Genomic DNA, 140,670 nt, shown 5'->3' with positions numbered 1-140,670 from the left:
GGGGGCTGAGCCCTTACCCCTTAGCTCGGGGGTCTGATGTGGTCTCCGCGTGGATAGTGCCGAAACTGAGCTGAATTGTGAGATGCCCAGGTGGTCCCTGAGAATCCCTAAGTGTGCGAGAACCCCCACATCTGGTGTCAGGGAGTGTGTGCTGGTCATGAGAGGCGAAAAGAGAAACACAGGAGTGGTGTAGGTTTCCTCCGAGGAAGCCCGAAGGAATGACCGCACATTGGGTTGTCACATGGCGTTCTCCCTAAGTATCTGTCTCTGCTTCTTACGAGGACCCTGGATGGCCTCCGATGAGCTCGATCTTACCTGCAAAGATCTTAATGTCCAAGTCAAGTCACACAGGTGCCAGGAGTTAGGGCTTCACTGTGTCTTCATGGAGAACGCCAAGTCCACCTGCCATGGGGCTATGGCTGCCTTGAGGGGCTCAGCAATATCATTGGGGGTCTCCTGACTGCTCAGAGAGGCTCTCTGCCCCAGGGCGTGAGCGTACCGGGATGGGACGCGGAGGCTTGGGCAGGGAGGCCCAGTGTTGCCTGCTCATAGATGCTAAGAGCCAGGAAAGGTGAGATCAAAGCATGTTAGGTGCACGGGGGTAAATCAGAGACCAAGTCAAGATAGTCTGGACAAGGAGCAGGGATGGAGGAGGCGGGAAGCGCCAGTGCAGAGCTTTCACGGCCCCGACACCCTGTCCCCTGGTCGGGCAGGCAGCTCTTTTGAAAGGGTCCAGTAAAGAACAGGTGCGGAACATGACCTTGTTACCTATACTTCCGTGATTAAAATAAAGAGCAGGTGCCCAAGGCCAGTCGGAAGGAAGGTTACTCTCTTTCTGTACAGCTTCCCATCTCCTTCCAGGCAGAATCTGCTGCTCTCCCTGCCCTGCTTCCAGTGCCCATTCCCTGTGACAACCCCATCACCCCCCACTACCGCCTCGCTCCGGCTCCGGGCATCCCCTGAAAACCCCAGACCAGGGCCATCCTCGCGGTCCAGCCTCCCCTCGGCCACCGCGATTGGCTCTGGAAAGGCTTCCCGGGTGTCTGGTGGATCCTCATCCCCAGACTTTTTCTGGAACTCCTGGTACAGAGAAGCGTTCTTTTCCGCGGGGGTTGCTAAACTGGGAGGGTGTAAGTGTGAGGCTGCGGGGGCCCATCTGTGGCGCCACCTGGGAGCGCCTGCTTCTGAAAGAAACCAAGATGGAGGAAAAGGGGGCTGAGAAATGGGAGAGAACCCAGGCCTGGCAACAGGCTTGGGGGAAAGTTGGATCTGGCCCCGCCAGGCTGGGGGAGGGGAACCAGTAGTTTACAGGGATGTGACAACAGAATGAGACCCCAGTCATCCCTTTGTCCACCTGTCTGTCCAACAAAGACTTATGCGGGGTCTTCCCAGAGCCAGGTTCTTTGCCAGTTTCTTTTAATTTTTTTATTACTGTTTTTGCTCATTTCGATCATGAGTTTAAAATAAGTAAGAGGGCACCTGGGGGTCTCAGTTCCTTCAGCATCCGACTCTGGGTCATGATCTCAGGGTCCTGGGATCGAGCCCTGTTGGGTTCTACACTAGGTGCAAGCCCGCCTGGGACTCTGTCTCCCCCCACCCCCTGCCTCTCCCCACCCCACTCACACTCCCTCTCTCTCTGTCAAAATAAAATAAAAATTTTAAAATAAAGTAAGTAAAGAAGATGGGGGCCCTGTCTGCAAGGATTCCCTGCTCTATGAGGAACGCTAAAGGCATGTTTCCAAATTATAATGTTAAATGGAGGCTCATTCCCAGAGGAGGAACTGCCTGAACAAAATAAAAACCATAAAGTGACAAAGGGGGCAGGCCAAAAGTTACATGCCGTGAAACATAAGAAATCCAAGGGGAGGAGCGCCTGGGTGGCTCAGTGGGTTAAAGCCTCTGCCTTTGGCTCAGATCATGATCCCAGGGTCCTGGGATCGAGCCCTGCATCGGGCTCCCTGCTCCGTGGGAAGCCTGCTTCTTCCTCTCTCTGCCTACCTCTCTGCCTGCTTGTGATCTCTGTCTGTCAAATAAATAAATAAAATCTTAAAAAAAAAAAAAAGAAATCTGAGGGGGGAATCAGACAGCCTTGAAAATTGGGCTCAGGGACAGGTTGTGGAAGACCAGTGAGGCCAGCGGAAGGGGTTGGGCTGCATTCTGCTGACAGTAACTTTTTATTTTATTTTATTTTTATATTTTTAAGAAAGATTTTATGTATTTATTTGATAGAGATCACAAGTAGGCAGAGAGGCAGGCGGAGCGGGAGCGGGAAGCAGGCTCTCCGCAGAGCAGAGAACCTGACTCGGGGCTTGATCCCCTCTGAGACCATGACCTGAGCCGAAGGCAGAGGCTTAACCCTCTGAGCCACCCAGGCGCCCCGACAGTAACTTTTTATTTTAAAGCAGGAGCCTCGCGTGGTGTCCCCAGAAGCAAACACCGAGTAGAGCGTGGTCACAAGGGCAGGAGACTAAACACCGGGAGCAGTGTTGTGGGTAAGAAGCTGTAAGTTCCCGCTCAGGTGGGGGAATGTTCTGGTTATCAGTTGCTGCATTATCAAATCACCCCAACATTTAATGGCTAAAGATAACAGTTTTATTATATCTCATAGTTTTAGAGATCAGGATTTCGGGCTCAGCTACAGGTGCACAGACCCGCCCAGGCTGCCTGTCGGTCCCCGTAACACCAGCCCAAGTCACTCAGGGGGGTTCAGCCAGTGGGCTTGGAAGGTCTGGAGTGTCCCAGAGAGCTTCTCACTTTGCTTTGGCTCTTTGGCAGGAGTGGCTGGACGGCTGATCTCCGTTGGGCTCCTCTCCCTCTCTATGCGGTCTCAGGGTCTATCTGCAGCTCACAGCTCTCAGAGAGAGTGTTTTCAGAGACAGGAAGCAGGCATTGCCTACCTCTTAAATCCTGGGCCTGGAGACAAGCACAACATCCCTTCTACTGTATTCTATTAGCTGAAGTAACTCAGTGTCCTCTCTCGCCCGGGGATCGAGACTTGCCCGGGGATCGAGATCTCCTGGTCTCCACCCTGGGTATAGGGTCTCCCAGGATTCTCTGTCCCCCTCTCTCCGTGCCCTGGAGTGGGGGCATGGATTTTGCACCCCAGTGGGAGCATTTCCAGAAATGTGGCCATCTCTGGGGCACCTGGGTGGCTCAGTCGGTTAAGTCCAGCTCTTGCTTTTGGCTCAGGTCATGATTCAGTGTCGTGAGATCAAGCCACACGTCGGGCTCCCCGCTGAGCACGAAGTCTGCTTGAGATTCTCTCTCTCCCTTTCCCGCTGTCCCTCCCTTCTATCTCTCTCTCTCTCTCTCTCTCTCAAATAAGTCATCTTTAAAAGCAAATTATGGCCATCGTTCATCACCACAGGTAATAACAGTAGGAATGAGAGATGACGGATTAAATATATGTCAGAGAGGGAGAAGTCACAGGACCCGGGCAAGTGCCTAGTTTCTCCTCCACCACATGCCGGACAATGTCACAGTCGGGGGGACACAGCAGGAAACAGAGAGAACCCCTGCTCCCTTGGAGCTCTACGAGCTGCTGGATTGCAACGCAGACAAGACACCGCGTTTCCCGCTCTGTGTACCGGGCAGGATGGTGATGCCATCGTCAGACAGAGGGGACTGAGCAGGCCAGTGTCGATCGAGCTTGACAGCATCACTGAGAAGCCGGGTGTCAGGACTCCCCCGGCTGCAGGCATCACACGGTCACATCTGACTCCGAGCTCTTGCGGAAACCCAGGATTTGGCTCTGACCACAGGCAGTGCCTTCAGTATTACAAAGAGAAAGACGGGCACTGTGTCAGCTCTGTAGGTTTCCAACCTTTGTTGGCCAAGAAAAGCATGTGGAATCTTGTAAATGCAGAGTCTGCTGTTGGCCATACCACGGACACGGAGGCCTCTGATGTCAGAGCCCCCCGTCTGACATGCTCAGCTTGCGCTCCCCAGGCGCGTTTACTGGAGAACCTCTCCAATGACCCCTACTTTATTTTATTTTATTTTATTTTTTAAGAGGATGCATTTTTATTTATTTACTTATTTTAAAATTTTTTAATTTATTTTTTACTTAAAATTTTTTTTATTTTTTCATTTTTTTTTTTTTCTGAGAGAGAAAGAGAGAGTGCACACACCCAAGCCAGAGGTGGGGGGGGGCACAGAGCGAGAGGGAAGGAGCGCGTCTTAAGCAGGCTCCACACCTAGCGTGGAGCCCGACACGGGGCTCGACCTCACAACCCTGAGATCATGACCTGAGGCAAAATGAAGAATCAGTTGCTTAACTGACAGAGCCACCCAGGCACCCCACTGACCCCTATTTCAAAGAAACAGAAATTGTTGGCATTAAGAAACTGTTTGGGGGCTCTTTGAGAATTCAGATGCGTTTTATTTCTGGGTAGACTCAAATGCCCGTGATACATTATTGAGCTTCAAGAAATAAAAGCAAACCAGAGAGCAACACTTAGAACATTTGTGGGAAAAGTTTTATGTATGGCTGCATAGCAAAAGGCATGGAAGGAAACTGTATCAGCCGGGAGAGGGGAGGATAGATCTCAGTGATGAATCAGTAAAGATTTACTGTGTATCACAGTGTATCGTGTGCGGGGTATGGCTCTGTCGTCTTTACTCTGGGATTCAACCTTCTTCTGGAGCATCACTCCTCTCGTGGCAGAGAGAAAAGAGAGCTATGTGCTGGTTTTTCACTGGACTGGTCACTTCTCCTCATAGGTTCATTGGTCAGACGAGTCCAGGTCTAAGCCTGACATCAGTAGGGAGCGGGCGTGGGTCCCCTCCTCAGAGCAGCGCAGCGACAATGTGTGGTGGTAATTCAAAACACGACGCCAGAAGCCATTTGAGCCCTGGTCATTCCTCCAGAGGTCCTGGTGCCGGGGAGTGAAGGAAGTGTTGCTTTTCACTTTCTCCACTTCTGTAGTATTTAAATCTTTCCAAAGGCACGCACTATTCATGTAATCAAAAATAACTTTTTGGAACCTTATTTATTTTTGACTGTATTATGGAAAAATTCAAACACAGGCAAAAGCAGAGAGGAATAGTATGGTAAGAACCACCCCCCATTACCTAGCGGTCCCCCAGCTTCCAACAATTTTTTTTTAAAGATTTCATTTATTTATTTGACAGAGAGAGACAGTGAGAGAGGGAGCACAAGCAAGGCGAGTGGGAGACGGAGAAGCAGGCTTCCCTCTGAGCAAGGAACTCGATGTGGGGCTCGATCTCAGGACTCTGGGATCATGACCTGAGGAGAGGGCAGACGCCCAACGACTGAGCCACCCAGGCACCCCAACAATTCTTAACTCATGGACAAACTTGGTTCAACAGTGACTATCCACTCCTTCTCCCAGATTATTTTGAGTGAGTTCCAACATTGTATTATTTTCTCTTAAATATTTAAGTATGTATCTCTAGATTCTTTGTAAAAATAACCACAATATCAAAATCATGCCTAAAAAATTTATGATGATTCCTTACTATCATCAAATAGCCAATCAGTGTTCAATTTTTCCCAATTTTTTGTATATAACGTAAACACATACATATGTTTTTAACATATATTTATATATAAATTTTTTTTACAGTTCATTTGACTTAAGTTCCAAATAAGGTCCGTACGTTATAATTATTGATAGGTCATCTCTTGACCCTGACCTACAGATCTTACAATCTCTCTTTCTCCCTTCCCCTCAATTTCCTTACAATTTATTGTTGAAGAAACTGTGTCCCTGGTCCTACAAACTTGCACGAATCTTGCAGATTGCTTTCCTGCGGTGATGTTTAACATTCGTGTCTGTTCTTTGTATTTCTGGTAAGCTGGAAGTGAGACCCAGAAGCTCAATTGGATTTAGGTTGGTGATGTACGTATGATGTTACGGTGTATATTTTATTTGGATCGCACACTTCTACCACGAGACACAAGGTGAGTTGCTTTCCTCTTTGTGACTTCACATCTGTTGACGACGATTGCCTCCATCCGATATCTTCAGGGCTCGCAAAGAAGCACTATTCCAGCTCTATCAATCCTTTGTCATTTTTTCACTGCGATACTTCTATAAAGAGAAAACGTCTCGCTCCTCCACTCTTAGGCTGCCTCCCAAGGTGCGGTTCGTACAAGGAAAGGCAAGAGGAACACTTGATTTTTTTTTTAACTTCTATTTTACCTCTGTTTTCCAAATCGTGATATTGTTCGCTTACCTAAGTCTTCACAGTTAACCAATGAATTCCCTTTTTTGGTTGTTTTCATCGCTATGAACTCATGTATCTAAATTCGTATTTAACATGTTTCGATGCACTGACATCATTATCAGGACGCCTGATGAATTAAATTGTGCCTCCCGATTTAATTCTGAGTCCTTTTGCCGTAGCCTTAGTCTTTGATATTTTGTTTCCAAGTTCATCTTGTGTATTCCTGCCTCCGACCTGGAAGGGGTCATTTCTCCAAGGAGCCCTGCTTTCTTTAATGGGAAACGGTGTGTGTTTACTGCAGTTTGTATCCCCCCGGGTGTGCTCATTGTTTCTCGGCCTTTCTGGCGGGCAGAGCCAGGAAATACAGCTGAGCCTTGAACAATGCAGGGGTTGGGGGCACCCAAGCCCCTTACAGTTGAAAACCCACGTACATAACTCTTGACTCCCAAGAAAGGTAATGGAGGCTTAGCCCGAGGCAGACCGGAAGCCTTACCAGTAACAGTCAACTACCACATACTTTGTATGTCCTACATTTCTCTGCTATATTCTTACATAAAGTAAGCCAGAGAAAAGGACATGTGAAGAAAATCATAAAGAAGAGAAAATACATGTACTGAACTGTACTGTGTTGATCAAAAAATTCCACCTGTGAGTGGATCCACACATTTCAGACCTCCGTGGTGCTAGGGTCAGCTGTATTTTTTTTTTTTTAATGACAAGATATTATCATCAATTCTTGCTAAAACTTCTGATTCAAAGTCAATATTGCAATGTTTTTCCTTAGCCTTGTCTGTCCTCTGTTGTGAACCTGCACAGATCTCCTACACGGAAATCCTTGTTCAGGATAATGTAACAGAGTTGCCCTTACATCGCTGAACCGAGCATCAACACTACCACCGACAGTGTGATTATGGAAATGGTTCAGGATTACTCTCCTTCCCCCTTCTTCCTTCTGTCCTTCCTTCTCCTTCTCCTCTTCCTCCTCCTCCTCCTTCTTCTTCTGACAATTCTTTTGTCCTTGGACTATCCCCCTAGGAGAGTACACTCAAGTTTCTATGCTTTCGAATCACTTCAAATAGCTTTTCTCTATACGGTTATGCCTTGGACAAAGAGTTAGGTTAATTTCTTTTATCTACTGTAGATTTTTAGCGATGACTCTTTCCCAAAACTTTCATTTGGTTATAGTTATATCAAGTATTTCCCTGGTTCCAAAGTCATATCTACAAAACAAAGTATATTTAGAAAAGCCCAACTTCTCTCCTTGTCTCTCGACCCCAATCCCTCTCTCTCCCTCTGGGTACTTAAATATATATAATATAAAAAATACATATTATAAATCTATAAAATATTTATTACATATACATATATATGTATATAGCATACACTTTATGATCAAAATTTTTTAAAAGTTGTCGTGCCTGGGTGGCTCAGTGGGTTAAGCAACTGCCTTCGGCTCAGAGTCCCGGGATTGAGTCCCACATCAGGCTCCCAGCTCTATGGGGAGTCTGCTTCTCCCTCTGAACTCCCCCTGCCATGCTCTCTCTCTCACTCTGTCTCTCTCAAAAAAATAAATAAAATCTTAAAAAAAAAAAAAGAAGCTCCTAATAGATTAGAGATATGAACCTTTTTGTCTGCCAACACCTGCCATCCTTCTCTAGACTAGACTCCAGATTCAGTTTGCAGAACTCAACAGAATATAGGCACCATCTGTGCCCCCAAAGGAGCTTAAACAATTCAACAACAACAAAGATATAAGCAGTTTGATGAAACAGTAAGGAAAGAGAGACCTCGAAGGAGAACAGAATTCATTGCCGGGTATAATGACTCCCTGCCTGCCGCAACATGGGGCTCGAACTTAGGATCTCAAAATCAAGAGTCACATGTCCTACCAGCTGAGTCACCGCCCCCGCACGCCAAGGACTATTTAAATCCTCAGATCAGACAGAGAGTCCATTGGTTAATTCACTTCACCCCATCACAGGTGAACGGAGCCGGCCGGAGACTCGGGAAGAAGACCAGATTCGTTATAGATAGAATAACACATTTCCGTCTTCTTACACTTCTCAGTTGCAGTAGTGCTAGAAACGTCAGCCCTGCTGTCTCCCAATACCACTTCCTAGAGCTGTTGGAAGGATGATAGGGGCTCAGCACAGCGCCCGGCTCGTAATGAGTACCTAGCACGCGCTAGCCGTCATTATTAGGGGATCACAAAGTAGTTGCTGAGGGAGGGAGTGAAAACGGAATCAAAGGACAAAGGGCAAACCCATTGGCAACCATCCTCGGCAGTCATGGTAAGCACCACGAGAGGGTCAGGCGAGCCCAGTGCCCCGTGCCCTCCTACTGAAAGCCACGAGCATCCCCTGCCTGGCCCCACATTACCCAGCAGGAACCGCTCTGTGCCACTCTGGCCCCCAGAGCCCTTGGCTGTGTTTCTTTGACAATTATAACTGAGGAATTCAGCTTATTTTGGGTAAAATCCCTGGATGTCCAAGTTCAGATCTCCATCGGAGCCACATTTTCCAATGAGTAACCCCGTCCAATATAACTCCTGGCAAGCGACCCCATCCGTCGCTGCTGCAAGAATGTGCCGCCATGCGTGGGAAACAGTAAGACCGCTGCATGGGGCTTGACTCATATGTCAGGGCAGGGGTATTTTGAAACCTTGACCTCACTCGCAAACATGTGTCTGCACATACCTTTTGTCAGATGCAAATTTTCCGTTCCCAGTTTAGCTCCTCCAAATTCTGCCCCCTGCAATGAAAGATGTAGCTATGAAGAGAGATAGAGGAACTTTTAATAGACCTTGACTCCAGGTGTGTCCAGGAGAGCTCATCTGTCTCTCGGCCAACTTCCTGTTGACTCAGGAGCTGGGACGAGGGAGACAAGGGAGCAAGAATGACAATAGCTGTCATCTACTGAGGGGTTACCTGCTTGCCAGGCACCGGGCTTACCCGCCCCTGAACCTACATCGTGACCCTGACGTGCAGGAAGTTGATGCAGACCCAGAGAGGCTGAGGGACTTGTCCAGGTTCAAGTCCCTCCCGAGCTGAGGTTTGAGCTCATGCTGGGTCTCCAAAGCGTCTCTGTTTAACCAGTATGCTAAACGTTCCCTGGATATTACCTGCTTCTAGCACAAACCCAGCATCTGGCCCCCAGCTAGGGATCTGGAAGAAGTTTTAGGCATTTTCACAGGCTGTCAGGCATTGTAGGGAAGAGAAGATAACTGGAGGTCTCCTTGATTCACGAATAGACACTTTGGGGAGAAGAATGGGCATCCTTCTATTTGAGTCTTCCTCAGGCTTCTCGATGTAGCTCCCACTATCTTAATGCTCTTTGCCCACTTCTCCATACTTCTGTCCAAACTGAGCACCAGCGCCATTTCCCTGCGCTCTTTCCCGACCCTCCCCAACCCCCACCTAAACACATTAGCAACTCGGGAATTCTGTGACCCTTCCTGAGATGCTCTGCCCTACTTTTCTCCACACACAGTGGGAGCTCTGCACACAGTAGGAGCTCTGCACACAGTAGGTGCACCACAAAATTGCCACGGCCGACGATGCCGACGTGCAGAGAACCCTGGGTGGAGAGTGGGCAAGCAGCTAAGGGCGATTCCTGGCTCAGCCTGACCTGCTGTGAGCTCCCTGGCAAGGCTCTGACTCGGCACCGCATCTGTGAACCCGGGACCGGGGGCCTCCTACAGCCTCCTCCACCCGTAAAGGTCCAGATTCCTTCAACGGAAAGTCGCGTTGCTATCAGTGGGCTCACAGCCATTGATGCTCTCAATAGAAGGAAATTAGGAAATCTCCTTTTATGAGCACATCTAAGGGCAGAGCAGGAACTACCATTTCCTAATGGGCCCAAAATGCTGCACAATGAACACTGATGATTTGATTTTGGGGGGGGGGGGGGGGGGGGGCGTGTAGTGAGGGCGTTCGCGTGAGCTCCCCAGCGGTGTTTCTCACCCAGGAGAGTTTCTGCAAGGCTTCCTGCCACACCATCCCGTGATCCCGTGGATGGCTTCACAGCCATCTGTGGCCAGACTTCTTTCAAGAAGAAAATGAGTCAGGGGATCTGGAATATTCTTGCTCAGATACAAACGGGATCCCAACAGACATCTTTCAGGCAACCTGCCAGGTGCCTTGGGGATATGAAGTTAAGCAAAGAGTGTTGTTGTTGTTGATTGTCCCCTGAACATGCTCGTAATCCAGAAAAAAAAAAAAAGTCTTGAATAACCTGAGCACTGGAAAGATTATGATCAATGTTATAAGGAAGGGACCCAGGCAGGAACGGAACCTGGGTCCATGAGCCTCCCTCACAAAATTAACTATGACGTCGTGTGTGCACCTGTGCCTTTAAAGGGTGAGGAGAGACTGTCCACAGGTCCCAGGAGAGTCTCAAAGTGTGCGGTGATTTCCTCCCGCCAAAACTCTAGCAGAATTTGAGACTCTAGAAACAAAAAGAAAAAAATAATAATTACATTTGGTTGGGCGGGAGGGGGGATGGGGAGCAGAGGCGAGGCCCATTGGAGGATGATGTACAAGAGACAAGCTTCCAAGAATAGACGGAATTTTGGTAGGTACAGATCTGGGGAAGGCCCTGGAAAGAGAGAGAAAGCATTGAGACCAAATCAGGGTGGCTGGTGGCCAAGCCTGAGGGTATGTTCGAGGAATTAGGATTAATCCAGTTTGCTGAGTCATCAGGACAAGGTGGAGATGAGAATACCAGAGCAACTGGGGGGATTTGGGATCACGAGCTGAACCAATTATCGGCTATTGATTACGTATTTGGAGGACGGGGCCATACTCTGTGTTCTGCCTTCAGGGAGGGACGATACTGCCCTGAAGAAGCTGAAATTGTAATTTAGAGGAGAGGTATGAGCAGGCAGGAAACGAAGTAGGCTTAAGGACAACAGGAACTCAAAGAAACTTTGGCTGGAGTGTTGCATGAAGCTTCGGGGAGGAGGGGAGTTGGCTCAGCCCATACGCTGGGGAGAACCTGGCCCGGTGGCTGAGTAGAGAAGGGGCCTCTCCAACTGGAAACAGCACCAGCAAAGGAGAGAAAATGGCCAGAAAGAAGCAAAGTGGGTGGGGAAGACCAAGAGGGGGCCATTATGGAGAAAGCCACCCCATTGAAAGGGAGGAGACAAGAATTTGGACAGGTAAGTTGAGACCACCCTGGGCGGGGTTGTGAACATCACGCTGAATAATTTCTTATTTTCTCTAGGATCTCACGTCCTTTCCTCTAAGATCCAGCCCTCCCAGTATAAGTCATAGCAACAAAAATGACTTTTGAGGGGTGCCTGGGTGGCTCAGTCGTTGGGCTTCTGCCTTTGGCTCGGGTCATGATCCCAGGGTCCTGGGATCGAGTCCCGCATCAGGCTCCTTGCTCGGAAGGAAGTCTGCTTCTCCCTCTCCCACTCCCCCTGCTTGTGTTCCCTCTCTCGCTGTGTCTCTCTCTGTCAAATAAATAAATAAAATCTTTTTTAAGAAATGATCTGTAGATGTTAGTTATGGAGGATTTCAAATATATGCAAACGTAGAGAGACCAGTAGTACAACAGAATGAATGTTTACGCTCCCCTGCCAAGTTTGTATGTTGAAATCGTAGCCCCTCCTGTGATGGGGCTAGGAAGCAGGCCTCTGGGCGGTGAGTAGGTCCGAAGGGCAGAGCCCTTGGGAATGGGACTAGTGCCCTTTTTAAAGACCCCGGAGAGCTCCTTGCCCTTCCAACCATGTGACGATGCAGCCAGGAGACTGGTGTCTACAAACCAGGAAGCGGCCCTCACCAGACAGCAAATCTGCTAACTTGGACTTCCAGCCTCCAGACTGTGCGAAATGAATTTCTGTTGTTTATAAAACACCAATTCTATGGAATCCTTTTAGAGCAGCCTAACTGAACTAAGACAGGTAATCACGAACCCCCCTCTGCCCAGTGCCCCACTCAGGAACTCGTGGACAAAGTCATCTATGCCCTCTCTTCTGTCCCTTTGCCACTTTACTTGTTTTCTTGGATTTTTTAAAATTTATTTTTATTTTTATTTATTTATGTATTTATGTTAAAGATTTTGTTTACTTATTTGACAGAGACACAGCAAGAGAGGGAACACAAGCAGGGGACAAGAGGGGGAGAAGCAGCTCCCCACTGAGCAAGGAGCCTGATTCAGGGCTCGATCCCAGGACCCTGGGATCATGACCTGAGCCGAAGGCAGATGCTTAAACTGAGTGTCTTTTTACTGACGCCACCCATGTGCCCCATAGATTTTTTTAAAAAGTTTTAAGTAATCGCTACACTCAATATGGGGCTTGAACTTACATCCGCAAGATCGAAAGCCCCATGCTCTTCCAACTGAGCCACCAGGTGCCTCCCCACCTTTGTCATCTTAGAGTAAATTCCGGACACCATATTCTTCCATCTGTAAATATTCTCATGCACATCTCTAAAACAAAAGAACTCTTTATTTTTACATCACCATAATACCACCAACACACATAAAAAATTTAATAATAATTCATAATCATCCTGTATTCAGTCAACATTAAAATTTCCACTCGGATCATAAATTTTATATTATGCACGTATGTACATACATATGTCAAATAGAGTTTGTTTGATTGCTTGACTCAGGATCCAGAAAAGGTTTACGCATTTTGCATGGTTGATATGCCTTTTAGATCTCTTTTAATCTACAGCAAAGCCTCATTTTTTTGTTGTTGAGTATTTTTTTTCTTTGCAGTTTATTTGCTGAAGAAAACCAGCTGGGTTGTCCTGTGGTGTTGCCCACAGTCTGGGTTTTGCTGACTGCATTCTTCTGGTGTGGTTTAACGTGTTCTTCTGTCCCCTGTGTTTTCTGTAAATTGATGGTTGGGCCCAGAGACTTGATCAGATCCCAGTGTGAGCATTGCAAGATAGCTAGATTTTTTTTCAAGATTATTTATTTATTTTAGAGGGAGAGAAGGAACAGGAGGGAGCAGCAGAATCCCTGCTGAGCAGGGAGCCTGATGCGGGACTCGATCCCAGGACCCCAAGATCATGACCTGAGCCGAAGGCAGATAATTAACTGACTGAGCCACCCAGGTGCCCTGAATAGCTAGCTTCTATTGAGAAGACTTTCTAGTAGTCAATGCTCAGCCAAGACTTTGCAAACATTGTCTAATTTAATCCTTTGGACAGTCCTGTGGTTCCATGCTATCATCCTCCCCATTTTACAGGTGAAATGCTGAGGCCTTGAGAGGCCGTGTCACTTGGCCAGTCACGTCGTTGTGAGGGGTAGAGCCAACTCAACTGATGGCTGAGTCCAGACAGTCTCCCACTGTGTCACCCTAGTCACTGTGAAAGGCCTCATGCATCATCAAGGTGCATTGTGAATGTTGGAGTTATCGTTTACCGCTTCATGTTTCTCTTGTTGAAATATACAGAGCAAATGCACCTAAGTGTGTAGCAGTATCTGCAGGTCTGTCAGATTGGGCTTTTGTGTGGCAGCTGTCTGTGTGGTTTGGGTCTGCATATTACTTCCAGTTAGCATGTTTGTCTATCTTACATTCCTCATTTACCTTTTGTAAGAACTTTGATAGCTTTAGATGGTTTTCTTTCTCTGCTGGTTGTGTATTCATCATATATCTTTTTCCCCCCAAGAGAGTGTGCAAGCAGAGTGGGAGGGAGGAGGCAAGAGAGATTGAGGAGAGAGAGAGATAGAGAAAGAGAGAATCTTTAACAGACTCCCTGCTAAGCGTGGAGCCCGATGCAGAGCTCAATCTCACGACCCTGAGATCATGCTCTGAGCTGAAATCAAGTGTCGGGCATGTAACCAACTGAGCCTCCCAGGTGGCTCCCTCATGTATCTTTTTTTAATATACATCCGTGGAGAGCCATGGAGGAACGCTGTCAACTCCTGGGGAAAGGCTGTGTATAAGTCCTTTAGAAAGGGAAAGATACTGATGACGACTTTGCTTGTAATAATAAGGAGCAATATTTCCGTCTGCTAATTGGTACTGAAAGCTTCATATGTGCCACATGTTGTGTTTAACCCTCCTGCAACCCTGTGAAGTGGGTGGTGGTGTCCTTGTTTTGCATACAAGTAAACTAAGGCTCAGAGAGATTAAGGATCCTCCCTGTATCAGAGGGATTTTTTTTTTAAGATTTTATTTATTTATTGGTTGGAGAGAGAGCACAAGCAGGGGGAGCTGCAGGCAGAGGGAGAAGCAGACTCCCCGCTGAGCAGGGAGCCCAATGCGGGACTCGATCCCAGGACCCTGAGATCATAACATGAACCGAAGGCAGACGCTTCACCAACCAAGCCACCCTTATTTTATTTTTTTAATCTTTAAAAATGATTTATTTATTTATTATTTTAGCGAGAGAAAGAGAGAGAGGGAGCGAGCATGAGCGGGAGAGGCAGAAGGAGAGGGAGAGAGAATGCCAGGCAGACCCCATGCTGGGCTCCATCTCACGTCCTGAGATCAGGACCTGAGCTGAAACCAAGAATCAGACAATTAACCGACTGTGCCACTCAGGAGCCCCCAGACAGGATATTTTAAACAAAACATGCCTTTGATTAAAAAACAAAAACAAAAACAAAAAAAACCAGCTTGAGAATCTCCAGATGTGTAGGGTTGGCTGTCAGCTTTCAGCAAACTCCAAGATCACCTCCTACCTTCTTTTCTGGTAAAAAGTACATGCTGCCCATACTTTAGTCAAATGTTGTTACTTCCCACTGTTTCCCGGTATTGGTTTTCCTTGCCTGTGCTTTGGTCCCTTGCTTCCTGGCTCTGGCAGCCCACCATTCTCAACTGCTGCGATCCTGCCCACCTTCTCTGACTCAGCTGAAGTGACATCTGAGAAGCTGGAAGGGATGTCCTCATCCATGCATCCATCCTTCCATCCGTCCATCCATTCATCCATCCATCCATCCATCCACCCATCTGTCCGTCCATCCATCCATCCATCCATCATCCATCCTTCCATCCATCCATCCATCTATCCTTCCATCCATCCATCCTTCCATCCATCCATCCATCCATTTTCCATCCATGCCTTCATACATGCATCCATGCATCCATCCATCCATCCTTCTGTCCAACAAGCAGTTCCTGGGCATTGACTCTGTATCAAGCCCTGAGCTAGTTCCTGGGAACACCAGCTGAACACACTGGCCTTGCCTGTAAGGAGTTTACCATCTAGCACTGTGCTCTGTCTTCTATGGTTACTGCTAGCCACAGGTCACTCTTGAGCATTTTATTTTTTAAGATTTTATTTATTTATTTGAATAAGAGACAGAGAGAGCATGAGCTGGCGGAGGGGTGGGAGGGGCAAGCAGATGTGCCGCTGAATGTGGAGCCCCACAAGGGGCCCTATCCCAGGACCCCAAGATCATGAACTGAGCCGAAGTCAGACACTTAACCGATTGAGCCACCCAGGCTCCCCAACTCTTGAGCATTTAAAGTGTGGCAGGTCAGGAATAAAATGTGCTGTAGGTCTAAAACACCCATTGGATTTTGACTCTTAGCACACGGAAAAGAATGTATAACATCCTGGTAATGATTTTTAATTGACTACATGTGGAAATGTAATATTCTCTCCACGGTGGGTTAATACTTAATTCCAGAGGCGCCTGGCTGGCTCAGTCGGTAGAGCATGAGACTCTTGATTTCAGGGTCATGAGTTCAAGCCCCATGTTGGGCGTGGAGCCTACTTTTAAAAAATTAATCAACTTCAGTCATATCACATTAGTTTTGGAATACAGCTCCTGGAAAGTTTAAGCTGACATATGTGGTGTGCGTGGATGGCTCACCTTCATTTTCATGGGACAGTGCTGGTCTTGGTGGAGGGTACAGGGACGAAGGCAAAAATGCATAAGGAGTTTTAGATAGGTCTTTCTATAAAAATGTGTGTGCAGGATTCAGCAAGGGAGGGTTTTTAGTTCAGGACACGAAAGAGGAAGGGAATCCATTTATGATGCATCAAGCATTGTACGAGGCACTGTGATCCATCCATTCATGCATTGGCTTGGCATTTAAAATACCTCCCTTAATCCTCGCACCACCAATCCCCACAACCCACCACATCTTTCCAGCCTGCTGGGACCAGGTCACCAGCATCTCTCAGCCTTGGCGCAGCGGCCTCGTACCCTGGTTTAATCTACCCTCCACACTGTAACCAGAGTGATCCTTCCAAAACACAGACCCGGTCATGGGTCCCATTACTCTTCAAATTAAAACTCTGCCATCATCCCCCTTGCTGTTTTCTCTGAAAGAATCCCCCCCCCCCCCGTTTGTCTGGCTCACGTCATATTCAGATTATATTTTCAAAAGAAAAAATTTCTCTAGGGAGACTTTCTTGAACTTTCCGCATCCCCACCCCTGCCACCATTCTGAGTTAAGTGTCCCTCTTAGGGGTCCCTGGATTTTGCTCTATTTCCCATAGTATAGTACTTGTCATACCGTGTTGCATTCCCACAAAACTCTTTGGACCAGAGGCCTGTCTGAGAATCTGTGAAGATCTGTAGATCTCCCCAGAAAAAAAGAAAAGACAAAAGCGTGCAGTAAACGTTGCATACGATTCAAAGTTTTATAGAATTAAATTCTTTAGGTTTCCATGGACTCCAGATTAAGAACCCCTGCTCTATAATCATATAGTTATCTGTAATTATAATTATCTGCCTATTTGCTCATATTTCCTGCTAGATGGTATGCTCCTTAGGGGTAGGGACTGTGCCTATGTTGACATAGTCATTTCCTTGGTACCTGGCCCATCCCTAGACACAAAAGACACTCAATAGGCATTTGCCAAAAAAAAAAAGTATTTGCCACAGGTGTGACTTGCCCTAAGACATTAGGATGGAGGAACTCTCATGCTTTCATTTTTCTAAATCACATTAGATCTGACTTAGCCTTATCCTGCATGATTGGACAGAAGTCTTAATGAGGAAATTTCAGGCTCGTTTGGTTTTTTTCTTTCCCCTCAGAATTCCAGAGTGTAAGAGGCCCAAGAAAATTCTAGAAGGTTTTTTTCTTTCTCAGCTCATGGGAGTCTCTGCAATGGTTTTCCCATTACTCGTGCTGATTGAAGATGTCCACAGGTGAGCACTGAACCCTCAGGTCCGTCCAGCATTATTCCCCAGAAGAGCTGTGTCGTGGTCATTACGATAGTTTGTGCCCCAAGATACTCCCGGCCAAAGAATCGTGTTGAAAAGGGACCCCTATCAGTACCTCTTGTGGACACTCAAATTTAAACCTCTGACTTCTTCACCACCATCAGGGAAACACTTTTTTTTCTTTTCTTTTCTATTTCCTTTTGGTAGGCTCCGTGCCTAACGTGGGGCTGGAACTCAGGACCAAGAGTCGAGTGCTCCACCCACCTAGCCAGCCAGTGCCCCCAGGGAAACAGCTTTTCAACTCAAAAATACCACTCTTCTATCTCTCTGGAGTGATCTGGCCTGAAATTCCTCAACAGGAATAACAAGGACTGAAAACCTCTTATCGATACTTAAAAAGACCAGGCAAAGAATGTCACTGAGTAAAGCAGGTCAGCTCTGAGGGACCACGGGGTTCGTGGTGGCTGAGGAGCTCTGGGGCCACGTGCTTTGTCTAAGAACGAGCAGCAGCTCAGGCACCACCCAATTGTCCTCGAATTTCCCGATCTTCCAATTTTTCAGGGGAAACCGGAAATGTGGATTTTCATGTGATAGCTCTTTTCCCCCCTATTTTTTAAAAAAGCACTTCAATAAGGTTTATTTTGCAAATCATGTCACTCACAGTATAAAATTCAGTGGGTTTTTTTTTTTTTTTTAGTAAGCTTACCGAGTTGGGCAACCATCACGATGAGTTAATTTTAGAACATTTTCATCATCTCAGTAGGAACCCTCATGTCTATTTCCTGCTAATCCCCATGCTGTCCCTCCTTCCCCACCCTGGCCTTCACCCCAGGCAACTACTGTGATGCTATTTCCCAAGTTTAGTTCTTTACAGATATTTCATATAAATGGGATCCTACAAAATGTGGTGTCTGTGTCTGAGGGTAATGTTTTCAAGGTTCACGCACACGGTTGCATTCCTTTTATTTTTCTAGGTAGGCTCCATGCCCAGGGCAGAGTCAAGCTTGGGGCTTGGACGAATGAGGACATTAAGATCTGAGCCCAAATCAAGAGTCTGACACTTAACTGACTGAGCCACCCAGGTGTCCCTATAGTTAACTTTTTAAGAAAGTGGCAAGTGGGGGTGCCTGGGTGGTTTAGTCATTAAGCGTCTACCTTTGGCTCAGATCATAATCCCAGGGTTCTGGGATCAAGCCCCACAGAGCACTGGGCTCCCTGCTCAGCGGGAAGCCTACTTCTTCCTCTCCCACTCCGCCTGCTTGTGTTCCCTCTCTCGCTGTGTCTCTCTCTGTCAAATAAATAAATAGAATCTTTTTTTTTAAGTGGCAAATGATTTCTCAGAGTGCCTGCACGAGTTTCTATTCCCCCCAGAAATGACTGAGCGTTCCCATGTCTCTGTGTCCTCACCAACATTTGGTATTGTCTGTCTTTTTGATTTGGGTCATTCTGGTGGTTGGGAAGTGGTATCTCCTTATGATTCTGGTTTGTGTTTCCCTGCTGGCTACTGGTGTTGGATAGTTCTTGATTTGCAAATTTTGGAATTCATTCAAATAAAAAAAAAATGCTTCATATCAGCCCTGTGCAGATGGAACAAAACAGTTTAGAACAAAACAGGTTCACCGGCTGGAACCACCCAGAGGGAAAGAGTTTGGACTTATGACCTAGACTGTGCAAAACAATGGTCTGTGAACTTTCTCTTTTGGGGGCAAAGCAGCCTAGACTGTCAGGAAAAATTACTATGGAGAAAGACCTCTCTCGCTTGTAAATGAACTTGTAGAGTAAGAAACAAGTTTCAACCTATTGCATTTCGTGATGCCTCTTCCCCCCTCTCTCCCACTACATTGTCCTGTTAATATCCATTTGAATGAGTCTTTGAAGTCTCCATTCCTATCCCCCTTTTTATTTATTTTTATTATTTTTTTAAGAATTTATTTATTTGACAGAAAGAGACACAGTGAGAGAGGGAACACAAGCAGCGGGGAGTGGGAGAGGGAGAAGCAGGCTTCCCACTGAGCAGGGAGCCAGATGCAGGGGCAGACCCTTAATGACTGAGCCACCCAGGCGCCCCTATCCCCTTTTTAAAGATGACGGTAAGGAATTGGTCTAAGTTTCAACATCTAGTAATGGCAGAGATGAATTCAAAGCCAAGTTTACCTGGTTCAAAAATCCTGTGTCTTCCTCATCCAAATAGCAGCACATTCTGGAATAGATGTCGGTGGGGTGAGATACAGAGGAGCCTGGCAGGCTGGATTATGGGGGTAGAGAGGGATAGGATACTGGAGCCATTGGAGACAAAGGAATCAGGGGTTTCAAGGCTGGTTTCATTAACAGACAAAGGGAAGTTGAGGAGGGGGTGAGTTTGGGTGACGGGATGAAGTGGAAATGGGAAGAAAAGGGGCACCTGGGTGGCTCAGAGAGTTAAAGCCTCTGCCTTCGGCTCAGGTCATGATCTCAGGGTCCTGGGATCGAGCCCCATATCGGGCTCTCTGCTCAGCGGGGAGCCTGCTTCCCTTCCTCTCTCTCTCTGCCTGCCTCTCTGCCTACTTGTGATCTCTGTCAAATAAATAAAATCTTAAAAAAAAAAATGGGAAGGAAAGAGAGGGCCCAAGTGTTGGGAGTGTCACCAGGACTAGACATACATTCGCGGACATTCTTTTTATGACTGGTTTCTCATTAAGACTAACATCTTTGGGCGCCTGGGTGGCTCAGTGGGTTAAGCTGCTGCCTTCGGCTCGGGTCATGATCCCAGGGTCCTGGGATCGAGTCCTGCGTCGGGCTCTCTGCTCGGCGGGGAACCTGCTTCCTCCTCTCTCTCTGCCTGACTCTCTGCCTACTTGTGATCTCTGTCTGTCAGATAAATAAATAAAATCTTTAAAAAAAAAAAAAAAAGACTAACATCTTTGTGATGTTTAATTCTGGTGAGTTTCCTGCCCTCTCTGATGATCCAGGGTTTGTTTTCAAATTGTGAGCACCCCTGGAGTTGGTGGCTAACAGGGCTGTGTGTGTGTGGACGGATGCTCTTGGCCCTGAACACCGCATGGGGAAATGTCCAGTGGCCGACAAAGCTGACAGAGTCTTTGGTTACAGACAGAGTCTTTGGTCCTCTCTGAACACACTTAAAGATTCAGAAGAGGAATATCACTCCGATATTTTGTACAGTTCACTCATACTCCATGCGCACACAGCATTAAGGGCAGTCCAATTCATGGGGCCAAGTCACAAGACGCCTGGAAAAGGGGCAGCTCACCCCACAGCATGCTGGTGGGGGTGGGGGTGGGGGACGAGAGTCACTCTACTAGGACAAAGCACAGACACAGGAGCTGACTTCCCCAGGAAGGACTCTGCACTCAGCTGCCTCTTGGAGCCTTCTCTGAATTCCACCAACCCTTCCTTATCATTTCCTGATTTTTTTTTCCTTATTCACTTTTTACCAGACTGGAAGTTTCCATGTATCATATCACACGCATTAAAGCACACCCATTTCCCACATTAAATAACTGCATTTTGCTGTACAATTTTTTTTGATGATGTGCCAGTTTTATAATTCATTTTGATCTCGTGACTTACACTTTATTGTATTTATATGTCATTATATAAGAGCCCTGTTGCAGCTGACCCGTTTCTGCGGATATTTCATTAACTATTCATTGACTTCAATTTATTTTTCCAGTTTCCTTATTTTGAGCCTGACCCACCCCCCCTCCAGCCCCCCTCCAGACCCCCCAGTTCTCAAACGTTTTCTAAGGCCTCCGAGGGGTTCATAGGCCCTAGGGGGTGAGGACAGCTCGGCAAAACCTCCTCACAGGCCCCTCCCGCGTAGGGAGTCCACGTGATGAATGAACGAATGAATGAAAGAAGGAACGAATGAATGAGGTGAGCGAAGTCCTTTCCCCCACGTCTCCTGTCCTAGGCCGCTAGCCCCTCGTCTGGAATCCCGCCGCAGCCCGCAGCCTGGGGAGGGAGGCCCCGCCCCTCTCAAACCCTGAAACTGCCGCAGCGGAGGAAGGCGTCCGGCGCTCCGCGGCCCAGGCACCGTCACCCCGCTGCCGGAGCGCGGCCCGGGCCCCCGCAGAGCCCGCGCGCATGGGCAGAGCCGCCGCGGGCCCCCCCCCCCCCCCCCCCACTGCAGGTGAGCCTCAGAGCCGCGGCCCCCGCCCCCCGCGGCTCCGAGGGTGACGTAAGGCCTCTGGACCGCGCTCCGGCCCCGCCCCTGCAGGCAGCGCCGGAGGCCCGCGACTCGGCGGTGGCAGCCGGTGCCGCTGCGGGACACGCCGGCTGCGGCGGGGACAGGGGCCGGCGAGGCGGCCCGACGCCGGCACAGGCGCGTCCGGGCGCGGCTCGGGGCTCCCGCCGCGGGTCACCTGCCGCAGCGGCAGCACGGCCGAGGCCCCCGCGGCGTCCGCAGCCGCTGCCCAGCGGGCTCGCCGGCGCCTGGTCGGCCTCGGCTGTCCATCTCCGCGGGCGCCGACCAATCGCCCGCCGCCGGCCCGGCCGCACCTCCCGGAGTCCATGACGGGCGCGCGGGGCGGCCTATGAGGTCGGGGCGCCGGCGGCCGGGGCGGGCAGCGGGAGCCAATGAGCGTCCTTCCAGGTGGGTGGAGGGAGCGGCCCTCGGGAAGGTAGCTTCGCTCGGGTTGCTAACGTCTTCCCTTGGAGATGGGCGCGCAAACGGACCAGTGGGTCTGGGGGCGGCGGTGACGGGCGTGGGGCTGGCCCAATGAGGGTGGGAGTGGGTGGGGCGGCGCGGAGCGGCAGTGCTAAAGGAGCCCGGCGGAGGCAGCGGTGGGTTTGGGACTGAGGGGCCGGATCTGTGGTCGCGGCTGGGGACGTGCGCCGGCGCCACCATCTTCGGCTGAAGGTGAGAGGTGCGGCTGCCCGGGTTCGAGCGCCTCGGCCGCCGGCGTGGGGACGGCGGCGGGGGAGGGAAGGGTCCCGGGCTGGGGCGGAGGAGGGAGGGACTCTGGAGGGCAGAGCAGAGCCGAAGCGTCAGCACGGGGACGCCCGGGCGGCTCTGCGTGGAGGGCTCGCACTGCGGGGCGGGAGATTCATGCGGGGATCGACCCTGGGGAGGGAAGCGGGGTAGGTAACCGACCCCAGCGGCTGGAGAGAGCTCTGGAAGGGCGGGGAATGGGGTCCTGAAGCTTGAGACCCCTGCAGGGATCAGGGCCTGGGTGTGCTGGGGGACGACCTCTGGGGGCTGGGGATGGAGATCGGGGTGGGGGGGTGGGCATGCAGGGACCTGGCCCTCGGCATGTCGGGTCCGTGGGGGCGCGGGGGACGGGGAGGCCTAGTGCCCTGGTGGGGGTCTCGGGGCTCCGGGGAGGGGAGGGAGCCCTGGGGCGGGCTGGGAAGAACGACCCGGCTGTTGGTGGGGGGCGCCGGACAGGAAGGGCCGGCCCCTGGGTGGGTTCCCGGGCGGGTTAGGCCGGCCGGGCAGCCCGGGTGCGGTCGGGGGTTCTCAGGGCTGGCAAGGCGGACGGCGCTGCCGGCCCCGTGGAGTGGGGGGGACCCGAGGACAGGGGCTCCTCCGCACAGTCGGGCAGCGCGCGGCGGGCGAGGGTCAGAGCCGCGGCCGGCGCGCGGAAGGTGGGCTCCGGAGGAGCTGGGGGCGGGAGGGCGGGCGGGGGCCGCCGGGGGCCGGGGCTGGACGCCCGGCGAGGCCCGGGTGGGGTGGGGGGGGGGCGAGGCGGGAAATGTGGCGGGGGCGCGCTGCGGCAGGGCGGCGGGGCGGCGGGGCGGGCGGGGGGGAGGGTCAGCCCTCGCCTCGGGATCCCTTTATTGTGTAAGCGATCCGGGCACGGCTTGCCGCGGACTCCCTTGCTGGCCTTCTGCAGCTGGGGTCACACCCTGATCCCGTGAAATGGGACTGGAATGGGGTCGGGGCGAAGTGGGAGCGGCGGAGTCGTGGCGTTGGCGGGCGCTTTGTGGGCCCGCGGTGGGCGGGTGCGGCCCAGGGACCCGGGAGGGCCCCTGCCTGGCCGGCCTGGGCGCCGGGGCCTGGGGACGGAGGCTGGCGACGCGGCGGGTCTGGGCTCCGCGGGTGAGGCTGGGCTGGCGTGGCCTCCGCCTGTGACCGTTATCTGTGTCTTCGGGCCTCTGCGGCTCCCTGCGAGCCCACTGCGGTGGATGCAAGGGGGTGGGGTGGGGTGGGGTGGGGTAGGGGAGAGCAGGCGGGGTAGATCCAGCCTGCCAACCGAACAAAGGCTGCTTTTTCGCTGAATAATAAATAATATACTAAATGTAATACCTCGGCTTTGCCGAGATTTTGGTTTTTGGGTTTGGGTTTTTTTTTTTTTTTTTTTTTTTTTTTTTTTTTAAACGCTGGAAGTGAGGATTCTTTGAGTCGGGCTTCATCGTTCTCCATAGTCTCTCAGTCTGGGAAACTCTCATCTGTTTATTGTTTTATTTCCTTTCTGGGTCTGCCCCGACCGAGTATTCTTGTAGTCCCGCGCTTTTGACGTTGAAGTATGCCCTGTCTGTCTCGGATTCTGGAAAAGTGGCCATTTTATTTGATGCATCGCTTGACTCCGTGCATCTTAAATTTGGTGCTTGCCCGTCCTTATCTGGAGACGGCACATGCTCTCATTGTGCGATATGCAGCCCGAGCTTTGGCAGCCAAGGGATGTGACCCCAGAGGCTGGCTTTTTATTTGGGCTCCTTAGGGAAATCATCACAATGAAGACAGACAGACTGGGAGAGCAGATGAACGGAATTCGGAAGGGCACATTGCAGGGGGGTGGGGGGAGACCCAGTGCTTCAGAGGGTTGTGTCCTTTCTCATCCTATAGGAGGGACTGAAATTCCTGGCCTTGCATCCGCATTTTGGAAATATTTTAACCCAGCCTGCAGGTGTTCCCTGAGAGATGGTGCCCTTTAGCGTTTGGGGTGTGCGTGCGCTTTTGGCTGGGATGAATTTGGGTAGATGAATAGGTTTGTAGGTCCCTGTCGTCTTGAGTGGCCGCAGTGGTGGTGGTAAACCCAGTGGGACGATTCTGGTGTAGTTGCTCTTACAGAGGGCGGTGCTATCGCGGATAATTGATCCATCATTTTCGTTTGGCTAGTTATACACAAGATATTCTCAAAATTGGGTTGTCTGCCCCTCTCTGTACCCATAGTAGATGCTGGGAGGCAGCAGAGATGTTTCCCTGGTGGCATTTCACTGGAAGTAAAAAAAATTGGCTGTGGGGGTGGGGAACAGAGCCCCAGGGTGTGTCCAAAACCAATGAAGGGGATGGGCTCTGGCTCTGTAGGGGGCTCTTTCCTAGACACATGAATGACTTAGCTATAATCAGATGCTCATTTCACACGACACCAAAACCCTTCAGATTACCTTTCCGTCTGCAGCAAAGACCTTGCTCCTTACTCCCTTTCTCCCAATATAGAGGTGTTTTTTCTATTAAATGTAAAACCCTTGCCAGATGGTGCTGGTGTGTTCAATGCTGAGCCTCCATTCTTGGAACCGTAATCTATAGGATTTTTATTTAGTGGAGAGGCAGCGAGGAGCACTCCACGCCCTGCAAAATCCGCTCCCCGCGTCACCTACCATTGCTGTAGCCTGCATTCCTGCGGGAACTCTGGGGTTAGCCCAGCTCTGCTGCTGGTAAGCTCCGTGACCTTGGGCTGGCTATGGGCTTTCTCTCTACCTTGGGTTCCTCATCTGTAGAATAGAGATATTAATAGTACGTGCCTCACAGGGCTGTTGGGAGGACCGAATTGGTAAAGGTAAACTGCTTAGAATAGTGCCTGCCCATAATTAATGATACAGAACAGTATTTGCTATTTTTAAAATCGTGGTATTCCCCCCCCCCATGGTGTAAAGTGAGGCATTTGGGAGTGGCTCGCTGTTAAACACTGGCATTATCAAGATCGGGTACCACATGTGCAATGGCATGGAAAAAATACCGCATATCGGGCGATCACAGGTGAAGAGTTAAAGTGAAGGAAACCTCTTCACGGGCATCCCAAACTCTGTCAAACCAGACCTGAAAAGAACTTCTCAGGGTGGCATTTGGGGCAGGATGGGAAGGAGGGGGTAGGTGTTTGGTTGTGGAGAAGTTGAGGCTTACTGTGGGGGTGAGGACCATGCATGCGAGGCTTGGTCAGGAGGTGGAGATCCCCCCAATCCCAGAAGGACCCAGGAGCCATCTAGATGCTCACCAGATAGCCAGGAACAGGAAGCTGTCCTCTCAGTGTCTGATCAGTCATAGAAAGCTCTGGAAAAGTAAAAAGTAAAAGTAATTTGTAATCTCACCACCCAGTGGAGACCCAATGACCGTCTGTTCCTTTTTAAAAATATTATTTATTTAATTTTATTTATTTATTTATTTATCTATTCCTTTAAAAAAAAAAAGGCACATGCATGTGTAATTCTCCCCTCCTCCCCCCAACAAAGGCGGGAGCATTTTGCAGTTATGTTTTTTGCGACGTTTTGGTTTCTTTCCCTGAAATTACAAGAATTTCCTCACCTAGAAAAAATACCGATAAATTTTAAATGTACCAATTTGGTGAACTAATTTTTAAATGTATCATTTACTTTTTTTTTTTTAAAGCCTGCTGCAGAAATGACCTGTTGAGCTGCTCTAATTTATAGCCGTCCATGAAATTTAAGCATATAATTACATGCCCAATGTAAAATTAAAGAAATGTGTGTGCACACGCCTGCTGGCAACAAGACCTCTTCCGAGGTGTCGTGTGTGATAAACAGTTCCTACCTGTTAACGACAAGAGTAACTTGTTACCGTATTTTGTGATCATGGGAAATTTTCTCTCCTAGAAGGCCATCCATCGTAAAGGTGGAATGCGTGTCCTGTTGTCCGTGTCCAGATTTATCTAGGACGATTCCCACCTTAGAGTCATGCCTCCCTTCTCCTGAGCAGTTTTGCAAAGTATAAGTTTGGAAAGACAGAAAGTGTGTTAATAGTCTTATGAAAGCCAGTCCCTAGAGGTAATGATGGGCTTTGGAAACCATTTTCCAGAATGTACATGTGCCCTGGGAATATTTTCTGAATTGCCAGCCCCACCTCCCCAAGCGAATGCCTAAAAAGGCAAATAAAAGTTGAATTAGAAAACGTGTTAGCCTTTTTATTTGTAGAAGTCTTATTGTTACCTCTTTTTGTGATTTTTGGGGGGTTTCGTTGTGTGATTTTTGTTTGTTTGTTTTGTTCAAGTCCATCATTTAAAAAACCTGAGCATAGCCCTTAAATCAGGTTAGGAATTAGTCTAAAACATTGGATTTCAACCCTTTTTTTCCTATCCCAGCATACCTGTTAATGACATTGGCTCACCATGGTAACTGGAAACCATGGAATGATGGTTCTCAAAGTGTGGTCCCAGGACCAGCTTCCTCTGCTGCATCTGGGAACTTGTTAAGAATGCAAATTACTAGGCTTTGCCCCAGACCCTGTTGAATTGGAAACTCTGGGGAAGGGGCTCCAGTCCATGCTAATGTAAGCCTCCTACATGCTGCCCATGCCCATACCAGCGTCTAAGAACCATGCCCTAAAAACCATGCCTGTTTATAACACATTACATTATAGCAAGTGCTTTCTAAAGTGTCCATTTTTATACCATTTCAGGGACTTTATGGAGCTTGAAGTTTGTGGACTCAAGGCTGAAAGCTTCATAATAACTTTGGGACTACTTAATTTTTTTTAAAGATTTTGTTTTTAGGGGATACTTTGGGGGCTCAGTCATTAAGTGTCCACCTTCGGCTCAGGTCATGATCCCAGGATCCTGGGATCAGGCCCCTCATTGGGCTCCCTGCTCAATGGGGAGCGTGCTTCTCCCTCTCCCACTCCCCCTGCTAGTGTTCCCTCTCTCGCTGTGTCTCTGTCTGTCAAACAAATAAATAAAATCTTAAAAAAAATATTTTATTTTATAAAATAAAATTTTATTTTTAAGTACCCCACGTGGGGCTCAAACTCACAACCCCGAGATCAAGAGTCCATGCCCTTCTGACTGAGCCAGCCAGGTGCCCCTGGGCTAGTCCATGATTAGCCTTGCAGCCTTCTGTCTTTTGCCGAGGAAGAGTCCTCATCCACTGGGGGAGGGGGGTGGTGGCGGCAAAACCCGGGAAGATGTGAACAGAACAAAACTAGTTACTCAGTTGGCTTCTTGCCTGGCCTTGCATGAGGTCCTGGAGACCATGCTTCTGAGATTTGTACTACCCTGGAATTTGGGGTGATCACAAAAGTGTTTAATGATGGTATCAGATTCCAAAAAGACATTGTGAGACAGGAGTCCTGAGTCACCTCGGAAAGGTGAGTGATGACTGTAAAATGCCGTCATTTGATCCAGAAGGTCAGGACCACAGGTAGCTGAGACTAGCGTGTCTGGGGCCACAGACGAGCGGGCGAATGGCAAACAAGTGCTCAGTAAACCAGTTAGGTCTTGAGACACATTCATTGTGAACACCCCAGAAACTGTGTTTCTCAATGGGGCTGAGGTTAGTGGTTCTCTTTCTTCTGCCTGGGTCAGATTGTTATCGGGAATACTCCGTGTTTGCTTCTGGGCCCCACGGCCTGCAGGGGCACGCATGGGCACACCGGAGTCTGTTCCGCGGTGAGAAAGCAGGGTGGTGGAGGGAGTCTTGATGAATGATGGCGCGCCGCAGGGGAACCGGGGAGCGGGAGCAGCTGCAGGGAGGGGGAGCAGCTGCAGGGTAGGGGTGAGGCCTGGAGAGCTCCCGTAGCGAGCTCGCCTAGCTGTCCCAGGAAGCCAGGTCACACCGTGGCATCATCTGATGGCATCGAGACCACTCGCACCCCCAGAGAAGCCCCCCGGGGGACGGAGTTGGGGTGTTTGTACGGAGGAGCTCTGAGTCTCCTATCTGAAGGCAGAAGGGGGGCCAGCACAGACCTGCGGCTTTGCTCTCCTTCGCTGGCCATGCATTTCCTAGCTCCGTCCTCGTGGCCACGCCTGGATCTTTTACTTCGCACCTTTGTTTTCTTTGTCCTCAATCCCCTCTGCCTTCTTAACTCCCTGGTTAATTTTGGTTAGGGTGCAAGACAGGATGAAAGTCCCCCAGGAGCCCTGCCTTCCCCCAGCTTGTTTTTCAGCCCTCGGTAAGTGAGAGCACGTCTCACGTGGTCTCTAGCTGACCACAGGCACGATTTGTGGTCAGCCCCGAAATTCCCCCGGGACCCTCGGTTAGCGTGGCGGTGGAGCCCATCACTGCCCTGCTCCTCGACGGAAAGGTTCTCTCTTAAAACCCTGCCAAGAGTGAAAATCTGTGCATCGTGGTATGTTTTTGAACCTCTAACCTTGTCCTCCTCCTCCTCTTCTCCTAGAGACAATTGTAGTTGACTCCTCCTGTTTACAATGGCCCAGAGAGCTGGACTCGAAGACCCAGAGAGGTACCTCTTTGTGGACAGGGCGGTCATCTACAACCCTGCCACCCAGGCTGACTGGACGGCTAAAAAGCTCGTGTGGATTCCGTCCGAGCGCCATGGTTTTGAGGCAGCGAGTATCAAGGAAGAGCGGGGAGATGAGGTTATGGTGGAACTGGCTGAGAACGGGAAGAAGGCGATGGTCAACAAAGACGATATTCAGAAGATGAACCCGCCCAAGTTTTCCAAGGTGGAGGACATGGCAGAATTGACGTGCTTGAACGAGGCTTCTGTCTTGCACAACCTGAAGGACCGCTACTATTCGGGACTGATCTATGTGAGTACGCCTGCCGGTGGCGCTCGGGAATTCGTGTAACTGACATGGAATTCGTGTAACTGACACGGACGGGCGGAGTCAGTGAGAGCGGGGAGCACCCACCCCATTGGGTGCTCTGCCCCGTGTTGCTGTGTGTGTTAGAGACCGGTTGTCCTGTGCTTACCCGAGTCTTGCCCTGCCTTACATTGTCACACGTAACTGTGCATGATCTGATCTGCAGTTGAGTGTATGAATGTGGCAGTTGGAGACCTGTTGGAGGGGTTCGCGGGGACATGATAGGACAGGGAGAGCGTGTGGCGGAAATATTGGGGGCTGGGGTGAGAGTTGCATGAACAGTAGGATGCAGGTGGCACGTGTGTCCTGGAGTGTGGCGTGAAGCCAGCGCCGGGGGTTCAGCCAGGAGCGCGAGTATGGGGGTCCCCGGTGTGGGGAAGTGGGGAACAGGGATGCTGAGATTTTTCAGAGGAAACCATTCAGAGCGGGATTGAGACTGGGTTGTCCTGTGGTTAGTGGTTGACACGCGCGTTGTTGTCACGGACGATGCCGCTGACCGTGTGGAAGAAATTATCGAACGTACCGGGGTTGGGGGGCGGGAGAGCAGAAAGACGCCAGCCAGATGCCAGAAAGCTCTAGAACAACAAAATGGCTTTGAGGGGCTCTTAAACGCAGGTGCAGTGTTTTAAAGGAGGCGATCGAGAACTTCAACGTAGAATGAAAAGCAGAGAGAAGAAGTGGCTTTGTACTGGTCCACATTTGGAGAAGAGCGGTTGGGTTTTTATGAAGGGTGTGCCGCTGAGGCTCGAGGCCCTTCAGAACTTCTGCAGATCGGGCCAGTTTTCCCGTGGAAATTAGCATCGTTAGCAACTATTCCTTAACACCTGTGTTCTAGGTGCTGGGGAGGGTGTGGTGAACAGGACAGGCCAGGTCCCTGCCATCCTGATACACCCTATAAGGAAGGGAAGCCAGGCTGTGGGATAGAATAAGTAGGGGAATGACCCACAAATGGGCCCACGAAGGGCTCTTCGAGAAGGTGGTGTTAGGGCCGGAATCTTTCTGCTAGGAGGCAGCTAGCCAGGGGAAGCTCTGAGAACTGAGTAGTTCTTCCATAACCTTTGCCAAAGTAGGCACGGTCAAGCCTCATGGCCTCTCTTTTTTGTTTTTCCTCCGTGAGGTCAGGCGCAGCGGAGTAAGGCAGCAGGGTTGGGAAGACAGCTTGAGAAAGGAAGAGGTCTGGGGAGGAGAAGCCGCTGGTAAGGACAGCACAGGGGAGCAGCTTTGGGACCGGCGGAGACCACGCCACAAGGTGTGTGCGGCACCACGCCCGGCCCCGCCTGCGGAGTGAGGGAGCGTGCGCAATGTGTCCAATCAGGAGCTCATGGCTCAGATTTGGTGGGGGGGTGAGTTTTGGGTGCCGCCTGGGGCTGGAAATGCAACCGCACCAGGGTTGGGGGACAGCAGTGTGGAAGGGAGCCGGAGCTCTTTCTGCCAGCCCCGTCCCCGTTGACTCCCCGCTTTGGACCTTGAGGCTTCCTGCAAGGCCGAGAGAGAGAAGGAAATACAAAAGGGAAGGCGGCTGTGGGCCAAAGAGAAGGAATCGGCGGAAAGACACTATTGTTCACTTGTGGCCATTCCTCCAGATGATTCGAAGGCTTTGCAGATGTCTTTTATTGAGTTTGATTTTTTTTTTTCCAGCTGAACTCAGGAACCCCAAATGATGTCTGAGTTTCTTTTCAAAGCATGGCCCCCCTTTACTCTTTACAGAAGGACGACCTGAGTTCTTCTGGAAGCATTAAGGTCCCAGCAGAGCCAGGAGTTTGGAGCAGTGGTGTGTGCAGTTAGTGGGGGTGGGAGAAGGGGTTCCCACCCAAGACTGGCGTTGGAGCACTTGACTTTAAAGAATCCTGGTAAGAAAGTGGGGCTGCGGGGTGCCTGGGTGGCTCAGTGGGTTAAGCCGCTGCCTTCGGCTCAGGTCATGATCTCAGAGTCCTGGGATCGAGCCCCGCATCGGGCTCTCTGCTCTCTAGGGGAGCCTGCTTCCTCCTCTCTCTCTGCCTGCCTCTCTGCCTGCTTGTGATCTCTCTGTCAAATAAATAAAAAAAAAAAAAAAAAAGAAAGTGGGGCTGCAGGGAACCACGATCACGAGGGATGTGACCTGGGATCTGACCCCAGTCAGGTCAAGTGGAACAGCAGAGTTGCGGTGATGTAGAGCCCGTAGTAACTTAGGGGGACCTTTTGGACCCCTTTCTAGAGATGAGCTCTGACGTGCCTTCACTTATGTAGCCTACTTTGCTAACAGGTGTACTTTCGTTAAATCCTTATATTTTTTTTGGATGGATTCTCGCTGGCCTCCCAACTTCTCAGGTCATGAATTTTCATCCTCTTTCCTAATGAAAGCATTTGAAAACTGTAAATGTCTTCTCTAATAACGATTTTAGCTCACCTCACACATTTGGATGTGTGGCATTTTTATTACTCGGCCTAAATATTTTCTGTTTTCTGTTAGGATTTCTTCTTTAACCTGTGAGCCCTTTAAAAGGATACTGTAAAAATTTCTGAATGTGGGTTTTTTAAGTTATCTTATTACTGATTTTTATTTTTTATTTTTTAAGGGTTTTATTTATTTATTTCTGAGAGAGAGCAGAGGGAGAGGCAGAAGGACAAGCAGATTCCCCACCGAGTGTGGAGCCTGACACGGGACTCGATCCCAGGATCCCAAGATCATGACCTGAGCCAAAACCAAGAATCAGGTGCTCAACCAACTGAGCCACCCAGGCACCCCTTGCTCCTGATTTTTAAATGAATTGCATTGCAGTAAAAAAACATAGTTCACATAATAGCATTCCTTGTTTTTGTTGAGGTTTTAATGCAATGTGTCGTCTCATTTGGTGAGCGTTCGCTGTGTCTGGAAAGAGCATTAATTCTGTTATTGTTGGTTATGGGATTCCGTCTGTGGCCATCAGGGTAAGCTCTTAAATTCTGTTTAGATCTTCCTCGCTAATTTTTTTCTGCTTGGTCTCTTAATTCCTGAGAAGTGTTTTCAAATCCCCTGGTGTGTTTTATCAACTAAGTATGCATCCCCTAACCAATATAGTTTAGTTTTTCCTGTTTATGAACTTTTACAGGAATGAGTCTCATGGTGTATGGCTTTTGTGTCTTCCTTTTCACTCAGTATTAAATTTTTAAGTTTCATGTCTATTGCTTTTCGTTGGTATAATTCAGCCAAGTTCTCCTGGTGTGGCCTGTGGACCCTCAAGGTTTCCCTAAGACTCTTCCAGGGGGCCCGTGAGGGCACAACTGTTCTCACGATGATTTGAAGACATGATTTGCCCTTTCCACTAGTGGCGATGCAACTGATGGTAGAAAAGTAATGATGGGGAAACCTCATGTATCTTACCACAAAAAGAGGCAGGGACCCTGGGCTATACTAGTGGTCATTTTAATCATTGCACGTGAGAACGACCTTGAGAAAGCAGGAGAGAGGATCGATTTTATTAAATGTCAATCCTGGAGTACACGTTTTTTTAATACACTGTGTGAGGGGCGCCTGGGTGGCTCAGTCGGTTAAGTATCTGCCTTCCCCTCAGATCATGATTCCAGGATCCTGGGATGGAGTCCCGCATTGGGCTCCCTGCTTGGCAAGGAGTCTACTTGTCCCTCCCTCCCCGCCATCCCCCTCTCTCCTGCCATGCACTCTCTCTCTCTAATTAAAAAATATATATATATATTAAATTTTAAAAAATCTTAAAAAAATTAGAATTTAGGGAAATTGTTTTATCACTATGAATGTGAGAGCTTGTCATCACTTGAAACCCTTGCTGATGAGATAGACGGTGATACTAATGACTGATTTTTTTTTTTTTTTTAATGTCAAATAGCAAAATGTCATCATTTGGAAGACTTGCCTAGGAACGCCTGGGTGGCTCAGTTGGTTTAGCATCTGTCTTTGGCCTGGGTCATGATCCCAGTATCCTGGGGTCAAGCCCCACATGGGGTGTCTTGCTCGGCAGGAAGCCCGGTTCTCCCTCTCCCCACTCCCCCTGCTTGTGTTCCCTCTCTCCCTGTGTCTCTCTCCGTCAAAAAAATAAATGAAATCTCAAAAAAAAAAAAAGAAAAAGAAAAAGGAAGACTTGTATAATTCATTGAGCCAATGGTTTTGTTTTTTAGATCTTTTTTAAAAATTTATTTACTTGACAGAGAGAGACATAGCGAGAGAGGGAACACAAGCAGGGGGAGTGGGAGAAGCAGGCTTCCCGCCAAGCAGGGAGCCTTACATGGGGCTCGATCCCAGGGCCCTGGAATCATGACCTGAGCCAAAGAGGCTTAAGAACTGAGCCACCCAGGTGCCCCTGAGCCAGTGTTTTCCAAATGATGTGTACATTGTTACAAAGTCACACAGGGGTAAAAGAGTCTTTCCATAGGCAGGGTAAGCCAGTGGATTTTGATGTAGGTAAACAGCATGCAAGTTCATGGTTAGGATTTCAGACGCCACCTTGCCTCAGATCTTGAACCAGTTCTCACTTCTGGGGTTTTGATGCAGCATCAAGGACGTAGCTCCACGATCGCGTGAAAAGGCAGTTAAACTGCACTTTCCTTTTCCAACTAAGTATCTTTGTAAGGCTAATTTTTTCTTCAGACGCTTCAACCAAGACAACATAGCACAACAGATTGAATGTGAAGACATATGAAAATGGAGCTGTTTTTGTGAAGCCCCGTAATAAAAAAGACCGCAAAAACACGAAACACCACCACCTTTCTCGTTCTGATTTCAGAAAACATGGTTATTTTTCATGAGAAATGTTATTTATGTTAACATGTATTGTTATTCTAAAATGAATAGATACACAATTGCAAAAACTTGGTAATACATATATAGTTATATAAAGCAGAAGGTTTTCGGAGTCTTTGATTTCTAAGAGGGTCCCAGGGCCCTGAAATTAAGAAGGTTGAGTTATTTCGTTCCCCTTGTTAGAGCATACTGTACCAAGCTTCTTGACCCACTTTATGCGTTCAGCTCGTTTTGGGCATCTGTGTTTCCCAGTCCCAGGCTCGTCCCTGGGGCACACAGGCACGCCTTTCTGTGGATAAGGAGGGGAAATCCTGCATGCTGGGGTACACATCTGTCTAACTCATGTATTCAGCTTTTCTGGGTAAAGCCTGATGTAGTCCAATTCCAGCGGGAGACAGAAGGTCCTTGAACCGGGTGTCGTGAGAACTCAACCAGGGGACAGTTTACCTACACGTGGGCAGAGTTCCGCGGACAGGTGTGGGCTGGGCCTGGTGGGGTCCTCGCCTGGTGATGGCCGGGCCCATGCTACAACCTCCATCTTCAGGGACAAGACAGCCCGAGCTGCTGCCTCAGCTGGGGGAGGGGGACTGTGGGGGGAGGCCTTCCCCCTAAGAGCTGGGGCCTCCTGACCGCCCAGAGGGAGGGGCCTGGCCGGGCGGGAGGCAAAGGTCCTGACTTCACTCTCCTCCCACCCTTGGTCTGAGAGGGGAAAGTGATGCTGCCTTTCTTGGGGTTAGCCCCGCTTCTACTTGTAGTTGGACTTGGATTCTCCATAGTGGGTGAGATGGGGGCAAGATTCATCTTTCTCCCGGATGGCTGTCCAGGTGACCCAGTGCCATTTCCTGGTAGAGCCCTTTCTCCACGGCATGTGTCGTGTGCTCCTAAGTTCATGCTCAGCCCATGGTTCTGTATGTGGTCCATGCGTCCATCTTCTGGCTGAGATCCCGCTGTCTTGGTCATGCCAGCTTTCTGGTAAGTCCTGCTGTCCAGCGTGGCCTGCGCTCTCATTTTTGTCATTCTTTAGGGTCTCGCTGTAGTTGTCAAAACCTTTGCATTTGGATATTAATCTTAGAACCCGCTTGTCAGTTTCTTGCCCACTCCCACCCTTTCTGGGATTCTGTCTGGGATTTTGTTGATTCTGCAGATCAACTGAGAGATCTGGGAGAGAACTGAGATATTTGACATTCTGGTTCACGTATACCCACTAACTTCGTTCTTAATTTTTCACAATGTGTTTGATTGGTTTTCTCTGTAGAGGCCAGTACATCTTTTGTTAGATTTATTTTGGGGTATTTGGTTTTTTGGATGCTATTAAATGGTGGTTTCAGCATTGTTTTCTTTTTTTTCTTTCTCATTTTTAAGATTTTATTTATTTGAGAGAGAGCACACGCGTGCGCACACGTGCGCGGGGTAGGGGCAGTGGGAGAAGCAGACTCCTCACTGAGCAGGGATCCCAATGTGGGGCTCGATCCCAGGAGCCTGAGATCAGGATATGAGCCGGAGGCAGAGGCTTCACCAGCTGAGCCACCCAGGCGGCCCAGCATTGTCTCATGATCGATGCCATTATGTAGAAATACTGTTGTCATGTTTTGTTTTTTAAAGATGTTATTTTTAAGTAATCTGTCTGCCCGACACAGGGCTCAGACTCAACCCGGAGATCAGGAGTCACTCGGTCCTCCGACTGAGCCAACCGGGCATACCCCGTTGTCATGTTTTTTACAAACAAAATCTTACCAAGATCACTTAATCGGTTATAACAGTTTAGCTGAAGATTCTTTTGGATTTTCTGTGAACACGCTTATGTTGTCTGCAAATAATGACAGTTTTCTGTTTCCCTTTCCAGTCTGACACATTTTTTTTCCCCTTGCTTTATTGTGCTATGTAGGACCCTCAGAGAAGTGGTGATCACGGACGGGCATCTTTGTGTCTTTCCGGATCCCAGAGAGAAAGCTTCAACATTTCCCCATTAAGAATGATGGTTGTTTCCATTTTGTATTGTTTTTAGTCTTAATCAGATTAAGGGAAGTTTCCTTCTGTTCCTAGTTTTTATCCTGAATGGGTGAAGTTTTTTAAAATCCTGATTGGATGTCAATTTATCACATGTTTTTCCAGCACCCAGTGAGATGATAGTGTGATTTCCTTTTTTTGTGTGGCTATTTTATTATCATGGTGAATTATATATATTTTTGAGTATCTAAATGACCTGAGAAGGACCAGATAGTCTCTTTATATACTATTAGATTCCTTCTGCTTGCTAATATTTTGTTGAGGATTTTTTTTTGTAATTTTTTTGTAAAGATTTTTATTTATTTATTCCACAGACAGAGATCACAAGTAGGCAGAGAGGCAGGAAGAGAGAGAGGGGGAAGCAGGCTCCCCGCCGAGCAGAGAGCTCGATCCCAGGACCTTGAGATCATGACCTGAGCTGAAGGCAGAGGCTTTAACCCACTGAGCCACCCAGGTGCCCCTTGTTGAGGATTTTTGCATCTATATTCATGAGTGAGATTGACTTAAAATTGCCCTTTGTTGTCATGCCTTGTCATGTTTTGCTGTTTAGATTACGTTGGTTTTAGGAAATTAATCAGGGAATATATCTCAACCTTGTGTGTTCTCAGACACTGGTTAGCTAGGATTCATGTTATTTCTTTTTAAATAACACTCTGGTTCTCTCTGTGGGTAGGTTTTTCTTGAATACATGTAGAACTTCTCCGATCTTTAGTTTCTTGTGTCAAGTTTGACAATTTGGGAATTTCTCGGTTTCATCTAACTTTTCAAATTCACAGGCATAAAGTTGTTTGTCATCCCCATTTTCGGTAGGATTTGTAGTGATAATTCGCTTTCATTCCGGACCTGTGGGTGTAGGTTGTAAGCTTTTAGCTGTATTCTGCAAGCGTTAGTATGTTGTCTTGTCATGACCATTCAGTCCAAAATAATGAGGGCGCCTTCATTGCACCTCGTGGGGTATTTAGAAGTAGACTGCTTAATTTCCAAATGTTAGCGATTTTCAGGTTTATTCTGTTATTTCTAATACCGTCCCCTGCCCTGGGTCGCAGACCATAGCCTGGACGATTTCAAGCCTTTGGAGTTTGCTTGCCGTCATATGGCCCACCACGTACGTGCTGGGGCTGGTGAGAGGTCAGCGGGGTCCCTCGTGTGCGGTGTTGCTCGGTCTTATATAGATCACGCTTTCCCATGGTTATCCACTTGTCCTCTATCGGGGACCGTCGCTTTCGCTGTATGCGTGTTGAAGCCATGTTATCGCATGCAGATGTGGAATTTTTTCTCCTTCTGGTGAATCCTCATGAAATTTGTTTAACAGCTCTTTGTTTAACAGCGACACCTCTTGGGGCGCCTGGGTGGCTCAGTGCGTTAAGCCTCTGCCTTCAGCTCAGGTCATGATCTCAGGGTCCTGGGATCGAGCCCCGCATCGGGCTCTTTGCTCAGCGGGGAGCCTGCTTCTCCCTCTGCCACCACCTGCTTGTGCTCTCCCTCTCGCTATCTCTCTCTGACAAATAAAATCTTAAAAACAAACAAACAAACAAAAACCAGTGATGCTTCTTGCAAAGGATTAGCTTTTTTTTCTCAGTGTTTGCTCACTTTGTTGTTTTCCAAACTTTTACGTTCCGATTTCCTGTGTCCAGCTCCGTGAGATGGTATGTCTCTTCTAAGCAGCCGGTTGTTGTTATTTTGGTGCCTGATCTGACAATATCAGCATGTTATTTTTTAATTTTTTTAATAAAGATTTTATTTATTTATTTATTTGACACACAGAGAGAGAGATCACAAGCAGGCAGAGAGTCAGGCAGAGAGAGAGGAGGAAGCAGGCTCCCCGCCGAGCAGAGAGCCCAATGCAGGGCTTGATCCCAGGACCCTGGGATCATGACCTGAGCCGAAGGCAGAGGCTTTAACCCACTGAGCCACCCAGGTGCCCCTGTGTTGCAGTTTTCATCTGGTGTTTTCTTTTTATGATTTTTTTTTTAAGGCTTTTTACTTACTTATTTTTACAGCTCCTCTTTTATGATTTTTCTTTTAATGGTTCCCAGTTCTCCAGCAGAATTCTTTTTTTTTTTAATTTTAATTTTTAATTTTTATTTTTTTTAAAGATTTTTTTTTTTTTTTTACAGACAGATCACAAGTAGGCAGAGAGGCAGGCAGAGAGAGAGAGGAGGAGGAGGCAGGCTCCCCGCTGAGCAGAGAGCCCGACACGGGACTCGATCCCAGGACCCTGAGATCATGTCCTGAGCCGAAGGCAGAGGATTTAACCACTGAGCCACCCAGGCGCCCCTCCAGCAGAATTCTCGACCCATTTTTCACTCACCTGAACACATCCGAGATGATAACACAGGGCGACACAGACGGACTCACAGGGGACACGAGGGTAGCCTGCAGTCATAGTCAGCGTTGCGTCCTCTGTCGATTGCCAACCGGGACCATGACTTTGCCGCTCTCAGTGACCCAAAGCCCGTTCTAGAGGTCCGCTCTGGGCGGGCAGTCAGGCGAAGGGGACGGGCAGGGGGAGCCCGCCAGGGGTTGGCATCCCCCCCGGCTGGGCTTTGTGCTGTGCGAGGCCCGGTGTTCCTGGGACACCCCTGACTCTCGGGTTGTAGCCGTGAGCAGCCCAGGGGGGCTGGGGGGGGGAAGCTGGGGGTGTCCACCCTCCTCCTGGCCCTTGTGCGCTGCTAATCACTCTGCCCGGCCTCTTGCTTCCGTGCCACAGCGTTGGGGTTTGTAACGACCGTCTGCGGAAGACAGGAAGAATAATTCTGGAGCGTCACGCACTCGGTCGCTGTCACGTGGTCCGTCCTTCTCGTAAACGTGGAGCGTGGTTGGTTTGGTCTGTTCGCATCCAGGTCCGGGCGTGCTCACCTTACGGAGTTAGGCCTTGTGTCTCCTGTAATCCGGATGTTGTCCCTGTCCTGGCGGTAGCCGTGTCCTTGCGTGCCATTCCCCCGGGGGTCAGGCCGCCAGTGGGGAGCACTGTCCACGTGCATCATCTCGTCGGAGCCCGCGCCCCCGTGTTGGACGGCTCAATGGCTTCTGTCGGGGTGTGCGTCCACACCACCTTGCACACTTACAGGCACACGCATGCACGCACGGGGCAGTTTCACATGTGCTTGGGATGATCTCTCTTTTTACAGAATTTTGGCCTTTCTTTCCCCAAGGAAGCAACAGTGGTTCCTGTTTTAGTGACCTCTGCTTTGCTTTCTGTCTTCATCTGTCCTTGAAGTATTTTTGTCGTTTTACCCTCGTGCCTCCTTTCTCTGCATTATGCACCTTCGTCCTACTTTCTCATTGCGAAGGGAGCTCCCGGGATAAACTTGCCGGGTCTGTCGCTGCATTTCCAGATGCTGTTCTGCTCCTCACTTTCCCTGCTGTGGAGTTTTGGTTTTTTATCTCGGATCACTCCCCACAGCTTTTCCCGCATGCGCTTCTGTTCCAGTACGTGGAGTCTCTGCTCTAAGTCTGTTTCTGAAAATATTCTTTTAGCTTATCTTATTGGTGATTTCCGTAAGTAAATGCTTTCTCTGAAGCCTCTGGTTGATGATGTTTTCCTTCTTTTATCAGGTTTTGGTTCATTTTTTTCCCCTAAACACACATGTGAATTTATGTGGGTGCAGTGTTTGCAAACGGTGTGGGTGACCTCTCTCCTTCTGGGTAGTGGCCTGATGTCCCCCTGAGAGCTCTGGCAGGGAGCAGCATGTGTGAGGCCCCCAATTCCGTCCCATGTCTGCTCTGTGCCCCGGCCTTGACCTCTGCGCTCCCTTGTTTCCTGGTTCCGCATCCTTCGAACCTTGAAATAATGTGTACGCACATTCCTGTCTTAAACAGAGGCCTGGCACTCACAGGGTGGTGGGGAGAACCTCCTGATACTGGACGGGAGAAGGGCATTCCAGGCAGAGCGATCTGCGTACATATAAGCCTAGAGAGGCATAAAGCAGCATAGCGTGTTTGAAAAATGGCAGGCTTTTTGTGCAGATGTGTTACTCTGTCTCCCTTAGGTCAGCTCAGCAACAACAGGAGCTGGGGTCTTAAAGGCTGTGCGGACACCCCTCAGGCCTTTGTCGTTCTTCAGAATGTTCTCATGGCTTCGGCAGTCAGTGTGTCCGGCTCTCACTGGGTGTTCTCCTGCGCTTGCCTGCTGTAGTGAATCCCCTTTCAGCATCCTGCCATCTCAGTATGCTCCAAGGGGGTTCGCTCTCTTCCCCATGCATCAGAACATTCTTCCCATCCATCAGTAACATTTCCAGCCTCTCAAGCTTGAAAACGTGGGACTGTCGTTAGCTTATGTCTTCCGTGGCTTTTATACTCAGAGTTTCTGAGTGCCTTTGAGTCTCCCTCCCACCTCAGTGTTCTCAGGACTCTCCGCTTCCCTCTCACCTGCGCCCGGTCACTGTGCTGGAACTGGTGCAGTAGTCTCCACTCCCCACTCCTCGCCTCTTGCCCTTTAGTGTCTTTTCCATGGAGCTGCCCGATCAACACTTTACAGACATGCTTCTTCCCTGCATCTCCCCTGAACCTCTGCTAGCGGATCCCCTGTGCAGGACACACTCTACGTTGTTGAGTCAGCCTTTCTAAGCTCCCGCCGCCATGCACATTCCATGACACAAACTACTTTCAGCGACGCTGAGCTTCTCGCTCTGCCTTGGCTATATCCTGCCACCCAGTTTTATGTTTTAATAGGAATTTCTTCATCCCTTCTTTTGACTTTTAAATAGTCTTTGAAAGAACATCAGAGACCATCGATGTCTGAATTTCATACCTCGTTTTACAGTTTCTGACGAGATGGCCCTGACTTTCAGGGTCTGGGGTTGGTTGTGTGTTCTATTCTGGAGTTTCTGTCCTATTTATAATCCTGTTCACCTTTCTCCTCTACTTTTCGTACCACTTTCTTTTTTGTGCCTTATTTTCTCTGTTTGTTGTGTGCACATTTACTGTCTTTGTACCTAGAGCGTGTATTTCTTGAAGGTACGTAACGTCTCGTGTGTGTTCAGGCACTGAATGAGGTCTGATTGGAACGTCAGGGTCTCAGAAACACATTTTAACAACATATCACCCTCCTGCCATGTGCCTTGGGGAAGATAAGGGGACACAGTATCGCTCCCATTATCAGTTCTACAGGAACACGGTACTGGAGCCAACTCCCAGATAGTTCAAAGGCAGCTCTTGAAACCGTAAGGTTGAATACTGTATTGCATGGAAACATTTTTAACACTCCCTGCTTCGCAGGCACAGGGTACCGATGGTGATTTAACCTTGTTTTAGATGACGGACTCCTATCTGTGAGACTGAGTCATTTTGTAATCCTAGACCTCAGAAGAGCGCCCCCTACGTGGGAGACACATGTGTTGGAATGATTTCTGATTTAAGTGTCATTAAGACCTGGTACTGCGCCACCCGCGCTGCGAGATGTTAGACTGAACTTCCGCATTTTGACTTTCTTGGGGGTTTCCTGTTTGTGTGTGTGTTTGGTCTGTGGTTTTTTTCTTTCTGGCCAGTCTGTAATTTACCTCTTTTTTTTTTTTTTTTTTTTTAAGATTTATTTATTTGACACAGAGAGAGAGAGAGAGCACAAGCAGGGGGAGAGGCACAGGGAGAAGGAGAAGCAGGGAGCCCGATGTGGGACTCAATCCTGGGAGCCTGGGATCCTGACCTGAGCCAAAGGCAGACGCTTAACCAACCAAGCCACCCAGGCGTCCCTGTAATTTACCTCTTATAAAAGTGAAATGTAGGGCGCCTGGGTGGCTCAGTGGGTTAAGCCTCTGCCTTCGGCTCAGGTCATGATCTCACGGTCCTGGGATTGAGCCTCGCATCAGGCTCTCTGCTCAGCGGGGAGCCTGCTTCCCCCCCCCCTTTCTCTGCCTGCCTCTCCCCGTACTTGTGATATCTCTCTCTCTCTCTCTCTCTGTGTCAAGTAAATAAATAAATAAAATCTTAAAAAAGTGAAATGCAGACTGTGTAGCTTTGTGACAGCCTGTGATCTCATTTCTGAATGGAACAGCGGTGAGGTACATAGAAAAATTCATTGAGGTAGATCGTGGTGGCTCGTCTACTTGTATGTATACAAGTTGAACACAATAAAATGTGAAATCGAGATTGCCTGGCCTTAGTTTCCTCACCTTTATGGAGACCCCTGTGTTTCTTGCCTCCCATTGCCTTTCTGCCTGCAGCAGCACAGGGAGGCTGGCCGGGGGCATGTGCCACGGTGGGGAGGCCCGGAGCTGGCCAGGGTTCTCGGGGGACCTGAGCTGCCTGGACGAGACAGAGCCGGGGTCTGAAGCCCCGATGGTCAACGAGGGATGGACAGACACTTACTCGGGTCTCAGGCTCCGCGTCAGCTCAGAAGTGAGGCAGGCGCCCCGCTTCTGGTGAATGGGGGGCAGAGCCTTTCGCCTTTTGTCCTCTCTCTGCCCCTCCCCCCAGTGGGAGGCGTGATCCATGACCGTGACTCTAGGGAGGCTGCGGGGGAGCAGCTCGGACGTGGTTCTGACCACTTACCTTCTTCGGGCCGGCCTGCGTTCCCTTGTTCGAGCGTTCAGAGTCCGGTGGTCTCTCGAGAGCTTTCTGGTGGCAGCTGCCCAGGGTTCCCACCTGTGTGAGCACAGCTGTTGTCTCTGCAGAAGCGGGCCCTGGCGCTGGACACCATCAGTCCCCAGTGTCTGGAGACATGGTCCCCCATGTCCCCTTGAATAGAAGGCCTGCATCACGGGGCCATGGGCTGCCCTCTCTCAGATGCCTCCGGCCCTCCTGCCACCACCCTGGGGTGTGGGGGACAGTTTTACGTGCTCTTCTCAGAAGTCGTTCTTAAGGAACTTAAACCCCCAAATCAAAAGTGCTCTCGGTATCCATTCTGAATAGTGGTTATCATGCTGATCAGGATAGGTTTGTGTGTTCTGGACTAGCAGCTCGGAAAAACCTTAAAAAAAATAACAATTGAGGCTCTCCTCAAAGAGTTTCTGTGTGGGTTATGTTCATCGGTACTGTTTTTGAAGTGATAGCCAAGTTAAAATGTCTTTACAAATACGCTTGAAATAGTAAACCATTGCTTTCTTTAAATAAATGCATTTCAAACAAACGTATGACAAAGGTAACATAAGTAATTTATCTTTCATGAAAAAAAAAACTATATTTTCCAAAGCAAAAAATTTAGAAAAGTTTTAACATTTTTGCAAATCTCTCTACTAACCACCTTTTCAGATCATCAAAGGCCCCTGCTCCAGGCGCTGTGTGGTTTCTGCCTGTTTGATCTGTTCAGGGGTTTTGGGTTTTCTTTTTTAACACTATTTTATTTTTCTTCTAGACTTACTCTGGACTCTTCTGCGTAGTCATAAATCCTTACAAGAATCTTCCGATCTACTCTGAGAACATCATTGAGATGTACCGAGGGAAGAAACGCCACGAGATGCCGCCACACATCTATGCAATCTCGGAATCCGCTTACAGGTGCATGCTACAGGGTAAGTGGGAGCCTCCGGGGCCCAGATGCGCACTTTCTGGAGGGCAGGTCGGTGTTTCCGTGTGTGTGTCCGTCTGTTCTCCAAAGGGCTTTCAGCTTAAAAATAAATAAATAAAAGTGTAACAGATGTTTATTGTAGAAGAATTTTGAATTCTTAAGATTGGAACGGGCAGCGTGGTCATTTTCTGGAGGAAGTTAGGATTGCCGCCATCACTACGCCATGTTCGTCTTTTCACAAAGAAGCACCTAGTTTTTGGGTATATTTGCTCTCAAACCAGCGCAAGCCAGTGTGATTAGAGTCTCTTGCACTGGGAATTAGAACCCACAGGAAGAGCCACGGGAGGAATAACAGAAAAGGTAGCGGCTGCGTTGGGGAAAGGAAGGTCATCAAGTATTTCTGTCTTAAAACAGCGGAAGTTAGAAAGCACAGGGTAAGTCGGTTGTTCTTGACTGTTCCCCTTTGGATTTAGGATAAAATGTGCATGGGAAGAGTCATTCATTTGCATCATGACTTTAGACGTGATGTTTATGGGGGGACATTTTCCTGGAAGCCAGAACATTGCAGTTTCGAACACATTTCATATTATTGCTTGAAAAGACAGCGTTAAATGTGGGCCTTCCTGGTGTCGTGTGAGTTCTCGTGTAGTAACGCTCCCTCTCCTTTCATCTTTTCAAAAAGAAACTTAATAAAGTGTGATAAGACCTATTGGTTCTTTATTCCTTTTTTTTTTTTTTTAAGATTTTTTTAATTTATTCTTTTGAGAGAGATGGAGAGAGTGGGGTGAGGGGCACTGGGAGAAGCAGGCTCCCCACTGAGCGTCCCATTACTGGGTTCCCCGACCAGCCACATGCCTACGGAGCAAAGAGAGTGTAGCTTACCAGCATATCACATTATCACTGATACCATCATCAATGCCAGAATGAGCATTTACTGAATATTACTGTGTGCCGGGCCCTGGGCTATATGTTTTATGTGTATGATACAATCTACAACAGCCATCGTCTAAAGTCAAAAGAATTGGCTGTCCCTACTTTACTGAGGCACAAAGAAGTTAAAAACTTGACCCAAGAAAATGTAGGTAGTAAGAGGTTATGAACTAGGGTTCAAAACCAAGGCAGTGGGATATCTTCTTTTCCACCATAATAAAATTCCATATGAAAATTTAAAAAAGGCACCTGGGTGGCTCAGTGGGTTAGGCGTCTGCCTTTGGCTCAGGTCATGATCTCAGGGTCCTGGGATCGAGTCCCACATCAGGCTCCCTGCTCAGTGGGGAGTCTCCTTCTCCCTCTCCCTATGTCCCTCCTCCTGCTTTTGCATGTGCACTGTCTCTCTCTCAGATAAATAAATAAAATCTTAAAAAAAAAAAAAGAATTAGTTGATAGCTTTGATTACATAATAATTGAAAAGTGTGACACAAAATACAAACGGAAAACCCCGTTCTAAACAATTCCATCGCATTCCACTCTGTAGGTCGGGGCTATGGGCTGATGTCCTACATAACACAGTTGGGTTGGGACACATGCTACGTTCATCAAAGTATGGCTCATAGTACCTACCAAAGCTGCTCACGTAGGTTTCCAGTTACCAGCATGAGCAAAGCGGCTAACCAGGGGAAGATTCAGAGCATAGGGTCCCACCAATCAGAGTTTGCTGCTTTAATGCACACAAACAGAAGAGAGCTTACCTTTTTCCCTAAGTTTGGATTCTCAGGGAGTCTGTATTAATAAAATGCAGAGTGTGTCTGGCACATAGTAGGTGCTCAAGAAACAGTCATCGAATGAATGAATGAAAGTAGAGTTCTCGGACACAAAGTTGATGGCAGAAATCACAAACTCCTTTCTCATTAGATTTATACCTACATAAAATACATACCTTAATATAAGTAGGCGTTACAAGTTTTTTAGGACTAAATGGAACTTTAAACTTAAAAATTTCCGGCTGCACACTGTTGATACATAAATATTTTTAAGTACATGTATTGGCTTTGTATCTTACAACCTGGCAAAACTCACTTATTCTCGAAGGTTTTCTGGGTCAAGTGTTTGGGATTTTCCGTGGAGACCATCGTGTCCTCTGCCAACAGAGACATCACCATGTCCTTCCCATCTTACGCTTTGGATTTTTTTCTGGCCTCGTGCTGAATAGATGTGGGGACAGCAGACATCCTGGGCTCGTTCCTGGTCTCGGGGACGGCATTCCGTTTTCCGCCTTTAAGGAGGGTGTCGCTGCTCTTAACCAGATTCGTGAAAGTCTCTTGTATTCCTGGTTTGCTCAGGCGTTTTAAAATCTTGAATGGATGTTGAGTTTTGTCCAATGTTTTTCTCCGTCTGTTTGGATGACTAGGTGACGTTCTTTAGCCTGTGGGTACAGTGAGTAAGAGTGCCTTTGGACACTGAACTAACCTTGCCTTGCGGGACAAATGTCACCCGTTAGTCCTGTGTCCCCCTCTGTATATTGCTGGAATGGATCTGCTAGCACGTTAAGAATTCTTGTGTCCTTGCTGATGATAGATGTTTGCCATTTTTTTTGTATTATCATGTCTCTGTAGTCACAGTGTCAGGGTGAGGCTTCTATCTGAGAATGGGTTGGGAGCTACTCCTTCCTCTTCAGTTTTCTGAAAAGTTTGATAAGATTTTTTCCTTAAATGTTGTGTTGAATTCACCAGTGAAGTATGTTTTCTTTGTGGGAAGGTTTTTAATTACACATCCTGTTGTTTTTTTTTAACTGAGGTATCATGGACATTTTATGAGTTCCACAGATTAAATTTCTTTAATAGATTCAGGGCCAGTCAGGTTATTTCTTCTGGAATGAGCCTTAGCAGTTTTCATCTTTTTCAAAAAGTTGTCCCTTTCATCCTGGTTGTCAGGCTGGGATTCGGGGTAGTTATTCTCAGATATTGGTAATTTGTGTCTTTTTCCTGATCTGTTTACCTAGAGGTTTATCAACTGTATGATTTTTCTCTAAGACCCAGAATTTGGTTCCTTTTTTTTTTTTTTCTTTTTCCTGCTCCCCATTTCATTGATTTCTCTTCTTTCTCATTTCCTGGCTTCTATTTAATTTGAATTCCATTTGCTCTTTTCTGGTTTTTTAAGGTAGGAACTGAGGTCATTGATTTGAAACCGTTTCCGTTGTTGACATAGGATTTAACTTTTAGCGTGGGTTTATGGAGGTCCTACGTGTGGGATTCTTGGGGTTGCTTTGGAAAACACTGAGCTAGAAGAGTCTGTAATCTTCAGCAGGCTGGTTGCATTTTTGGAAAGTGAAATTGTTTCCCGTATATACCAGGGGGAGGCTTTGTTTCCGTTTACAGGTTTTTAGAGGTAAAGGTCATTGTGCATTATTAAAGTGCTTTCATTGGCCCTTGAAGGATAACGAGGATTCATGATGCGGAAGAGAGGGATGGTGGGATCACAGTTGCAGAGAATCTTGGAGGTGATCAAGCCCATATCCTTATTGCACAGCTAGGGAAACTGAGGCCCGAAGCCATACAAGACCAGACCGACAAACACGGAGGGTCGATACGTGGGGCCAGCAGCGTTGTTCTGGTTTTTGTTGGGCCGGGGGGTGAGAAGCACGGGGAGTGAAGAATGCTGCAGAATTGAAAGGTGGGCTGTGGCACTGCAGGTCTCCAGCTGGAAGGAAGAAAGCCATCTGAACTAATTAGGAGGCACTTGAATTTTGGTTAATTTGTATGCATTTTGATGTTTGTAGTATGAGAACCAGTTTGGAAAGGCCTTAAAAATCGTGGTGTCGTGGAGTTCTATGGAAGTTGCTCAGGCAGACCTGGAGAATATAGGGGGGCTTGGGGCTTGCGTTCTAGGAGGCTTGGGGCTCATGTTCGCAGTGAATAAGCAAGGACCTGATAAAATCCCAGTATCTTAGGTCAAGGCGCTGGCGCCGGCAGGTATCAGTGCCACATTTAGAGATGCAAGGTGAGTTTGCAGCACAGGGGGACCAGCACCCGGGGCCCAGTGCCCTGTGCTCAGCCACCCTAATCAAGGCTAACTGTCACTGTGGGAATAAGGACAGAAGACAGCCTGACCTGAGGCAGCTCGTTCCAGGGGGCAGGCAGCCCATGGTTTCGTCTAACTCCAGAACAGGGTTAAAAGAAGGACGCATTGAGGACCCAGAGGGAGAAGGTCTGGGAAGCTTCCCCAGAGCTCGCCCCTGGCAGCCGCGGGGTGTGGGTGGACTCCCCCACTGGCTCCAGGAACATTTCTCACCTATTCAGCACACAGGCAGGCTTGGAAGTGATTGGAGGTCCCGCGTCCCACACTGCGGCTTCGTCCGTGGGCTGGACGTGGGCTTGAATTAAACCTTTTCCTTTGAAAAAACCAAGCTGAAGACTCAAATCACACCTCACTTTAAAATCACGTTCAGTACCCACCCGCTCCGTGGCACGTTCTTTTGTCATTTTGGGGACAAATGCCGCTTGGACTGGAGACGGCCGTTAGATCCACCAGTGTTTGTCCCCCTTCCACCTTCTCCACTTAGTGTGTGATGATTTTTTTTTTCCCTCCTTTAAGGTCAAGTTAAATCCAGTTCGGTGGTGGGTGTTCTGGAAGCCGTTCTGAAAGGCAGTGGTTTGCAAACCTGACCCTGCGTCAGAATCACCTGGGGGTCCTCTTTATAGAGGGCGAGGGCAGGTCAGCCCCTGCTGGCCTGAAACTGATTCAGTGAAGGAGGGGCCGGGGTCTCATGTTTACAGGACTTCTCAGGTGAAACCGGTAACGGAGCCGGGCTTGCGCATCAGGCTTAATGAGGGTATAAAGCCCCCGAAGCTGGGGCCGCTGTTTACCCCCCAAGCACCTGGCATTACCATGCACCAAAGAGACTGGCTTCAGGGCTCTGGAAGGGGTGGGGAAGCTTTCCAGGAGAGACGCAGAGTCCCCAACGCAATGTGGGCCACGACTGCAACTTTGTTATATCAGGTCTTTAAAAAAAACCAGGCAAATGGTCACTTTGTTTTTTTGTGTTCTTTTTTGTTTTCTAGATCGCGAAGACCAGTCAATTCTTTGCACGTAAGTAAATATTGAACTTTCCGACTTGTTTGTGATTCTGTTGGAAACTAAAGCAATTATTTCTTGGTTGTTTGCTTTTTTTTTTTTTTTTTTTTTGGTCTGGGGGAGGGGGAGAGTAGAGCAGTAATTTTAAGAATTGATGTAAACTTTACAGTGACCATTTTAAGACTGAGATGGTATAGGTTGCTTAAATCCGGGGTCGCTGTTTGGTGGTCACACCGGGCGTCTCCCACATTTTGCAGTGTTTATCTGGGAAACTTACATCTCTAGTTTCCGCGTGCACCTGGTGGGCTCCTGGATATGTCGGCAGTGCATGCACGTTACCCACGGTCACGTGCCTCATGTATTGGGTGCTCGAGCGCCGGAAGTGAATGAAGCCGTATCCACGGCAGGACACCATTAGATTGGCTTAGAAAAGGATCGTTAGGGCGCGCCTGGGTGGCTCAGTGGGTTAAGCCGCTGCCTTCGGCTCAGGTCATGATCTCAGGGTCCTAGGATCGAGTCCCGCATCAGGCTCTCTGCTCAGCGGGGAGCCTGCTTCTCTCTCTCTCTCTCTCTCTCTCTCTCTCTCTCTCTCTCTGCCTGCCTCTCCGTCTACTTGTGATCTCTCTCTGTCAAATAAATAAATAAAATCTTTAAAAAAAAAAAAAGACTAAAAAAAAGAAAAGGATCGTTAGTTAGAAAGACCAGCCTGGCTTCAGTGTGGGCGGGAAAGGCATCGGAAGACTGATCGGGAGGCTGGCGGTCGGTGCAGGCAAAAGCTGGAGATGTGACTGTGCCAATTGTAGGGGAGTCACTGGAGGGGCTGGGGTGTCTGTCTGGCGGCCTGTAGGGGAAGTGCAGGCCCTGAGTGGAGGCAGTGGGTGTGGGGGAGGACCTGGCTGCGGTGCGTGCGGCCGCCTTCACTCCCCGCCTGGATGTGGAGCTCAGGAGAGGGCTGCCCCAGGTGCAGGCCTGTGAGAGGGGCTGCCTCCAGAGGAGGGGAGAGAGAAGGCCGAGTGTGGAGCCCCGAGGAAAGGCAGGAGTCAGGCAGAGGTCAGGGAGGCTGAGGAGGCAGGAGGGTGTGTGTCCATGGCTATGGCCAGCACAGAAGCCTGGAGACAGGGCGAGCCCCACAGAGACAGCGGCCCTGGGTGTGTCCGTCCAGCACCCAGGCACTGAGATGGAGGCAGAGGCCAGATTACACTCAAGAAAGGATGGGAGAGTAGAAGAGTGAAAATCCCAAACCGCAGGTGTAGGCCTGCTGCTCTCAAACAGTGGGGGAGAGTGAAGGGCAGTGGTTGGAGACTGACCGAATCTTGCTGTCCGTGGTCGAGCGTTTACCGTGGGCGAGTTTGAAGGAGGGGCTGGAACCTTCTGGTCTCTCACTTATCTTTTCCCTGACGTCGCAGCTCCGGTATCTGATATAAGCGGGGGTGGGGGGGTGGGGGGGGTGGAGGTGGAGGTAGCGGCCCGGGTCTGCTTGTTGCGTACGTTTCCTCCCAGCCTTGTTCAGCCTCTGGGGTTGTGCAGGTGAGCCTCTGGGGTTGTGCAGGTGAGCCTTTCCTGAACAGCCAGCCAGCCTGGCACATCGTGGCTTAAAATACTCTTCCCGGCAACTGGGTCGTCTCAGCTGGTGTTTCCACCACCTGGGGCTGCTCCTGTCTCTGCTGCGGGTTCTGGAGGGGGTGCAGACTGCTGGCTGGGGGTGGGGGGCGGGCTTGCCTTCACGTCTGCGTATCTTGGTGCTCTCCAGCCCGCGGTGCCAGGCTCTGTACCCCAGGGGCAAGGTTGCAGGAGCAGTGAGACAGTGAGCCCCGGTGCATGAGCCTCGTTCAAGTTCCTGCTCCTGTCGCCTTTGCGGTCTTCCCAGCCCCAAGCAAGACACAGGGCCAAGGCAGGGGGAGCAGATAGAGCGAGAGTGGAAATGGTTGGGGCCATCGCTGTGGTCCATCCTCCGCGGGAGAGCGGCGGAGTGGAGCCAGATCCCGTCCATCAAAAGGTGGAGCCGTTGCAGCAAGTGGGGGACAGCGGAGTGAGGAACGGAGAACATGGGGCGGAGAAGCTGTCCCGTGCGGTATGGGCAGAGGGGAGCGCACTGTTGGGAGGGAGTAGATGGTTTGGGACAGAGTAGGGGTCTCAATGGAGTAGAACCAATGATGCTGGGGATCCTGAAGACAGAGCAGGAGTGGGCAGGGAGGCGTTGAGGGTGGGAGGACTCACTGGAATTGCGGCGCTGAGGGCGGGGTCTGGGATGTGTCCCTCACCTGCGGAGAGGAGGGGCTCAGCTGCGCATGCGCACATGCACACACAGACACGAGTGCAGAAGCATCATCAGCCCTTCCTAAGGCTAAAGGATTTCACCTAGTGGAGCGTCCTTCGTTCCAAGATCATATCCTTTCCACTCTTTTGGAATAAAATGTGCTTAATTTTTGGAAACAAGAGGAGAGGTTTTGTTCTTAATGATCTCCCTGGGAGAGAATAATCCAGAAGTCAGGACCACTGGAGAGGAGGGGTGGGGCGGGCTCGGGGCTCTTCTCCACGCCAGGGTCTGCAGACACCGTAAGGGCGAGCGAGCAGAACACCAGGCTCAGGTCTGGGGGCACCGCGGAGGGGAGAGAGGGGGTGGTCCTCACCTGGAAGGGGGGGGGTCTGTGGACTGCTCAGTGAAGAGGGGGTAGGTGTGGGGGACTTTGCTCCCTCTGGAAGGGGGGTCCGGGGTGTGCAGAGGAAACGGGGGTGTGGTTCGGGATCAGGAGAGAGGACAGCGTGGGAGCAGACTGTGAGAATGCCAAACGACCTGCAAGCCGATGTCTTGGGCACCAAGCCGGGTTGAGCATGGCAGGGCCATGAGCCCCGAGGATTCCCAGGAGTCCAGGGTGTGGTGGGGGGCTTGGGCCTCTGTGGGCAGCGGCTGTGCCTGGTACTTCCGGGTCCCGGTGCATTGCTAGCTCAGGTGGGCAGGCTTGCAGCCGGATGAGTTTCTAGACCCTGATTCTTACACTCCCTGACGGCTTCCTGAAGAATCCGTGTTCTGGGTGGACAAGGGAGGTGCCCTGAAGCCTGCAGGCACGGAGGACATCAGGTGAGGAGTGGCATCAGGCAGTTTTCAAGGATTTGGGTGCAAGCGCAGCATACGGTGTGAAGTAAGGAACACATGTCAGCTTGAACTCAGCGTGAGGAAAAATTAACCTACATTGCCACGCATCACCCAGTTTCCTGATTTCTGCCGTCTGCTCCTGTGTTTCAGGACTCCAGCCCCAGCATCTCACCGTGTCCTCTGACCCCTCTGTCTGCAGGCCCCCGTTTCTGGCATGCTGTCGGACATTTCTGTCTGGTCCTAGCCAGTCCTACAGCTCTGGTCTGCCTGGCTTTATGGATCCCGGCTGGCTTCATGCCTTTACCCTCATCTTCCCTCCAGGGACCAAAATCTCCTCAAATTGAGTCCCCCTATATGACAGGTTCCAACACATATTGATTTTTCTCTCCCCGACCCTCTTTTATATCCACTGCCGTCCTTGGTTCCGTGTTTGGGTCGCCCAGACCATGCTTTACAACTAGGCGGAAGGGTGGGGACTGTGACTTACCTCGACTGGTCTTAATAACCTCAGAGACCCCGGCACCCTGCTCTGAACAGGGAACATATTTCAGAAACAGATAAAAGGGCAAACAAATGCACGAATCTCAATGAAGTAGGAACCAAGACAACAGGCTGAAGTATAGATTACTGGTGATACTGTATGTTTTCAAGGGAAAACCTTCCTGATACCATTTTTAAAAGGCATTTTGAGCTTGAAACTTAAAAGCTGCACAGAAATAGAATGGTATGTGGGCCGCATATGCCCATCACCCAGCTTCTGTGATTTAAAAATTTTTTTACCATGTTTTCTTCATTTTTAGCCTTCTAAAAACTTTTGCTGATGCATTTCCCCACATTTTTATTTTTAAAAAATTCAAACCTACTTTAGGTTGACAGAATGATACTTTAAATGGCTGCATACCCTTCACCTTGTCAGTTTTCTATGCGCAAAAGCTTTTTTTTTTTTTTAACCATTTGCAACTGGATTGCAGACTTCCTGACACCCTGGGATTCTTCAAGTGACTTCCCAGGACAAGGGCGTCCCCACATAACTGCGGGCTGTCCTCACGCTGAGAAGGTCCACATCGGTTCTATAGTATCTGATGTAGGATCCAATTTCCAGTAGTTTTTTTCCAACTTTTTTTTTTTTAAAGATTTATTTATTTGACAGACAGGGATCACAAGTAGGCAGAGAGGCAGGCAGAGAAAGAGGGGGAAGCAGGCTCCCAGCTGAGCAGAGAGCCCGATGCGGGGCTCGATCCCAGGACCCTGAGATCATGACCAGAGCCAAAGGCAGAGGCTTAACCCACCGAGCCACCCAGGCGCCCCTCTAACATATTTTTTGTCGTTTTTAAAATCCACGATCCTTGCCTTAGGTCTCTTCATTTCAATTCTGTATTCTAGAGTAGTCTTTTTTAACTTTTTGCTTTCTTTTGTTGTTTATCTCATTGGCTGGTGTTCTTCAAAAAAGTTATTGGGGCACCTGGGAGGCTCAGTCATTAAGCGTCTGCTTTCGGCTCAGGTCATGATGCCAGGATCCTGGGATCGAGCCCCACATCAGGCTCCCTGCTCAGCCAGGAGCCTGTTTCTCCCTCTCCCACTCACCCTGCTTATGTTCTTCTGTCAAATAAATAAAATCTTAAAAAAAAAAAAAAAAAGTTTAGAACCTGATCTGCAAGTGTCTTAAAGATTATGCATTGCGATGCAGTTTTGACCCGGCCCACCCAGGGCCTACTCCTACACAAAGTGCTCATGCTGTGGACCCCAGCCTTAAGCTTATGGGGTCCCGGGCCACCCACACTTCTGACCAGCCAGCTATGTATTTGGGGGTCACTGCCCTGTTGGGTTTGATAATTCACGAGGATGATGAATCAGATCCAGCCAGAAGCGGAGACAGCGAGGGTGAGGCCTGGGAGCGTCTCCATTGTAAACCTTCCATATCCTCTGGACACTTCCCTGCCCAGCACATGGATGTTTATCCCCAGCCAGGAAGCTCCCCCGAGCTTCAGAGTCTAGAGTCTTTAAGGGGTTTTGATCAAGCAGGAATAAATGATTGAATCATGGGTCGTGGGTTTCAATTCCGTCTCCAGCCCCTCTCCCCTCCTGGGATATTGGGGTGATTTCCTTGACTCAGTGCCCAAACCTCTGATCACTGGACTGGTCTTCCAGTGTGGCCAGTGCCCATCCTGGAACTATCTAGGGGCCTGTCGTGAGTCCCCTCATTGGCACAAGCTCTCAGGGCCCCCCATAAATGACAGAGACTTTCCGAGGACTTAGAGGCTCCCTCCCAGGAACCAGGGATGAAAAGGACCCACGTCCTTCATCGTGCACCATCAGTTAATCGTCACCCGGAAATCTAGGCATTGGGACTCTCCGTGAAATGGATAAACGAGCTACGTTCTGCTCATGAGTGAGGGCAAAAGAGAATGTGTTTGTTGCCAGTCTGTGCTGTCTGGCGACAATACCCCACATCCCCACATCCAGTAATCTGGGAGCCAGGGGCAGGACGCGGACCTCCGCAGACCTCTCCTCCCTGAGCAGGTGGTTTTGGAGCTTGGGTGACTATCTAGCTATTGATGTATCTATTTATTTATTTAAGAGAGCGCAGGAGAGTGTGTGTTGAGTATGAGTGGGGGAGGGGGCAGATGGAGGGGGAAAGAGAGCATCTCCCACAGACTCTGCACTGAGCATGGAGCCTGGTGCGGGGCTGGAACTCACAACCCCGAGATCTCGACCTGAGCTGAAATCAACTGTCAAGACACTCAGCCAACTGAGCCACCCAGGTGCCCTGGGGTGACTATTTTTGTTGAGGACTTTTTGTAAATGTTGGGATGCAGGAAACACTCAGGGAGGGAATGAGTGCTGTTGATAGAATGAAAGGTTAGATAGAGAATGCCAATCTACTTTTGTCACCAGAAGTGACCTCTGCAGGCATTTGTAATTAGGGTAATTTTAGGCTCCTTTGTCCTTAATTAATAGGGTCGGATTTCTGAAGTGAGTCTTGGTAGAGTCCGCTTCTGTCTTCTTGAGCACAAAGTCGCAGTCAGCAAGTACCTTCTCTTTCCTTCCCTTTAACTTGTCCGGGCATCTGATTGTGGATATTTCCAAGCATAAAGCACAGTTGAAAGAATTTTGAGTCAAGACCCACATATCCCTCCAGCTAGATTCTACCATTAATATTTCACGGGATTTGCTGTATGATATATTGCCGTGTTCCTCCTCTGTCCATCCATCGATCCATTTTATTGTTCGTGCCGGGAAGAAATTTTTTCCTTTTCCACCTTGCGTCCTGCACCTGGGGCTTTGCAAATTATCTGGCCGTAGAGTAATAGGAGAAACGACTACGATTATCTGCGCACACACGGGAGTACTCCGTGAGGAGCATTTGCTGAGTATCCAGAAATAAAAGGCTTCTATGCTAAGCTTGACCAAAAAGAAAGAGTAGGGCTTCAAGGAGAAAGCGTGGAGGGTTCTGTCGGGCTGTACCATGCTGACAGACGGCTGACTTTGTAGTTACTGAGTCTGTCTTTTCCCAGTCAGGACACTCCCTGGGATGAATGGCCGCTATATTTTCAGGAGGCTGTGCTTAAGGTTAGGTAATGTTTCCTTCCGTGGCTGCGGTTTGATATTTTCAGTTTAAAGTAATTTTTATACCGCTTTGATGAGCTGTCAATCCCTTCACTTGATTTATTTCAAGTTCAGGTTTATTGAACTTTATTTCAAGTTCAATTACAGACTTCGGTGCCCTTCCCCTTAAGCACCTCAGTGTACATTACATAAACTGAAGTCCAGTATTTACATCTTTCTCTTTGGAGCTAAAATTTGTGTATAATGAACTACACAAATCTTAAATACATGTCTGCAGGGCTCTTTATGTAACCGAACCTCTGTCGCGATGGGGAACATTATGGTCACCCTGGGAGAAAGTTCCCCAGCAGATCTTTTGGCCTCGGAACTCTTTCTTAATTCTTGGATGCTCCTGGTTATGATATTTAATAACATTTTTCTTGTTCATATCTATTAGAAGCTACACTGTGACTTGAGAAGTAGGAAAATGTGAAACAATGTATCTTAGATTTGAGAGAATAGGATTCATTCTGTGGTGTCTTTGAGTAGCCACCAAAGAAGTCCAAGAATGTTATAACTGGGATCTCTTCAACTTTAGCCAACACACAGCCAAGCTGCTTAAGTTTCCTGTGTGACATTAACTATTTACTCAATTTTACATAGTAGTTATTTTCTATTAATAGTATTCTTTGTGATACTATTACATAGTGTGATACTATTACATAGTATCACAAAGAAAAATACAGATGGAGGCAACAGTTTTTCTAAAAGATTTATTAATTTATTTTAGAGAGAGTGTAAGCAGGGCGGGGCAGGGCGCAGGGGGAGAGAATCTCACCAGACTCCATGCTGAGTGTAGAGCCTGACACAGGGCTTGATCTCACAACCCTGAGATCACGACCTGAGCTGAAACCAAGAGTCGGATACGCTACCGAGTACTCGCTTCAGCAGCACATATACTAAAACTGGACACTCCACTGACAGCAGCCCAGGCTCCCCGGAAGCAGTGTTTTTTAAAAAAATATATATATATATTTAGGTAGTTCGATAGCCTCTCTCTAAGCTTTACTATTTTAATCACTTACTCTTTACTTTTCCTCCAAAACGATGAACATCTTCATTTCCCCTCTGGCCTCCTCTGCCTGCTACTACCCACCCAGCTTTTCCCTCTGCAGACCCAGGCCGGGCAGTGTGGGCCCCCACTTATGGGTCCAGCCCCCTGCAGGGTCCTTGACCTTATGTGTTGCCAGAGCCTCTGGTGAGGACATGCAGGGTTTCCTTTACCACCGAGAAAGCCGTGTTTTCTACCCTTAATCCCGTGTCATGGGCAGTGAAATCTTATAAAGAATGTATCCTTATGTTGAATTTCCTCTCATTAGAATTGAAATTTACAGAGCAGTCACCCTGGTTAGGAAATGATTCTGTTCTCTAAGCTCCCTTTTTAAAGAATAATCTGTTTACATTTATGACTTTCTAACTGCCGGTTAATGCAAGTCTTTCTCTTTTTAAGTGCATTTAATCATGTAACAGTTGTAAAACAGTGGTTGCCTCACATCAGCCTTCTGTCAGGACATGACGAGATTTTTTCTTCAGGAATTTTTATCCTATAGAAATCCATTAATTTTAGTGCTGACTGAACTCGCCTGGATTTAGAACTGTTTGCTTTTTTTTTTTTTTTTTTTTTTAGATTTTATTTATTTATTTGACAGAAACACGGTGAAAGCGGAAACACAAGCAGGGGGAGTGGGAGAGAGGGAAGCAGGCCTCCTTGCTGAGCAAAGAGCCGGATGTGGGGCTCGATCCCAGGACCCCGGGATCATGACTTGAGCCACCCAGGCACCCCAAAACTAAGCATATTCTTACCATGACCCACCAGTCACACTCCATAGTATTTACCTACTGGGGTTCAACTTACGCCAACATGAAGACCTGCTTTGAACACGATTACCCAAACTAGGAGGCAACCAGGATATCCTTCCGGAGGGTGCATAGGTAAGCGCTGGTACGTCCAGACGATGGAGTCTTGCTGGGCCCTGAAAACAGTCGAGCTCTCAAGTCATGAAAAGACCCGGAGGATCGCTAAAGGCACACGAGCATGTGAAAGGAGCCCATCTGAGAAGGTTCCAAACTGTCTGACTCCAGCCATAGAGACAGGGAGTGCAGGGGGTGTGGGAGGGAGGGGAGATGAGCCGGCAGAGGGCAGAGGACTTTAGGGCACTGAAACTATCCCATATGGTGTTATAGATACGCGCCGTTATGTGTTTGTGTTTGTCTAAACCCACAGAACGAACCACACCCGGAGTGAAGCCTAATCAAACTTTGGGTGATCATGACGTAGGGTCCTTGGTAAAAAATGTCCCATTTTAATGATGTTGATAATGGAGGAGACTGTGCCTGTGCCGGCACAGAGAGTAGTTGGGAAACCTCTGCGTTCCTCTCCATCTCTAAAACTGCCTTCAAAAAAAACCACTTAAAACACACATCTAAGGCAATAGTGTGGTGTAGGCAAAAAGGCGTCATGGGGTCAGGTAGATGTCTGGTGTTTTCTCGTCCACCCCGAGCTAGCTCCGTGACTCCGGGCCAGACCGTCAGCTTCTCTGGACCACTGTTTGCTTTTCAGATGGTCCTTGCTTTAGAAGTGCTCAAGTCTTAAAACTGGGGGAGCTTTTGGATTCTGGTAGGTGTATCTGAATGATAGCTGAGTTACAGGGGAGAAAGAAGTATTCAGATCAGCCGGTGAAGAGAAGTTTAAAATGTTCTTGGCAAATGTGCCAGGAAAGGGACTCAGCTCTTTGCAAGCATTCCCTCCGTGAATCTTTGCGGTCGTCCTGTTTCGTGGTAGCCAAGGCTGACCCTAGTGTTCGTGGGATGGAGGACCGACCCCAGACCCGTCTTGACCACGGAACCTCGGCTCTTGCGAATAAACTGCTTTCTAACAGAGTTTTGAAACTGTCGGCAGTCGTCAGCTAATGTCACGTGTGGCTGGTGTTCAAACGGAGGTCATCTGAAGCTAGACCTTGGGGCAGAGGGGGTTTTTGAAACTAGACTGAAATTGATGTATCCGTAGAAGAAGAAAAGAAGCCATTCAGATCTGGGTGAGGAGTTTCTCGTTGGGGAAAAGTATCCAGGGTCCAGAAGGGACTCCAGGAAAGATCCCAGAATCAATCACCTGTCAACGCTCTTCCTCCCCCCTTCTTAGCGCTGTTGGTTTTTACGTTGTGTTTTGGATTGCGCACGTCTTCACAAAGCCACCGAGGGCCAAAGACCTCTCTAGAGAACCAGAACACCTCCAGGCCAGAAAACACTGACCTTCTGTGTCCCGATGTCCTGCACGAGACGCAGGCTGCTCACTGTCCCTCCTTGATGACCTCACACTGGCAGCATGTGGACCAGCACGGACAGAGCAGCCTTCCCGTGCAGAGCGCCTCCGTCCGTGGGTCTGGTCTCCTCGGTGGAAACCAGATCAGATCCCTTTGTCCTCCTGGCTTCGAGGTCTTGTTCTGTCGCTCTGCTCTCTGAGGATTCTCCTGACCCGCTTCCTCGGTGAGAACCCTGCCGAGCTTTCCGATGGGCTCCCTCCCGTCTTTATTTCCGTCCAAGCTGCTTTGATTTCTCTGCCTCTCTCTGGGATGGATGTGCTGTTGCCCTTTTAAAAAATTATTTCCGAGATTTCTAATTCTATGCCTTTGATCCTACCACCTCTTTCATAGACACGTTGGGGATTAGCTTTCTTTTTTTTTTTTTTTTTTTTTTTCTTTTTTACTGCTGTTAATACCTCCATCCTCCTCATACCTACTTATTAGCATTATTGCCATTCGCCAAGAGCCTTCTGGCCGGGGGCAGAGCTAGGCTCCTTACAGGCATGCTCCCAGGCCTGTGAAGTACTTAGTCACTCACTGAAAGGAGTATAAACTGAAGCCCAGAGAGCTGAGTCACTCGCCCAAAGCCCAGAGCTAGAGAGCAGTGGATGGGGTTTCAATCTAGGCAGGTCATCTGGACACCATAACCCACATTCTTCTTTTTTAAAAGAGTTTATTTTACAGAGAGAGCGACACAGCGAGAGAGGGAACACAAGCAGGGGGAGTGGGAGAGGGAGAAGCAGACTCCCTATCAAGCAGGGAGCCTGATGCAGGGCTCAATCCCAGGACCCTGGGATCATGACCTGAGCAGAAGGCAGATGCTTAATTCACTGAGCCACCCAGGCGCCCCCCACCCCATAACCCACATTCTTAACCATTAATGCAAGCGCTATGGATTTGTAAAATAATTCGGGGCTTGGTAACCTAAGGTGCCCCCTCCCTAAGTGGTGGGCGAGCAGGTGAGTGGACAGTAACTGGACGGTGATGATGGGCCTCAGACAGCCCGTGTTCTTTCTTCACCACGGGCTCCTGTGTTAGAAGCTACTGGCCACATTTTAAGACGGGTTATGTGCGGCTCCCCATCTCCCCTCTCGGGAACTTGCTAGTAACCTCTGTCTTTACAGCCATGTCCTCTGTGTCAAAGTCCCCTTAGACCTGAAATGTACAGAAATGTGGCTGAGATAAGCATTGTTGAAGCACCGCCCGGTGAGTGTGACAGGGATGGGGTAGATCGTGTTAAGGACACACTGAAGCGGGTCCAATGGAGCGGAGCTAGCGGAGAAACCACAGAGACACAACTAAGCAGAAAGGGAACAATCAAAACTATTTTCCAGACAAGTCATCATCAGTCAAAATGAGAGGCTCATTTCCTCGCCTAACAGAAAAATTATTTGTTTGAAGCCAACCGCCAACATCATGATTAGCTTTGAAACACGGAGTATTTTGAATAAAGTTAACAAAACGGAGAAAAACCACTACACTCGCTCTTGAGAAATGAATGCATGAATAAAATGCGGATCTTCTCCCGGGACTCGGGAAGCTTCTCGCTGCCCCCCAGAGTCCCTGCAGCTCTCTGCGTCGCTGTTGGTTTGCCTCCAGCCCCACATTTATACCTGCGCTCTGGTTCCTGGCAAAGATCTTGGCGTTCGTCTCTCCATCTGCCTGATCGTGGTGCCCCCCCGATTTCCCTGGCCTGTTCTCCCTTTTTGGGAGGCTCTCCCCAGAACATCACGTCTCCGGGGAGATGTCCGGTGTCCTCCGCTCCTGTCTGCCTTCCCCCTGCTCCCCCCAGCCACTTCCTTGATGCCTTAAAGACATTCCTCATGTCCCACACTCCTCTTGCTTGTTTTTGTGGTTTATCTTCTCTCTTCTCCTGAACTTGAGCTCCGCAAGGATGGAGACAAAGGTTCACAGCTCTGGCTCTTGTGCTCAGAAAAATCACCCAATACTGGTCGATTTCTAAGTATTTGTCGAGTGAGTGCAGTTACTACCTTAGCCAGGCACCAGAGGAAGCCAGGTAGAAAATAATAAGGATGTTAACAGCAGGAATAAAAATTATAAAAAGAGCCTAGGAATAAACTTGAAACGTGTAGGACCTGTATTGATTCATTCAGCCCCTGCTGTGCTGGACCCTATGATACCAAAGATCGATGATAAGAAAGATACGCTGCTTGCTTGTCATGAACACAAAATTTACCCGAGAGCTAGAGATGAAGACGTCCTCTCTCCTTAAAAAAAAAAAAAAAAAAAAGCATGCATATTAATATTAGTTCAGAATGCCACCTCTTATTTTTTTATTTGTGGGGGAAGAGGTGAGGGACAAAACTTTGAACAAAACTATTTGAGCAGAACAAAATTATTTGAGGTTTATCTGAAAAAATACATTTCAGAGACTACTCGGGTGTTTTGTTTTGTTTTGTTTTAAAGAAGACCAATGCTGGGGGCGGCTGTGGCTCATCCTGTTTCAGAACTCTTGAAGTACGTTTCTGGCCTTCGACTAAGCTGTATGTAGAAGTAAATATCAGATAATAGTTCAGATCACGGGGTAATGAGTGTCTTTGTCAAACCATTGATACTGGGATGTGGGCTGAATCATCTGGGGATAAAATCTGATTATATATTTACCCCAAACTATAATTTTTTTTTCCAGATGGATTAAAGATTTCATTGTAAAAAGTGAAACCATCAAAGTTCTGGAAGAAAATACAGATGGATTTAATAATAATGTTATAAAAATGAGAACATAGATGGGTATCATTCTGGTGCAAGAAAGGCCTTTTTAAGCACAAACAGCAGGCGAAAAACCCTTGAATTCGGTCTATTGAGTACCTACAGTTCAAAACTTGTAGACGGTAAAACACACAAGGGAACTGTTTTTTGTAGAACAATGGACGGTGGTTAAGGAACTTCATATATTAAATATGCTTATAAACCAGTAAGTGGGTTGTTTCTAGAATCAAATCTTGTAGCTAGAAAGGTTCTAACATGATTCCTGCCTTGTGCAAAGGGTGGCGTGAGGGCCTGAGAAGACGGTTTCCTTACTCAAAGCCATAGGACTAGCGGGTCAGTTGGCTCCCTTTGCCCGAACCCTCTGCAATTAAGATTGTAGGTATAGGTGCAGAGAATTAAGATAATAATGTAAGCAGTAAACCTGAAAAATTTTAAGTTGGGGCTAGTTCATAGTACAATCCTGAGTATACTTCCAGGGAAGGGTCAGAGTTTACTAGAAAAATTAGACTTTCAAGCCTTGGATAAAACAAGCTTAGAGGATTATTAGCTAGCCATGGGTTTAATAATATTTTGGGGTTTCTGGTGCTTTTTTTCTGTTTCTGGGTTTTTTTTCCCCACCTGGGGCTTTTTCTCTTCCTTAATGAAAAATCTAAACACATACGAAAATTTTTCTTTTATTCCAAATTGAGATTTTCTTGATTGTGTAGATAGGTTCGCTTTGAATCCTATCTTAGGAAGCCTTTGATATTTGAACAGAAAGACCATAACTTAGGCATCCCTGTGCCTAGCAGCTTACCTGAATTTCAAGATTAGTCCTTGAGTAGAAATAAAAAGCTGCCTTTAAAATGTGCCAGCCTTGTTTTTAAACACGAAGCAGTGACATTAGTCCCGGTTTGTAACCAAACTCATAGTGTTTGTTTTCTCTACAAATTGAGCACTGGCTCTGTGTCGATGCTGCCCAAGGTTACATGGATTAAAAAAGCCAACACAAACACAAATGCACAATAATCTCAAACAAACAAACACATAGTAAACACTTGCACGGGGTCGGGCTCCCCGTCTCCGGGAGCCCAGGGCACAAAGCCAGCAGTCTGCAAGAGAAAGTTCCACAAGGTGTGTACGAGCTTCCGCACGGGTGGCGCTGGGGAAGGAGCAGTTGGCAGCTGGTTTGGGGAGCAGATGCTGAGAAAATCTTGCCTGGACTTGAATTTGAGCATCAGTGGGCATCCCAGAGTCCTTTCCACATCTTCAGATTAAATCATCCTCACTGTTTCAGGAGCCCTATTTCCAGCATTGGCTGCGTTTCTGGGACTGAGGAATTATTTCATGAACTTTTTTTTTTTTTTTTTCAAGATTTTATTTATTTATCTGAGAGAGAGATAGTGAGAAACAGCATGAGAGATGAGAAGGTCAGAGAGAGAAGCAGACTCCCCGTGGAGCTGGGAGCCTGATGTGAGACTCGATCCCGGGACTCCAGGATTGTGACCTGAGCTGAAGGCAGTTGCTTGACTAACTGAGCCACCCAGGTGCCCTGTTTCATGAACTTTTATAAAAAAATGTCACTTCTCTGGTAGAGTCCCCAAACTCCAAGGAAAAAGCCGCATTATGACTCTATCCTTTGTCTTACTGGCACCTTAAAAAAAAAAAAAAAAAAAAGTTTGGGATAATTTAATTATTTAAAATTTTTAAAACATTTTCTGACTTCTGCTGGTAGGTTTCCCCCCCTACTTACACTCTTTTTTACTTTCTACCAATTCTTGTTCCAACTCCGTTAATTGTGCCCATTGTAATTTGGGAATATGTGAGCTCAGCTTTCTTTCAGGTGGCCTGTGCTCTTTCCTCTTCCAGGGGTGAATCGGGTGCCGGGAAGACAGAAAACACGAAGAAGGTCATTCAGTACCTCGCGCACGTCGCTTCTTCGCATAAAGGACGGAAGGACCATAATATTCCTGTAAGTTTGCCTTCTCTGGTTTGTTTGTGTCTCAGGGTTATTCTTTCAGAATTTCAGAAGTCAGCGTCAGGAAGCCTGGCATACTGCTGGGAGAACCCGCTCCCTTGTGTGCTCCCACCCCCCACCCAGAAACTTCCTCCGCTCGGGAGGGAGCAGGTTGACCTGGAAATTGCTATTAACTAGGTCTTTCGCACAGGCCAAGTGGAATTAGCGGTGGTAGCTTGAAGCCTAATCCCTCTCCGAAGCTTCGGGAAGAACTGTTAACGATGATGAGTGTTGCTTCCCAAGATGTCTTATTCCACTGAAGGAAGGTCCTCAAGTGTCTTTAACACTTCTTTCCGAAAGTGGCACGGCAGCCTGTTGCTGCTAACCGTCTGGAGCAGCTGGAGGCGGAGATAGAAATTTGGGGACCACTGATGATAGAAAAGGGGTACGACCAGGAGAGTCCCGCTACCCTTCATCTGCAGATCTGCAGGAGGGGTCGGTGACGCAGCCACACCTGCTCTCGTGGTTCTGAGCTGCACGTTGACCTGGTTCTGTGGATGTGGCTTCCTGCTCGGAATGGCCCAGACTCGCTAACATTTGCATTTATCTGTTTGTAACAAACAGCAGGAGTCGCCTAAGCCAGTGAAACATCAGGCAAGTGCTTTTCTTCACGCTTCTGAGTCTTGAATGCTCGCACTGATCTCTGTCTCTAGATTGAGTCTCTGTTAGAAGCAGATACGGTTAGTCCTGAGTGACGTCCCCTGTGAACACCTCATTTTGGAGATCTGTCGCTTAGGGACGTGTTCTTTTGCAAGCAGCATGCCCCCTCGCTTCAAATTTGTTTGCTAGATGAGTTTTGATGTTTATTTACCCCTTTATCATGACATTGAATCACATGTTTATGAAGCCTGAACCCTCAGGGTTTCAAGTGTCAGAGACCAGGCGGGATGATTTTGATTCTCCTTAAATACATGGAAGGCCGGCGTTGTGCCGACATTAAATTTCAAGTCTGCGGCTGCAACTTGAGGACTTGTGACTTTGGGGTTAACATGTTTCTAATTAATTAATGTTTTATGGCTCCTATGTGTTTTAGCCTTAAAGGCTTTAATTTAATAGATGAAGGTAGCACTTTCTTTTCTTTCTTTTTTTTTTTTTTTTAAAGATTTTATTTATTTATTTGACAGACAGCAAGAGAAGAAACACAAGCAGGGGGAGAGGGAGAAACAGGCTCCCCACTGAGCAGGGAGCCCAATGCAGGGCTCGATCCCAGGACCCCGGGATCATGACCTAAGCGGAAGGCGGACGGTGAAGGACTGAGCTCCCCAGGAGCCCCCGCTCCCCAGGAGCCCCCGTTAGCATTTTCTGAATCTGGTCAGGTAGCAGAGGAGTGTTGTTCTTTCTGATTAGAGAACTTGCCCCCTGCTGGCCCCCCAGAGCATAGCAACGGACAGATGGCCCACCAGGGGTGTTTCTGCTACCGGGGAAGGAGAGGAGGGCAGCCCCAAGCCAGAAGCCCCAGACGGAAAGGGATGTCTGTCTTGGACTTAACCTTTCCCCGGCACCGGAATAGTTTCGAGCAAATAGGAAGCAAGGAAAGATAATGTTATGGAAATATGGAAATGTTATAGATTTATTAATATAAAGAAATGATCATAGGTATCTACAGGAATAGTCCTAGATACCTGGATTTTCACGTATCTTTCTTAAAATTCTTAAGTTGTCAGATGGCAAAGCTGTCTCCTGCCTATGAAGGCCTGTGATGTCCTTTTGTCCCTTCAGCAAGAGTGGACACTCACCCAAATTGGAAGGGGTAATGAAGTCATCGTTATCCTAGAGGACCCTGAAAGGCTCTTTTGCCAGTTACAGAAGGAACCTCTAGCCCTGAAATGACCTTTTCTTGGTGTCCTTGAGGCACAAGCTAACATGACCTTTGAACGTGTACTTTGGTCCCTCGTGAAACAGTGCGAAGTGATTAACGGGCACACTTGGGTTTTCCAAATCCATGATGTGGAATTTCACACATCGTTTATCACTAACATTTTGTTTCGATGTCATTTTAAACTACAGCGCGGATCCCCGTTGTGTGTGAGTCGCATGCCGACCCGGGAGTTTCCCTTTGGGTCGCAGGAGTCCCCGGGGAGCAGGTTTTCCCGCACCTTCTCTGCTGCGCATGTCCTTCTGCATGAACTCCCAGCCCAGAAGCTTCCGTGCTGCTTTTCCCCGCGTGTGTTTTCCCACTTGTCTAGCCCAGCACCAGCCGTGCTTCTGTTTCTAGAAACCTGAGAAGAGCGCCGGTTCTCAGCTTTGCTTCCCCAGTGCAAGGAACGGAAGCTACTCCTGTGCGGCAGTGACCCTGGAGGGGGTCGTGTCGGGAGGGTCCATCTCTGCCCTCGCTCCCTCCCCTCCCCAGGGACCCCGAACCCCCTTCTGAGAGTTACCTCCACAGAGTAGTCGCTGTGTTGCAGGCCCTTTACCTGGCGAGGGTCTCCTTTGGTTTGACATCCCTGGGTTGTGTATTTACGGTGAGCTCGACGGGCAAAGCTCGCTCAGGGTCCCAGGAACCATTTGGATGTGTTTCTGGTGTTTTGTCCCCAGAAAGTAGCATGAAGCATCAGGACAAAGAGGAAGGTATTTTGAGGCTCCTTTATTTATCTGTCTCTTGGCTCATTTTTTTGTTTTTTTTAAACCGCTCTATTGAGGTTTAATTCATGCCACTTAATTAATTTAATTAACGAATGCCATCAAATTCATGCATTCCTACAGTCCCGCATCGCCATTTTTAGTACATTGAGTTACGCAGTTTTCCCTGCAGTACACTTGAAGACCTTCTCATCACCCCAAAAAGAAACCCAGTAGGCATTCCCTTCCACATCCTTCCAGCCCCTGGAAACCATTCATCTACTTTCTGTCCCTATGAATTTGCCCGGCTGTGTGTATTTTATACAAAGGGAACGCTAGAGAACGTGGCGTTCTGGGCTGTTCTTCCCTTCAGCGTGATGTCTGCACGGTTCATCCGTGTCGTAGCATGCATAAACCCTCCCTTCTTCCCCTGCCAGAGTGGCACTCTGTTCTATTAAATCAGTTAAACCGGCCACGTTCCACCTGCTGATGGGCATTCCGATGGGTCCCATTTGGGGACCACTTTGAGTAATGCCTCAGTGAACATTTGTGTACAAGTGCTCATGTGGACCTGTGTTTCCTGCTGTCCGGGGTGTGCGCCTGGGACATTGCTGGGTCGTGGTGGTGTTCTATTTCACGTTTTGAGGGCCCTCCCCGCTGATCTTCAAGTGACGGTGCTGTTTTGCACCCCGCCCCCTGCCCCCACCAGCCATTTATGAGGATGTCAGTTTCCCCATCTTGTCGCCATGTTGGTCCTCATTCTGTTGAGCTGTCCCCACAGGCCTTTGTGCTTGCCTTTAACACTTAATCCTCATGATGGAAATGCAAACAAATTTAAATCAATTTTCAAAAGGAAGGTCACAGTATTTAAGCAGTAAGTGGCAAGCATTGACCTATAAACGCAAGGCGTACTTCTTCTAACAGGGTTAAGGCTGGCTTAGCTTTGTCCCCCAGGCAGCTGGAAGTGGTCTGGGCGACACGCTCCCTCCCCGTAGATTGCTGTCACAGGCCCTCACAGTCTGACAGAGTCCCAGGCCACTGAACCCAGGCCAAGTTCAGAGCAGATCTGAAAATAGCTGATTTCTAGAACTTGACCGTCCCTGAAGGATGACTGTCTTCAGACCAGCCCATCTTCCCAGCCCACTTTCGACTCAACCCAAATCTGGATGGCAGCTTCGGGGTGACTTCCTAGCTACTGGCCTAAACGACCTTGAACTAAGACCAGGCTGGTGACAGATGGCAAGTAGCACGTATGGAAATGACAGTCTGCCCGTGGAGATTAAGTCTGGTTCTTAGGACTGTTGGTGAGGGGCTCCCACCGGTTTTCAGCCCTCTTGTGGGGAGTGGGGACACCTGCAGCTCCACTAGCCTGGCCCTCAAAGCCCAGCACGATCCCAGCCCACGTCCCACTGCTGGCTGAACTGGAGGTTTACCAATGTCAGAGTCCTTTTATGTGTATTACACAGCAAGGACATATATTACCATATCTACAAGGGTATGGTTTTCATTGTGATTGGTAATCCTTTAAAGCATCGTATAATTCTACATACTTAAAACTTCGAAAATAATTTCAATGGCTAATGCTAATTTCCCCCACCCCCACCCCCACATTCCCAAAAGACTTTTCTCATTGTCCTATAGACTAGAAACAGGGGACATCTCCCATTTGATTCTAGCAGAAAGGTTAACACTTAGTCATTGTCCCCTGAGGGTTTATAAATGGCTTCATAATTTGGTTGAGTGATGTTAGTGCTGTTTAATCAAAATGTGAAATTGTATGACACCGAAATGGTCAAATTTCATGGTAATTTCTCAATGTAAGACCCTTTTGGGGTGTTTACTGATGTTAGCTTTGTGTCAAGCTTTTTGTGATTCATTCTTGAGTTACTGAGATCTCTACTTGGTCTCGGTGATGTCACCGGTCCTTTAGGAGAAAAGTTAGTACCACGACCCTGTCAACCTTGTGGCCCCAACAGCAGAGGCCTAGGTGTGCCCCAGTCTGCAGGTCCTACGGGGAGAGCAAGGATTCCTGCTGCTGCCTTGGGCTCACCCCCAGCCCCTCCCTTAACGTTCGCTCCTAGCAGTTTGGGGACCTCTCATTGTGCATTCCTTCAGCAAACACTCATGGGGATCCTTCTGACCTCACACGGACCCACACAGGTCCAGGGGATACAACCAGCTGTTACGAGCCGGCAGGAGAAAGAACAGAATCTGAGATCGCACACATAAGCACGCCCACGTACACTGACACAAAGAAGAAGAGAGTCCTTGCATCCACGTCTAGGGAGTATTAAAACGGGGTACGCAGGACACATTTTCCCTCAAGTTAGGAAAACATTTGAAAAGTAAAATAGTCAAGCATTTTTGTTATGACGGGACAGGAGGATAGTGTGTGATTTTAAGAACTCTGGTCTCAATTTTTTTTTTTTTTTTGACAGAGATCACAAGTAGGCAGAGAGGCAGGCCAGGGGCGGGGTGGGGAAGCAGGCTCCCCGCTGAGCAGAGAGCCCGATGCGGGGCACGATCCCAGGACCCTGGGATCATGACCTGAGCCGAAGGCAGAGGCTTTAATCCACTGAGCCACCCAGGCGCCCTCTATTCTAGATCTTTGATCTGACAGTGGATGTTTAGTGTAAAGATAATGCCCCGTTTATGAAAATTCAGTGTTTTTCTGACAGGTTATGCATTCTGATCCCACAGACCGAGTGAGGTAAGGAGGATTCTAGAGCCCAGTGTTTGCAGAGCTCGGACACCAAGGGGTTCACAAGGTGTTGGTTATGGCCACACTGATGAAGACAAGTGCTGACCTCCAGGAGAAAGGCCCTCTATTGGATTACAGAATGATAGCTAACTTTTTTTTAAAGATTTTATTTATTGGAGAGAGAGGGCGGGGGGCAGGGGGCAGAGGGAGAGAAACTCAAGCAGGCTCCCCGCTGAGCAGGGAGCCCAATGCGGGGCTTGATCCCAGGACCCCGGGATCATGACCTGAGCTAAACTCAGATGCCTGTAACTACTGTTCTTTTTTTTTTTTTTTTTTTTTTTTATTTTGACTAATGTCTTTTTTTTTTAAGATTTTATTTATTTATTTGACAGAGAGAGATCACAAGTAGGCAGAGAGGCAGGCAGAGAGAGAGGAGGAAGCAGGCTCCCTGCTGAGCAGAGAGCCAGATGTGGGACTCGACCCCAGGACGCTGGGATCATGACCCGAGCCAAAGGCAGAGGCTTTAACCCACTGAGCCACCCAGGTGCCCCTGTAACTACTGTTCTTTAATGATGGCTCTCAGTTGTTAAAATTGGTTACCAGGTTATCCTGTTTTAAGAAATCTGGGGAGAGGGGCGTCTGGGTGGCTCAGTCGGTTAAGTGTCTGCCTTCAGCTCCCGTCACGATCCTGGGGTCCTGGGATTGAGTCCCGTGTCAGGCTTCCTGCTCCGTGGGGAGTCTGCTTCTCCCTCTGCCTCTGCCTGCTGCTCTGCCTGCTTGTGCTCTCTGTCAAATAAATAAATACAATCTTTAAAAAAAAAATCTGGAGAGCCTCTAATGTTTAGAAGGATCTATATCAGAAATAACCTGGTGTTTTGAAGTCCATGACCGGAAGACTCCCTGTGTGGGGGGCATATTGTCTAATGCTGAGAAAGGAAGTTTCTGGCCCAGTCGATGGGACTTGAGCTGTGTCGAGATCTGGACAGCTCAGCTAACCACTGGAGGGTGGGGAGCATTCCTCCCCGTGTCCGTGCCTCCCGAGCGCGTCCCCACCCTTTCCACTGAGTCCTCCCTCGCCCCAGCCTGTGTGCATGGCAAACATTTGTCCTTCTTTCTGGGTCTGCCGATACAATGCTCCACTTAGCATCTGGCCGTCCATCTGAGACTCTCACAGGAGGGTCCTTGGGACCCTGTTTTGCTCAGAAAATCGCATTTGCTAGTGCATTGTAATCCTTTCTTCAGGTCTAGAATACCGTGGTATCTGGAAACACCCGGGTAAGAGCCATGTTGGTAAAACACATTTCTCTAAGCCCTGCGATGCAGTTCTAACATGACATCCCAGGAGCACAGCGTCACTTTCTCGTGCTTTTCATGGCCAGAACTAGCATCAGGCTTTCTCATAAAGCTTCCTGTCACGGGTCATGATCAAGGTACCTGTTAATATTCTTAACATCTTTTGTTTGTAAAAATCTGTCGTAGAGCCGGATTTGCACGTAAAGACACAGAACCAAGCACAGAGCCTATCACAGACTCTATAGTTAGCCTTTTGAAGATTATTTATTTACTTACTTATTTGACAGAGAGACAGTGAGACAGGGAACACAAGCAGGGGGAGTGGGGGAAGGAGAAGCAGGCCTCCCATGGAGCAGGGAGCCAGATGCGGGGCTTGATCCCAGGATCAGGACCCCCGTTGAAGGCAGACGCTTAACGACTGAGCCCCCAGGCGCCCCTAGTGGTTATTATTAGAATTGGCTGCCTTGCCTCCCTGGAACAAGGCAGAGTAGAAATGAACAGAAGTGTAAGTATTACTGTCTTCTTCATCGCAGCCACCTGCTAGATTTCATTTCATGAAAACCCATTTGTTTTATTTTCAAAAATTCTCCACCTAGATTATGTGCCCTGTCCTCAGAGTTCTCTCCTGTGCTCCATGTGACTTTTCCTTCTCCTTCTGATCGCTTTATAAACGCTAATTGTTTTCCTTTAGCAGAGCTCATGGGACCAAGAACAAAGCCAAGAAGGTTACAGGTGGCACCCACAATGGAAACAGAGGAAAAGAGAACAAGTTTTTGTTTCGTATTTTCTGCCGAGGATTGGAGTAAAGACACGAGATTAACATACATCTGCTTTGTGTGTCTGTGTATGTGTGTGTATGTGCGTATGTGTAATGTCTTTTAGGGGGAACTTGAACGGCAGCTTTTGCAAGCAAATCCAATTCTGGAATCATTTGGAAACGCGAAGACTGTGAAAAATGATAATTCATCTCGCTTCGTAAGTTTGAAAGCACATGAAACCTTTCATTTCTCTGATGTCTGGTTAGATGTCTGCCGTGATTAAGCAGCTGGAGTACTGTCTCTCCCTGGATTTTAGGGAGAGGCTAACAGACGTAGGCTAGACCAGTACTGCCCCGTAGAAACGTGACGAGTCGCGTGGGATTTTCAGTTTTCCAGTAGTGATTGTAGTGATATATTTACTGTATATAATGATATGTGTAGATAATTGCCTTCAAGGCTGATCTGTAATGCTTGTCGCGGGCCTGATGTGGCGGCAAAATGAGAGGCGTGTGGAGGACTTAGCGCGCAGCACTGGGGTGTCCATGCGCCCCAGACAGTGTTGGTGTTCAGCGTAGTCACTTGTCCCATTCATACTCGCTGTTTCTTCAGTATACGGACTCAGAATATTGGGTCAGTACTATGCCTTCTCTGTAAAAATTCTTCTTAGCTGTTGGGCTCTGTTAGTTCCTGGAGAGCGTCCCTTTCTCCGTCTGTTGGACCATCAGTCCCAGAGTGCCTGAGGCTGTCCTGGGTGATGGCCAGATCGACCTTCCTGCAGAGACCCTGCACTCCCCCTCCAGCCACTCACAGTCAACACATCGGTGTCAGACCTCCCTCCAGAGCCATATATGGCAAAACGGGACCCACCTGCCGTCCATCTTTTACCCTGGATTATAGTCCTCCAGATGTAGTGACTATTTCCACAGTGAGATCGGAGAGGGTCTTCAATTTCAGTTATTTCTACTTAAATCGTTGAGAGTTAATTCTCTGTTTTTCATCCTTCCTGATATTAGAAGTATTTGTAGAAGTCCAGAGACTTCTATTCTGATGACTCCTTGATGGGTAGTTTGGGGAGAATCTAGTACCATTGGGACATTCGGTTTAACTCTGAGATTGTAAAGTCATGGTGTTCACGTTGACTTTCTGGCAGCACAGAATGGGTGATTAGTGGAAGCTACCAGATACGGGCTCACAGAGGACCCAGCGAACCCACAGGTAGCCACATAACCCTCTGTCTGAGCCTGCCAGGACTGCCATAAAGAGCACCCCAGAGTGGGGGCCCTGAACCGTAGAACTTGATTTTCTTAGTCTTGAAGGCTGGAAGTCCATGACTGAGGTAGCAGCCAGGTTGGTTTTCTCTGTGGTCTCTTTCCTTGGCTTGTAGATGACCACACAGGCCTCCCTCTGCGTGTGCCTGTGTCCTGTTCTCTTCTTGTAAGGACACCAGTCATGTGGGACTAGGGCCCTAGTGACCTCGTTTTAACTTAATTAGCTTTCTAAAGACCATGTCTCCAAATATAGTCCTGTTCTGAAGCACTGGGGCTTAGGACTTCGAATAAGAATTTGGGGCGGGACGTGACTCAGCCCATGACACCCTCAGAGATAATTTTAAGTACAAGAGGCTCTCCCAAGTTAGGCACAAAATAGGGATCTGTTTGTTTGGAATATCGCATGAGTAAGATAAATTTTGAAGATTCATTCAACCCAAGTTCGTTAGGTAATGATTTTAGCTTTTTGCGTACAGAGTGAGATGACAAATATACCTGTGTCGGCAGGAAGCGTGGCTGTGACTTTGGGATTCATAAAAGATCTGGGACACCATGCGTCATTGGTAGAGTTTTTATCTCCTGGATCATCAGCACTGAGCCTGAGCCACATTTAAATCCTAAATTCTTGCCCCTGAAAGCCTTGTGTTTGGTGGCCTCGTCATGGGATTGAAGATACAGCGAGCTACCAGCTTTGGCATGTGAATCTCTATGAGGATTTATAAGGATTCTGAGTGGAAAATGTTTTATTTTACCACATAAATCAAGTTACCGGTCTATTCTGACCTCCCCTGCCTTGAGCCACTCTTGAAATTCAGGAGAAAGCATTCTGTGACAGTCTTCTCTTTGCCCGTCAAAGATAAACTGCAGCCAGCCCTTTGGTAAAGAATGTTGCGAGTCTGTTACTGAGTAGTCGGGATCCACCTACCTGCCGGCAATGTCCTGTTTGGGACAGATGGACGAGTAATTCCGTGTTGGTTCCCTGTTGCCATGTAACAAGTTGCCCTCGGCCCAGTGACTTGAAACCTGTATCACCTCAGTGTGTCTGCAAGATGGTGGTTCTGACTTGGGGCCCCTCATGGAGGTGTCACTAAGGTGGTATTGGCTGGGCTACAGTTCTCAGAAGGCTTGATGAGGCGGGAGGATCTTCTGAGCTGACTCAGGCGGCTTTTGGCAGGAAGCCTTGGTTCCTCACCTCAAAGGCCTCCCTGGAGGGAATCCCGCTCCTGACATGGCAGCTGGAGTTCCCCCAGAGCAGGTGGTCTAAGAAAGCAAGACAGAAGCTGCACAGTGTTCTTTACGACCTTGGAAGCCACATACCAGGCCTTTGATGGATTTTACTGGTCACACAGACCAGCCCTGATACATGGTGGGAGGGGACTGCACAAATGCACTCGGACGGCAGCACCAGATGTTGGGGATTACTGGCGCCATCTTGGAAGTTGGCTACCACAGGTCATTAGAGAGATTTCCATATTGACAGAGGTAGGCTGTGAGCTGTAATTTGCATTACTGTGGATCTGTGGCTCTCAGTGGGAGACCCTTGGGGGACATTTGATAGTGTCTGGAGACATTTTTGGTTCGGTTCGGGTGACGGTAGTGGTACGCCTCTGGGATCTAGTGGGTAGAGGCTGGAGTTGCTCAGCATCCAACAGTGGACAGGACAGGCCCCATGACCAAGAATTATCTAGCCCAAAATGTCATTTCTGTCGAGGTTGAGAAACCCCGGTCCAACTTGTTTCTTTCAATTGGAGTCTAAATCAGGGTCATCACTTTTTGGAATTTATTTGCAAAGTAATTACTATCCACGAGTCTCATTCAAGGTTATTATTTACACATCCTATGCCCAAGGTTGATGGAAGTAATTCTAGTAGGAACCTATTTTATGTCCCACTGGCAGGAAGAATTTCTTAGTTTTCTTTTTTTCTTTTTAATTTCTTAGTTTTCTAGCAGGATCAACTCTGGCGAGGCACTCCCATCTAATCTAGATCCTCGATAAACCCAGTTTCGGCTGGTTACCCCCTCCCACAGCACTTGTGCTCCTGGATTACAGTCTCAGCTATACTCAGTCTAATCTGTTAAAAGTCAATCTTCTTTAAGAAAAGATTTTTCACTGAGGCAGTGTTCTCACAGAGCTAGTTGTTAACGGGAGAAACAAAGGTGTCATTGTGGGCTCTTAGAAAGTCAACTTTATGTCAACTTCAAGTCTTTATATCGTTATATAGGATTTTTTTAAAGATTCTATTTATTTATCTGATAGAGATCAAAAGTAGGCAGAGAGGCAGGCAGAGAGAGAGGAGGAAGCAGGCTCCCTGCTGAGCAGAGAGCCTGATGTGGGGCTCGATCCCAGGACCTCGGGATCATGACCTGAGCCGCAGACAGAGGCTTTAACCCACTGAGCCACCCAGGCGCCTCGCTATATAGGATTTTTTTTAAAGAGATAGCAGTAGCTAGCTACTAACCCATCCTGAGGCATTAACTGCACAAAACCACAGCAAGTAGTTGGTTTTAGTGGTTCCATAAAAAATGGTGAGGTAATCGGTTATGCCGGGGGACAGGAACTCAGTTGGCTGCGGCATCCCTTTGGCAAGTCCCAGTGGGTATGGCCAACACTTTGCTTCTCGGGCATTTGAGGGTAGCTGGTGTGGGCTCATCTTTCTGTCACATCTTCTAGAATTTAGATTTTGCTCTTAGGCCCTTCAGTTAACTACTGAGCTCCTGTCCTTTGCCAGGCACTATGGTTCTCACGTTCTTTCCATTTGGATGTCTTAATGGAGCTCTCAGATTTCGCACGTTCCAGTGGGACCTTTTCCATTCAAAAATCTGTTCCTTCCATCTTCTGTCAGGACGTGGTCCTAGCAGGTTCTGTCAGGACGTGGTCCTAGCAGGTCACCCAGTTGCACTCGCGTGAGATGAAATAAAGCCACAGAAACCCAGAGGAATAAAATAGCTAGGAATCCTCCTGGCCTCAGCCTGTCCTTGTGGCCTGTGTCCAGACTGGAGCGAATCCTGTCGGCCACGCTTCTAGAACGCCTTTCAGATCTGTCCACAGTTCTCCTCCTCTCTCTCCTCAATACCCAGTGGGTCTAAAACCCCATCTGAGTTCATTTCTCTGTCGCTCTGTGCACGGCGTCCTCTTGCCTTTCCTCACAGTCTGTGGGTGAGCTCTACCCTGTCCTGCTGGCGTGTGATGCCTCTCACAGTGGGGCCCATCTCCCTGCTCTCTGGATCCTTAGTCCCTGGCACTGTGCCTCACACATGTAAGTATACAGTAGGCGCATATTTATGTTACCGCGTGGTTCCCTCCACTCTTTCTGGTGGAGCCCACCTTCATCCGGGTCTTAACTTCAGTGTGCGGTTGAGCTCGGGGCATCCTGCGTGGGCCAGACCCTCAGGGAACAGAGGGTTTGGGGCCTGGAGTGGCGTCCCGCGTCAGGCTGGGAGGGAAAAGTGCCACCGAGAAGCACGCGGCATGTACAGCAGAGCTGGTGGAGTCATTTTGTATAGGACACGGGCTTGCAGTGAAAGTATTTGAAACCGTCAACTCTGCAGGCTTTCGGATCCATTGGCTGCCATTCCTTTGATCTCGTAGAGACAAATCATTTCCTGAAAAAGCTTTTCTTTCAGAGATGCGGGCGTCTGGTTCGTGTTAGAGGGGACTCCGAGGAGAGCTTTACCCTCAGGAAAGAGCCGTTCCCGGTTAGGCCTGTTGTGTTTCTGGGGAAGCCACACGCGTTCCAGATGGGAGATTTACGTCAAGTGACGCTCTTGTCCTGAAACCCTGAAAGCAGGGGCTATGGTTTCTGACCGGCAGGGGCTGGCCCATCTTCCGCCAGTGAGTCCCTCTCTGCATTTGGCCAGTCTGCATTTTCCCTCCAAGTGGAGTCACTCGGGCGGTCCCCAGTGTCGTGCACTTTTGCGTCAGGAGAGCTCGGTCACGCTCCTGTGTCCTCGCCAGCCTTCGTTAGCAAGCAGGCCCTCGGAACAGTTTTGTAAGAAAGTCGAACACAGTCCCCGCTCAGTCCCGTAAGCCCCCCCCCCTCACTGAAGACTTGTGGGGGCAGCTGTGACCGTATCAGAGATCAAGTGTGGCCTCCAGCGGGAAACAGGCACGCGGCCATTTCACCTGGAGCTCGAGGCAGCCTTCCCGACACACCCCGTGGCCTCTGGGCCTTTCTAGAGTCTTAGCGCCTTGTTCACACCAGCCTCGGGGTGTCCGTGTACTTCCAGTCCGTCCGTGTCACCCCAGCAATCCTCACATCCATTCTCTAAGGAACGAGACCCCTTCCCTCAACCTGCTTTGCTCATGATAGAAGCTTCTGGAGCAGTTTGGAGACACACACCCACCACCTGCCCTTGGGTGAAAGCCAGCTCGTTGCTCCCAGAATGGGTTTCTCATTTTGGGCAACAGCTGCCGCCAGAGGGGCCGACAGGGGCCACTTGGGGTCGCCGCCAGCCAGAAGATTCTGTCTCTCGAAAATCACAGTGTGGTTTCTCTTGTGGCCAAGAGGGCAAATCCCACTGTGATGTGTCACGGTCTCCTGTCGCTCACAGTGGTTCTGTTTCCAGGAGCTTAAAGAAAACGAGCACAGAACTTCCCTTTAGTTACCATTCAGCTGGCAGCTGGCTCATAAGCTGTCAGGTCCCTCAGCTCAAGTGACACTCGTCCAAGCCTTCCTCTGTGTCCCCGTGGCCCTTGCTGGCCCTCTACAGGTGCCCTGCCTTGGCATCCTTCAGGTGTTGAAAGAGCATGACCTCCTGAGTCTGCTTCCATTGGGAGCAGGGGGCATTAGGTCAGCCTCTCTCAAGGCTATGGTCATAGGATTCATGTAAAGTGAGGCTTTCAGGTCACATGAGGTAGGGTACCTCCCCCCTTCCCTTCTCGTTGCACCCGGTTTTCCTAGCTCGGTCTGCAGTTTTCAAAATTGGAAAATTGGGTGAGTTCTTCACAAACGCTCATCATCTTGAACAAAAAAATGTAATCAGGTATTGATTTTAATGAATTCTCCCTTTGTTTTTAGTTTCAAAAGTCAACGTTACCGCAGCATTACTTGGCCCATACTGTCCAGAATTTGTGGTGGCATCCCAATACTGACGGCTCCGTTTTTGTACTTAAAGCACATATTAATGCAGCAAAGTAGGATACGAAGGGGCATAGTGTGTAAGAGGCTGGGGGGGACGGACTGGACACTCAGCAGAGAGTGTAGGCCCACGTGTGTAATCTGTTCATAGGAAATAGGAGGAATGATGTTTAATTATATTTTTTTATTGGTGTTTATCCAAGGGATCCTAAGAGATCCTTATTTATAAAAATTAGGCTGAGTTAAATCTTGCATCCAGTAAAATTCACCCTTTTAAGTGTACAGTTAGAAGAGGTTAGACATGTGTTTTGTACTGAAGCCAGCCCAGCGGCCCAGGGAGACTATCTCCTTCACTCCAGGAACCTTCCTTTCACCTTCATGTCGTCCGGTCCCTCTGCCTACCCCAGCCCTGGGAACCCCTGATCACTTTTGGCTGTGTGGTCTGTTTTCTTTAGGACGTCCGGTAAATGGAATCCCAGAATACGTTCCTTTCATACAACATTGTGGGTTTTTTGGACCCATCCACGTTGGTGGGTGTTTCTCTGGTCCCTTTATATCACTCAGTACTGCAGTTTCTTCATCCGTTCACCACCCGGTGGGCATTTTGGGTTGTTGCCCGTGGAGAGCCATCGCGAATAAAGCGGCTTTGGACATTCGCGTGCAAGTCTCGATGTGGACACGTGCTTTTGCTTCTCTTGGGTGACTCCCCAGGAGGGAGATCGCTGGCACATATGGTAATGTACGGTTCACTTACACGAAACCTGCAGACTTTTCCAAAGTGGCTGTGCCATTTTGTCTTCTTACCGGGGTTGTGGGAGAGTTCTAGCTGTTCCTTCTCATTGCTGGTCTTTCTTCAAAATGTTGCCCTTTTTGGCGGGGTATGTACTAGTGTCTCTTTATGCTCATTTCATTCTGCATTTCTCTAATAATTCTTGGCACCGAGCATCCTTTCCTGTACGACTGACTGTTTACCTGTCATCTTTGATGAAATAATCTCTTTGGATATTTTACCCAGTGTTTTTCTTGGCTTGTCTTGTTCTTGAATTGTAAGAGTTTTTTTTATATGTTCTGGGAACAAGTCTTTTACCAGGTGGTACTTTGCAGATATTCTCTGCTAGTCCGTGGTTTCCCTGTTTGTTTTCTTCACGGTGTCTTCTGAAAACAGAAGCTTGAGGTTCTCATGAAATCCACTTTATCAGATTCTAGTTGATAAACTCTAAATGTTCATCTCTTTGCATTCTTTCTAAGAAGTTTTTTTTTTTCTACTTTAAGATTATAAAGATTCTCTCCTGTTTTCTTTGCAAGTTTTCTGGTTTTAGCTCCTGCTTCTAGGGCTAAAATTCTGAAGAGTTAACTTTTTTATATGGTGTGAGGAAGGGTCTAGGTTCTTTCGATTTCATTTTGTGTATTTTTCAGGCACCGTTTTGTGAAAAGCTTAGTCCTTTTTCTGTTAAATTATCTTGGGACCTTTTGTTGGAGGTCAATTGACCGTGTGTGCGTGGTCTGTTTCTGGACTCCCTTCTGATCCTCTGATCCATATCTCTATATGGACCTACCACATACCAACCAACCTGTCCTAATGAACTTACAGCTTTTTGAAATCCAGTGGTGTGAGTCCTTGAGGCTCTGCTCCTCTTTCTCAACATCGCTATGACTTTTTTAGGTCCTTTCCGTTTCCCTGTAAATCTTTGAATCAGCTTGTCCAATTGCCCAAGGAAAGCCCTTCAGTCCCTTGACCATTCCTGTAACAAGCAAGCGTAGAGGGCAGCAAATAAACCATTTGTCACCATTGTCAGGTTTGTGGTTTTGCAAAACATTTAATTCATGAGATACTTGTATTTATTTGCTTTCTCATTTTTATGATCACTTTACTGGTTTTGGTGTTCAGGATTACGATAACTTTATGAAATCAACAGTGAAATAATCACTATTTTCTGTTTCTGTAGAAGAGTTATATATAGTCAGGCCATTAAATTTTTCTTAGGAATTTGCAAAACTGTTTCATCAGACCAATCCATCATTTTAGAAAAAGTAATTATATTTCATTTTTAATGATTATGATCTATTCAAGTTTTCTCTTTTTTTTTTTTTTCTTGAATAGATTTCCATTTTCCTAGGAAATTACATTATTCTGGTTTTTTTCAAGGCTGTCATGATAGGGCCGGTTACAGTGTTCCTTCAATGATGTGAAATCTTATCTCAGATTATGTAGAATTTTTTTCTAAGTTCAAAATGATTAGGGTCTCCTTTTTATTATATTATAGCCCAGGAAGGTAACCCGTCCTGTTGCTGCTTTGGGGAAATTTACAGAAATTTGGGGAAATTTTCCTTCCCTTTCTTTTTGGGATGATATTTATGACCCATTTTTGTAAGCAACTCAGGGATACTTGGCAGCGCACAGTGGTTTGTCACTTTGTTTGTTTATATCCTCTGTGTCCTTACTTATTTTTAATTGTTGTGGTTTCTTTTCAGGGCAAGTTTATTCGGATCAACTTTGATGTCACTGGGTACATCGTTGGGGCCAACATTGAAACGTGTATCCTTTTCGTAACAGCATCCTCCAAACTCAGGAGTGATGCCCTCTCTGGCCAGCCTTGGGTCGAGCCCCTGTGATGTCCCTCCGGTCACCCAGATGATTGGACGGAAGCCTGAAGAGGTCGTGACTCAGTCAGGTACTCAGTGTTAACTCCCAGGTGTTATTTTGCTGGTGGTGGTTGTTTGAACACTGGGTCCTGCCCTGTTCACGTGGCCGGGACCATGGAGAGAGCCGCTGAGCTGAGGACTGCCTGCTTGTGAACCAGGAAATGTTGCCACGGTGCACTCCGGTGCATGCCATCCTACAGAACCACTCTTCCACTGGGTGTTGGGGTGGCCCCTTTTGAGCATCTGCTCCTGGTATCCGTGGGATGGGCATGTGCCCCCCAAAATAAGCCTCATGAGTGTTCACTGTTAAGTCGTTTGAGTGTTCAGGAGAAAAGCAGAGAAGAAACAAATGTCAACTATGTAGAATCATCCGAGGAAATGTCACAGGCCTAGAGCGGCCTTCAGGAGTGGTAACTCAGTATAGAATTAATTTGAGTAAAGCGATAATACAGATGATTCTGAATGATGATATGCCAGTTAGGAAGGATCCAGGCAACAGTTCTCTGCTCCTCCTGGCAAGTATCAGAGATCCCATGATAGACATACAATGTTTCAATCCCTCAGATAAGGGAGAGATCAACATTTTCCCATTAATTCAAAGAATTGTGGCTTACGTCTCTGAATACACTCAGAGCCTGAAAACAGTAAAATCGCTTGCAAAATGACGGAGATGGATCTGGAGTTTCTTCGCATCGGTCTGCTAATGCATTCGCGCGAACATATGTTCCGCCAAATGTGGAGGCTGTGTTTGGGTTGATCTAATTGAAAATCTATAGCTGTATGGCGTATACAGAATTAATTCACTTGGTGAAGTCTCAGATCCGTGCCCCGGGTGCCCAGGCAGGTGTGCCGTGGTCTGGTTGGCAGGAGCGGGCTGGGGGTGAGCAGGTGCCGAGTGGGAACCCCGGGTGGGGTTGCTCCCAGCCGGCTCTAGAGAAACAGCAAGAGCAGGCCAGTAGCTGATTGGGTCAGGTTTGTCTCTGGTGTTTGGAAAGTCCAAGCAACACTGTGGCTGTCAAGGGCCTACCCCCCAGCATGTGGCTTTCCAAGAGGGGCTCTCAGGGAACGCAAGGTCAATTGCTTGGGTTATGGGGTCCAACCGAGCTCTGATTCCTGACTCTGCCACTGTGTTATTTTAATCCCCTTTGTGCCTTGGTTTCCTTGTTCCTGAGATTGTATAAACTGCTGGAAGACTTTTTCTGTTTTCAGCCACTCGACTTCCTTTCATAGAAACTTCTTAGAGTTCCTGGTTTGGTGCTGTGTTCTTTGAATATAACCCAGATTAGGGGCCGGTGGGGCAGAGTGGGGCTCGGGCAGCACCCTGACCTTCGAGCTCCCTCCCTCCGCGATCCTCGGAGATGAGCGAGGGACGTAAATGCGTCATTTTCCTTTTTCACTCACAAGTTTTAATCGTTCAGAATGGTTCATCGCAGGAGGGCTAATAGATATCCAAGAAAATGTTTTACAACCTAAATTTGTGTAGACACTGAGAGAGGGCTGGCCACCTCTTAAATTCGATCCTTAACCGTCTTCGCTCAGACCTTCTGGAAAAATCTCGTGCTGTTCGTCAAGCAAAAGATGAGCGTACTTTTCATATCTTTTACCAGTTACTGTCCGGAGCAGGAGAACACCTAAAGTGTAAGTTACAAAGTTTCTCACTATTTTCTATTTATTGGAATATGGTTTTTTATATTAAGTTTTTTTGAAAGAGAGCAAACGTTTTCGGGAAACGGTACGGCCGACCCTTGGTCAGTATAGGGCTGGAGGCACCACACCCCCCATCGTCACAAATTCACGAGTAACTTGTGACTCCCCCACAGCCTAACTACCTGTAGCCAACTGTTGAGGAGAAGGCTTTCCGACAACCAGCCCGTTAACATGTGTTTTACATGTTATATGCTCTATTCTTACAATAAAGCAAACTAGAGAAGGAAACGCTGAGGAAATCCCACACACCAGAATGGAAACGAGACTGAACTTCCGTGCCATGGGAGAAATACTCGATTTTAAGTGGCAGTTCTGTGGGCAGTGTTACCTTAGCTTCTGTATGTTTTTTTTCTTTTCTTTAAAAGAAGTTTTAGGGGCACCTGGGTGGCTCAGTTGGTTAAGCGTCTGCCTTCGGCTCAGGTCATGATCCTGGGGTCCTGGGATCAAGTCCCGAATCGGGCTCCTTACTCAGCGGGGAGCCTGCTTCTCCCTCTCCCTCAGCCCCTCCCCTTGCTTGTGCTCTCTCTTTCTCTCTCAGATGAATAAAGATTCAAAATTAGAAGCTTTAAATTAGACGAAGGGGGCGGCTGGGTGGCTCAGTGGGTTAGAGCCTCTGCCTTCGGCTCAGGTCATGATCCCAGGGTCCTGGGATCAAGTCCCACATTGGGCTCTCTGCTCAGCGGGGAGCCTGCTTCCCCATCTCTCTCTGCCTGCCTCTCTGCCTACTTGTGATCTCTCTGTCAAATAAATAAATAAAATCTAATTAAAAAAATTTAAATTAGACGAAGGATTTTTTTCGAGTTCTGTTTCAACATTGTAAGCATAAAAAGTAAGAAAAAATAAAATTACGTTCAGTAAATATTTTTATTCCCAGGTTTACAACTGAACACTTACGTATGCTTCCACAAGTACTAGAAGGAACTTAGAGTAGACTTTTGTTTATTTTATCTCGAAGCCTGAGGACTGGAAGCTCTGGGACCGGGTGGGGGCCAAGTTCCCGGTCAGCAGTTTGCTGAATCAGAGGTCTTTGAGGGCGAGGGGAGGATGTACAACTTCCTGATTTCTTCTGAGTCTCGAATTCAGGGCTCGTTCCATGTGACCATTATGTGTGTTATCCAGGGATCCCAACAGACATGGGCCTCATACTCCATCTGTCACCCAGGGCCCAGGCTCTTGCTAACCACACACACCTGCGAAAGCATTCAGCCCAGAAACGAGAGTGAGACCTGCAGGGAAAAAATGAGCCACAAAGAGTCTGCTTGGCAGAGAGTCTGCAGGAGAGCACGTGGGAACGTGTAGCATGGGGCTCAGGAGCCCGTGTGTTCCGATCCCCCCTGAGAAACACCTGCCTCTCGAGAAACACACTTCTCGAAAGGGAACGTTCCATTCTGACCCACGGTCCCTAAAACACAAGTGATCAATGCAGCGGCCGTTAGAATAGTCTGTTGTACACACAGGTTGTGTGGCCCTCGCAGAGGCAAATTTATGCCAGACAGACGGCTTGGAGAAAGGGTTTCGGGGCACTGGCCAGGCCAGTGGTCTGGGTCTGTACCTTCCACGTCTGGACGACGGACAGCCATCACTTCCAGCTGCCAATTTCATAGAGCCTGTAAACTACTGTCCCCAAAACTCCCGGTTGCAATTTTTAGCTGACCCCCTCATTTTCCCTCTCTGACGTAGATGATAGAAAACTATGTATTTTGTTTTTAAGATTTTATTTGACAGAGGGAGACACAGTGAGAGAGAGAACACAAGCAGGGGGAGTGGGAGAGGGAGAAGCAGGCTTCCCACTGAGCAGGGAGCCCAAGGCAGGACTCAATCCCAGGACCCCAAGACCATAACCTAAGCCAAAGGCAGATGCTTAATAACTGAGCCCCCCGCCCCCCAGGCACCCAACTGTGTGGTTTTGAAATGCGTCTACGAAGAGAGCACGGCAGGAAGCATGTGTGTTGGTGGGGAGGACACGAGCCACTGCACCCTGCAATTGGCCCCGGGCTCCTTGGGGCGGGGGGTACGTACACCACATCCCATTCTCTTTCCTTGCAGCGGATCTGCTCCTCGAAGGGTTTAATAACTACAGATTCCTCTCGAACGGCTACATCCCCATCCCGGGACAGCAAGACAAGGATAACTTCCAGGAGACCATGGAGGCGATGCACATCATGGGTTTCTCTCACGAGGAGATTCTGTGTATGTACACTTTCCCTGCCAGGCTGCCGCCCCTTCAATGAGACGTACCCACGGGGGGTGAGGGACGTAGCCCCAAAAACAACCAAGCGAATCACAGGAACCGCCCAGTTCCTACAAATTCCCTACGGGACCCATGTTGCCGAAAAGTTCTGTGTAGCTGATTTTTAGCACAAGATAAATGAGGGTATGTCTCTGCTACATTTTGAAGCAATAATTTTTGTTTTTTTCTTTTCACGTCCATATAAAGCAATGCTTAAAGTAGTGTCTTCGGTGCTACAGTTTGGAAATATTTCTTTCAAAAAGGAGCGGAATACGGATCAAGCGTCCATGCCGGAAAATACAGGTACGCAGACCAGTGCGGGTTTTGTTTCTGTTGTGCTGCTGTGGTGACGCCGTGTCGTGTGGTTCGTCGTGCTGTCCTCCGGGCGCGCAGGCGGTGTGCGTGGGAAGGAGCTCATGCAACGCTCCTCGGAGCCGTCTGGAGTGGAGCGTCCACCGAGTGAGTCCCTGAGTGAGGGACGAGCCGGGGTGGCAGCAGACATGCTGTCCCAGCCCTGGGTGGGGGACGGGGGGGATGTAGGGGACTGGGGCCAGGACAGCATATGCCGCAGACCCCACGCAGCTCATCTGAACGGGACTGTAGGTACAAGTTCTGGCCTGTTGTTCCCTTGCCGGGAGGAGAGGCCCCGTGTTGCCAAATACTGATATTTTTCAAGGAAATCTAGATTTTACAATGAGATCTTCCAGCTTTGACATGTTAAAGAGTCTTAAGCCTGGGCATCCTCCGTGGGTTCCGAGACTCTGGGACTTAGTTAAATGGCCCAGAGTAAGGATCTGCGGCCTGTCTCCGACTGAGTGGGATTCCCTGGAAAGGACGCAGACCCGAACCTTGTCCTTCCCAAAGCCTTGCTCAGCCTGTGTCCAGATAAGGCTTCTTACTGAGCAGGTCGTGACTAGGCCCAGGTGAAGGTTTCGTACTTAGGAGACTTGTCACGCCCTAGTTGCACAGAAGCTCTGCCATCTGCTTGGGATGAACGTGATGGAGTTTACCCGGGCCATCCTCACGCCCCGGATCAAGGTCGGCCGAGACTACGTGCAGAAAGCCCAGACCAAGGAGCAGGTGAGCTCCCGCTGTGGGCAGGCGTCTGTCTGAACGACGCACTGTTGCCTGGAGACCTTCCTGATCGCGGGTGTTCCTTGGTGCCGTGTATTGTCCTGCTCTCGTACCCTTTCCTCTTTTTCAGAAACATTTTTAAGGGACTGTTTAAAAAGCAAATGTGAAATGTCGCCTTTGGGTTCCCCCGGGGAAACCGGTCGTCCGCCTCGGGGGCCCGGCCGTAGTGGGGGTGTGCGGCTCCCCGGCCCCTGTGCGAGTGGCCCAGTTCCAAGATTTTGGGGGTCAGATGCACCTCTTTCGTGGCCGGCTTCTTTCAGATGGGGGCCGATATGCTGCGCAGACCCCCATGGGCCTCGGGAGGGCTTTCTTTATTCCCGGGCACCTTCACCCATCCCCAAAACCGGTTATCGCCAGTTTCATTGTACTGAAACCCCCGGTGCTACGGGAAAGTGACACGGAATTCGGTAGCAAATGCTCTTGGGCTTGGGGAGCCTGTGAAACTCCAGGTGACCCTGGTACTGCGTTGTTGAGATCGCTTCCAGAATTAAAGGTCGGTGTCGTCTAATCATAGGCGGATTTTGCGGTAGAGGCCTTGGCAAAAGCGACATATGAGCGGCTCTTCCGCTGGCTTGTTCACCGGATCAACAAAGCTCTGGATAGGACCAAGCGTCAGGGTGCGTCCTTCATCGGAATCCTGGATATCGCTGGATTCGAGATATTTGAGGTATGTCTCTCAGTCTCTCCGTCTCTCTCGCTCTTTCCTCCCCACCCCCTGCTGTCCTATCTGTTCCTCTTTGAGTCTGTGTTCATGCCCGACCCTGTGACCTTGGTGCAGTCCCCGCCTTTCTAGTCGAGTCAGCAGGGGTGCTGTGAGGAAGAACTGGGGGGCGGAGGGAGAGGGGGCGCTGCTTGAGAAGCAGAGTCCCGGGAGGGGTCTCGGCAGTTAACAGGGGAGGACCCTTGGAGGAGGAGAAGCCCCCAGTATGATGAGAGTGAGCCCAGTGGTCTTGTAGGAGAGAGAATCGCCAAGTGTTAGATACTGCTAGAAAGCCAGCGTGGCTCAGACCACAGCTGCCGGGAGGGACGAGGAGGAACAGAAATGGACGAGGAACCGCGGAACGATCGTGCTCTATGTCCCAGAGATCCGGCCACAGCGTCTGACGGTGCTGTCTGTCTGTCTCACTGTCGCTCTGACTGGGTTCGTCCACACACTCGGCATCCGTCCCTCCCGGGTGTGGAGACCCACGTCTGTGATAGTTTTGCAAGAAGGACAGTAGTTTTGATCTCCTAAAAATGTGTCTCTTGGATGCTCAGGTACAAATACTAAATCGCACACTTTGGGGATCCGTGTTGCCTCTTGGCCGCGACTGGGTGGTGAGCTGTCTTGCTTGAAAAGGAACTTTAAAATGCTTGGTCTCTCCCAATGAGATCTGAATGTTAGCGGTCCAAGCAGTCTTACCCGCTGAGCTGCCACCGGGAGAGACTGCACGGATAGGGACTGATCTGTTTAAAAAAAAAAAAAAAAAAAAAAAAAACCAACTTGAGAAATCGTGGACGGTGGCCCGCTACATGTCACATTAAAAAAAAAAAAAAAAAATCTGTCGCTTTCCCCTATACAAACAGTCCGGAGATACAATGAAAGAAAAGATCCCCAGTGCCGACTGCAACAAAAACATGAGATTCTGAAGAACCCATCTAAGAAGAAATAGGCACAGTTTAGCAGAAGGCGCCCTCCCAGTGCTCCCGTGAGAAACAGAAGAACAAACGGGAAATCATGCCTTGTTCTCGGATGGGAAAAGCCTGCACCATAAAGGTGTGAATTTCCTCCACCTTATCTCTCAATATGTGTTCAAAACTCGTGGATGGGCATTTTTGACAAATGAATTAATGAAAAATAATAGTAAAATTCTAGAAAATGAAAAGGATATTAAAAAGATAGAAAACACGGTAAAACTGCAGGACTTGAAAAAGGGCAGTTTTGACCTATGAATAGACAGTAGAAAAATATAAAAAAGCTAGAAATGCAGGATTATTTAGCAAGCGTTCTTTGTCCTGGGGAGAGAACGGAAAAGGCCTCAATGTCCACCGTTCGGAAACTGAGTCACTGAATCCCAGCATCTCCATACAGCAAAGTACCGATCTGTGGAAAGACATCAAGACGCAGTGACAAATTTAAAGTCAAGGTGACACGCACACATGTGGGTGCACAGACCTCTCTGGAAGGGTCTGGAGAAGCAGGCGACGTGAGACCTCTCAACACAGCTCTTCGTCCGTCTGTCCTTCTGTGCCGTGCGTTACTACCGTGGGAATGGATGATAGAAAAATGCCGTTGGCGGCTCCATGGGAAAGAAGTAGAAACGTCCTTTTTGACGAAGTGCCATGCCACAGAACTGCCCGGGCCAAACCGGGCGGTCAGATTTCCCATCCTCGATGCACGCGCCTCCGCGTGAGTCGGCCCCAGCGGGCCGGCCTCTGTCCCCAGACCACGCTGCTGTTCGCAGACTGTCCGCCCTCCAAGCACAACCTCATTGGGAAACAGGAGAGCACCCCGAGGAGGGAGGGTTGGAACAGCTTTCGCAGACTCTAAATCCGTTCCTCGGAGATGGATTACACGTTCCCTAACTGAAGATCCCTTTTTCTAATGAAAGACGTTATTCATGGGCACCTGCTACGCGGGGACAGCGTGGAGGAGGGAACGAAGGTTGAGAACTTCTAATACGTAAGGTGATTGCTTGTGAAAGTTAGACCCCTCCAGCCCTCCAGCCTTCCACCCTTCTGCCTCTCCACCCCTCTACCCCTGCACCCCTTCTCCCCTGCACCCTCCCACCCCTCCACCCTTCTGCCTCTCCACCCCTCTACCCCTGCACCCCTCCTCCCCTGCACCCTCCCACCTCTCCAGCCCTCCACCCCTCCACCTTTCCCCATTCCAGCCCTCCACCCCATCAGCAGCCTAGTAGAGAAGTGGGCAGAGTTGACAGGAGGAAACAGCAGCGTCTGTCGCACGGGGAAGCTGCTCGGGCTGAGGGCAGCACCCTAGCATCGTTTGTGCGGAAGTACAGTGAACACAGCAGGCTGAATGGAGAAATGGCGATGTATGTACACGTCTCCAGGCTCACCGCCCTGAGTGTGGTCATCCACTGTCACCACCCAGCAGGGACACTGCTAAGGGAAGGGAACGCGTGGAGAGGCAGCCTGGAGCCTCCCACGTGCAGAGGGCTCGTGTGGGGCCTGAGTAGGATCTCAGCAGCCACCCCTGAGGCCAAGAGGACTTTCCTGCAGCGGCCGCAGAGCCTGTGGCTGAGGAGAAAGGGGACAGGAAGCGCGCCACGGTCTCCCTGCTCCCTGATGAGGGCTGCATGCCCCACGCGGCCTCTTGCTTTTCCTCCCTTTTCCCTCTTCTTTCCTCGATTCTTCCTTTGCTTCTGTCCCGAACCATTCAGCAGCAGGCACAGGGCTGTCGTACGCGTAGGTCACGCGCATCGCGCCCCGAGCTCAGGGCCTTCGGTTTCCCTCCTCGGCTTGTGTCGCTGACGTCCCCGGCACGTGTCGCTGATGTCCCCGGCACGTGTCGCTGATGTCCCCGGCCTGGGCGGGGACTGCCAATCGCGCGGGGTGGGTGCCGTGACTGAGTGCGTGGCGGGCGACCTGCGGGTTCCCCGGAGGCTGACGGGTCCCGTTCTCGCCCTGCCCGGTGGCCACCCGCAGCTGAACTCGTTCGAGCAGCTGTGCATCAACTACACCAACGAGAAGCTGCAGCAGCTGTTCAACCACACCATGTTCGTGCTGGAGCAGGAGGAGTACCAGCGCGAGGGCATCGAGTGGAGCTTCATCGACTTCGGCCTCGACCTACAGCCCTGCATCGACCTCATCGAGAGACCCGTAAGGCCGCGGCCCCGCGCGGGGCTTCCGGGCACTGCCGCCGCTCATCCCCCAAGTGGTCTTGTCTTAAGTAGGCTCCACGCCCAGCGTGGGGCTCGAACCCACAACCCCGAGATTAAGAGTCACTTTCTCTGCCGACAGAGCCAGCCCCTAGCCCCCGCCCCGGCCAAATCAGTCTTAAGACAGTTTTTTAACGTAAATGATGTAGGAAGGTGATACTTTAATAAAAAGAGCTATTTAAAAAGCAAGCAGGCAGCCAGGCAGGCCCTCCTTCAGCCCTTGTGTGTGGGAGCCTGCTGCTTGTAGACCGCTGGCGAGGCACCCTCCCCGACCCCTCCCTGCTCAGCCCCCCTACCCCCACTACACCCACCTGCCAGGGCTACACAGGCCGCCGCCCTTGGCCAGGAGCAGGACATGGCATCCAGACTCATTTTTCACATCACTATCCTTGGGAGCATAAAGCTGTTCTTATTTTGGCAGTGTTTTGGTTTTTTCTTTCTTTTTTTTTTTTTTCCCTAATTTGAAGTTTTGGGGGTTTTTTGGGCACATGTTTTTTGTTTTTGTTTTTTTAAGTTGAGAGAGAGAGAGCAGGGGGGCAGCAGAGGGGGAGGGAGAAGCAGACTCCCCATTGAGCAGGGAGCCCGACTCAGGACTCAATCCCGGGACCCTGAGGTATGACCTGAGCCAAAGGCAGACACTTCACTGGGCAGGTGCCCCTGGGCAGGTGTACTTTTTACAGCAGTCTTAGCAAGCATCAGGCATTCTTTCCCCTTTGGTTTAGTGTTAACGCAAAAATACATAGGACTGAGGAGCCTGGGGGACTCAGTCACTAAGCACCTGCCTTCAGCTACAGGTCATGATCCCAGGGTTCTGGGATTGAGTCCTGCATCAGGCTCCCTGCTCAGTGGGGAGCCTGCTTCTCCCTCTCCCTCTGTTTCTCTCTCTCAAATAAAACCTTTAAAAAAAAAAAAAGAAAGAAATACATCGGACCACGTAGAACTTATTCACTTATGATCCCAAGCAAATATTAACGACTTGGCTCTATTTCCTGGAGGTCAGGAAGGGAAGCTCAACAAGGCACTTACAGACCTGTCCCCCACACCCCCATACAGCCTGCAGCCTCAGATAGACACCTTGTCCCAGACTTCCAGCTCTGTAGAAATTCCCAGCGAAAGGAGACACGGTAACACAGCTGACACTGAAGGATGAAGTAGCAAAAATGCAAAGACCCAACTGGGGACGTTCATAATGATGCTGTCACCGAGCCGTTTAGAAAAGGTTAAATTACATTCGGGATCCTATTTCAGAACTTAAGAATATTTTCATTGGAAGGTATTAAAATGTAAGAACCGTGCTAGAAAGACGGATGAGCCCTCATTAGTGTGAGTACGGATCTTCAGAGTCCGGTGAGCGGGGCCCATTGAGTGACCTACCTCTCTAATCTCGGCGGCTTGGCGGGCACCTAGTCCTGCCCACCTCTGATCATCGCTCTTTAAGCTGCTCTAAGCCCGTGGGTTGTAGGTGGAGGAGCCCTCGAGCAGTTGGCTGCTGGTGGCTCATCGCAGGGACCCCACCCCCACCCCCACCCCCGCAGCTTCTGCCTGCTGGTGTGCAGTGCGCCATGGCCTTCCGGCTGATGGTCCTGGTGACTCCTGACCATCAGGAGTGTTAAGCAACGTTTGTATAGAGCTGGCCTTTCCCTAGTGGACGCCAAGGCCGCATGAGCTCAAGAAGACGGCCGGTTTCATAGGCGCACCCGGAGGCTTGTCCCACCGACTGGCCGTACTTATGGGGTGACTGTGAGGGCTGACCCAGATGCAGTGACCTAGTCCGTGACAATTTAACTGTTTGTGTCGCTGTCACGCGTCCCCGACTTGCCTCCAAAAGGGAAGTCCCGGCACTGGCTCTGCGCCCTTTTTCTGTATCGAGCGGTAACTCGCGGGCCCTGCGGTCCAGTGGCCTAGGCCCAATTCACCAGTGTCCACGTGCTCTCAAGTCTGCCACCTGCTCACACATCCTGGTCCTCCCGGACAGGGACGTCGGGCCCTCCCCACCCCCTGTGGCACAGGTCCACTTTCTCCCATGCTTTCTGGGACTTTCTGCAGGGACCCAGCCCCACAAAACTAAACAGCCTGGCTCGCAAGTGTCAGCCAGAATAAATCCGGACGATCAGCTGATGGATCCTCCCCCCAACTTTCATATTCTCTCCTGGATTGTGGTTCCACTGTTGGCCAAGCATGAGGGGACGCGTCTTATTTTATGGTCTCTTAAACAGGAACTGCCATCACTTAGGGTGTAAGGTGTTGGAAGCATTCCACCCAGTTGAGGGGTGCATTTATTCTGGTTTTCTTTCATTTTAAAAAATTCCCCTTTCTCATGCGCCCCCCCCGCCAGCAACCACACTTTGTTCTGGTAGAGGTTTTAGGGTCCTGTCCCCGGCCAGCCCCTGAATGCTGTCAGCGTCCCGCTCTGTGGCCCCAGCTCCTGGCCCTTGCTTCAGTGGCTGCCTCTCGTCACCAGGCGAACCCCCCCGGCGTGCTGGCCCTTCTGGATGAAGAGTGCTGGTTCCCGAAGGCCACGGACAAAACCTTCGTGGAGAAGCTGGTTCAGGAGCAAGGCTCCCACTCCAAGTTCCAGAAGCCGCGGCAGCTGAAGGACAAAGCGGACTTCTGCATCATACACTACGCGGGCAAGGTACGGGCCGCGCCGGCAGATCCTGCCGTGTCCCAGAGGCTGGGGACGGCCGTGCGGAGATGCGTGCGTGCGCGTGCACAATCCCGCCCTGCCGTGTGCGTGTGCGAGGCCTCCGTGCCGTGAGCGTGCCGTGCGCAAGCCCGCCGTGCCGTGCGCGTGCCCGGCACATGTCCCCAGCGTCGCCCGGCCGGCCGGCGGGCCCGCGAGCGTTCTGGCGGAAGGCTGAAAGCGTTCCCTGTGTGCGTTTGTGTGTGTGCCCGCCGCCCGCCAGGTGGACTACAAGGCGGACGAGTGGCTGATGAAGAACATGGACCCGCTGAACGACAACGTGGCCACCCTCCTGCACCAGTCGTCGGACAGATTCGTGGCGGAGCTTTGGAAGGACGGTAAGGACGCGCCCCCATCTGCAGTGACGCCTGCCCGGGAGCTTTGCCGGTTACGGCTTCTAGGTGGTTCGTCCACGTAGATCTGTGTCCGCAGACTTTACTGGAAAACTGGCTCTCCCTAGAGCAGGGCTGCCGCTAGACCCAGTCCCCACCTGGTACCCCACCTGGATCCCCCGACCCTGCCTTCTCGGTCAGACGCTGCGGGAGGTGGGGACCGTTCTAGGGACCATCTAGGGCCCGGCTGGGCTGCGCTCCTGGGCTGCCAGACACGGGGCCAGAGAAGCCCCTCCACAGCTTGCTGTGTGGCTCAGCTGAGCCGCGTCTGCCCCGGGCAGGCCCTCTGCTCGCACATGGAGCGGCCACTGAATAAATTCGAGAACCCCGCGCAGAGATGAGCTCTTCTTTCCACCAGCCCCCGTAGTGGTTTCCTTTACACGAGCCTCAGCTGCACGGTCTGGCCGTTTGGTCACAGACTGGAAGGTTTGCTAGGACCAGAAGAACAACAGCCAGGAGTCCACACACAGCGGGAGGCCGTGCCTCCTGGGGTTTGCGCTCGCTGCAGCGTCATCCTGGTCGTGTCCCCTTCGCGTGGCCTCAGGCCACCCGGGCTCTCAGCCCTGAATCTGCCCCTGCGTCCATCCCGGGCCAGGGCTCTTTGGGAGCCTGACTCACTTCTGCTTTTCCCGTAGCATCTGTGGGACCTTGTGACCTAGTCATCTCCTCAGAGGTAGAAAGAAGCCCAGGAAGGGAAAAGAGAAGGGGTGAGGGCTGTGGAGGCAGAAGGATAGAGCAGAGGGAGTGCTGAGAACGTGAGGAGGGCAAAGGGCTGCCCGAGTCAAGAGCGGTCGTGCGCACCTGCTGGGCCGGCAGGGGAGATGGCACAGCACATGGGGGTCCTAGGAAGGATGGTCCGCTGAGACCCTAGAAGGAGGGACTCGGGGGAAGGCTAGGTAATCTTTGTGCCTTCGGACAAGAGTCTCCAACCAGATGCCGCATGTCCCCTGTCAGCATGCTGAGCCGGGCAGTTGAGGGGGCTGCCTGAGCTCTGGGCAGAGCAGCTGGTGGCAGCTGGATACATGAGGGCCCCCGAGCCCATCACTAGGAAGCGGTGGCATGGGGATGTGAGATGTGAACCAGAGTGGACAAGACCACTCAGCACCGGTTGGCACGGGGCCCACAGTGCCAGACAGTGTGAGGGGGGAGCATGCGAGGGACAGGTCCCCTTCACCACAACCCTGGCAGGCACCGTGCCACTCGTGGAGCCCTGGGCCCTCCCTTCCACCTGGTGCTCCAGTCAGACCTTGGAGCACAGGAAAGAAAATGCGCACGAGCTGTTGAGTCCCGCAGTGGCTGGGACGGGTGCCCCACGGTGGGGCGGAATGAGCCTTCAGAGATGTGCATTAGAGGAAGGGTGGCCCTCTGGCCCGGGGAGCTGAGGCAGTTGGTCGTGGACGCGGAGTTAGTCGCCCGGTCCTTGAAGGATGACGGTTTGTTGAGTCGCGAAGCCTGGCGTTGACCGAGCACGTCCCAGGTGCCAGGCGGGGTCCCGGCGTGGACTTGGGAACACACGTGGCCAAGGGGGAGCAGGCGTCCATGAACGAGCTGCTGCAAAGCGGGGAGCCTTTTCCGAAGTGAGGATGGCTCGGAGGGAGGGCCCGAGCCACAGGATGAGTGAGCCCAGGGTGGCGGCGGGGAGCCCAGTGCGGGTTGGGAGCTAGGGGGTCCGGCCAGGCTGGAGAGGCCCGCCTGCTAGTCACGCCGCAGCAGGTGTGTGAGCCATGCCGGTGCCCTGGGCAGCGCGGAAGGTGGACAGGCAGCGGTCGGTGGGCTGGGTCGGGGCAAAGGGCCTAGAAGTGGGGGGCCAAGTGCGAGGTGGCTGAGAGAGAGGCCGTGGGTGTGGAAGAAATGCCCATGGAGCAGGGGACAGAGGAAGCCTGAAAAGTGGATTCTCTCTTCGTTGTGCGTGAGAGCAGAAGCAGGTACTGGAGGAAAAAAGGGTCATTATTACCAAAGGGATGAGATCCTGGACTAACATGCTGGTTTTGATGTGGTTGAACCACTCTGATTGCTTTTTTAAATTCTTCATCAAAATTGATGCTGTGGGAAAGCCCTGACCCATTGGCATGAGGCCATCTGGCCTCCGTCTCACCGTGGTCGTGACATGTGTGGTCCATTGAGGGGCGATGCGGGATGTGCCTCTGGTCCCCCCCGAGCTGGCCTCCCAGCGGGAGACTCAGGACACCCCAGTAGGACAGGCAAGCCTCTGTCTCGGCCCCCCACTTCCTTCCCGGCCTTCCTCCTTCAATCAATCCCTCTCCGTTGCCGCCATGCCTCACCAGAGGAGCCCGCGACCATGGCGGGCTGGCAGCCTTCTGAGGGTGAGATGGGGTGGGCATGGGCCGCAGGGGTCCATGCCCACCATGTAGCCCAGGTGAGCTATCTGACAGGTGGGACCGCATCAGGAGCGTCCCTGACCTGCCTTCCCGTGCTTTCCATGTCCACAGAGACCCTGCATTACTGACTCGCTTACAGAACAGCCGGCGGCCTCACAGGCTCCCCCGGTGCTGGCCCGAGCCCCGTGTGTCAGACCCCCCGCACAGTAGTGCTTGAATGGCCTGGACTTGCTACAGGGAGCCGCTGGGGGGCTAGTGTGGCCCCTTTGTCCGTACCTGCCCCCAGCGTGACTGGGCCATGCTGGCCTCTGCTCTGGGAAAATCCCACAGGCTTGCTACCACGGGCAGAAGTCCCGTTGGCTTAGGTGGTCTGTTCCCTCGTCTGAATGACAGGATCGTGGAGAAGGGGGCCCAGGGCGATCTGCCTGGTTTGCGGGACCGTGTATTGTGTTTGGAGAGTCAGTGGCAGGCACAGAGTGTGGCCAGGGGTCTAGGGAGAAAGTTCACCATGGCTCAGTCTTGGGATAAGGCCAGGCCTTAGGAAAAGACAATAACCCGGGAAGAACACCTCTTTATTTTTCGCTCTTTGTAGCCACATCAGTGCAGAAGCAGGAAATGACAGGTTGACCAGGAGAGTAGGCTGCGTGGATATAACTTGCCTGCGAAGGCACAGTCCCCAGGGTATAAAACATTTTGTGTTAAAACAGACTCTGAGGGTTTTGACAGAGTCCTCTCAAGACCCAGCCAGGACCATTAAGATTTTTGGTGGCAGCCCTGCCCTAGAGATTCATAGTGCCCTACTTTTTGCTAAAAGATGTTCTGGGATTTCTCTACCAGCTGCACAGACTCCTTGACGCGCCCTGGGGCTTATCTGGGGGAGGGGAAGCTAACAATTGCATTTTCATGTAAAAGTGCCTCCTCAGGTATGTTCATGGGTAAAGGGTATAATCATTCAAGTGTCACCTGATGGTTTACAGTTTTTTTAACATTTTGTTGCAACAGAATTTGAATTTTATTTTCCTTAAAGTTAGTTACCTGTTACTAATTTCTTTTTTTCCTTTTTTTTTTTAAATTAACGTATAATGTATTATTTCTTTCATGGTTTTGGGTTTTTTTTCCAATTAACATATAATGTATTTTTGTTTCTAATTTCTACTTGAAGTAAATTACATTGCCACAATTTTTATTGGACGCCCGAGTGGACAGCAGTGTGAATTTGGACAGTAAAAGCCACTAACGTATGCACTAGAGTGCCCCAGCTTGCTCAGTCTCGTCCTGATGTGCTACTTGCGAGATAATTTTATGAAGGACAACGCCAGGAGCACCTGAGCACCCTTAAATTTCCTCCTGGGTTTTCAGGGGGCGGGAGATCACAGAGCATGGATTCGAACCCATGCTCACACGTGCTGTGGGGAGGGCTCTTCTGAGTCCGCGTAAGATGACTCAGTCAGGACGTGTGTCCAAGCGTGCGCAGTTCTCTGCGCGGTAATGTCGCACGGGCTCTGCCCCCCGACTCGCGAGGGTCGCAGCCCGACTGCAGAGCTGACTTGTGATGTCCACTGTCTCTCACACTAACCGACGTGTTTGTGTATCTGCTCTTCTGTCCTGTTTTGCTGTGTCTCTGCTGTAGAGATTCAGAATATTCAGAGAGCTTCTTTCTATGACAGTGTTTCTGGTCTTCATGAGCCACCAGGTGAATGTACAAAGCCTGTAGGTCTTCCAAGCACATAAGCCCCCAGGAGGAGCTCGCGGGGAGGGGGGCGGGGGGGCTGCAGGGTGGCCGGGAGGGGCCCGGGGTAGGCTGGGCGGGGGTGTGGGGGGCTGGTTCCTGGGTTTCTGTTTTTGTTTCGCTCATAGACCTGCATGAGCCTTTCATTTCATGCTCACTCCCCTTGTGCTCCGAGGTGGCTGTTTGAGTGCGTCCACAATCGAATCGCTCCCTCATACACATCGCTTCTTCTCTTCCGCACTCACAGCACCGCTTACTGAAGGGCAACGTCGCTACCTTTGCCAGTGGTGCCGTTTTGATACACGGGCCTCGAAGGGAATGCTGGGAACGGATGTGCGGAAGGAAGGTCTCCCGTGTCTCTGGGTCTCCTTTACATTTTCGAGGCCAAGGAATTCCAGGGAGGGGTGGTTTCTTGCTTGGGAGAGCAGATAATTCCGCCTTCTCTCCCGTGTTGGTCTCTTCGTGCTAGCTTTGGTTTGGAACGTGGGTGGGTATCGAGTCATGTAGCTTTTTGTTTGGAACTTGAGATCGTGAGTCGATCCGCAAGGCTCAGAGGTGCAGGTGTGGGTCAAATTCGGACCCTGAACCCGAAATTGAGCCCCGCACGACGGAGCCTTGTGGTCTGAGGCCCTAGCCCCGTTGTTAAATACGGCCTGCACACGGCTAGAGGCCCCCTGAAAGCCCAACCTTAGAAAGAATGTAAGAAAGAATGTATCAGTCAGTTTGATAATGGTGTAGTGAAATTGTCAGGGCGTGACGTTCAGAGACAAAGTCAGATTCATCAGACAAAATTTCCTTTCTGACTTTTGGAACCCAGTAATGCTGAGACTTCAGACTATCCCAAGACTTCTTTAGGAATAAGAGGAGCGTGCCCGTCTCCACCCAACTACCGCCCCCCCCCCCCGCCTCGGTTCTAGGCCTCGTCCTGGGGAGGAAGCGTGTTGGGAGCGCTGGGGGCCGAGATGCAGGTGGGATGACGCCAGGGAGGGTCCCACGAGCTGGAGCGCACGTCGCACAGAAGCCCGAGGAAGAACTCGTGACTCACACCCCCGTGGCCCTCAGGAGTCCAGCCCGGATCGAGGATGTGGGGACAGGGACAGACAAGTAGGCAGGAGTTTTCAACCAAGGGGCTGCCGGAGATGTGTGCTTTGTTTTGAGTCCGCGCTGGCTCTGTTCGACTTTCTCCCAAAATAGAGTGCCCTCTTTAAACTAATCGCTGGGACTCTTGGATGTCTGACCTCTTAAGAGCGCTCCAGATGGAGCTCTTGGAGAGCAGGAACGGGCCAATGTAGGCTCGCCGTCAGTTCCCCGGCACTGGCACGAAATCGGTGCTCCAGAAGGAAGCAGTTGAGTGAGGGACCCGGAGGGTGGGCGTCCCACAGCCAGTTCTCAGCTCCGTCCAGCACCCCCATGGTGGCCCTCGCCTCTCCCGAGGCGCAGGGGCTCTTTCCCCACGACGTGGAGCAGGTGTGTTTCTGCACCTGCAGCACATGTGAGCCCCTCCTGGATGACGTCATTCGGGCAGGCCACCAGCTCCTTGATCTTCCTGACCTCACTTTGCCAGAGGTGTCCTCTCTTGAGTGATTTGGCTGAATAAGTGTCCGGGCTCCGTCTCTCCTTCTTACAAGGTCTTCCACCCACTGTGGCTACGTCTGGTCTCCAGCAAACGGTCTTCCTCCTCAGTGTGCGCTTAGGGAGTCCAGCCCCAGAAAGGCGTAGCCAGCGTTAAACGAAGACGTGGGGCTTTAGTATGTGCACTGAATTCTCTGAAGACGGCGGAGGAAGAGGTTTCTAGGTGTCCAGACTGTGAACCTGTTGTCTTAGGTGCAGCGATAACTCAGTGCGTGTCCCTCTGGACGTGAGGGCGCGGAGCTCGTGTGACCCTATGCTTCCGAGCTCCCGCGGAGTCTTAGGGATGGAGCTGGGAGGCCGTGCAGGCTCTGAGGACAAGGGTGAGAGGCGGAAGGAAAGACGGGCTTCCAGAAGCATCAGAGGACAAGTGTGCGAGAGGAAGGAATCCCCAGAGAGGGAATAGGGAGTCGTTCACATTTCTACTGTAAGCCAGAGGTCTGTTTTCTTCCAGATCTGCTTTGAAAGCCCAGACTTTCTGAACTAAACCAGCAATGAGCCGGCGAGGAGGGATCGTAACCTCAAAATTGTAGGCAGTGTGTTTGGGCCACCAGGGCGTGGGACGACAGGCGCGGTGTATGCACCACAGCGTGGCTGTGTGTCCTTGGCTGTGACCCAGCCCTGCACCTGCCATGTCCTTCTGAACCGCCACAAGTGCGAGGTGGCCCCTGACAGCTCTGGAAGGCTGGGTTCCACCAGAGAAAGCAAGAGAAGTACCCGGAGCCGGTCCCAGCAGTTACTGGAGGACACCCCTCCCACCAGCCCTGCTCCTTTCCAGTCTGCCGCGGAAGCGCCCTTGAACGCAGGAGCCCAGTTCACTTGGACAGGCGCAGCTGGGAGGGGCTGGCCGGCATGCAGGAGGGCTTCGTGTCTGTCACGGGCTCCTGGGGCGGGGGGGTCTCCCTTCATCTCTTATGTCCACTGAGCTCTTCCCTTCCTCCTTGTCACAGTTCAGGGGGAAGCTTCCCCTTAGCCATGCTTCCGACCGAGAGGACAATGTTCTGGTTTCAAAAACGCTGAACTGGTCCTTTTTGGGTCCAGGAAGTCACGAAAGAAGGTTCCACGTAGAACCGGGTAGCAGAACTGATAAGATGGCAGTCTTCAGTCTTGTAAGTCCTTCCCACCGGTCATGATCTCTGCTGGTTTAGAACCTGGGGGGCGGCTCGGACGCGGTGTGTGCGGAGCTAAACGGCACGGAGGTTTCGCAGCGGATGGAGTGTTGTGCGGAAAATTCTTGTCCTGGTTTGTTTTTGTCTTTAATCTTGAGTCTTAATGAATGCTGGGAGCGCCAGGAGAAGCAGCCCCCGGGTTTTGCTGCTGGAGTCCCTGAGGTCACGTGGGGACCGTGACACTTGCTGGAGGGCTGTGAGCGGCGCACCTCCCAGTGTGAGTGTGAGCCTGCCTCTGGCTGCGGCTGTGTGGCTGCTGCCCTAATAACGAAAACCAGAAAATCAGCAACTGTGTCCTTGGCGGTGAGTTGGTGCAAGTCCCCCAGGTTCCCCGAGCCCCAGGACCAAGCTGAGGTGCAGGTGTGCCGAGCTGCCCGGCGTCCTCGGGAAGTAAGGAGAAGAGTTCCAGAGCCGAAGGAGGACGCTGAGAATCACATGCTCCCTGTCGACCTGTGGACTTGCTCGAATTTTTCTAAGAATTTCTAGACGTTCCGGAACCACAAGCAGGTTGGTCGCCCTGCCCAGGAGTGGAAGCAGCGCCCTCGTGTTGTTACCACGCAGCGGGGATATGTGGAGTCCGTAGCGCTTCCGTATTTCCCCACGTGTGCTCACCTGCTGGCGACATTTCTGTATGCCAGAGTAGAACTGTCTTGACTTGCTTACGTGAGTCCTGAAAACGTGCTGCGTGTCTGACCCAGTGCCAGATCCTAGAGGCCTTTGTAGGAATATTCGATGCAGTTTTCATTCATCATCTGGCTGTTAAAACGAACATTCAGATAAGTCTGTCCCCCTTTTTTGGTTCCTACCAAAAAGTGTCCGAAGAAGCGGCTTAAATACGGTGGTGCGATGCGGTAGCTCTAGTGATTTGGCCCATGCAGATGAGAGGAACATGAAAAATCTCGCAGAGCTCTTGTACCCTGAGCCTGGCCCCTAGACGAGAGCGGCCAAGCCTTCTGGCACTAAACAGTAGCGTTCCTCGGTAAAAAAAACAAAACACCGTTTGTAGCCGTTTTATGAGACCAGTGATTACAAATTGCATTTTTCTTCTGAATCTAACTGTGCCCTTATGGGGGTTAGGTCTGCGGGGCTCATCTGATTGGTCACTGTCCGCTTAAGTTTTCTTAGACGAATGACTTGGCGTGAGATACTCAAGTTCTCTCAGGCTCGTGGGCTACCAGATAATGTATCCTGCCCACCAGCAATGCTCGCCCGGCTTCTCTGACACGGCAGATGGGGAATTGGCAGTGGGGGCAGCAGACCAAGCCCTCAGTTACCCCAAGCCACGGGCTCTGCAGCCCTGGGAGGAGGAAGTAGCTGTAGCAGGTCGCATTTCGAGGAGCTGCATTAGAATCTCACCTTTGCATTTTCTGCCTTTCTCTGTACCTGCTTTTGCCACTTTCAAGACGAAACTGCTTGTTTTTCTTTTTTCTTTTTTTACGTTTTATTTATTTGAGTAAACTCTACTCCAGTGTGGGGCTCGAACTCAGGACCTCAAGATGGAGAGTTGCACGCTCCACCGACTGAGCCAGCCAGGCGCCCCTCAACAAGAAAATACTCTTTTTATTTATTTGAGAGAGAGGATGTGTGAGCATGGAGGGAGGGGCAGAGGGAGAGGGGGAAGCAGGCTCCCCCTGAGCAGGGAGCCCGATGTGGGGCTCTATCCCAGGACCCTGAGATCATGACCTGAGCTGAAGGCAGAGGCTTCACTGGCTGAGCTACCCAGGTGCCCCAAGAAAATATTCTTTTTAAATAGAGGTTTTTCTGGGCCTTGGAGTGAAATCCTATATTACTAGTGTGGCTTCGATCATTTAATGAAGTTCTCAAAGTGTCTTTTACCCACAACATAATTTTGCTCATTGTTAGAACTGAACCCTCGTTTAGATTTTTATTTTTTTAATTAAAGATTTTATTTATTTGACAGAGATCACAAGTAGGCAGAGAGAGAGAGGAAGGGAAGCAGGCTCCCCGCTGAGCAGAGAGCCCGATGCAGGGCTCCATCCCAGGACCCTGGGATCATGACCCGAGCTGAAGGCAGAGGCTTTAACCCACTGAGCCACCCAGGTGCCCCTCGTTTAGATTTTTAAACAAAAAAGGCTGAAAGTCCAAAGCGTTAATGTTTTCAAAATCCAAATACCTCATTTTGGGTTCCCTTATTTTGAGGATCAGGTTCCTTGTGATGGGATTTCCATTTTTGGTGTAAACAGCAGCCCAGGCTCGGGGCTGCGGGCTGAGTCACCAGCCGACAGCATGGGGAAGGACCTCCCTCACACAGCACCCCTCCTTCTTGGCCTTGGGGGTAACTCGTTCTCGTGGGTGACCTCACCGAGGGGAGGTTATCACGTGGCTCCTGCATGCCGGGCACCATGTGGAGGCCAAGATTGGAAAGCAGAAGACATGGTCTGAGTTGGTGGTTGGAGGAGTCCAGAGACCGCAGGCCACGGCTCTTAGGGGCCTGTGTGCACGTGCCCGGTGCTGGAGAGCTGTCCCCAGGGGACCCCCAGGCATCGGGAACACACAGTGCAGGGGGCATTGTCCCGGGATCTGGCCTTGGCAATCTGAAGCCCAGAGGAGGGAGGGGCCCCCCGAGTCTGGACGCCGGGTGGACACGGGGGCCTCAAAAGAGGTAGCTGGGTCACGGAGTAGGGATTTAAAAGCCAACACGTGTTTGCCAGGATGGCTGGAAAGAGGGGCGGGTGTTCAGAGCAGGGAGAAAAGGACGAGACCTGAGGGTCTGGTGTCTGAGAAAACGCACCCAGTTTGTAGATGGAACTGCCGGGGAGGGCAGAGTGGCCGGGGGGGTCCCTTCATGGAGTTCTAGAACATTCTTCAGGCACCTCACATCTGTCTGAGCTCAGTCACGGTGGCTCCGTTTACCCAGGAAGCGACTGAGACTTGGAGCAGCTCGTGAGGGCAGGGGTCCCTGGCTCAGGACCGAGCTCTGCATCGCCGGCTGCACTCCAGACCAGGGGATGTGGACCACGCCCTACAAGCTGCAGGAGATGTGGAAGGGTCTGGAGTATGGGAATAAAGAACCTGTTCCGTTGGGTCTCCCAGAAAGACCTGTTACTCATGACCCTGGAACCAGAGGTGTCCTTGGAAGGAAGAGCATGGTGGCTCAGGGAGAGGAGGAAGGAGCAGGTTGGACGGCACTGCAGGGGAGGAACCTGGGGGACGGCTGAGAGCCCACACGAGGGCCATGGAACCGAGGGACGGATGGAAGACGTTTGGGGGCTTGGCTTGACCAGTTTTCGCAAGTGGCTGGTGTAGGGCAGTCAAGGCACTCTTCCCAGTCTCTGGCCTCTATACCCCTTCCGGGGGAGGCACAGGAGGCAGACCCAGGTGGACGGTGAGGCAGAGAACAGGCTCTCCACTGTAGGACTTTGACCTCCTGCCCTTCCTTCTTCCCGCTCCTTCTCCCCGCTTCTCCCGTCTGGCTCTTCCTCTGTCCCCAGCTTGGTCCCAGGCCTCTGTCCCTCGCCATTCACCCTGAGCTGGCCCATCTGGTCCGGTGACTGCTCTCCGAGTCGGCAGCTCCCACATCCGCCTTCCTAGTGCAGTCCTTTCTTCTTAGCAACAGGCTAGAACGTTCTGGTGTGTTACGTGCTCCAAATGTAGAGGATTTGGAGTCTCTCTTCCTGCTCATAACAATCACTTCTCCCCCATCTGGCAGCGGCACCCCCAGCCACTCTGCTGCTCAAGCCAGCACCCTGGGACTTATTCTTGACGCGTCTGTCGTATTTTCCACGTCAGCTTAATCATCAGAGCGAGTCAGTCCTCCCACGGGGAGATGTCTCGCATCTCCTCTCTCCCTCTCCTGTGCGATCACTGCTTCCGCTCCCCTCATCTCACCCGGAGCCTGGACTGGCACAGTGTCCCGTCTCCAGTGATCCCTCCACAACCGGTCCTGTGCCCTGCAGCCGGCCTGGGTGCCCCACGCCTCCCCGAGTGTCGTGCATCCTTGGCACGGGCTGCTGTCAGTCCTGCCCTTGCTCTTTCCATGCTGTTTCCGCCGCCTGGAACGATCTTCTCTACACGGGCTCATCCCCGTTGGGCAGTAAATAGAGCTTCTCCGGAGAGATCTCTGACCCCGTCTCTTTCACAGCATCTTTTCTCTCCGTGAGGTTCTTGCTGTCGGTAATTGTCACCGTATTCAGCATTTGCTGTGTTGATTCACCAACACACGCGATAGACCAGATGCAGACGTCACACTGGGCACTTAGGAATGTGCAAAGGCAGAGGCGCTCTGGTGCTGGGTCGTCAGGTAAAGCTGGTTCAAGTCGCAAAGGAGAGGCCCCCGGACGAGAATGTACCTTGAGAAAAGCAGGGCAAGTAGCATGTGCCTCTCCTCGTGGCTGCCTTACCGCAGAAGGGTTTCAGGGCCTGGCGGAGTTTGGGGGTCCAGAGGAGAAGCCAGGGGTAGAGAGAGGCTGGCCCCACAAGCAGACGCACCCAGGTCAGGCCAGCACTGGGTGCTGTCTGCTGCTGGCCATGGGCCTGTCCTTGCCTGCGTGGCATCAGGCTGGGGGAGGAGGGCGGACTGGAAGCCAGTCAGGTGCCCAGGGAGCGGGAACTTGTGGAGGGCATGAGGAGTACCAAGTGTGTGAACTTTTCTGGAAGGAAGCTTGGCACGGAGGAGACCGAGAAGTGGGCAGACCCAAGGACAAGGGAAGTTCGTGGTCTGGTGGCGCGTGCAGGGGTGGGGCTGGGCTGTCTTCTGCCGGAACAAGTGAGGAGCGACAGGTTGGAGGCACAGGAAGGAATGGCAAATGGCAGCCTCTGAGGTAGATGGTGGCCTGCCTTGGGGGCACAGGCAGGAGGAGCCTTGACCCCCCACCCAAGTCCGGTGGCTCTGCTTCGCCAGCGTTGTAGGACAGGGTGTGTGCATGGGGCTGGAGGCGAAGCCCATTGTGTCCCTGGCTTGCATTGAAGGCCTGCCCCATGGGCTCGGGGACCTCCCTCCAGGGTTGAGGTGTCCTGTTCTCTGAGAGCCTCGCTGGGAGTGGAGACGCGAGCAAGGTTTTGCTCACAAAGTTCTTCCCCAGGGCTGGATCCCTACGTGCTGCCTGTCCGGGGGACAAACCGCACACACGGAGGTGGCTGTTAGAACTGGCCGGGAATCAACGTGGAGCGTTGAGCAGATACTTGCGTGATTTTCCTGTCCTTCACGGCTGTTTTAAGAGAGGGCACGTTCTGCACGCAATGCCCCACGAGGCAGCTGTGCGCATGGTCCCACTCGGAAGGGTCAGGGCCGAGTGGGTCCCGGGCCACGTCCACGCTGCCCCCAGAGTGAGGTGTCCCGAGCAGTCTCACCACCTCCAGGAGGTCGTCCGCAGTGAGCATCCGTCGTGCCTAGAGGATGGAGCTGGTGTGCACCCGTCCCTCCTCCAGGCTTTCCTGCCTTTGTTCCTGAAACCTGAGTGATTAGAATAAAAGTCTGGTGACGGAGGAGAGAGGACCCTGGTCCCTCCCCCTGGCCCCCACCACCCACCGGAGCCTCTTCCTTAAGGGGCTCTGCTCGGTGCAGGCGCGTGTGTACGCAGGCCGCTTCCCACCCTGAGACCTGTCCCCGTGTCCCTTTGTGTATCAGTAATGCCCGTGGCGACCCTGCCTTTCCTGCGCGCTGGTACGCGACACAGGCAGGCCGTTCCCAGAGCCCGTGCGTCCGTGAGCACAGCGCAGCGGGAGGCCTCTGCTGGCGGGGGGTTCGGAGCGCCCAGTACCCTGTCATGGGGGCGTGTGGCTGTGGGTCCCACGGCTTGTGCGGTGTCTTCGCTGACTGCCTCACCTCCCTGCGGCACCTCCTCTCATCCGCCCCACAAAGCTTGTGCTGCCGCACTATCGCTGTGTCTCCTGCTCCCACCAGAGAGTCCCGGGGACCTTACTTCCCGTCCCTTTCTTTTTCCCCCCAGTGGACCGCATCGTGGGTCTGGACCAGGTGACAGGCATGACGGAGACGGCCTTCGGCTCTGCCTACAAAACCAAGAAGGGCATGTTCCGGACCGTCGGGCAGCTGTACAAGGAGTCTCTTGCCAAGCTGATGGCGACGCTGCGGAACACGAACCCCAACTTCGTGCGCTGCATCATCCCGAATCACGAGAAGCGGGTGCGTGTCCCACCGGGTGCCTGCGGCTCTTTCCGGCTGACCCGGGTCGGGCCACGGCGACTCAGGGGTCCGACTGTTGTTTGCTTGGTTGTCAGGCTGGAAAACTGGACCCACACCTGGTGCTGGACCAGCTTCGCTGCAACGGGGTGCTGGAGGGGATCCGGATCTGCCGCCAGGGCTTCCCCAACCGGATCGTCTTCCAGGAGTTCCGGCAGAGGTACCGCCGACTTTGACCTTGTTCCTGGGTGTTTTCAGAGCTGCTCCTGATAACCTCCGGGGAGCTCACGGGGAAGACCGTTTCCTCGCTTCCGGATAGTTCCGGTTGCCTTTTCGCGTAGGAAAGGGATGATGATGATTATCATTATTGTCGCTATGACCGTGTCGCTGGCCAAGACTGTCAGGCGCCATCTTTGTACAGAGGCCGCTGAGGGTGTGTGGCAGGGGAGCTCCCGGCGGTGGGAGCTGGACCTCCGAGCCGGCCACGCACCCAGGCCCACTTGGGATTTACGTGTGATTATTTTCTCTCCGATTTTTTAAGAATAGGAGTAACGTGTGTGTTCCTTCAGAAAGATTTAAAAACTCAAGTCAGAAGTCAATAAAAGTCATTCAGGAGTGACTTTGAAGACATTTGGGGATGTAGGTGTGTTCGTGTACAAACACGTATGTACGTTTTCCGCCGTGTGCGTGCCCAGGTGGACGCTGGCCATCCTTTTACTAACGCGGGGTGGGGAGGGGAATCAGATAGATTAGAAAAGGATGAAGGGAAAAAGGCGGAAGATCAGCAAAAGTGGTTGCAATAGAAATGAATGAAAACAGGAGAAATTGATTTTTTTATACGTACTGTGTAATTTATGTATCCTTAGGTATTTGTGCCATTTGCTTTTTTCCATTTTTCCCCTGGAAATCACATTTTCAATTCTGACGGCATTGGCTGTTCTATCTTAGAAACGAGTCCGCAGGTCAAGGAAAGGTGCTTTCTGACACCGTTTGGATGGAACCCCTCTGAGAAACGATTCCCTTCTTTAGGGGTTTCGGGAGGCCTTAACCATGGCCCCGCTGTCTGATAAACACGGTAGAATTTCACTTTGTGTTGATAGGAGAAAAAGCACTTTAACTAGCATCCAGAATACGAAGCCGAGTGATAGAGCCAGGACTGTATCATGCCTGTATCATACTATGCCTTAAACACTGTTTTTGGTTTTTTGGGGTTTTTTTTGCTAAAATGTGTTTTTTCTTGCGGTACAACCCACCTGAGTGCCCAGATCTTATATGTACACCCCAGCGAGCACACGCACACGCGGACCAGTGCTGTGCTGACCGTCTCCCTGCTTCCTCCTGTTGTTAGAAGTAGAGGCCTCCAGGCGTTACTCTGTTCCATAGTAAACGCCCACACATGACACAGGGGGCCATGTTCTCCTCGTGTTTTAAAAGTCCTGTGAACATCTGGGGGGAAATGACAAGATTTTTTTACAAACACCATGCCTTGACTCTGCCACACCTTCTGGAACCCGGTGTTTGTCCTTGAGGTCAAGGCGCAGGGGAGCCACCAGGACACCAGTTTGCCTCCTGTTGTAAGAAAGAGAAGCCAGACCTGCAGAAAGTCTCAGGCCATCACCCCATCCTCTGGGATCAGGAGCCTGTCCCGTCCTGACTCTTACGTGACATGATGACCCATCCCATCCTCACCTCTTAGAGAACCCGAACTCATGGTTAGTAGGGGGACGTTCCAACAGATTCTTACAGGAGACTTTTGGGCTGGTTTTCCTACAGGTACGAGATCCTCACTCCCAATGCGATCCCTAAGGGTTTCATGGACGGCAAACAGGCGTGTGAGCGGATGGTAAGCTTTTTGGGGCCTGTCTGCTCTGCAGACCGCCGACAGTCTGTCCCGTGGCCAGGAGTAAACGGTCTCTTTCTCTTTCCAGATCCGGGCTTTAGAACTGGACCCAAACTTGTACAGAATCGGACAGAGCAAGATATTTTTCAGAGCTGGCGTTTTGGCCCACTTGGAGGAAGAAAGGGACCTGAAAATTACCGACATCATTATTTTCTTCCAGGCCGTCTGCCGTGGCTACCTGGCCAGGAAGTAAGTGGGGGTCACAAACGAGATGCTCCTCGAGCACATGCTCCTGCCGAGCGCTGTGGGACACGAGGTCCCCGTCCTGTGGGAATCGTGTCCTCGCGGCAGGGGTGTCCAGGTGCGTGCCTGGATGTCCCATCCGAGGACATGTTGCCCTGAGGAAAGAAACAAGGGGCCGAGGCAGAAGATCAAGGGCTCGGGTGTTCACTTCAGCACGGGTTCTCGGTGAAGGTTGCTCTGAGGTTGTGAGACCCACAGGACACGAAGGTGCTGGCCCTGTGATGGGGGTGGGGGCAGAGCAGCCTTCCAGTGATGGGAGCACGGTGCAGTCTGGAACGTGTCGCCATCCTGTGAGCAGGTGCTGTGGCCCAGTGGGGCAGAAGTGTGGGGAGCATGGCCGGGTAAGCCGGGATTTCCGGGTCACCCAGCTGGCAGAACGGACTAGAGTGGGGCCATCGGGCGGGCTGCGTGGGCAGCTCTGGGGTGATGCCGGGAAGACGGCCCTCCCTGGCCCGAGGAAGGTGATGGAGACCGAGAGTGGTTGCCGGACTCGAGATCTGATCAGAAGGGCCTAGGCCTGGTGATGGGCTTTTCCTCACCTCCTCCCACAGGGGGCCAGGGCTGGGGAAGGAGGTACGGTCTGCTCTCTGGGGCCCTGTGGCTGGCAGCATCTGCCCAGAGGCTTTGGTCCGCAGCGCGGGGCTTGGCCTGCCCGACGACGCCGGGAGGGGTTTCTGCCCCACGAGGTGGACACGGGATTATGAGTCTGTGCCCACACGGAAGGGGACCCCAACTAAGGAGGAGGCGCAGAAACCCCAAGAAGATTGTGACGTTTTCAGTGATTCACGCCAGGACACGTGGGCAAGGAGGAGCAAAAGCCTTGGGAGACAGCAGGGCAACTGTCAACAGAGCCACGGCCCACGGGTGCCTGTGGGGACATGAGGGGCACAGCCGGCTGCCTCCAGGTCGCACTTTGACGGCAACCAGAAACACGGAACTGTCCGAAGCGCGGGGAATGAACTACGTAAGTGGTGAGAGCGTGTGCGGCCTTTTCACTGAAATCTAAGCCCTGTGAGATTCACGTGGAGATCGGTGATCGGAACCAGAGGTCTCATCTCATGGACTCAGAACAGGCGCGCCTGTGTGACTGCTGCAGAAGGGGCGGCTCAGTGCCTGCAGCCCGTTGGTCCCGCGAGGTGTGTGCTGGGCTGGACCTCAGGTTCAGGTCCGGCAGTGAATGAAGGCGTCTCCTCAGAAGAGCCAGCGGAGAGCGGGGAAGCCACAGCATCATGCTGACAGTAGGCAGAGAGACAGGCATGTGCCGGGAGTCCATGAACTTGAGGTCGAGGTGCGGGGGAGCCACCAGGAGATGCGGGAAGAGACAGGTGGCTTTGACACTTGAGCACCAGACGCGGGTCACCGAACCCCGCTGTGAACAGAGCGGGGTGGCACCCTTTGCCCGGCCAGCGTTCGGGTTCAGGTGAGGGTTGCGGGGAAGGAAATCCAGCTGCCTCGTTCGGATGAGGGACTGGCGTGTTCTTGGCCTGGCCTGACCGTTTCCTCCCGGAGACACACGGACGCCACCGGGCAGCGGTTGTCAGCAAGGAGGACGCTGACGGTGTTCTCAGAGAACTGGAAGGCAGAAGCTACTCTGTAGTCCCAAAAAACTACTTTCAAACTATTGTTCTTATAGCAGAAACTACTGCGACTCAGGCTCGCCCAAACTTGCCCGGCTGGTGGGCTCCCGTGAGAAGGACGAAGGCTGTGTAGGGAGCTGAGCGGCAGGCTGGAGGACATTCTGACCAGCAAGTCGGCGACGCGGAAGTTCTGCGACTCCTGCGAGGACACGCGACCCTCGGGCAGCAGAAGGGTGAAAAGTCGCCGTTCGTGCCCTAGACCCGGAACCTTCCGTTCCGAAGACTGTCCTCCGTGACTGCAGTGCATACTGGTCATTGCTGCAGTGAAAGGATGATTGTAAACAATTCTTTTTTTTTTTTTAAGATTTTATTTATTTATTTGAAACAGAGAGAGAGAGATCACAAGTAGGCAGAGAGGCAGGCATAGAGAGAGAGAGGAGAAAGCAGGCTCCCCGCTGAGCAGAGAGCCCGATGCGGGGCTCGATCCCAGGACCCTGAGATCATGACCTGAGCCGAAGGCAGAGGCTTAACCCACTGAGCCACCCAGGCGCCCAATTGTAAACAATTCTTATCATCTTCTCCATTTCCGCCAAGCGCTTCTCTTCACGGGAGAACCTTGTTGCCAGTCTTGCGAAGAGTTACGGGAAGGTCGTGAGAGGAACCATCACAGGCCTAGAGGTGTTAGTTCCTTGCTGGCAGCCATACTCTGAGGGGCCCTGAGTATGTCGCTCGAGGGCTTAGAGTCTGGGACCACAGAGCTCCTGGGTCGTGTTCACTGCAACAGAGGGTGAAGGAGGCCGCAGGGCACCCCAATGCCCCAAAACCCAAGGGATCCGAATGTTTTAAGTAGTATGTGGTCCCACAGGGGCAAACCAGACCTGGAGAGGCGACCGCTCAAGTCTAGAAGCCCACCAGCGGTGTCGGGAACCCAGGTTCCCGAGGTGGTGGGACAGAGCCAGACAGGGAGGGAACGAGGGGCAGGACGTGGGGAGCCTGTGTTCCCTGGAAGTGCCATCGTGCATAGACAAACTAGTGGCCTCCTAGGAGGAGGGGCAGCCCAGCGAACTTGGCTGGGCCCTTGGGGGTTGTTTTGGTGAGGGGCGGGGGGCTTCAGAAACAGCTCTGTTCCCCAAGGCCAGTGAGAAATTGAAAATGCTGGAGTCCAGACAGTTCAACAAGGGGGTCTCAGGTCCCACGGCCTGATAAGGCAGCATGGGAAGATGGGAAATCCCAGACCTGGCGACGAGGAGACCTGGGTTCCAGAAGCATCTGCGTCCTGACTTACTGGGTCCTTGTCTGTAAAGGAGAGGCATTACCCGGACCTAGGCCCTACCATCTGCGGAGCTGCAGAGTCGGGGGAGGAGGAGGGAGATCACCTGGGAAAGGGGGCGGGGGGGTGTGCAGGAAAAGCAGTTGCTCCTGAAGGTTTACCACCTGCCAACAAGGGGAGGATGGAAAGGTCGGTCCCGTCCTTACCACGTCCTCAACACCCCGGGGAAGTAGGGGCTTACTGGTGGCTGGGAGCGCACACTCGCGTGCAAACACGGGTCCAGTGAGTGGGCCTTGGCGGCCAAGGGGTGCCCGGGGCAGCATTGGGGAAGGGGACCGTGAGCCACGTGCACCCCCGCTCTGCTCGCTCTCCGCACTGACTGTCGTGGGCTCTGCAGGGCCTTCGCCAAGAAGCAGCAGCAGCTGAGTGCCCTGAAGGTCCTGCAGCGGAACTGCGCGGCCTACCTGAAGCTGCGGCACTGGCAGTGGTGGCGCGTCTTCACGAAGGTGGGCCCCGCGCGTGCACTCCTGCCCGGGGCGGCCGGCGGACGCGCGCCCCTGCCGCCCTCACCGCTCGCTTCTGCCGCAGGTGAAGCCGCTCCTGCAGGTGACCCGCCAGGAGGAGGAGCTTCAGGCCAAGGATGAGGAGCTGCTGAAGGTGAAGGAGAGGCAGACGAAGGTGGAGGGCGAGCTGGAGGAGATGGAGAGGAAGCATCAACAGGTACGTGCCGCGGCTGCCGCGCCCCAGGCCATCCCTCCCCGGCCGTCCCCCGCCGTCCCCTGCCCCTGCCTCCGACCCTGCTCGGGTCCTCACTGCTCCCGCAAAGCACAGGCATTTGGGAAGGGGGCGGCATAGACGTGGCCCCACACAGTTGGGTTTGTAGACGCTGAAGTCAGCCGGCCTCTGCGTTTTTGCCTTGGTCTTTCTTGGTCACATTTGCCATGGGGCGGGTGTCTGATATCTGTCTGCCCTGAGGCTCCCAGCAGCGTCCCCTCCCTGGGACTGCTTGCAAGGGACCCCGAGGGAAAAAAGAGAATGAGACCGCCCGCGGCCAGCACGGGTCCTGAGTCGCCGTCCTGTCCCCGTGGTTACATCTCCCCAATAAAGCTGGACCTCAGGCCGCATTCTGCAGACCAGCACAGAATAGTAGTGTCAGGGCCAGAAAGGTAAGCGGCAGAGGCCGGACTGTCCCTCAGTACCTGCCTGCCTGTTGTCACCATGAGCGCATTTGAATAAAGTTTCCGTTTCCCCTTTGTCAATTATCTGCACGGAAGAATAAGAGTTTCTGAAATAGCTTGAATTTAGTAAGTGTCACTCGGGGTCGCCTGAGACCACAGAAGCGGCCACAGACGCTTTCATCTGGCTCGTTGGGCTGTGGCTACAGACTGTCCGAGAGTTTCGCCAGCGGCGTGACGTATTTTTAACCCTCGGTTTCTTCGGTGTCAAGCGCTGGCCCCCGTTCTCCCGGTGACTGTCTACTGTGGGCCCGGGGGCAACACGACCGTGCGCGGCGCTCTTTGTGATTGCAGCTCTTGGAGGAGAAGAACATCCTGACGGAGCAGCTTCAGGCCGAGACGGAGCTCTTCGCGGAGGCGGAGGAGATGCGAGCCCGGCTTGCCGCCAAGAAGCAGGAGCTGGAGGAGATTCTCCACGACTTGGAATCCAGGGTCGAAGAGGAAGAGGAGAGAAACCAAATCCTCCAGAACGAAAAGAAGAAAATGCAAGCGCATATTCAGGTGGGTATATTACGTTTTGGGCTTCCCAGGTGGGTATGCTGGGTCGATGAGTAGAAGCTGCGGAGTGGGATCACGGCCGGAGTCCCAGGCCCAGGTCCAGCCCCTCACGGAGCACGAGGAATAGAGAGTCTTCAAGTGCGGATCTGTGATTTTACGGGGTGACCTCTTATGGCGCACACAGTGACTCAAGAGTAGGCACATCGCGGGGTCTGTAGCACCCTGGGACCTCACTTGGCCTGTATTATCGTTACTCATGGACCATGCCGGGCTCTGACCCACGAGGCGGCTGGGAATCGGAATAAACACTTAGCTCTTCCCAGACTGTCTCTCCGGGACGCGGGCTGTCCTCGCGTGAATCACAGCCGTGGTTGAACGCCCGGGCACGCGGTGTGGACCCTTCTTCCCCTGCCAGCCCCCAGGATGCACCCCCATCCTGGTCTCCCACACCCCACCTCCCAACTACGTTCTTGGGTGTCCAGGTGTCCCAACGGCCACCACCCTTTCCTGGGTCCCGCACCGAACTTCCTTCCAGGTCTCTGCTTGAACTTTTTCTCACCCCATAGCTTATGTTGGCAATGGGTGGGCGATCCAGATCTTTCTCAAAAGCACAAAAGGTACCACCTCACTCCCTGGGCAAATACCCCAGCATTAAGCCAGCGGGAGACCTGCCGCTCCCCAGCACACCTCCCGCTGGGTGGGCCATAGCCCGGAGCCGTAAAAAGTGCTCGTTCATCTGGCGAGTCTAGTTCTGGGGCTTCATGCTAAGCATAAGTCGATGGGAGCTATTTAATAGCTAGGAATTGGTAAGCCACAGTAGGACCAGCCGGTTATAATCGGAATAAAGAGGTTTATTTCCATGGTGAGCCCTTAACTCACTACTGGAGCCCTTAACTCGCAAAGGAGCAGACACAGAGTAAGATCCAAGTAGAAGTACATTCCTGTAACGTAGAAGTTCGTGTTCGTGACTGCGTATCCGAGCACACACGGACCCAGAATGTTCACCGCCACTTCTTAGGGCATGATCCACAGTTTTGATTTTCTTTCCTCTTTAAGGGCATGTGCTCGTCTCAGAAATAACCTTTGCCTCGTGTGGCACAAGGGCACCCAAGTCCCCTCCGGTGTCCTCAGCCTCGTTTCTTACGCTCCAGGTTTTAGTACCCTCACGGGAAGTGCTTACATCTTGTTTTTGTTTTTAAGATTTATTTATTTGAGGGAGAGAACGAACGGGTGGGAGGGAGAGAGAGGACCTCCAGCAGACTCCACACTAACCACGGAGCCTGACCCGGGGTTCGATCTCACAACCCTGAGACCATGACCTGGGCCAAAATTAAGAGTGAGATGCTCAACCGACTGAGCCCCCCCAAGCGCCCCCACAGGCTTGCATTTTTCTAGTCTATTTAGGGGAACAAATACGTCCTCGTAGACCAGCAGAGTTTGCGTTGGGTTTTGCCTTTCCAGTACTTTCTGTCTCGTTCCTTACCAGACTCTTTTAACTTCTTGTTTTTGGCACTGCTGTCTGAATTTATTATCTCCTTCTGTGACATGTAAACTCATTCAGACACATTCTAAAAATAGGTGATTTTTTTTTTTTTCCTTTTTCCTCAATCTGAGGAAAGCAGATGTGTTAGAAGTCAGGCTCCCCTAAGCCCTACAGTCCCCAGACAGCCCCTGGGATAACTCGGCCTCATTGGTCCCTCTTCTGTCCTTTCTCTGACCTGTGCAGCTTTGAGGGGCTTCTGATCTATACCCTTTGCAGCCAGACTAGTGGAGCTGGTCTTGGTGTGATTTTGTTTTTAAGATGAACTCTCTAATTATAGTATCGGTAAACGATTACTGTAGAAAACCTAGTGAACACGGCACTCCCCATCTCCTCACTCTCATCACCACCGTTACAGCTGTTCTGTCTGCTTATGTAGATTTCCAAGCAGAGTACGTGGATTTATTTATTAATGGAAATTACAGGGGCACCCGGGTGCCTCAGGGAAGCGTCTGACTCTTGATTGTGGCTCAGGTCGTGATCTCAGGGTCGTGAGATCAAGCCTCCCCTCTCCAGCTCTGTGCTCAACAGGAGTCTGCTTGGGATTCTCCCTCTGACCCTTGCTCGTCCTCTCTTTTTCTCTCTTACATCTTTACAAAGAACAGACGTTATACTAAACACGCTGTTACATTCACTGCTTTTGTGAAATTAGGAGCGTGTGGTGCAGGGGGCCACCTGACAGCAGACTGTGGGAAACTGTAGGACAAAGGACCTGTTTGGGTTTTTTTCAAAAACAACCAAACAGCGGGGGAGGGAGGGACATCGGGGAACCTAGAGAATGAAGGCATCTCGGGAGGATTTTTCGTCGCCGTCTGTGGACCTTATTTGGGCTCCCGTGCAGGCGAACAGACGTTATTTGCAGGAGGTCTGTGTCATTTAGAGAGACAGCTGGAAGGTTTTACAGAGAAAGTAGGAGGTCTGGGATTTGCTTCAAGATGACCCGGCAGTTGGGGGCGAGGGGAGCTGGGGGCACGTGGAGGGAGTCGGTGCTCCTCGGGGCAGAGCCCCTGGCCGCGTCCATGCCAGGCTCTGCGTGGTACTCTGCACCCTGGCTCGTCTGACAGGGCTTTTCACAGTAACGTTGATCACTTACACGGGTCTCATCCCGGAATCAGCCGGATGAATTTCTGGAATTGGCCATACGTTGATCTCTGTATGGAAAGAACCCTGTTCCGTTGCGTCTGGTTATTGCGGGACACGAGGCAGGGTGGGGACTCGAAGGGGTGTTACTACCACGTGGGCTCCAAGCCCTGAACCCCCATCTGGCAGGAGTGGGCTCGCTCCGTGATGTGTCAGGACGTCCTTGCTGCTTTGAAAAGCAAAAGTCGGCATGTGACGCGGGCGGGAGCACTGACTGCGTGTTCTCCGCTCCCCAAGGACCTGGAAGAGCAGCTGGACGAGGAGGAAGGCGCGCGCCAGAAGCTCCAGCTGGAAAAGGTGACCGCGGAGGCCAAAATCAAGAAGATGGAAGAGGAGATCCTGCTCCTCGAGGACCAGAATTCCAAATTTATCAAAGTAAGTGCACGTTTCCGTGACGGAGCTGTTGCGCTCCGTGGAAGGGGCGTCCAGAGGGCAATTCTCAAAAATTTGGATTCACTTACGTGCTTTACTCTCCTAAGGCTCTACATGTGTAGATCCCTAAAGACAGAAACTGTGTCATGATTGAAATCCGCCAAACAGCCTTCTGATCCTACAGATGTTTGGTGTGCGCATCTCGCACGCTCTGATCCCCGCTTGGTGACCGGGACCCGTCCATGCAGGCCCGCTGTCCCCCTGGGGGAGCCGGGGGATAGGGGCACAAGCGCCTGTGCTCAGAGCAAGACCGGGGCCCCGGTGTGCTTTGGAAGCCTTCTCCGAAGCCACGGTTCTTTCTCCTCAGGAAAAGAAACTCATGGAAGACCGAATTGCGGAGTGCTCCTCCCAGCTGGCTGAGGAGGAAGAAAAGGCCAAAAACTTGGCCAAAATCCGGAATAAGCAGGAAGTGATGATCTCGGATCTAGAAGGTTAGTGTTTGGGGTCAGAGAAACATGGGCCGGGCACCCGTGGGTGTTGGCACGCCGCCGACGTCAGAGCCGACAGGTAGGAGGCGCGCCGCCAGCTAAGCTGCTTGGGTCCGGGTGTGACAACAGGCCTGTTTGCGGTTCTCGTGTCCTGCTTTGTCTGCGAGCTTTCGCGACAGGATGGCACTGGCAGGATTGTACTTAAGTTGGCTCCCGGGGTGAGGCACGCTCTAGGGCGGACCCAGCCGGGCCCTCCGTGGCGTGAGCCGTAGCAGCCGCTGGACCTCGTGAGCCCAGGATCTCAGAGCAGCGTGAGTGACCGGGAAGTCACAAAGGGACCGCTACTGCCACCAAGCGTGGTGGGGACTGGCGCGACCGCTGAGGGCAGCCATAGCGCATGGGACGGTGAACGAGTGTCGGGAAATCCTGGGAGGTTTACAAAACGGAGGCCAGCTTTGCGCAGAAGAGACAGGGAGAGGGTGGCTCTCGGGGAGAGCATGTAGCCTCTCCTGGGATGGGCAGTCAGACCCCAGCGTCTGCACTGCAGGGGGAGAGGCACAGCCCTCGACGCCCAGGGCACACGCACCCCCTCTTCACACCCGCATGATTGGCCTGTGACACTCCGTCCCCGCGTCTCCACGTGCCGGTCGTGTGGGAGAACCCAAGGCGCACAGGGCACGGTGTCATGAGGGCTGCTTCGGGAAGGGGAAGATCCCTGGCCCGGTGAGGGAGTCCCCTGGGGGCTGTGGCAGGGAGGGCGGGAATCCCAGGACCCTCTGCCCGTCCCCTCCCCCGCTGCCTGGGAGCTGGTCCTGGTTCCAACCAGGGATTCCCGGGAAGGGGCATGGGGTGACAGGCAGTGACACACACAGCCCTCGCCTCTGCTGAGCCCTCTGCGCACAAGTCCTCTGCCCGGCGATGGGCGCAATGAGAGGGGCCGGGTCACTTCCACTCCAGGCGCGTGGGCTCACTTCTCGCAAAGGGACATCATTAGAAACCGCCCCCCCCATTTCTTCCGTGAAATTCCATTCTCCCGCTGATTTTTCTCACTTTCGATTTGACATTCACGGGTGTCGGGTGACTGAGCCGTTGGCCCAGGGCTGTCGAGGCGGTGGCGTGCTGCTGAGTCAAGTGGCGGGTGTTCGACCTCAGCCCATTCACACGTTGGGTTTGTTCGTCCGGCACCCGCTCACGGGTGTCGAAGCACTTCTCTGGCCTCTTCCCCTGCAGAACGCCTGAAGAAGGAAGAAAAGACGCGTCAGGAGCTGGAAAAGGCCAAGAGAAAGCTGGACGGGGAGACCACTGACCTGCAGGATCAGATCGCCGAGCTCCAGGCACAGATCGACGAGCTCAAGGTCCAGCTGGCCAAGAAGGAGGAGGAGCTGCAGGGCGCTCTGGCCAGGTCTGCCTCCCGCTGCTGCGGTCCGTGCGCTCACCCAGGGTCTGGGGCTGGACAGGAACCCAGAGCGAGGCCACGTCGTCTCCTTCCTGGGGGTGTGACGAGGCGCCTGGAGCAGCCGTGAGTCCCTGGTTTGCGTCAGGTTAGCAGGAAGCTCACGTAAACCAGCCTGGGCCTTCGCACGCCAGGATCCCGAGTCATGACCCGAGGTCCCTGGAAATCCATCCCAGGAGAAACTAGTTTCCCATATGACACGTGTTTCTGTGCAGCAGAGATGAGTTTCAGAAGTTGAGCGGAAATTTCAGAGGTGACCCCCGCACCTAGAGCGTGATTTGCTTTTAGGTTCTAAAGTGTCACTTTTGATAGGACAGAGGTTTATAACTGTTCGGCTGCGTGGTCAGGGATCTTTGAGTTTCATTTATAATTTATTACAAGGGAGTACGTCTCCTAACAAGTTCTTTCCAGTCCTCTGTCCCAGTCAGTCTTACTTTGGCTAGACGATCTGTGTTTTCTCTCAGAGTTGAGAGCTAGAATCTAGGAGGACAGCTGTCCACGCGGGCTGTCCTGTCCCCTGGCGCCCCTTCCCTCCCCGCAGACACCCCCGCTCCTCTGGTCAGAAGGTCCACGGGCACGGAGCACAGGGACGCGCCGCAGCAGGGAGCGAGGGGACCGCAGGTGTGACGGTGGCCTCCCCCTGCGTTCCGGGGGCGTCCCTGGAATCACGGGAGGCGGACAGTTTGGGCTGGAGGCCACCTTGAGCAGTGGCCTCGATCTGACGCTTTGCTTGAGAGGAGATTGTTTCTGTCCCGATCGTGAAAACGAGCCTGTCCGTCCTTTTAACGGAGAATCGTCGCCCTTTGGAGAGGGGGCTGGCTCGTTTCCAGTGCAGGCTCTGCTGCTTCTGGCTCTGGGGGGCGGGGGGCGCCGCCCAGACACGGTCCCTCGGGTGTCTCCGCAGGGGGGACGACGAGACGCTGCACAAGAACAATGCCCTGAAGGCGGTGCGGGAGCTGCAGGCCCAGATCGCCGAGCTGCAGGAGGACTTCGAGTCGGAGAAGGCTTCCCGGAACAAGGCGGAGAAGCAGAAGCGGGACCTGAGCGAGGAGCTGGAGGCGCTGAAGACGGAGCTGGAGGACACCCTGGATACCACGGCAGCCCAGCAGGAGCTCCGGTGAGCGGCGGGAGGAAGCGCTCTGGACAGGCTGGGGGCCTGCCTTTCTGTTGGCATTTTGGGTGTTTCTCGCTCTCCTGGAAACACCGGCAAGTGGACGGGGAACAAAACAGCCGCGGTCAGAAACAAAGCCGCGTCCGGGCTGCGGCGGGACCGCAGGGGCAGGTGTACCCCGCAGAGAGCCGGGGCGGCCCGGCGTGGGACCGGGGAGTGTGGGTGGGATCAGGCGTGCTCAGGCTGCGGCAGGCGACGGCAGCGGGTGTGAACCGCGACGGCAGACAGATGAGATGCGAGGTGCGCACTCACCTCGCAAAGACGGAGAGAAGGGCGAGGGCAGGGACCCGGACGGGAGTGCGCGTCAGGCAGAGGCGTGTGCCGTGGGACCAGTGAGCCGACCGGCAGGCACAGACGCATGCGGCCGGAGAGGATTCCCGCGCCGAAGCCTCAGCTCAGCGGCCCCGTGGAGGTCACAGGAGAGCTAGAGCCCCAGGCTGGGGAGCAGGCCGGGCAGAGGGGCTCCTCTGAGCCCTGAATTGGAAATCTCCCACGTGGCCACCGGCGCCGCCTCCTGTCTGCTCCCTCCTCGTGCCAGGGCAGGAGGGCCCCCCCCAGGTGCCGTGGCTGCGAGATGTGGCTGGCTGCGTGTGTGCCCGCACGCGCACGCGCGCACACACCTGTCCAGGCTGCTGCAGGCTGTCCTCACTCTGAGGTGGCAGCTCAGGAAAGGCCTGGAGTAAGGCAGGTAGGGCAGAGAGGGAATCACTCAGGAAGACAGGTGTGGGCAGAGAGGAAATGACACAGAGCCACCGGGACAGAAATGGGGGGTGCTCTTCTCTGCAGAACAAGGGTGGGCTCCCCCAGGGGCGTGGCTAGAGAGTGACATCACAGTTCTGCCCGGGAGGTGGAGGTCGGGTTGCAGGCATCAGGGGGGCGATCAGTGGTGAAGCAGCAGAGGTGGGGGGTCCTCATGGTGTGTCAGGGGCTTTGCCTGTGAATGCACGCGGCTGCGGCTGCGCGTGGAGATCATGTCCCCCGAGACACCGGGGGGCCTCTGCTGCAGCCCATCAGCCAGGCAGGCCCGCCTGCCCCATCCCCCAGCAGCAGAGCAGCTCTGCTTCCAGCAACGTTAAGTCCTGGCCTTCCCCGTGAAACGTCTAAATTCCAGAACCTGGAAACCACGGAGCTAGACTTTGTTGAAATAGCCATTCTCAGCTGAACTTTTGGCCACAACAGGGAAAAAGGCCTTGATCATTTTTTCCATTCAGTCTTCAAAAAAAAAAAGAAAAGAAAAAGGAAAAAGCACACGTGCGTATTTATTGAACCACGGCTGTGCTCAAACAGGCGGGGAGGGGGCTCCACTCCCTGGGGGCCGCTGTGCAGAGACTCACAGTGGCCCCCACCGCACTGTGTTAGCGCCCAGGCCCGCCGCTCTCGCCGAGGACCCCCTGCCTGCCCGCCTGCTGGTTCTTCCCCGGGCAGTGAGTGCCGGGGTCCACGTGAAAGTGGCCGGCCTCGGCTCGGCCAGCGCCTCCCGCACACTCGGCACGGAACTCCCTGTAGGACTTGCCCGGAGAGCCGGGGGCGATTGGGTCGATGAGCCTGGAGGAGGGAAGGAAGGGCTCCTAGACGGGGTGTCACGTAGGAGTTAGGAGCGGATGTCTTCCCCGGACGCGACATGCGGGAGGAGAGCTGCTGCTGCTGTCGCATCCTTGGAAGTGCTGGTCGTTCGCTGGGGTGATCTGAAGTCACCAGATGGAAGGTGTCCGTCTGTCTGGGCCAGCGCTTGCATCCGGCGTCTGCTTTCTCTGCTGGTCCCTTTCTCTCGAGGAGACTCTGGGGACGGGGCCCCACTGGCCTGAACCCACAGAATCTTCGCTGATGCCTTCTGTCCAGCTGCCCTGTGAGCCCAGAGCCTGCGCTGTGCCACTTGGCACAGCTGACCTCAGCCCCCAGGCCCCCCGGTCCACTGGGAAAGGGAGGCAGATGTGGCCACAGGGTCCACCCTCGAGTCACTGTCCTGCTCTGACTCCTGACGTCCTGCGGCCCTGAGCAAGCGGGGGTTTGCCTGGCCGATTTCGGGTTCCGCCAAGCCGTGTGCCCACATGAACAGATTGTGACGTCTCAGCAGAGCCGCCTGGTCTCCCCGCTCACCGTGTGTGCGTTACGGCAAAGTGTGAAAGTCCTGGAAAGCCACACAAAGACAGAGTACTCTCGCATGACCTTTGCTCCCCAGGTTCAGGCTAGAGGAGCCCTCAGTTCACCTTGGGACATTGAGAGCCCAGCTCTCGTCCCTCTGAAGTGTGGACACCTTCTGAGCCAGGGGTGCGGCCTCTCCGCCTGCCTCGAACTCCGCGTCCCTCCGCCCCCAGCCTCAGCCGCCTCCAGAGGAGGTCTCGGGAGGGCGCGCCCCAGCTGTCCCCACTTCCCAGGCTGGGTGCGGTCCCGCCTTTGTCGGGACCAGCGTCCTGACTCCTGGGGCCCTCACCACCCCCTTGGCTTTTGAAACCTCTTCGGGACTCCCCTTTTCCAGTTCCGCTGCGGTGTTGGCTGGTGCTGGGGCAGCCTGTGTGGCATCTCATGGTAAGCGAGTCCCAGCCTGCAGGCCACTGGGCTGCCTAGAATGGTCTAAAGGCCCATAGAGGTGTCACACTGTGACTGTCGTCGCACAGGGAACTGGAGCCACGCTTGGCTCATTCTGGAAGGATTTCTACTCTCACAGTAGTGGGCATGCGGCCTTCTGGAACGTAACAGGCCAAATAATTTTCTCAAAGGAATTCATGTAATCTGTTTCCTGTGACCCTAACCACGTCCCAGATGTACCAAGGGCTGTTAGGGGCCAGACCGTGGTGCTTCCCTTGGGCGAGCCGCACAGCGGCCCCGAGACCAGTGCTCTGGTGACCCTCGTGTGCAGACGGACACACCGAGGTGGAGAGCTCGGGTGTTCAAGGTCCCGGAGTTGGCACCGTGAGAGCCACAGCTGAGCCCACATCCCTCAGCTCTGGGGAGACCAGAGCACATTTAAAACCAAAGCGGCACCTTAAAGACGTACTTTTCTAATTCAGGGGCACCTGGGCGGCTCAGTGGCTTAAGCATCTCCTTTTGGCTCAGGTCATGGTCTCAGGTCCTGAGATCAAGCCCCGCATCGGGCTCTCTGCTCATCGGGGAGCTGCTTCTCCCTTCCACCTGCTCCTGCTCACTCTCTCTCATTGTCTCTCTTTCAAGTAAATAAAATCTTTTTTTTTTTTTAAGATTTTATTTATTTATTTGACAGACAGTGATCACAAGTAGGCAGAGAGTCAGGCAGAGAGAGAGGAGGAAACAGGCTCCCCGCTGAGCAGAGGGCCTGATGTGGGGCTCGATCCCAGGACCCTGGGATCATGACCTGAGCCGAAGGCAGAGGCTTTAACCCACTGAGCCACCCAGGTGCCCCTCAAGTAAATAAAATCTTTTTAAAAAATACGTCGTCCAGTCGGCCCGCTGGTCCTGAGCTGCTCTCTCTGAAAATGCGTTCATGCAGCACCAAACGGGAGCAGGAGGTCGCGGAGCTGAAGAAGGCCCTGGAGGAGGAGACAAGGAACCACGAGGCTCAGATCCAGGACATGCGACAGCGGCACGCCACGGCGCTGGAGGAGCTGTCCGAGCAGCTGGAGCAGGCCAAGCGGGTGAGCGCGCCCTCCGGGGCTGCCCCCTCCCAGAGCCACGCGCCCTGGGCTTGGGGGTGTGCGGAGTAACTGGGCCGTCCGGCCGCCGTCCCCATCCCACATTCCTCCCCGGGCGTCCCTCCGGCAGCATCCCCTCCTGACGACTGAGCTGGAGACCTCCAGCGGCCTGAAGTCTCTTGTGCTGCCAGTCCCCGAGTCCTGCTGTCTTTCCCCAGGCCGCTCAGCCACCCTTCCTCGCCCCTGCTGTCTCAGGCCACTGTGCACGGTGTCACCGTGCCTGTCGCTGTCCCCTCTGTCTCACATCAGTTTCTGTCCTGACCACACTGCATCTCCTCCGCCCTCGGACCCCCCACCCTCCTCCTCCCCCGCCCGGTCACCTGCTGCCTGCTGATCTGTGAGCTCAAGGCAGCAGCGACAGCATCAACGTCCACATGCATCCGTCGCCACACTGAGTACTGGCCACGCGGTGCCTTTGACTGCCACCTTGTGGGGTAGCCTCTGTCCGCGGGTGCAGAGATTACCAGGGGGTCGCACAGCCAGGAAGCGGCAAGCGGGAGGGCAGCCAGGGGTCTGGCCCCGGAGCCCCCATGGAACCCCGGAGTGTGGCCTCGAAGTCCCGGTCCCCAGTCCCAGGTCATGAACAGTGGCACGTGGGACAGGAGGCGCCCCGTGTCGACCCCCCAACACCAATAAGGATAAAGTCTGCGGCGCAGTGAGCCTCTAGGTATCTGGGTCTCCTCCCCTAGGCAGCGTGCCCGGGGGGTCCCTGCTCTAGAAACTTCACCCTCTGGGGAGAAGAGAGGTTTCCGTTGAGACGCCGACGGCAGACCACGCAGCGGGCACGACCCCACCGAGGGGAAAAGCAGCGCCTTGTATGGAATGTTCTAAAAATAGCACGTTTCTCTTCCCTCGCCTCCTAGTTCAAAGCGAATCTGGAGAAGAACAAGCAGGGCCTGGAGACGGACAACAAGGAGCTGGCGTGCGAGGTCAAGGTGCTGCAGCAGGTCAAGGCCGAGTCCGAGCACAAGAGGAAGAAGCTGGACGCGCAGGTGCAGGAGCTCCACGCCAAGGTGTCGGAGGGGGACCGGCTCCGCATGGAGCTGGCCGAGAAAGCCAGCAAACTCCAGGTAAGCCCAGGGCAGGCCCCCGTGGCGGGCACGCATCCCGGAACCCCGGCCCGGCTGGGCCACTGCGAGGTCACGAGTACTTGAGTAGACGGCAGGAGGGCACAGGGCGGCTCGCGCAAGGAGCACGTGACTCCTGGTCTCGGGGTCGTGAGTTCAAGCCCCACGTTGGGTGTGGAGAGGACTTAAAATCAATAAATACTATTTTTAAAGACGATCAAAATCAAAATCAGGCGCCTGGTGGCTCAGCAGGGTAAGCTCGGGTCAGGACAGACTCATGTGCAGTCGGGAAAAACCATCCGGCCGCTTGATGTTGTTGTTGGCGGGGGGAGATAAACAGTCTGCGTTGCTGTAAACCAGTCCCAGAGCCGCAGCCGTCAGACACCAGGACCACCCGCAGGTCCTCGACTCACCGGGCCGACTCCCGGGATGCCGTACGTGGTCCTGCTCACAGCCACGGTTCTTACAGTGACAGAATACAGAGCAAATGAGTAAAGGGGAGAGGTGGGGGCCCCTGAGGACACCGAGTGTGAGCTCCCAGCAGTCCTCTCGCAGACAGCCCCCGCCACCCCGGCACCCCGTTCCTCCAGCAGCGAGCCGGGACGGTGTGCAGGGAGTGCTGTCTCCGGGGAAGCTCGCGGAGACTCTGCCCAGCAGCTTGTTGGGGGTCCGGTTCCATGGGCCCCTCTGCCTGCCAGCGCTTCAGATCCCAGGGGAGCTGGTGCCCCACGTAACGCAGTGTTTACACTGCCTGCTTGGCACAGTGAGCCTCTCTATTTTAGGGAATGGTAGGCACTTTGTGGAAGTCGCCATCCACGGGCCCTGGTAAAGGCCGCAGTCTGCAGCCTCCTCGGTGAACTCTTCCCTGTATGAGTGTGTCCTCCCGCACGGTGTGTGCTCGAGAGACGAGATGGTAAACCGTGTTAGTGACTGTCGTCACATGTCCCCGGCTGTGTGGCAGGGAGGCGAGCCGGGCATACATCCAGCTTCCTGTGCGGGCGCTCCCCTCCCACGCTCACGCCGCCCTGGGGCATCGGGGAGCCTCAGAGACGCTAGGGGCGGGCCACCCTCTGGGAAACCCCCAACAGCTCACAGAGCCAGAGCTGAAGGCTGGTGGTCTCTCTCGAGTCCGGAGCCCTCCACCACCACACTGTCGCCAAGACTGCAGACGCGTGGGCCCTCCAGAGGAACAGAAATGACATTGACCTGAGTCCCGTGTATTGACGTGTCCTCTGCACGCCTCCCCTTTGCTAATATGACCAAGGGACAAACCCGAGTGAAGGGGGCCCCACTGCCCCTGAGGAAAGATTTCATGGGGACTGGAGGGGGGTGGTTAGTCAGGAAATCTGACCATAAGAGATAGCTGAATAGACGTGATAAACACGTACAGCCGGATTTTTAAGCCTAGAAAGTACTAAAGACTAAATACTAGAAGTTAAACTTTTTTTAATCTCTGTAATAAAGTTCTCAAGTTCTGTAGGAACGTGAACGTACCGGGCCCTCCGACACAGGGTTGATGCACCTTCGCGTGAAGAAGGACCAAAAGTACAGCATCTGCTGATCTCCGGGCCTCTTCCCGCAGCAAAGCAAAACCCGGGGGATTTAGTGTTCCCTCTGCCCCTTCAGGATACAAGGACAAGGGCGCACACCGGAGTCAGGAGAACCCCGCTCCGTGTGTGGCCTCCGCCATTACGCGCCTCCCCGTCTGTCCAGTAGAGACTCGGACGTTGTCCCGCGGCGGCCGGTGCTGTTGGGGGGGCAGCAGACCCCCATGAGGGGAAGCCTGCCTTAACGGGGCTTGGCAGTCGCAGGGTCACCCCCCCCCCCCCGATACTGCTCTGTTTGTGAGCATGTACGGGCGGAGAGTCTGGGCCCTTCCAGTCCGCTCTCTGGTGGACTGACGCACGGAATCTCGTACTCCTCGCAGAATGAACTGGACAACGTGTCAGGTCTCCTGGAAGAAGCAGAGAAGAAGGGCATTAAATTTGCTAAGGACGCAGCCGGTCTCGAGTCCCAGCTACAGGACACGCAGGTAATCTGGGGGTCAGGGCCCCCAACGGTAGCTGTGCCGTGTCTGGCGTCTGCGGGCTGGTCCCGGGGTGGCTTTCTGATCACCTCTGGCTTGCGCTCCACTTCTATCCGGAGCCGTCGTCCTGCTCAGGAAATCGCTGACGCTCGCACCTGGACGCAGAGCCCTCGGTCCCTGTCTGGCGGGCGCGAGGGCAGCCTGGGTGGGGACCCGGACTCACACACGGGTCCCGCCTGGGAAGTGGTTCAGGTGCCGTCCGCGCGCGCAAGCGTTGCTGGCCGTTTGCACCAGGACTGTTCCGTTGTGGCTGAAATTCCGTGACCCTGACCTCACAGAGTCCCTACCATAAAAGGAGAGGTTGAAGCTCACCAAATCCTACCATTGAATCTTGTATCGGAACATTTCTCAGGAACGTCTTCAAGCCCGAGAGGAGTGAGGATAATGACTCTGATAGGAAAATAACGCAGCACTTTTTCCTCAGAGTTTTCCATCTTCTTTGGATTCAATTTTCTAACTTCCTAGTTTATTCGCTAGGTGCTGTGGATACCGGGTAAAAACCTCAGACAAGCAGCATTGGCATGATTGGGACTCACGCTGTGCCAAGACACATCCTGGTCAGCGCAGAAAGCCTCCGTGCGTGCCTTTGAGAACTTCCTAGTCTGAAAGTCAAGGGAAAGACACATTTGCATTGACATTTGAGAAAAAGGAGTCTGGCAGAAAGGGCAGACAGTGGAGGGGCAGCCCGATCCTATGGGAGATCCTAGTGAGAAACGCCCAGTGCTTGACCCTGGGGCGGGCAGGCAGGGGAACAGAGCGGAGGGTTTGCAGTAGCTGCGGTGGGGGCGTTTATAAAACCACCACATGCGTTTCCGAGTCCTTTCCGTGTCCTAGTGTCCCCGGGTGTTGCTCCTCCAGGGAGGGGCTCTGGCGTTCGTGACCTGCAGCCGTTTTTGTGTTGGCGCCTGACGTGACTTCAGTCTTGACCTCTTCCCGCCGACAGGAGCTTCTGCAGGAGGAGACCCGCCAGAAGCTGCACCTGAGCAGTCGCATCCGGCAGCTGGAGGAGGAGAAGAACAGCCTCCAGGAGCAGCAGGAGGAGGAGGAGGAGGCCAGGAAGAACCTGGAGAAACAAGTGCTGGCCTTGCAGTCCCAGGTGCGTGCGTCCTCCCGGGAGGCCGCGCCGGCCCCGTGTCCCTGCTGTGCCTCGTCCTTCCCTTGGCGTTCAGGACAGTTAATTAGGCTGAACTAGACGAAGCCCAGGAGGGGTCCTTCCCTTGACCCAGCCATGGCGGTAACCACACTGGTGGTTACGGTGCCGGGAGCATGTAAAACAGAGCCCCAGGGCCGTGTCCGTGCTTGCCCCCGGTCATCCCCGTGTGCGTTTCCAGCTCAGAAATTCAGTGACAGGCGAAGGTTCGTTTGCTGAGAGCCACACAATATTGATCTGGAACTCGCTTTCTCCCCGTGCCTCACCTGTAAAAACCAGCGCGGTGGTCTGACGTAGATCTCTCTCCCTGTAAAACCTAGCTCACAGACACCAAGAAGAAAGTAGATGACGACTTGGGGACAATCGAGAGTCTGGAAGAAGCCAGAAAGAAGCTTCTGAAAGACGTGGAGGCGCTGGGCCAGCGCCTGGAGGAGAAGGCTCTGGCCTACGACAAGCTGGAGAAGACCAAGAACCGCCTGCAGCAGGAGCTCGACGACCTGACCGTGGACCTGGACCACCAGCGCCAGATCGCCTCCAGCCTAGAGAAGAAGCAGAAGAAGTTCGACCAGGTGGGTACCCTGCGCGCCGCATCCCAGACGCAGCCCCGGCCGCCCACACGGTTTCCTCCCGGCAGCGCCCTGCCGTTGGCAGCTTATGGTTTACAATGAAATAATTAGTAGTTAAAGTAATTTTAGTCGAAAACCACACTCACCTGTAGAGAGTTGGAAAAGGAGAAAGGCAGAAATGAGGGGACACCCGTCCCTCCTGGGGCTGCGCTCAGCTGGAAGTCCGAGCCACAGAGAAGGAACAGTGCCTCCGTGACTCTTGGAACCTCGTCTGCCCCCCACACAGCTGCTCGCGGAGGAGAAGAACATCTCCGCTCGCTACGCGGAGGAGCGGGACCGCGCCGAAGCTGAGGCCAGAGAGAAGGAGACCAAGGCCCTGTCCCTGGCCCGGGCCCTCGAGGAGGCACTGGAGGCCAAAGAGGAGTTCGAGAGGCAGAACAGGCAGCTGCGGGCGGACATGGAAGACGTCATGAGCTCCAAGGACGACGTGGGGAAGAGCGTGAGTAGCGCCCGGGAGCAGTCCTCGGGGCGGGGCGGGGCAGGCCACCCCACAAGCGCCTGAAGGATGCTGGGAAGCCTCGCCCAGCCACGAAGTGGTCCAGTGTGGGGGTGTCCCGGCCGGTGTGTAAGGAGAGGGTGACATGCCTGGGGAGAAGCTTGTCAGAGGCTCTGCAGGGTCCTCGTGGCAGTGCTCGTAGATGGGGAGGTCTCAGTTATTGGCGTCCCTCCCGTAGGCCCTCCCGGCCTTCCCCTGCGTCGTGGTGGGGGACACTGAACGGGCAATGTCCTCGGCCCCGAGTCACAGGTAGTAGTCACCAAACAAGTACCGCGAGGGCCCCTCAGACCGGGGGCCGCGGGACCCTGGCGGGGGGCCAAAGGCACCTGCTGCTCTCCCTGACCAGGGCCTTTCCAGTTGAGACCCTTGGTCTTCCCAGAAGGCTTCAAAAGCTCTGGGAACTCGTTCACGGTCTGGAAATTTCCGCGATACTGTCCTTTTACCACATGCACACAGTACGAGAACAGCAATGATTTGCACGTGACCCGTGCCTGCCCCCAGTGCAAGAGGTGCAGAGGACGGCAGCCAGGCCAGGCGTGAGGGTCGGCTCTGCCCCAGCTTCTGTTCTCAGCAGGAGAAGCCTCTTTCCTCTTGAGCCCAAGTTCCGTCATGGACAGGACACGTCTCCCATTTCATGAGGCTACGGCACGTACTTTGAAAAGCTAAAGTCTCATTTATCGTGGGATGGGGGTGCCCGGCCCCATCATGGAGGAGGGAAGGGCCTCCCGCCTTCCTGCTGGGTGTCCAACAACCCTCTGAACCCTAGGGGTTCAGCCCCAGCAGCAAGAGGCCTCTTAGAGCTGAAGCGGCCGCGGTCACACAGTAGAGTGTAGAGCAAGGACCCCGCAGTTGCTTTCATTTTCTTTTTTTTTTTTTTTAAATCAGATAAGCTCTCCGCCCAGCATGGGGCTGTAGCTCCTAGCCCTGAGATCAGGAGTCAACCCGGGTGCCCCGTCCGCTTGTTCACGTTAGTTGTTCGCTAGAATAGTCAACAGCCCCACATCCATTCCGCACACCCCGCTTCTGAGCCTGAGAAGCACCAGATGCTGTGGAGACCCCGGGGCCGCCTCACACCCGGCCTCCCGCTGTCCCGGGGCACCCCAGAGGGGAGGCATGGCACCTGCGGGGTGTCTCAGGGCAGGGCACAGGGGCCGTGGGGTGGACACACTTGGCCCGAGAATGAGGTGGATGTTTGGGACGGGGACCTCTGTCCAGAAAGAAGTCGGGCCTGTCCCGCAGCAGCCTGCTTCCCAGCCCCAGCACGCCATCGGACGGACCAGGTGCCACGTGCAATTCGGGCCCCAGACCAGCTCTCTGAGGCCGAGCTCGCTCCCCTGCTCTTGGGCTCACAAAGCTCGGTCGGCTTCACGGTCACTGGAGAATAACTTGGTGACTCCGGGGCACTCGTCAGTGAGGAGCTCCGTCCCGTGTAGACGGCGCGCTCCAGAGTGAGGGGGGCAGCCGGGCAGGTGGGGGCATCACGGGAAGCTGACCCGGGGCGGGGAACCGGGGGGCCTTCGTGCCACACAGGGGCCTCTTCCCGCCACTTCCTGTGCTGCAGGTGCACGAACTTGAGAAGTCGAAGCGGGCGCTGGAGCAGCAGGTGGAGGAGATGCGGACGCAGCTGGACGAGCTGGAGGACGAGCTGCAGGCCACGGAGGACGCCAAGCTGCGGCTGGAGGTCAACATGCAGGCCATGAAGGCCCAGTTCGAGCGGGACCTGCAGACCAGGGATGAGCAGAACGAGGAGAAGAAGCGGCTCCTGGTGAAGCAGGTGGGTGGGAGGCCGCACGGTCTGGGGGGCAGGAGCCACTCGCTCCCCGAGCGCGGTGCTGGGTCCGAGCGTGTGAGCGGCAGCGAGCCAGCTCCGGGGGTCATTTGCTGTCTTAGGTTTGTGTCCCTGTTTGACTCCTACTCCCCCCGCACCACCGCTGCTGGTCACGAGCCGGGACACTGCGCGGTGCTTACGCAGCCGTCGGCGGGCGGCTTCGAGTTCAGCGGGGCTTAAACGTGTGGGAAGGAGAGGAGCCGTCCGCAGGGGACGAGGGGACTCGGCGCTTCACACCCCGTGCCCTCGCGACACCAGGCTTGAAAGGGGAGAAAGCCAGCTGGTTCTGTTTGGTTTTAAAAAGCTGTTGGGCACTACGATTCGTACACTTTTCTGAACGTATGTGGGATTTCTAACTCACAGGTTCACTTTCAAAACTTAACTGTGTTCTGACAGTCCCTCGGAGTTCACGGGGTCCAGTCTCGGATGGGGCCCGTTCTGTTCGGTTACCCCAGGGCCGTAACACTTAGTGTATCTGCCGTTCCTTGCTATGTGACTGATGACCTCAGACTCCATGACTGAGAACAGCACTTGCTTAGCTCCTAGTTTCTGTGGGTCCCAATTCTGAACCGACCTGTCGTGCTGCACCTTCCGAAAGCCAGACTTGGGCTGGCTGCCCCCGCTGCCCAGGGTCGGCTCCTTGCCGTGGGGCCCCTCCATAAGCCCTTGAGTGTCCCTGCAAGAAAATGTCTCCCGGTTGTCCCCTGTGTCCATCATCTTGGCTATAAGCTCAAGGTCAAGGACTCCGCCTTCCCTTGGGCCCTCACGGTAGTCTGGGGGAGTGAAGGTGCCTGCAGGGCATTACGGTTAAAGACCTCCCTGGACACACTTGGGCTCCAGAGAGCTGCCAGCGTCCCCGGCTCTGACGGCAGGCCGCTGGGCCCTGCGAGGGGACACATGGGTCTGGCCGGGCCTAACCGGTGCCATCCGCCAGGTACGGGAGCTGGAGGCGGAGCTGGAGGACGAGCGGAAGCAGCGGGCGCTGGCAGTGGCCTCCAAAAAGAAACTGGAAATCGACCTGAAGGACCTCGAAGCCCAGATTGAGGCGGCGAACAAAGCAAGGGATGAAGTGATTAAGCAGCTCCGGAAGCTTCAGGTGGGTGACCTCCGGCCCCACGGACAGCGGCCTGGGGCTGTGGGGCTGTCGCCGGGCCGGGCTCTGGTCAGGCAGAACAATGTCCCATGCGTGTCTTCTGTGTGTGCAGGACGCGTGCGTCCCAGACGGTGCTGGCGTGGTCAGCAGGGGAGCATCTGCCAGGGCCACCACGCTCTCCGGGTTCTGACAGTCTCTGGGGATACTTGGCTTAGCCCGGAGCCACCCACGAGGAGGGGGGCGTTGGGCACCCCGGTGCAGGGCCAGGTTTTTGTCCTCTTGAGTCTGATTTAATCAGTACTTGTTCCCATATGATGGGCCGGTCGTCACTATCACCCTGTCAGCGGGATTTCTAGAATAACTCGTGGTTGGTGGCAGGACGCCGTGGGCCCTCTCCATGTAGGCACAACTTCTCCACGGGGGAAATCGGTTGGTTGTGACAAAAGCTTTCAGCAAAGATCCGTTCCCTGGACCGTGGTGATTCCGTACCTTAAGAATGTGTTCGAACAAAATACAGAGAGGAAGAGAAATACTGACGCACGAGATCAGAGCTGCAGGGTGGCTTGCCCGCCGGCCGGTGACGCTGGGGGAGAGACGACAGGGCCTGAGGGAGGAAGACCGTGCGGGCGGCTGCGGTAGCCCGACGTACTCAGGAGAATGGGTAAAAGGAAAGTCAGCTCTGCTGGATAGGGTTAGGAGTAATTTATATTTGCTCCCTTACATTTTTTTTTAAGATTTTATTTATTTATTAGGCAGAGAGAGGGAAGCAGACTCCCTGCTGAGCAGAGAACCCAGCCCGACAGGGGGCTCGATCCCAGGACCTGAGATCATGACTTGAGCCAAAGGCAGAGGCTTAACCCACTGACCCATCCAGGCACTGCCCCCCCCTTACACTTTTTTAAAAAGCTAAGGACAGGGACGCCTGGGTGGCTCAGTTGGTTAAGCAGCTGCCTTCGGCTCAGGTCATGATCCCAGCGTCCTGGGATCGAGTCCCACATCGGGCTCCTTGCTCATCAGGGAGCCTGCTTCTCCCTCTGCCTCTGCCTGCCATTCTGTCTGCCTGTGCTTGCTCTCTCTCCCTCTCTCTCTCTGACAAATAAATAAATAAAATCTTTTAAAAAAAAATAAAAAAAATAAAAATAAAAAAATAAAAAGCTAAGGACAAAGCTTTTGCTTTTGACGAGCTAATTACAAAGGTCACACGGCACGTTGTGGAGAAGGTCCAGGACACCGGTTTTGTCTATGTCCCAGCTTTACGGAGACACAGTTCACAAGCCACACAACCTACCGCTTTAAAGCATTTCCAGTGTTTCGTGCAGCCACAGGGTGTACAGACATCACCACTGTCCAAGCTGGGACACTGTGGTTCCCTCTACAAGAATCCATGCTCCATTCGCTGTCACCACCGCCACCCCTGCTCCGTCCAGCGTGAATCACCCGCGATCTGCTTTCGGGGTCTGGAGCGCTGCCTCTGCCGACTGTGTCGGGTACGGGGAGCAGCCGGGGCGGCTCTGCGGCGGGCTTCCTCCCCGTCCGTGTTTGCAGGGCTCCTCCGCGCTGTGGCATGACCCGGTGCTCAGCAGCCCCTGGGGGTCTTGCTGCAAGAGCTCCCGGACGCCTGTGCGGACGCATGCTTTCAGCTCCGAGGTCCACGCGGACCCACTGGTGGGATGCCGGGTTCGTCGCTCACTCTGGTTCACAGGGAGGACCTGCCAGACCGTCCCACCGCGACGGTCCCATTTTGCATTCCCACCAGCCGGGCGTGCGGATCCCAGTATCTCCGCATCTTCACCAGTATTCGCTGCTACCCTCTTCTGTAGTCACCCGCAGTGTGACGTCCTAGTTTGCTGTAGTTCTGCCGGAGCCCCTGATGACCAGTGACGAACGTCTTTTCACACGCTCATTGGCCATCGTCTCAGCTGGGGAACCTTTCCCTCCTCGGCTCACCTCCTCAACTGCCGTAGCTTTCATAACGGAGTTGTGACATTTCTTTGTGCGTTCCGGGTGCTTCTTGTGAGACAGGTTTCCAGGTATCCTTTCCATCCTCTAGTCTGGCCACATGCTCGATGGTATTGTGTGCAGTACTGATTTTTTAATTTTGATGGAGTCCAGATTATTTCCTGTTTTGTTTCTTGTGCTTTGGTGATCAGATCTGTGTGAACTATGGCCCAGTCCAAGGTCATGGAGATTTATTCCCGTGTAGTGTAAATTTTATACTTTCAGATTTAAGTCCACGGAGTCCATTTTTATGGTGTGGTTTCTGGTGTGTAAACCCAGCCTCGCTCTTCTAGACAAGGACATTTAGTTGTCCCAGCGCCGGCTGTAAAGACCGTTCTATCCCCCGTTGACTTTCTGGACTCGCCTGTCAAGAATCTGCGGACTGTGGATTTGTGTGTGTCCGGACTCTGTCTGTTCCGTTGGTCTCTATGCCTTTCCTCACGCCCATATCACACGGTCTTGATCGCTGTGGCTTTGCACGTTTTGAAATTGGGAAGTGTGACATTTCTAGCTTTCTTCTTCTTCAAGATTGTTCAGCTATTCTGGGTTCCCTGCAATTTCGTATGAATTTTAGGATCAACTGGTCAATTTCTGTCATGATGGGGAGGGGCGGCCGGCTTGAGTCTCGATAGTCTTGACTTGGGGAGACCAGTATGGAGGGGACCACCGTCTTGACGGTGTTTCCTCCCGGCTCCCAAACACGACAGTCTTTCTGCTTAATTAGCAATTCTTTTTTCAGTGATATTTTATTTTATAGCTTCGGTGTTCAAGTCATATGCTACTTAAGCTAAATTTGTGCCTAAATATTTTATTGCTTTTGATGCTCACAAGGGTGATTGCTTTCCTAGTTTTTGGAATGTCCATCGTGCATGGAAGTGCAGTTCGCTTTGTGTGTTGATCTCGCGTCTTACAGCCCGCGGAAATCATTTATCCTTAGGGTGGGTTCCCCACGATGCGCAGCACATCGGATCACGCTGTCGGCAGAGCCGCCGGTTTTCTTTGCTTAAAGCCTTTCCGATCCGGATGTCGTTTTGCTGTTGCTCTTGTCCTGGTGTAACTGCTTTGACTAGAATCACCGGGACAGTGTTAAACAGAGGGGACAAAGCCAGACATTCCTGCTTCGCCGGTCGCCTCAGTGGAAGGCGGCCCATCTCTGGACCGTGAAGCGTGGTATCCGCTCTGGTTTTCACGGCCGCCGCCTACCAGAGTGGAGGCATCTCTTTCTGTTCATTTTCTGAATGTTTTTATAATGAAAGCGGGTCAGATTTGGTCCGTTGCTGCGTCTGCTTCTATCACGATGTCCCTCGGCCATAGCCCTTCATCTGGGGTTTCCAGTCAGCCTTGCCTTCCGCAGGTGAATCGCACCTGAGTGTTGGGATCTACCGGTGTCTCATCCTTGTTACGCACCGCTGGGCTCAGTTTGCCGCTATGTTCCTGATTCGTCGTTGGGTTTGTCGGGGATTTCTGCATCTGTGTTCACGAGGGACATCGTCCTAAATGCTTTCGTGTGGCAGCTTGTGTCACTTCCGTACAGTTTTACATTTTCGGTGGCTGGATAGGACTTTTCTGATCTGGAAAAAATTCACGTTTGAAGAACTAATAATGCAAACCGCTCTAAAACCTTTTCGTATTTTTGATCTTAGGCTCAGATGAAGGACTACCAGCGTGAACTAGAAGAAGCGCGTGCGTCCCGGGATGAAATTTTTGCTCAGTCCAAGGAGAGTGAAAAGAAACTGAAGAGTCTAGAAGCCGAAGTCCTTCAGCTGCAGGAGGTCTGTTTACTCAGCCGTTTGTTCAGCGTTCGCCCCTGAAATCTCTCCAAGGTCAAAGTGGCGTGCTGCCACCGGGGTAGCCCGCGTAAGGTCATAACCACGTCCAGTAAGGGGCCTCCCCGCCCCCGACCTCAGCGCAGCAAACAGGCCGGTCGCACTCCGCTACGGCTCGAGGGTCCAGCCCCCAGCTGGCCGGAGGCCGAGGGCCGGTTAGTAATTCTCCAGGCGACTTTCCAAGCTTCGTTTCCTACGTCAGAAAAGGCAGTAGATTCCGGTGTTGCTAAGCGTGAGGGTCATTTAACCCGACTGTGCTAAGGCTGCCTGGTCTTCCACAGGAGCAAGCAGGGGACACCTCCCAGGGGACAAGTAGGTCTCAGGAGCTCCTCGGGGAATCCGCTTGTGGGCGATGCTTCCAGTCCCTCTAGTGAGTTCTCAGAGCAGGGACTGACGAAGGGTCTGGGGTTCCGTCCGTGGTGGGCACGCCCACACACACACAGGGTAACAGCGTCACTGCCTGTACGGAGACGTGACTGTGCACTCAGTGTCCGCGTTTCTGCATACGTGATCGGAGTTTCTTCCAACCTCGAAAGACAGCAGCAACCTCAGCTGAAACGCTGTTACCAGCTAATAAAGAAAGAAACCCCCACATACCGCCCCCTAGAAAGGCGGGCTTCAGTGATGGCAAAGGCCGCCGTAGGTGTGGGGTCAGGCTGGCCGGAGAGGGAGCGGACGCCCTCGGCATCGGAGTGGCGGAGGGCTGGGGGCTGGGTAACACCGAGCACCGAGCGGACCCTGAGCTTCCTCCGAGGGGCCGCTCCTGCTGCTAAGCCTTCTCTGGTCTCCGTTTTACTGACTTCTTTTGCTCTGGTCTTTATTTCCTGTGGATTTTTTTTCCTGACTTCTTGAGTTGCGCAGTCACTGATTTTTCACGCTTTTGTCTGATTCTGCTTCTAGAAAACCAAATTCCCCTCAAAGTCCTGTGTTCGCTGGGTCCTGCAAAATCTGGGCTCTCATTGCCATTTAAATTCTAATTTTTCTTGAAAAGATGGATTTATTCTCGAGAGCACACCAGATTGGGGAGGGCCAGAGGGGGAGAATTGTGATTAGCCGACTCCCCGCCGAGCCGGACCCAGGGCTCCGTCTCAGGACCCCAAGATCACGAGCTACGGTGAAACCAGGAGTTGCTGCTCAACCAACTGAGCCCCCGCCCAGGCCCCCTGGTTCTTAGTTTTTCTCATCTCGGTGATGGTCTTCTTTATTCCATGAATAATTTAGAAGTGTGGTTTAAGTTTCCAAATGTGTGACTCTGGGGGGCGTGGGGGGGCTTGTTTTTTGCCGTTGATTTCGGTCTTGCTGCGTCGTGGCTAGGACTGCTGGGCTGCAGGGCCAGGCATGGGCAGTCTTCCAGAACGTTCCAGGTGTGCTTAAGAGAACATGCACGTGGTTCTCAGGGACGCAGCTGTTCAAGACCTGTGTGGTGTGTCGTGCAGCTGACAGGGCTCGGACCAAAGGTGTTGGGGCTCCAGGATCCGGGCCCCGGGGCACGACCCACATGTGCACCTGCCGCCCAGCGTTCTCCCAGCCTTGTCACAAAGTGTGTGTTTCAGGCCCTCAGACAAGGGCCCGTGGCGTTAGGGAGAAGAGGTCCTGCCCTGCCCTTCCCTCCCGCTCTTTTTCCTCCCTTCACACCCCTTTTGTTCTTCGGCTTCTAGGCCCCAGGCTCCTCTCCTTTCTCCCATGGGTCCCCCAGCCTGTGTGCAGCCCACCCAGGCAGCAGACAGGAAGGGCCCCGACTGGGCCCAGGACGCAGGGGCAGCAGAGGCCGGTGCTGGAGCGGACGCTGACCCGGTGCTTGTGAACTGGAGGCCCTTGGGTCCGGCCCAGAGCATTCTGCCGGCTGCCCTCGCGGCGGGGCTCGCCCTGTCCCATGTGTGAGGGTGGTGTGTGCTCGAACCCGGGCTTCACCTGCCTCCTGTGTACTAGTAACGTGAGAGGCGCACACACGTGCCAGGCGCACGGGCAGACTCCTTTGTAGCAGCCCTGCTCCGCCAGCAGCCTGGAGCCGGCTGGGCCGGGAGGAGTCAGAACCTGCGGTTTCTGTCACCCAGCCTTAGGACTTGGCAGCTCCCTTCCTGCACACCCTGAGGACAGCAGCGCGACTGTCCTCTCCGTCTTTACCCATGTGGGATAAGAAATGCACCTGAGCTGCTTCCTGCAGCAAGTCCTCCTTCCAGAGAAACATACGAAGAGCTGCCACGAGGCAGTTCTGCAGAGGACTGGCCGGCCCAGTGCTGTCCCTTGCCCTGCCCTGGTCTGCCAGGAGCTGCCGTGCGGCCGCAGGGCCTGGATAGCTGTGCTCCCTGTCCTTTTGAGGAAGAGCCCTGCTTCCCGCCCAAGCACTCTCCCTCCCTGCATCTCCCCCAGACCCCACCGGACGGCACACCCCGGCTGCCGCGCACCCTGGGGCCCGGATGCTCCTGGGTCTCCGGCCTGTCTATGGAACAGCAGAGCAGTCCGATGTCACTGCGGGGGAAATGGTTAATGGCATGCAACCTCCCACAGGAACTGGCCTCGTCCGAGCGAGCACGCCGCCACGCCGAGCAGGAGCGAGACGAGCTGGCGGACGAGATCGCCAACAGCGCCTCTGGCAAGTGAGTCCCCCGGAGGCAGGCGGCCCAGCTGGGCTAGAGACCCACAGCAGCACCCCCGCCGCCCTGGTCCTCTCAGGCACCTGTGGCCCATTCCCCCTTGGGGCCCACCCCTGTCCCCTGGGAAGGCCGCGTCGTCTGGCACCTGGCAATCGGGCTGATCTGCTCCTGTTCCGAGTCTGGGAAGGTGAGCGCAAACCACCAGGGCCTCCACCCTGCCTCGCCGCCCTGCAGCCGCACCACGCAGCCCATGCCACCCCCCGCGTCGGTCACTCCCACACTCGGCATGGAGGAGCGTCTGGAAGGCTCCCAATTCCGAAGGCTGTGCGCCACCTTGCCACTCGAGTCCTCACTTCTGGATCAAGCAGATCCCTTAAGACCTGCCCTTCTCTGAGCGCATTTTTCAGCAAGCCCCTTTTCCCAGTTATGGTGCTTTCTGCGCCTCGCGGCAGGTCCTGGTGAGCACTGGGCATCTGCCCGCAGTGCACTGGCAAACCCGCGCCGTCCAAGCTAGGGCGCACGCAGTCACCTCGCCCTTCCAGAAGGGAATCCCGGCTGCCGTCTGTGCAGCCAGCAGGCAGGGGCGCGGCAGTCCTGCGAGGGCCGGGGAGGGGCGGCGGGGGTGCGAGGATGGCAGGTGTGAAGTGTGACGGGCCGGACTTGCTGGTGGACTGGAGGACGGCAGCCGGGCAAAGCCGGCAGAGGAGGACGCAGCCGGGTGGGGAGCCGTCCCCTGGCCCGCGTGTCCCGGGGCCGTGCAGCCCCGAGCTGAGCCGTCGCCTCCCCTCCCGGGCCCGGCCAGGTCTGCGCTGCTGGACGAGAAGCGGCGTCTGGAGGCGCGGATCGCACAGCTGGAGGAGGAGCTGGAAGAGGAGCAGAGCAACATGGAGCTGCTCAACGACCGCTTCCGCAAGACCACGCTGCAGGTGGCCGCACGCTGTCGCTGGGAGGGGCCGCGCCACCCCTCGGGCGGAGCCACTGAACCTGGCTCTCCCCTCCCCTCCAGGTGGACACGCTCAACGCGGAGCTGGCGGCCGAGCGCAGCGCCGCGCAGAAGAGCGACAACGCGCGCCAGCAGCTGGAGCGGCAGAACAAGGAGCTGAAGGCCAAGCTGCAGGAGCTGGAGGGTGCTGTCAAGTCCAAGTTCAAGGCCACCATCTCCGCCCTGGAGGCCAAGATCGGGCAGCTGGAGGAGCAGCTCGAGCAGGAAGCCAAGTAAGAGGTGTTTGCTTCCACAGACCCCAGTGGCCCATGTCTCCGCTGCAGGCCGGGGCTGGACTGGGCCCACCCCGCGAGGGCTCCCGGGCGCGGAAGGAGAGGACCGCGCACGCGTGACCTGAGCGGGACAGGGAGGTGCTGCGGGCCTTGGGGACGGCTGGGCTCGCCTGTTGCCCCTTCCCAGACTCAAGTGTCCTATCATCCCCACAATTTCCCAAGTAGTAGTTGATGTCCCAAGTTGCCGGCGTCCCATGAAACACTAGTTTGTTGTCCGAGAACAGATGTGGTTTGACAAAAACTCTCCTTCTCCCATAGCAGAGGGCAGCCCAGCATCTTCCGTCGTGCTGGAGGCAGCGGGCCGGGCGCCGGGGGACTGCGTGATGCAGACGCAGCTCTCCGCGTCCCAGACCACCCCGGGCCAGCGCGCGCCTCCGCCCTCGGAGCCTGGGCTCAGAGCGCAGCCTCCTCCGGGACGCAGCCTCCCCGAACCTCCTGCTCCTCAGCCTCTGCTGCACTCAAAGCGAAGGGCTTGTTCGCAGTCGCTGTAGTTAACATGACTTGTTCTTCTCGGGGAAGAATTCCCTCGATGCCCATTTTTGCATAACATTTATGAAGGAACGAAAACATTTTCTGTTCTCAGTGAGGCTCAGCTCCCTGTCTGCCAACAGGGCCAGCGTTGGCCTGTGACGAGAAGCGGGGTGACGTGCTTGGCTCTAACTCAAGGGGGAGTGTGGGGTTTCTTTTTGTCTGTTTCACCGGTAACTGCAATAGCCCCCAGCATCTTGGTGGACAGTCAGTAAATTTTACATCGAAAACAGTTACTTATTGGTAAATTAGGTCTTGGTTTTGTTTTCCCAGCTAAAAAGTTAGCCAATCAAAGTAACCAGCCGAGGTTTTTGTCTTCTAAAAGTCTGAACCCAATATATACGGAAAGTGGTTTAAAAAAAAATTTTTTTTTTTTTTTTTAAATTGAAAAAAGACAGCGACAGCTGGGTGGGGAGGGGCAGGAGGAGAAGCAGGCTTCCCGCAGAGTATGCAACCCAGTGTGGGGCTCGATCCCAGGACCCCAAGAGCATGACCTGAGCAGCCAGTGTCCCTGGGGCAGGTAGCTCTGATCAGAAGATCGCCAGCGTGCTCACCATCTGTGTGGGGAAAAATGATGAATGTACTTTTCCTGTTTGTCCGCATCAGACAATGGGTAATCCGTATTTTAGTCACAAGGAAAAAGCTTCTGGGCCGTGTTAATTCTATGACTCTGGTCAGGTCTTGGGAGGCACTCGAGCACGTGTCCTCTTCCGGAGAAAAAGGACTTACAAAATCCTGTCCCCGTTCCACGATCATTCCCAGAGTTGCACAAACTCATGCACGGGTCGTTTTAACAGGGAACGAGCAGCCGCCAACAAACTAGTCCGTCGCACCGAGAAGAAGCTGAAAGAGATCTTCATGCAGGTTGAAGACGAACGTCGACACGCGGACCAGTATAAGGAACAGGTAAGGGGCGCAGCCCAAGCGGGGCGACTGCGCCTCCCACCCCGGAAACGCTTTGCTTAGCAAGGACACTGGGGCAGGAGGAGCCCGGGGCGACCACTGGAGCAGCGAGACTAAGAAAATGCTACCTGAGGTGTTCACTCTCATGTTCCTGGGGCGCATCAGACACTGGGGTGCTGGGGACACAGAGGTCACTCAGACACGTGCCCGCTCTCCCGACCCCCACCCCCAGGACCTGGCGCCCCCAATGGCGGTTCTGGGCGGCTGTGAGCCGGACCCACGAGTCGCGGGCTGGCCAGTGTCCACTCTTTGAATCAGAGCGTCACACCCAAACCAGCCATGCTGCGTGGGGGCACAAAACCACCTGTACCGGCCCCCGTCCTCGGCTCTCCTGTTACTGCAGGAAAAGCCGTTCCTCTTCGTGCTCCCTGGGTCACTCGGGAAGCTGCTGAGTGTGTCATTTCTCCTACAGAAAACTCGGGTGAAAACAGAAGTTGACCATTCGGTCTCCTTTAGCAGAGTTGGCTTTGTAGACACGGGCTTCGTGAGAGGGGCAGGGTGACTGACGGGCCGTTGCGCGGCCGGGCGGGCGCACGCACAGGACATGCGCGACTGTGTGCACGAGTGTGTGCCCGCGTGGGTGCGCTCGCTTGTGTGGCCATCGGGGCCCCGAGCCACACGACACTGGGGACACGGCCGTGCTGAAACCGAGTCGGCCGGGCTGGCGTTGACGGGCTCGGTGCCGTCCCCCAGATGGAGAAGGCCACCGCCAGGATGAAGCAGCTCAAGCGGCAGCTGGAGGAGGCCGAGGAGGAGGCCACACGTGCCAACGCGTCTCGGCGCAAGCTCCAGCGGGAACTGGACGATGCCACGGAGGCCAACGAGGGCCTGAGCCGCGAGGTCAGCACGCTCAAGAACCGGCTGAGGTGAGCGACCCGGGGCTGCCGGCACGAGGCGCGGGGGCTCGGCATTTGGTCCAGAGGGAGCGTCCCGTTTGGGCAGCGGCAGTCGCTCCGCACTTGCGCGTTTGGGGTTTTGGGCCGTGGTCGTCCTCCAGCAGGACGGAGGAGGGACGTTCGCTCCCTGCTGGACCTCCCTGGTGTGGAGGTGCCGGCCGCCCAGAAAAGCAGGGCGGGAGCTCCTGGGGCCCCGGTGCCCTCCACCCTCCGCCCACCCCCGCCTGCCCACGGGATGTGGCTGGCGCCAGGGAGAGGCCAAGCAGGTGGGGGCGACAGCTACGCTCCCCCCCGCAGAGCAGGTCAGCTGGGGTGTGGGGGACGGCGGCCTGGGGGCCATGTCGCGTATGCCCGCTCCTTGTTCAGTGTGCCACGCAGCTTGTGACGTTTACGAAGTGTGTGACGAAGTCCACGTTCCACAAGGAACGTGCCACAGAGACCTCACGTGTCGGGCCCAGTCGCCGTCCCATAAGGACCTGCTGCCCCTCGGGCGCAGGGGATCCTGGCCTCCACCCGCTGCCCTGCCTGTTCCTATGGCAACGGTCGTGGCTGTACCAGGCCTGCCGAGCGGGGCTGGAGGACAGGGTGGTGATGCGCAGAGGCTTCTGCATCACGTCCGCCTCTGCCCCAAGCCGCGCACAAAAAGGGTGCGAGGGTGCGGTCCTCGGCGGCTGGAGAGTCGCGCGTGCTCCCGGCCTCACCCCTGCGCGTCCTCCCCCTTCTCCCCAGGCGAGGCGGCCCCATCAGCTTCTCGTCCAGCCGATCGGGCCGGCGCCAGCTGCACATCGAGGGGGCCTCCCTGGAGCTGTCGGACGACGACACGGAGAGCAAGACCAGTGACGTCAACGAGACACAGCCGCCCCAGTCCGAGTAGAGCCCAGGAGACCCGGGAGGCGATACAGTGGGACACGCAGGAGCCCCCCGCGCCCGCCTGCGAGGGGCCGCCCCCGCGCCTGTGACTCCTTCCTGGACGATCAACCGTGTCTTAAGGCTTCCGGCCGACCCTACTGTATCCCGCGTCACATCCGAGTACAACCGCGCCCCTTTTCTATATACACACCCGAGACACGCGCCCGTTAAACAGAGTCTCCTCATTGCATCCGTTTTCCATATAGTCTTCGCGAGACCATTTTGAACTCACGGTGAGAAGAGAACCATTCGTCAGACCAGTCGCCGGTGGCGGGGGTCCCGGGGCCGCCGCGTGGCGGCCGCCCGTCGCTCTGCATGCTCTCTCTACAGACAGGTAACTCCGTTCCGTGTCCGTGTGGCCCCCGACGACTCAGCCACATCGAGTCTCCTAGAACATTGTGGAACCTAAACTGCACTTGTGACCCCGTCTTTCCTCCGAGAACGAGCAGCACGACCTAGTGCGCAAACTGTGAAAGGGGCTGTGGCAAGATGAGGAGGGGGGGCGGCCGTGGGGGAGGCCACGTCCTTTGGGATCCCCCCCCCCCGAGCTGCTGGTGCCTCCGCGTCTCTCCCCG

At 52.4% G+C, this 140,670-nt stretch overlaps 1 protein-coding gene and 1 non-coding gene across 3 annotated transcripts; both read left to right on the top strand.

Annotated features, from left to right (window-relative positions):
- The first annotated feature begins 15,796 nt into the window (after positions 1-15,796).
- On the top strand, positions 15,797-15,869 carry TRNAK-CUU. The gene has a single exon. It is a non-coding gene; the product is annotated as a tRNA-Lys (tRNA).
- Positions 15,870-21,832: 5,963 nt separating this feature from the next.
- On the top strand, positions 21,833-140,251 carry LOC111161080 (myosin heavy chain 10). 2 transcript variants are annotated; one of them, XM_022524562.1, is made up of 43 exons: positions 21,833-21,871; positions 28,568-28,943; positions 43,028-43,184; positions 48,178-48,205; positions 62,768-62,870; positions 63,480-63,509; positions 70,351-70,443; positions 79,045-79,108; positions 80,755-80,853; positions 82,969-83,112; positions 83,360-83,455; positions 84,114-84,232; positions 84,801-84,953; positions 87,935-88,108; positions 90,629-90,802; positions 91,074-91,188; positions 95,212-95,274; positions 104,018-104,211; positions 104,307-104,428; positions 105,982-106,051; positions 106,137-106,297; positions 109,596-109,704; positions 109,787-109,918; positions 110,728-110,934; positions 113,849-113,986; positions 114,351-114,474; positions 115,702-115,873; positions 116,829-117,041; positions 120,559-120,703; positions 121,624-121,830; positions 123,755-123,859; positions 124,857-125,009; positions 125,384-125,632; positions 125,916-126,128; positions 127,747-127,959; positions 128,948-129,109; positions 132,748-132,876; positions 135,439-135,527; positions 136,327-136,450; positions 136,531-136,739; positions 138,125-138,233; positions 138,984-139,156; positions 139,916-140,251. In XM_022524562.1, the coding sequence occupies exons 2-43, from the start codon at positions 28,599-28,601 to the stop codon at positions 140,058-140,060; spliced, it is 6,024 nt and encodes a 2,007-aa protein (XP_022380270.1). In that variant the 5' UTR covers positions 21,833-21,871; positions 28,568-28,598; the 3' UTR covers positions 140,061-140,251. The 2 variants fall into 2 exon arrangements, with proteins under 2 accessions (XP_022380270.1, XP_022380271.1); XM_022524563.1 differs by lacking the exons at positions 63,480-63,509; positions 95,212-95,274.
- Positions 140,252-140,670: the final 419 nt, after the last annotated feature.

This window comes from Enhydra lutris, unplaced genomic scaffold (genome assembly GCF_002288905.1).
Source record: "Enhydra lutris kenyoni isolate GAN:26980312 unplaced genomic scaffold, ASM228890v2 scaffoldscaffold82, whole genome shotgun sequence".
In the NCBI taxonomy this organism is placed as follows: domain Eukaryota; kingdom Metazoa; phylum Chordata; class Mammalia; order Carnivora; family Mustelidae; genus Enhydra; species Enhydra lutris.
This window is presented reverse-complemented; position numbering and strand designations above follow the sequence as displayed.

Bases quoted from the DNA above. Each gene is read 5' to 3' on its own strand.
- LOC111161080 (XM_022524562.1), top strand. From the start codon at position 28,599: ATGGCCCAGAGAGCTGGACTCGAAGACCCAGAGAGGTACCTCTTTGTG. The intron at 43,185-48,177 runs GTAAGTGGGAGC...TTTGTTTTCTAG, and splicing joins TTACAGGTGCATGCTACAGG to ATCGCGAAGACCAGTCAATT. The intron at 83,456-84,113 runs GTACGCAGACCA...GTCACGCCCTAG, and splicing joins GTCCATGCCGGAAAATACAG to TTGCACAGAAGCTCTGCCAT.